Below are 137580 nucleotides of genomic sequence, written 5' to 3'. Positions count from 1 at the left end.
GATCAGAGTGGACAGCTGAATTGTTTACCACCAAAAGGTTCTTTTCTTCAGCGACAGGCACAATGGGGCCCCCACCTCACTCACACTCTGTAGGGGGGTCGCGCGTGTGCAAGGGGGCTTTATAGGGTGATCCTCTGCCCGTACACCCTTTTTTCTTTTGCTGTGCTCAGATGGACTTCTGTGCTCCCCCCACAAAGCCCTCCTAAAGCTACCGCAGGGCAGGGGTTTAAATGTCACGCTTGGCCATTAGAGCGCCCTGCCCCCGGCTCGTGTCTCCTGGGGAGGGACGAGGAGAGAGGAGAGCTAAGGGGAGGGACAAACTTGCCCCTGCCCCATTGTCCGTGGCGATAGACATGAGGCGCTAACTGACTTCGCGTGGAGTGTATCCTCTCGCCACGCGCCACGGCCTTGTGCCGCTCTCGCTCCCACACAAAGGCCGTTTGTTTTTTCTCCGTTTGGGCCACGGCGCTGAATGGTGCCATTGGTCACGCTTTGTTTGACGGAGAGGCCTGAAGGCTCCACATTCAGATGGCCACCAGGCCTGATGATGCACGCCACTTTCCATGTGGAGATCCTTCTGCTCCTCAGACAAAAATCAATGCGGGTTTTGGTGTTTCGTCTCATACACCGTGACCGTTTGGAGTTGGCTGACTGTTGCTCTGTGTTCATGGGCGAACAAGGAGTGCTTGGAAATGTGGAACCTCGGTTAGCGTCAATGAATGAATGAATAACTCAAACCGAACCGTACGTGAACTGAATAAAAATTTCCCATAAGAAATCATGTAAATTCAATTAATCCATTCAGAAATATTATAATTTTACATGCAGGCGGCTGGGAGGGACGAGTTCCACACAGACACCATCTTGTTGTTTTGCTATGAGTTATTTCTTGAATTCAACTGTTTCTCACCTTCTTTATCAAAGTCCTGGAACATGCAACTTCAAGAAGAAAAGCAGGGACTTGTGGCGTAACAGTGTTAGTTGGCAAAGAATTACAGCGTCAACTTCTGACGGACGACGAAGCTGGGGAACAATGACTACATGGACTTGTTATGATAAAAAAGTAGGACACAGTTGGACTCATACAGAGTGTTAACAACACAACAAGACGTGCACCATAGTTGTTTGACGTAAACCTACACTACGTTTGACAGTTGTCATACTGTTTAAAATGTGCGTTACTGCCAACCCCGGGACAGGAGTGGAACAATACAGCCATACAGTATTCATAAAAACTATCCCTGGCAGCCATTTACCTGAACAGTGTGAGGTGGCATAGAAAACGCATGTGTAAAATTGTAGTGCGTTCCTTGTAGTACAGCACCAGACTGAGTGACAAGCCTTTGAAGCAAATACACGAGCTGCCAGCCAACTTTATCCCGGCTCAAGGTCCCGGGCACGTTCTTTACTCAGCCAGCAGATTGAGTGTTTTATGTATCTATTTGTTCTAAATAGGGACACGCTTGACCTTGATGCAAGATGTGTGCGTTTGCAGGGAGTCATCTGTCCTGTCAGCGCTGACCTTGAACCGCCAAGGCACGGGCCTAGCTGAGTGCACCGACTCATTTAACTCCTCGCGTTGTTATCGACATACTGTAATCGGGAACATTATAGATGATGAAGAACTCTTCCGCAATATGCTCACGTGCCACATGGGCCGGCAATGGCAGACACGCCAAGCTGGCGGCGTGGACGGCCACTGTCGCTTTGACTTGTTTTTGCACCCAGTCGCGGCAGCAACTCATCACGAGCAGAGCACCCCGAGGTGCTTAAGGACATAGATCATTTCTGTGCTTTATGTCCTTTTTTAGCACACATTCGTCTGCGAGGAACACTTAACCTGTTCAGACTTCTTCTCTGACCTATTATTGATCTTCTTAAATGGCCGACTTGAACATGTTGTCTGAAAAACATTGAAAATGGTCAAAGGAATTATTGCCGCCATTACTGCAAGAGCTGGCCCCCTTTTAGAAGAGTGGACCTTAACATCAGATTAAGAGAAGTATTACACCGTCATTTGCAAGAGGGGCACAGCATGGGAATTAAGGAACATTTCTTTGCACTCTCGTCATGTTTTTTTTACTCTTCCAATTAGCGGTGTCACGAGATCTTGTGTCACAAGATTTTGCACGATTAAAACGTGACATTTGTCATTCAGAATAATTAATTAATTAATTAATCACACTTTCAATAAAAATGAACTTGATTATTTTGCCGGCTGTATACATTGCCATGTGCATGCGTGTCTCCAAGCAGGCAGGAAGAGGGTTCACTGTGCATTGGTAGCATACACACAGCAGTATAGGAGCAATGCAAGGTAACTTGGTCGAAATTAGGATCGGAAAAGATGTTTTCAAAGCTAAATGCCAGTTTCAAACCAAATGTTGTAAGTAAGGTGAGCCCATCAACACGGACGAGCCAGTGTACCGAATGTGTTCGAAAGTGGTGCCAGTGAAAAAGCAACAAAACGAACTTGCCCACCTCAAACATACCCACCCGATCCAGCAAAATTTTGACAATAATATTGTTCAGCCTCAATTTGCGGAGCGATAAACATTTCAAAACGCACCTGCATGTTTTATGACCTAGTTTGTCCGGTCATATACTTTTTTATTGTACTTTTCTTATCTAATATGGTGTATCATCTTGTCTTCTGAGATGGGTGTCCCGTGACACCCCTAATTCTAATACATCCCTACAATATGGACATTGCTGTCTCAACAGTCAACAGGGATTAAACATTATGGGATGTAAAGTGTCCCATACCGGTGGCAAATCAGTACTTTTGAAACTATACCAGTAACCTGTGCCAGAACTTTAAAAATGTAAAGTGTAAAACAAAATGTAAAACATTTTTAAAGTATGCAGAACATGTAAACAAAAACATGGAAAACAAAAAAACATACACATTCTATCTAAAAATTAATTGAATTTATTTTTACGGAATTTTGTGGCATGCAAGTTGAACAGAATAGCTATTTGAATACAATTGCAGCAGAAATTGATATGTCCGATCCCAATTTTTTTGGCCTCAGATCCGCTAAAATGTTTTTACAAAGTAAAGAAAACACAAGAACACATTTTTATAAAGCTTATTTCATTAACTTTAGAATTTGCTAGTATTGCTGTAAATACCATGAAACAAAACTCTTACAGAGAATTAAAGGTCATCTTCACTTGAACATTTTAGAAAAATAGTAAAATCACACATGGACTTGGTGCAGTGTTGTAACACGTAATGACATGGGGCAAACATCAGAGCTCCATATATTCCTGGTAGGACTGTCAATCGATTAAAATTTGAATCATTATTAATCACATTTTGTCCATAGTTAACTTGTAGTTAATCGCCGATAGAAAAAACTTTTGATCTATAATAAGTGTACCTTTGAAAGACCATTTTTTGTGTTTTTTTTAACAGCTCAACACAAAATGGAGTTCAATGTATAAAAAACAACCACAAGTAGACATTGCTCGGGTAAACTGTCCGTCACTCAAATATCATTCTCTTCAAGCAAATAACTTCATGAAATATAATTGTGACTAACATTACAAGCAAAGGTTTGCAAAAACACCCACCGAATAAGTGAAATGAAAACAGGGGTTAGAAAAATAAATATTGACAACTTAGAAAAAAATAGAGTGCTCAAGAACAGTCAGTGGTTTACAGAACAAGGACGTCACCCATTTACTGTCGTGCAGTCAGGTTATAGCTTATACTTCACTTCAACGACGTGGAAGTATGACATATTGGGGCTTTCATCATGCAACTTTTATTTGGTCACCTTTGACAAACACCGCAGTTCAAGCACAAACACTAACACGTGGCTAATAAAAAAGAATAATAATGCTACTAAATTCCCTCGTGAGCCTCACTCACTTCTGCGTTTGTCACATTGACACAAGCACCCCAGTAGCTGTCCTCGGCCATGGCTGCCGGTGACAAGAAGCTCGTAACCCAAATTTTAGCTCGCAGTTCAAAGCAAAAAAATCTGCCGAAAGATGGCTCGCATCTAAAAAACACTCGTTAGTTGGGACACTAGTAGGTTATGGTACCACTGTATAAATGACAATAAAAAACACCGGCAGTGCTCCAGTACCTTTGCACTGCTCTCTGGCAGTCGACGTACTCCGTGACAACTCAACCAACAGCGACAGCAGATACAAATAACTTTGGTCTTGTCGAGATGCCATCTGCCAGGGATTGGAATCTAAACTTACCATTCAAAATACCCGCTGTTTTTCCTCAAATTACGTTGTGGGCCGAGGGTCAAACAGGACGTCTGCACGTTAATCACGCGTCAAAAAAATGTGTGCTGTTAAAGGAAATTTCCATTATTAAGGCGCTAACTTTGACAACCCTAATTCCTGGTTAAACTTACAACTGTCAGGTTTTGTCTTAAATCACATTGTAATGTTTTCCTTGTACTTTTTTGTACAACTGCGGTAAGACAGTGTTGGCAATGTACAATAGTGTGATGGCAGAACATGGCGTGGATTCTTACATTCTAAACAAAAACCCCACAGTCCACGACAGAGATGAGCTGCTCGTCCAAAGGAAGAAATATGCCTACCTTTTCCCTTTTCAGTAATTGTTGTCTTTCCTCCGAGTGTCCAGAGTATATTACTTTGGCATAGCAGCCTTTTAGTCGATGGCCGAGCTAACCGCTTTGTACTCAGTTTTATGTTTGGTCCTCAGATGAAGAGTTAAATTTGTGGAATTGAATGTAGCTCTGTTTGCACCATGCCTTGAAATTGTCATTTTGCAGACATTGCATGTGGTTGTAGGACTATTTTTATTTACGATGCTGAAGTACTTCCACACGGCTGAAATGGCTTTGTTTACTTTTCGGCCTGCTACAAAAACAAACCACTTTACAGCATCTTCCGTAAAGATCAGGTGGGCTCATCCTCCGTTCCGGAAAAGGTAAAAATCGTCCCGATGACATCTCTTGATACACCATTCCGGTGGCATGCTTGTGTTGTAATGTTGATGTTCACATTCCCAGAGTTGTTGAATGCAAGTGTTGTAGAATTGTGCAATTTGGTGTGGATGTCTTTGTTCAGGGGTCCAAATAATCTCTACAACTAAGTATGCATTTTATTTTTACCTAATTTGCTGTTTGAGTCAGAGTACTGTGGTTCTACCGTTCAACACGATCCGTCTTTCATCCAAAGCAATTATACTCATAATCGATGATGAGATGTATCTTGATTGTATCTCCTGTAGTTTGGGAAATGCTCTCTGGTGATACCGTGGAGCTAGCATGCCATGTGATGATTAATATGCCATGTGAGTCGATGTGTTTATGTCTTCTAAATGATTTGGCCTTGTGCTGTTTTTTTGCAACTCTGATCTTTAGTGCCTCCCAGAGAGAAATAACCAGATAAATAACTTGAGATCCACGATAGCATAAATAACTGCTGTGGTTGTGTACAATGTAAGAAGGTCACTGTATCCTTTTCACAAGTCCTCTGTGGTGCTGGATGTATATTCCATATACAGCACGTCCATTTGGACTGCATTTTAACTGCGAGGAAGCTGCCGCAGGCCACAAGGCAAACTTTTCTTTCTCTCTCCTCCGATGGCCTTTGGAGGTTGACTTCTGCTCTCGCAGCGTTTCCTCGTCTCCGGGCCTTTCCATGCAGCCAAGGTGCAAGGGCAGCCACCTCGCTCAGCCCCTTCCTCCCATACGTGCACATCAACGTGCACATTTCCATTTCAGCTGCAGCGCAGCAGATTAGCAGCTCCAGCAGCCCAAGGCTGCTTTAAGACATCCGCCAGTGTTGGTGGGATGAATGCGGGCGAGCGCAAGCCCCCCAAGACGTGTTTGAGGCTGCTGAGGATTCCATGGCTGAATCCTGGATGAAGCAGCTGAATTGTCAAGTGTTGGTTGTCAACTTGAAGGCCTCACGTGGTCGCTTCCTGTTGCACTTGTAGTTTTTCCAAGTGTGGGGTTAAAATCCACATTGACTTTGGGCTCGGTGTAATTTAAGGACACGCAGCTCTGCAGTTTGATACAACCTAGGAACTATCCATTTCTCTTGGAGATTCATAAAGTATCTATCTATCTGTAACCCGTCTGGTCCAGCCAGCCCCACGTTCCGTCCGGGTGTGAACCAGGGTCTGCAGAATGAGAGTCGAGAGCGCTACGCATCAGGCTAAAAGCACAGACTGTCAACTCAATATCCAGCACGACCCTTAAGGCGTCAGGGAGTGAGGTTTACCACCGTACTGTGGCGTAGTTGCACCAGCTGGCATCCGTTACATAAAGTACCTATGTGTCCGTCTGTCTATACTTTGGAAATGTATTTCTTAAAAAATGCAAACAACAAAAGTGTAAAGGTTCTCTCATCTTTGTGAAAACATATTTTCACCATTCATTCCAAAAAATTCAAAACTTCAAATAAAAATGTAAAAATTACAGTTACATGAGCTTTTTTTTTCTTTACCTTTCTGGTTCTGGTTGGGAACTCTGACGCACAAAAACATCTGTTGTGTTTACAAGGATTAAAGTTCAGATTAAAAGTATCGTTGTTGTCCTGGCTGTTGTTAGTGAAGTCATCCTTGTGGGTTTTGTTGCTATGTTGACTGTAATTTGTGCAGGAACAAATCCACAGGATCCGTCATTAAATATGCAGTTGGGTTCTGAGGCAACATTTTGCTTAGGTGCTAACGTGCAGCAGGTGTAGAGTATTGGTTTTGGAAAGCAACATGTCAGTCAGCGCCACGCTCAATGTGTCGTTTGACCAAAAGGCTCCAACGAGACCGACCCACTGGCAACGGTACATGATGCAACTGACCCGGACCATGTGGGCTCACAACGACTAAATTGTGGCTGAATTATTGATACAGTGGCGTCGGCCGCGTTGGAAGTGGGGGCATGAAAGGGAGCCAACATGGGAATGGTCTGCTAATTTTATATGAGAGCCTCAGGGCACATTCCTCCCGGTGAAGACCAAACATATTGACGTTTGTGTGTGTGTGTCGGGTGCAGATTGTATAGAATATCCGTGTGTGAGACAAATGCACAGCTTGGACATTCACGTCGTATTGTGTGGCTAAGTGCAGTCAAGATGATGTGCTTTTTTTCTGCTTAGCTCGCTTGCAGCTAATCTGTGGCTTTCATCAGCAGTGTGATAAGAACGCAGAGAAATGACGGAGATGACTGGTGATGTGCATGATCAAGCTGTTTTTAGGGGAGTGGATGGGGGGCAGGGAGGGGGGTCCGATGCTGTTGACCATCACTGAGCTGGCGGGCTAATTTCTCCACACGTGTTCAAAAGCCTTTGTGTCCGCGGCGCACTTTTATGGAATGGTGATGACCGTGCCTCGGGGCGACAGACACCTGGAGGAGAGCCCACCTTCAAATCGGCAGCCCCTCGACTTCAACCATGACCTCTCGCTTGAGGGAACCCTCAGGCGAGATTTAAACGAGCTCCCCCAGGTCCGCAGTGGTGCCCCCCCACTAATGTTCACTGTTGGCCACCTTTTTAAGCAGTGAATTGACCCTCTCTGATGGTTAATTGTGAAGTGTATTTGAATGGAAGAAGGTAGTTTGGGATAAAGCGACAATAAAAAGCTACACGGAGGAGCAAATGTGCTGTGACATGCAAGCAAAAAGCTTCTTTTGGAGGGATTGTGGCTTCTTTCCTTCCCTCCTTCCTTTCTTTCACCATTTACAAGACATCCTTATCAGCTTTTCTCCATGTTAAATACTATCTCTCCCATTTTTACAATCCTTTTCGCACTCCCCTCCTCCCGTTATGGAGGACGAATGGGGAGAGGAGCGTACAATATACAGACTATTGATCCACGCCCATCACAGCGGAAAAAAAGTCGGGTTGGGGAGTGGGGGAACGGAGGGGGACTGGACACGGCGATCGATAACCCTACTCTATCAGTCGTTTCCATGGCAACTGGCCGGGGAAGGACAGAGGGTTGCCATGCATTCTGCACCTGTCCGTTTGGTGCGCCTATTGTGCTAATGAAAGTGTCAGGAAAACGAATGCAAAGTCCATGTGGAGCTTCCTGGCCGGCATCAACTTCCACAATTACAGAAATTACATAAAGGTTAATAGCTCATCAGGAAAGATGAGACAGAGGCGGGTGGGGGCTGCTGTCTTTATCGGGATTTCAGTGACCTCCCTTCACTCCCTCGAGCGGGCTGAAGGACTCTCGGAGGCCAAATGGGTGGCGACACGTCCGACGCACATCCGGGTGCCGGGGTTCTGAGTTTTTTTTGGGGGGGGGGGCCGAAACATGCACCGATAACGGTGTGAAATCAGCAGTTGCTTCCTGACTTTGGCGGGGGCCTCTTTTGTGGTTGACCCCAATTTTGAGGTCGAGTAAGCGTGATCAATGTGCCGGCAATTAGCCCGCTGTGAAGAGCAGAGAAGTGGAGCAGCCAAGGTCCATAGACGGCACTGAGGGAGCGGGGCTGGGGGTCAAGGTTAGCCACATTGAGCGGGTTGAGTCAGACTTACAGTCAGGAAAACTTGACACGCAGTCCACCTGAACCTGGCGGCCACTCAACTTCCAGCCCTCTTTCAACCGGAGCCAATGGAGCGCGGCTGGATGAGATGGAACCACGATGTGGAGCCCTTGTTGATCATGTGCAGTATTGATCGGCAGTGGAAGACGCAGGGTCTTGAAGGAGAGAGGGGGGGAACCTAATCAGATGTGGCTTCTTGCCGGGCTGAGGATTCAGGTCCACTTGAAGAGACCCTCCCTCACTAGCCTCTGTGAAACAGAGATCCTGCAGCCACTCCGTGTCTTTCATCCAGAGAGCTGTCGCTAAAGATGGACATGCTGCATGATGGTGACAGCGTACCAGCGGACCGCACCTTACGCACTGCTGTGTTAACGGGCGGATGACCTCGGACCCCTTGTCTGTGCAAAGCCTCATTGTTAGAAGACCAGCAGATAGAGGTTGTGGTGTTGAACCGGGTCGGGCGGGTGTGGGGGTGTGTGAATTGATAACCCCCTGGGCTTCTTGCTTGCTTCTGCCTCCCCCACAGGCTCCCATCCCAACACCTACACCCCATCCCCCACCTTATGCCGATCAATGACAGTTTCATGTGGCTTCTCTGGGCCTGCAGTGACGTGTGTCCTATTGATTTATCGACTTGACTCCAGGCAAGCCAGCCCAGAAGCTCCTTCTCTCAGTAGGCAGCCGGGCTCCAGCCAGGCAAAGGCACACAACACCCCCCCCCCAAACACACACACACGCACACACACGGCGGGCTCATGCCAAGTCATCCAACTGTACAGCGTTGGCTGTTCAAGCTGCACACTTGTTTCCTGTGACCCCTCCCTCTGCTCTCTAGTTTCAATCCCCCTCTCCTCCGGACCCCCTTGCACTCCGTGGGACATGTAAAAGGGACAATGACACATTTACTCTCGCCTCAGATTTCCACAGGCGACTGTTCCACTTTTATGCTTAAAAGCTTCTTTTCTGTTGTGCGTGTTGATGTCATGCATCTGTGGCCATGCCCCCCTCCCTTTACAAGGGTGAGGGGGACATACGTAGACCAACCCATCCTTTTACAGTCTGCCCCCATCCCTTCAGGGTCTCCTGTGTCCAGTGAAAGGCCAGTGGACCCAGGGTGGGCAGCTGGACACTCCCTGTGGCCTGGCATGTGGGGGGGGGGGTCCAACACCATTAGGATGCTACGATGGCAGCTGGCCCTAAAAAGGACGAGAAGGGCAGTGGGGGTCAGGGGAGGCTCAGAGATCAGTGACCTGGCCACAGTCTCCAGCTGGGGGTGGGGGGCTGGGGGAGGGGTCACTTCACAGCCCGGCTCTGGCCACGTGCCAGATGACCATCTGGGGTGGGGGCATCATCTTTAGTGGACAGCAACAAAAGTACAAAAATCTGTGGGTCTAATGTTAAAGTGGGAGGGGGGCACCGCAGCTGTCTGGCATCCAGTGTGGTGCATCTGTTGGCCGGGGCACATTCTCCCCTGCCCCCCACCTCAGATACTGATACTGACTGAATGACATGAGTCCAGGTGATGGTGGAATACTCCTGCTGTGTGGAATGTTGAAGGAAAGACCGTTGCTGCCATTTTTGTTTGCCAAGTGGACAGCGTGGGATGATTTGAAATGTAACCGCGTGATGGCTACCCCATCCGATTACTTCAGGAAGCAGCTTTCACGTCAAAGGTTGGCGTCATATGGAAATATGACACCTTCTTCTTCACTTGGAGGAGCTGCACAGCCAGTGCAGTGATTTGGACTGAGAAGGTCTTGGAAAAGTCAGATGTTTCTGGAGATCCATGAGTTGTGCCTCTGAGGTTGTTCGGCAAAAGAGGGAATGAAATCATACGACAGTGATAACTGAAATACCAGAGAGAACGTAAGACGGAGGTGAAGTCTCTCAAAGGTGTGGGGGTGGGGTCAGATGGCCCCTCCTCTAGCTGCTCTGTTCAGTTTGACGGCTCTGATCGAAGAAGAGATTAGCGCTGGTTTGCTGGCGCTGCTCACCTCCTCGTCCCCCATCCTTTCATCCTCATCCCCTCTTCCTCCATCCTTCTGTCTTCAGCTGTTTGAGGCGCTCCAATTGTCCCCGTCCTCACAGCGTGGTCGGAGGGAAGCAGAGGTTGCTGACCTCAGGCTGATTGTCATGCCTGAGGAGGAGAAGCTCCAAAACCAACAGACGTCCTGATGCATTTGTTTTGGGCGTTTAACATTTCTCATTGTTGGTTCACGTTGGATTGGTCTGTAATAAGATTCCCTCCGACCTGAGAGGAATAATCCAAAAGTATAATGAAATATTAATAGGGATTAAACCATTAGCATTACCAGGGTTAGAAAGCATCCAAGTGCGTCTATGCGCTGAAAATTCCAGAAATGTACCAGTACGGTCTGATGCATGCTCAGCACTTTTTTGTGGCTCATATGAAAGAAAGCCTCTTGCGAAATTTGATTAATCACAGGAGCCCCTCCTCCTGATCCAAACACTGTTGAAAGCGGAGGCCAGTTGACAGGACTGATACATCAGCCTTGTCCCGGAACTGCAGACTTCCATGTTATTTTTACACGTCCAATCAGCTCGCTGCTAGCTCATGATGCTTCACGGGGAGAAGGAACCAACAAGCGCCTCATCGTACCACCAGACTCAGGGTGGCCATTTGCCTCGACTAGGAAAGCTCACAGATTAGCGTGAGTGCAGTAGGGCTGACAATGGTATTGAGGGTCCTATGAAATCCATTTTATTTTTTCACAAATTCTGTTTTATTTGTTTCCAAATTCTGTTTTATAGCTTTTACACGAATTTTACCAGCATAGAGCGTGTGCATTTGTGACAGTAAACAAAATGTCTGTTAATTAAAAGCGGTTCCAATTGCGTTATGAATGTAAGATATTTTTTATGGCTCCCTTATTTTGTTTACACAATTAGACAGTATGTGGCGCACAGAGCTCTTATTTTGAAGACCGGAAGCAGGAATAAATGTGCCTCTTGTCCTTAATTCACTCAGAACTTGAACGACGTCAGCGGGCATTGCAAAACGCTCGTTTGCATTAACAGGTGGTCAAACACAACACGGTGTAAACACACTCAAACTGTACAGCCGTGCTAGCATCTCTGCTAAACTGAGCGAACCCTGCTAGCTTTCATCCTCGTTGAAGTTTTTTTCGCCAACTTCTGCCGGTGTTTCAGGTCGCCGTTTTGACATGTTTCGTTCGGGAGGGGGCGGGCTGGTGTAGTTGATGAGATTCTGCCACGATTGAGCAGTGTGCCGGGGAAATACTTCCCCACGCAAACGTTCCTTCTCCTCACGATGACAGCATTTCATTCACATTAGGTCAATTTCCACGTGTGATTCCACGTTCAACAGTGGATTCCGTTTTTATTGGCCAATTCCGCGATCCCATGAATGTTGAAATCATAGGGCCCTACTTTTTGTACAAGCCAGTGTTGGGAGTATTGATGTTAAAAGCTGTTTTCTAGTCACGGGTAACCGAATTAGTTGCTATTGTTGACTTCTATATGCTCCCTGGCTCGCTCATACAGATGCCATGTTTGCAAACTAGTCAACTTCTCTGAATGGCTCTTTTACGTCAGCGATGAGAACCCATTCACAGATGTAAGAATATAAGATGTTTATTGTTCTTATACGCAACTGGGAATCTGTTGTCCACATCCACTCAAAAGAGCCTTTCAAAAGACTTGAAAACCCAAAAGTACACAAACCGAGGACATTCTTCCCGTAGGAAATACTGCATATCCAAGTAATGCACTCTAGACATCCAAAAATATTATTTTATTGTAACATTTTATCAAGAATAATTACTGTACGAAAACCGCAGCAAAATTTTGATGAAAAGTTCAGATGAAAAATCGAATCATTCGAAAACTGAGGTTTGAATGTACTTTTTTGGGAAAGTAACTAGTAACTACAACTAATTACTTTTTTTGGGTCATTTTCCCAACCCTTGTGCTAGCACTTTAGCAGCAGTGCGGAGAAGATGAATCTGCATCGAACGACATGTAGAAAACCGCATCGCCTTCATTTGGCTGTAACGAGGCAGGGGGAGGGGAGGGGGCGCACCAGCCAGCCAGCCAGCCAGCCAGCTCGCTCGCTCAGGCCGAGGCGTATCGATTGATTTCCCAATAGCCTCTGGTCCACGAGCGGCGAACCCTGGCCCTGGTTGCTAGGTGACCGCATCGTCCGAGATGGAGAGCGGGGTGATGGAGGGTGACAGCAGCACTGAGGGTCAGGGGGGCACTGGTCATTCTCCAGCCCCTCTGGGATTCTGCCGACATGCAGATAATGTCATGAAGCTGGATCTGGACTCGCAACGGAGTCCGCCATTTTTTCTGCGGCCTCGCGCTCAAGTTTACGACTCCGATTACAGCGGAATAAAAGCGAAAAGCGTGAGCTTTTATGGAGATGACGACTCCAAAGGGCACACTGAAAATATTTATGATGCCACGTATGGAAGTATTGATCCCAAACAGCAGCATGTACACTCAGTAAAATAAAAAGATGCTATATCCACAGTAAGTTATTTGGATCTGCGTCCATGCATAGCATCCTCAAAGCATTTCAAAGTAAAAGCAGGCTGTCCAAGAAAAAAAGAATAATCGTGTAAACATGAAGTGGCCATCATCTATAGCACGTATTCCACTGTGATACATGATATCGCCTGCGCCGCCGCGCTCGTCTACATATCGATCGCTGGGCCGCCACTGAAAAATGATCCAGAAGAAGCAGCAAGGGGCGGAGGGGCGCAGGGGGTGGATATAAAGTAGGAGATTAATGTAAAAGGATCTACATCCCACTGTACGCTGCCAGAGAACTTACCAGAAGGCACAAAGCAGAGCGCGGGAGGGGGCGGATGTTTGTGTGGGGGTCACAGGGAGGAACATGCCGGGAAGGCCACCTTCCTGCTCCCGTCTTCTTCATCCCGCCTTCATCCCGTGCCATGCCTCTCATGTGGGCCTCACGGGGAGTCTGCTGGAGTTCCATATCCCGAGGAGGGAGGACTTGTGTGTTTTCCTCCCTCCGTCTATTAATAATATCTCGGGGTGGGGGGTGGGGGGCTGTTTGCTTGAGTAGCAGCCCAGATGTTCCTGCGTTTGCCGCCCTAAGCTGTGATCTTAAATATTCTCTTCCCCTGTGACGGGCGAGCACGGCTCGGCCTGAAGGCCTGCATGGAAGACCTCCATCCTTCAACAGCGAGCGGGAAGTCCGCTTCCCGAAATCACTTCCAACAACAAACCAGTCGCTTTCATCCTGATCATAGTCCGGGAAGTCAGCAGGAAGTTCACCTTCCTGACCGGAACGGCCTTCGGAACCCTGAAAGCCGCGGCAGCTCCATGCGAGGCGGGAGGAGGAAACCCGACTGATCCTTTTTCACTTTTAATGTCAAAGCAAGAACCCTGTTGATTTTGAACGCTGTACACCATAGATGTGTGTCTTGGCTGCAAGTTCAAAGGTCACATCACTTTTTTTGGGTGTGTTCTTCTTTTCTTTTCTCAACCCCTCCATGTAAACCTTCTGTCAACTTTTTCTGTCTTTTACTGACTGCTCGGGACAGTGTGTGTGTGTGTGTGTGTGTGTGTGTGTGTGTGTGTGTGTGTGTGTGTTGCAGAGCGGGGGAGGTGGATGTAGATGCTATCAATGGCGGCGGCCAGCCATTGAGCTTATTGATCAGTTACCTTTCTTATTAACATGCTGATTAAAGAGAGGCGGGCGGCTGAGCAAGAGAGGGAGTGTGCACGAGGCTACATGCACACACTCTTCACCTCCTCTCGCCTCGGACGCACGACCACGACGACGCGGGGAGGATTTAACGGCCAAGCTGGAGGGAGAATCGGAGAAGAATCTGGGAAATGAGGAGAGACGCAAGTGTGGCTGAAGGAGGAGGAAGAGGATGCATGAAAAGGTGGGAGAGGAGGAGGAGGAGGAGGAGGAGGAGGGGTGGGCTGACAGAGGGGAGACGTGGGGAGGCCGGCACACACTTTGAGATACACACACACACACACACACACACACGGCGTCTTCATCAATCGCTTCTTTAAACGTTATTTTTACCAGCCAGGACCACTTGAGTACGCACGCCGGGGCTTCCTGAGCGGCGGTGTCAAGGTCACTTGTTTACTTGTTGGTTGGTGATGCAGTAACGTGCATGCTCGTGGGCGTGTCCTCATGTTTGAGGATGTAAGTACTTGCTGCTAACTAGTTAGCTTGTGTTGTTAGCATGCAACACTCAGCGTCTATTTATTTTATTTTTATATTTGATTGACTATCATGAACACAAACCACATTCATCTAACGTAATGAATCATTTATTTTTTGGGGGTGGGTGTATTTTTTTTTAGGATTAAAAGGTGACGTATGGCCCCAAGAAAACTATTCATGATTACAAAATTATATTTTAGGGTTAGAAATGCTTTGAAATATTCACTTCATAGCACACAAAATGATGCGTGTGCATTTTAATAATCTCAGCACCACATGAAGACTTTCTCATGTTTACAGGTCGGAATGAGAGTTTGTCATTTCACGTACAAATAATGAACTTTCTCATCCTTGCAATGTCACAGTAACCGTCTCATCGGCCATGACGTGAGTCAGAGGAGTTTCTCATTAGATGAGAAAGAAACAAGAAGGCAATTTAAATTCTTGCAAAGGAAAAAAAAAGTCTCCAGCTCTGCTAATTTGGCCTGCTTAACTTTTTGATTGAACTAATGACTTGAGCTTCCAAAACATGCAATAAATAAAAAGTAAGCAGCACGCCCCCATGAGTAAGATTTAACATAATGATTATTAAAGCTCCCTGCAGCCAAAAGATGCATTGATTAGCATGCAGCTAATGACGCATTTGCATCTTATATGAAAACAGTTGTGGGGCAAAAAGACGCTGTTTAACATGCAGGGATCAATAGCCACAGCTAACAACACACACACACACACACACACATAAAGGACACTTGATTAGGTACACCATCTATCCATCCATTCATTTTCTATGCCGCTTATCCTAATTAGTGTCGCGGTAATGAGATCCAATAGAAACATGAACGTACAGGAAATCATGATTATTTCCACTGACAACGTCACATAACAATATTATTATGATTTATTGTTTATAACTCTCACTGCGTCCTACTGGAAGTTGTCGCACGTTGCAAACATTCTTCTGATGTCGTCAGATCGCGTACGCGTGCCTAATGAAGTTACTAAAATACATATTTCATATTACAACAACGAGCGGGAAAACGTAATATTTTGGTGGGGATAAAACACAAGAAATGTACAAACGGAACTCAGCTCAACTGGCCAGAAAAAGAAGACAATCAACGCCTGAGCAACTAAAAATGAAATAGAACATAACAATAATACAAATAATAATAGCATAATAACTTGTATTGTGCTGACGCAGTAGTGATGAATTCGTTCACTGCCTTGTACTTCAATTCATTCATTTATTCGACTTCCATGTTTTCATGAGATATTTTCCCCCTTCTTTATGTTTTATTGATTCAAAAAATATTTCCTGATAGAATCATGAATAATTTGCAGCGTGACATCACTTTTCATCCACAAGGTTTTTACTCTTACCACTAAAAAACCCCAACAAACAAATTCTACTCGAGCGTGTTTTTTTTCACACGTCTAATCCAAATGAATGCACGTATTGATTAGTGCGTGCGCGTCATGTCATCGATTGCTCAGTGAAGGAGAAAAACTTAAAAACAGACTCCCCCAAAACCCCAAAGAAACAAACAATAAAGAATCTTAGAGCCCCCCCCCCCCCCCCCACACACACACTTTAATGCAGTTATTTTTCCAAAATCATGTGTTTTTTATTCAACGAGAAGGTGCGAATTTTCGTTGCTGAAAATGAATTAGAGGAAAAAAACCAACACCTCAACGGTAATACATTTGATTGGGAAGAATGCGGTGATAAAAATATCATATTTATGCTCATCTTTCATTTCACGATGAAACATTCGATGTGCTACGCCTGAAATATTTGACCACAATATTATTACACTTGAACGCATCGAAATTACGACAAGTGTTGCAGGATTCATGTTCAAGATTTACTTTCTCTGTTTGAATGCAACGAATTGTGCTGTTTTACTGCAATAATGATGAATAACCAAGACACGTGACGTTCATTTTCACTGTGAGGGATTTGAATTGCCAAGTGAGATTTGTTGTAGACCTAACTGAAATAAAATCTACACTGTCGTGTACAAATACATGAAGTTGTGATGAAGAAATGGGAAATGAATTATCTTCATCATATTTGACTTTTTTTTAATGAAATGTCTCAAGTGTGTGTTTGGATGTGTGTGCCAATAAAATGACTAAATACAACTTGTCTTTCTCTTCCTGTGTGTGTGTGTGTGTGTGTGTGTGTGTAAAATTGGGATCTAGTTTTTAATATGAAATATAAAATATCTTCTTTGCAGATAGTCACGAATATTATGATCACGTTTTCTTCGGGCTTAATCTGAATGCAAGTCATCGTCGTCATCGCGTCTGTTAAAACGACGTCAGTGTTGAGACGGGAATGAATAAAAACGGAAATGAAACCTTTTCTTGGTTGTCATAGGCACGTGGTCCACGGCAGGTCGCCGTTACGTCCCCTGACCTTTCACCTTTAGGCTGCTTGCAGCAATGAGCATCCTTCAGGATGAAGATGGACCTAACGGTCGAAGAAAGAACCATCTTTAACACAAAAACATTCATGATAGATAGATAGATAGATAGATAGATAGATAGATACTTTATTAATCCCCCCAAATTGTTAGGAATGTATTTAAAATCCGTAAAATAAAGTTTTTCCAATCCAGTTTAAATGACAATAAACTTACCGTAAAAAGTTCCAGAGGAGACCTATGACCCTATGCTTCTAGAACCTTCTGCTGCTGGCTGCTGCGCGCACGCGCATCGATCGTGCAGCATCTGCTGTGCACGCTCGGCTCGGCCCAAACAGCCAAACCTTTTTATCATTTAGTGTCAGTAACACACACACACACACACACACTCACGCGCGCACACACGTCACAAAATAAACACGTTTTAGTTATCTTGAAATAAGAATCAAATATAAAATGCACAAATAAAATACAAATGAACATCTGATATAGTGTACATGACACACACGCGTCATGGTTTTGCTTCTGTTGTACACGCGAATCACTTTATTAGGCACACAAACTATGTTGCCTTTAAAAGCCAATAATTGAAAGACATTGTTTCTACACTAAAGATAATAATAGCAATAAAAATCCAAAGTCAATATTAATATTATTTTTTTCAAATGTTCTGCTGAATGTCATTTGATGGTGTACCTAATGAAATGTCAAGTGGATGCACGTTCGACAACACAGCGAGCAAGGCTTTTATTTGGAGAAAAGATGATGAAGAGAGGGCTGGGGGGGTGGTGAGAAAGAAAGCATCTCCACCTACCTACACCCCACCCACCCACCTACCCCCACCCTGGAGAGAAAGGGTTAATTGGAGAAGGAATTTCATCGCACATCTGTCAGATTTTAAGGCCGTGACGCACCGAGGGGAGGGCGGGGGAGGCTGAGGGGGGAGGAGAAAGAGTTGGTGCTCAGATCGATGAAGTAGCAGCAGAGGAAGAGGAGGAGGACGAGGAAGAGGAGGAAGAGGAGGAGGACATTCTCAGGAGATAATGAAAGAAAAAGAGCTGAGCTGCTGCTAGAAGACGAGAAGAAGAAAAGCGGGCGAGCGCATTTGGCTGGAGAAAACAACAGAACACAACAACAACAACAAAAAAAGGTTCGCGGAGGTTCGAATGGTGTGCACGAGATGCTCAGGACGCGCAGCAGCCGTGGACGCGCACAGAGAGGCGCCCAGTGAAGGTAAGATGAGGACTCATCCTCTCATTTTATTATCTAAACACAGCCATCATTCTCCTATTTTGAGAGCTTTTTCACGGCAATCGCTCATCTTTTACGTCATTTGAACCGTGCACGCGCCACAAATCAGGACGAGATAACAAAAAAAAAAAAAAAATAGCGCATGCGCGAGAGAAAATGCCCAAATGCGGTGGCAGCATCCAAACGTGCACGACTCGCACAGTCCGTTGTTCGATTCCTGGTGTTGGAAGTTGTTGTGCTGTTGAAACATTCCTGTGTGTGTGTGTGTGTGTGTGTGTGTGTGTGTGTGTGTTTAGGCACAAAGAGAAGGTTCCCGCCGCTCCAGTGGGAAGTGTCAGCTGGTCCAATTGGTGCTGAGGAAGTACTTAAGGTGGTGACATCATTAATTAGAAGCCGCTAATCAATCAATAAATCTATAAGCTCAAGGATGGACGGGAGTCTGGGAGAGATGTCCCTCCACGCTCACTCGGACCTCTCGGCCGCCTTCCCCCGGCCTCCCCTTGGCGGTCCTCCCCTGGAGCCCGAGCACAGGGCGCCGGCCTTCGAGCACTCCATGTCGGCGCTGGGCTACAGCGGCGACTCTCCGTCGGGCTCAGGCAGCACCTACACCACGCTGACCCCCCTCCAGCCCTTTGACGACAAGTTCCACCATCATCATCATCATCATCACCCCTGCCTGCCCGTCAGCAACGTCATCGGCAGCTTCACGCTCATGCGTGAGGAGCGAGGAGGCCTGGGCACCAACTTCTACAACCCCTACGGCAAAGACCTCGCCATGACCCAGAGCCTGACGCCGCCCTCTGCCGCTTCGAGCCTCAGCTCTTCCGTGCACGGCTACGGCGGCCTGGCTAACGGCCCCAACGGCGGCGGCGGCGGCCAGATGCTCCATGGCGGCTACGACGTCCACGGGGGGAGCCTCTTCTGCAGAACGTCCGACTTCGGCCGCGAGATGTCCCCGCCGGGCCTGGGCGGCACCGACATGTCTGTGGGCCACCAGCTGAACAAGATGGACCCCCACCAGCACACAGCGGGCCACCACCCTCACATCTACAGCCAGCACTACCAGGCCCACCACCACAGCCAGCAGGCCTCCAAGATGGCCGACCACTTGCACTCCCTGTCCTCCGCCGCATCCTCGCCGGGTGAGGGTGCGCTGGCAGGGTCGCAGGGTGGCGGCGAGGAGATCAACACGCGCGACGTGGCCCAGAGGATCATCACGGAGCTGAAGAGGTACAGCATCCCCCAGGCCATCTTCGCCGAGCGCGTCCTGTGTCGCTCGCAGGGAACACTCTCTGACCTCCTGAGGAACCCCAAACCTTGGGCCAAGCTCAAGTCGGGCCGAGAGACCTTCAAGAGGATGTCCCGCTGGCTGCAGGAGCCCGAATTCCAGAGGATGGCCTCACTACGCCTGGAGGGTAAGACCTCGTGCACACACACACATGCACACACACACACACACACACACACACACACACACACGCACACACACAGATGTTCTTCACAGACGTCTTTGGTCTCACTAGAACCTTGATGGTCCACATGTCCTCTTTGTTGACTTTAATAATTCTTTAAAACAAAAACAAAGATTCTTTGGACGGTTCTGTTCTTTTCCACTTTGAGACTGACCAGGTTCTACTGGTAAACAATTGATATGATATGATTGATATCATTCTGCTGGTTGGTTAAACAAATATCATAAGGTTCCACTGGTTAGTGAAACAATTAGTATGGCGTTCTGCTGCTTGGTTAAACCTGCTTAAACCTGCTTCTGCTGGTTTATGGTTCTGTTGGTTGAACAACTGAGATTCCGTTGCTTGGTTAAACAATTAGTATGAGGTTCTACCGGTTAAACAATTAGTATGAGGTTCCTGTGGTTGGTTTAACAATTAGTATGAGGTTCTACCGGTTAAACAATTAGTATGAGGTTCCTGTGGTTGGTTTAACAATTAGTAGGAGGTTCCTGTGGTTGGTTAAACAATTAGTAGGAGGTGTTACTGGTTAAACAATTAGTATAAGGTTCCTTTGGTTGGTTTAACAATTAGTATGACGTTCTACTGGTTAAACAGTTAGTATGAGGTTCCTCTGATTGGTTTAACAATTAGTATGAGGTTTAGGTGGTTAGATTAACAGTTAGCATGAGGTTCTACTGGTTGAACAATTAATATGAGGTTCTGCTGGTTTGTAAAAGAATTAGTAAGAGGTGCCTCTGGTTGGTTTAACAATTAGTATGAGGTTCGGGTGGTTAGTTTAACAGTTAGTATGAGGTTCTCCTGGTTAAACAATTAATATGAGGCCCTGCTGGTTGGTTAAACAATTAGTATGAGGTTCGGCTGGTTAGTTAAACAAACAGTTTAATGTTCTGCTGGTTAAACAATTAGTATGTGGTTCCACAGGTTAGTTAAATAATTAGTATGCAGTTCTGCTGGTTAAACAATTAGTATGAGTTTTTGTCAGGTTAATTTAACAGTTAGTATGAGGTTTTCCTAGTTAAACAATTAATATGAGGTTCTGCTGGTTGGTTTAACAATTAGTATGAGGTTAAGATGGTTAGTTTAACAGTTAGTATGAGTTTTTGTCCGGTTAATTTACCAGTTAGTATGAGGTTTTCCTAGCTAAACAATTAATAGGAGGTTCTGCTGGTTGGTTTAACAATTAGTATGAGGTTCAGATGGTTAGTTTAACAGTTAGTATGAGGTTTTCCTATTTAAACAATTAATATGAGGTTCTGCTGGTTGGTTTAACAATTAGTTTGAGGTTCAGATGGTTAGTTTAACAGTTAGTATGAGGTTCTCCTGGTTAAACAATTCATATGAAGTTCTGCTGGTTGGTTTAACAAATAGTATGAGGTTCCGCTGGTTAGTTAAACAAATAGTATGAGGTTCTCCTGGTTAAACAATTAATATAAGGTTCTTCTGGTTGGTTTAACAAATAGTATGAGGTTCCGCTGGTTAGTTAAACAAATAGTATAAGGTTCAGCTGGTTAAACAATCAGTATGAGGTTCCACAGGTTAGTTAAACAATTAGTATGCGATTCTGTTGGTTAAGCAATTAGTATAAGGTTCCGCTGGTGGGTTTAACAATGAGTATGTGATTTGGCTGGTTAGTTTAACAATTAGTATTAGGTTCCACTGTTTAGTTTAATAATTAGTTTGAGGTTCCGCTGCTTAGTTAAACAATTAATATAAAGTTCTGTTGGTTAACACTCAAACTCCCAAGGCAGTCATTTTGACATTTTTCAAAATTTGCAATGTCATAACTTGGTTAAAAAAAAACCTATGTACCCACAGGACCCTGACTTTTCCTAAATGTGTGTATATTTTATTCTAACATTGTTTTATCATTAAAATTTCAAAACACAAAAGAGTTCTGAGTATTACTACCTCGAATGACCATAGCAGTCAAATTGACTGCCTGATTTTTACAGGGGGTGTCATATTTTACTATTTGCTACATTTTTCCCGCCCTTCCTCCTGCTCTATTGGCTGTTTGTTTTTTATGCTCTGTGATGCTAAAACCTAGCTGTAGCATCACTCTAAACCCAAGAGAGACAAAAATGACAAGTAGAAAGAAGGTGACAGCTATGGAGGCTTTAGCCTTGCTTCAGAGAAAATGGTTGCAATTCGAGTTTGCATGTGTAATCGCAGAGAAGTTATGTTGTGTCAATTCCATCAAACACTCAATCACTATAGTTTTCATTTAGTGTCCTGATGTGTTTTTTACCTATTCCACCAATTTATTTTTAGATCTTGTTAATGATAATCCAAATTATACACAAAGAGTCAAAATGACTGCTATGGTCATTCTAGTAGTTGCAGAATTCTGGTAGACCGAGTGTTAAACACTATGAGGGTCGAGTAGTTAGTTAAACAAAGATTATGAGCTTCTGCTGTTAGTTAACAGCATGCCTGCTAGTGAACAACATGTCATGATGGTGTTGTTAGAACACAGGAGAACACACTGTCTTCATTTTGGACCAGCGAGAAAGCATGTGTGTGTTAATTGGACGGAGACAAGCTAAGGAGCCAAGTCTGGATCTTGCCTTCTGTTTCCACCATGTCAGTTATTTAGTTTGTTAGTTCGTTGGTTAATTAACTAGCAGGGTTCCACTTCAACTAGTGGACCATTAACCAATGGATTAGTGTGAAGTGTGTGAAGATGCGCATGTTGGTGTACATTCAGCATTCTAGTGATGGGCCTAACAATTGATTCAATCATTTGAAATGTTGATTCATGTCATCTTTGTTGAAGCCTTGGAGTCTAAATGGGGTGCAGTACTTGCTACAACCAGCAGGGGTGCTGCTGATTAAAGCAGGAGGTCTGACATTGTAGTTCTAGGTCAAGGATGTACTTAGATGCCCGGGTGCCATTTTCAGCCTGCAGCAGTTTTTTCTATCTCGGATATTGTAAAAATAAAATCAATTAACAAAAAAAGTTCATTAGATATACAACAAAGCTAAAATGTGGATCATCTCCTCACATTTCAAGTCACGTGACAGTCTTTGGGGACTGAGGACACGGCGGCCAGCATCAGCTCACCTGTGTCCTCTGCAGGGAGTGTGTGTGTGTGTGTGCGCATGCTGTGGCTGATGAAGGTCGCCATGTCAGTGGCGTGCACACGTAAAGATTGCCGAACAATTATTGATCCCTGATTGATGAGCGTGGTGTGCATGTGCATGTGCGTGTGCTCGCCGAGTTATGACGGCTGTGTTTGGTCAGAGATGTTCCTTCTTGTGGCCGCACACTTCCTCTCTATAATCACAGTCGTAAAGAATGAAAGCGTTCTTGGACAGCTCGCCACTTTTGGACCTGAGCCTATTTCCTGTGGGGGGAGGGGTGGGGGGGGGGGGGGGTGTTGTTCCCTCCTGGCCGAGCCCCCTTTTGTTTAATTACAAGCTTCTATTGATTTCCATGGGAAAGAGCGGCCCGCCGCACACACACCTCCGTCAACATTCTAGACAGGAATTACAATTCCGAGGAACGCTCCTCACCTCACGTTTGAAGCCACCAAAGCTGCAATGACTTCAACATGCTGCTGCCGCCACAGTGTGTCGGCCATGTTGTCTGGTCAAACGGGCGTTTATCTGCGGAGACATTTAGCCAAACACGTAGGCGCTGATCCTGGGATTTATCCGCAGTGTCTTTGTGTGCACGGCGTGGATTATACGCGATGGCGTCCTCCAGCGCGAGAAGGATGCAATCAGGACGAGAGCCTCCAAGTGGAGGAGGGATCAAGCATGTTGGAGACGAGGGTCCGCGCCTTCTCAATGGCTGCCAAAGGTCAGCGCGCTTTAGCTGGAGTGGCTGCTGATGGCCCGCGACTCACGCACAGCCGTAAAGGTCACCGCCGACCGCATTTGCATATCGGGGAATTACACGCGCAAACCAACCCAATTGTTGTTTTTCTACAGCCCCCGCAACGGCCCCCCCGCCTCCTCGACTGCACGGCCCTGGAAGGGTTAACCAGCCTGGCGGGGTCGACGAGTCTGAGCTGCACACATTTAATCAATAATTTCTATCAGCCGCTGGCCCCACAAATCAGCAGGGGGAGGTGGGGGAGGGGTTGAGTCGCCCTGAGGTGGGGGCAGGGGAGCGGTGGAGGGGGTGCTGAAGGGATCTACATCACGTTGGAGCAACACGAGATGCAGCATACATCACGATTAGACCACGTTCCCACGATCATAAGACGCTGGGGGGGGCTTTGTGTCAGCCCGCCTCCGTCGATTTATAGCACGATGATTGTGAGCCTCTTACGCACCATTACAGCGTTAGGAAGCATTTACTTAATGGCCGCCACCGCCGCCATGGCCAACCAGGGAGGGAAGGAGCCCCCCTCCCAGCGTGCCATAAATCCTCCAGCCGCTATCATCACTACTGTATAGAACAGGCCACGCCCCCTCACAGCACATCACTACTGTATAGTGCAGACCACGCCCCCTCATACCACCACCAATAACAACCCCCAAAAACGCATTTAGGTTGATGTGGTTGTTTCATGTAGATATTGTCGCATGTGTGTGTGTGTGTGTGTGTGTGTGCGTGTTTGAAGGTCACACTCAGCTTCGACCAATCAGCTGGGATTTCCACTGAGGGTTTAATTCATTAAAACATTTTATGATAGAAATGTGTCAGCTTTACAGTTAAATATAAATATACATAAATATCGCTCAGGTTAAAAGTGAGAAAGTAGTGTGGTAGGGGGCGCTGTTGCTGACTTTTTATTTCTGTTAGTAGGTGGATTTTGTCAAATAGTCCTGGAATTAAACCAATATCGAGGAATATTGTAACATGATGATCGTCTGACAATCAAAGGATTTCGTAAGATTTATTGTCAGGTCAGATCAGGGTCGCCCCCGGCCAGTTGGGGGCCGAAGCAGATTTTTATTTGGACCCCCCCCTGCGTTTCTCTCCTGACTTGGTGCTCTATGTCTCACTGCAGCAATGCACATCCTTTGCACATTTGCTGAGAATGCGCCCCCTTTGCGCAATATGGGGCCCCCTTGGATCGTGGGGCTCTAACGCACAGTCTGTTGTCTGCATGTAGGGAGGGGCGGTTCTAGCTCAGATCCTTGTGTGTGTGTGTGTGTGTGTGTGTGTGTGTGTGCAACGGTCAGCAAAACATGTGGTGCGTAGATAGAAACACTCGTCTAAGTGAACATTTAGATAATTGCTCAACTTTCCCAAATGTTTTACCCTCCCCCTCCCCTCCCAAGCGTCTAATAAAAGACCAATTAGTGATTGTTGCTGAGTCAGCAGTGTGTTATTTCCCTGCACAAGTGTTGTAGTTGTATCAGTGGTGTTGTTGTCGGTCAGTGGGCTATTGTGTGAATTGAGAGTCTGGTCAGAATCTCACCGAGGAACACTGTGATGCCTTCACTGACACGAGCTGCTGATTCGTCTCTTTTAAGTCGTCAAGCTTGCTGAGCTAATCGCTTTTCCTTCAACAAATCCACTTTCCCTCCACTTAATCCATTTGTCCCCGTTAGCCGGCCTCCACCTTTGCTGTGTTTCACGCGTCTTCCTGCTTGTGTCTGCAGCCTGCAAGCGTAAGGAGCAAGAGCAGAGCAAGCTAGAGCGGAACCAGGGCCCCAAGCGTACCCGGTTGGTCTTCACGGACCTCCAGCGCCGCACGCTATTGGCCATCTTCCGGGAGAACCACCGGCCCACCAAGGAGCTGCAGGTGACCATCTCTCAGCAGCTGGGCCTGGAGCTGTCCACCGTCAGCAACTTTTTCATGAACGCTCGCCGCCGCAACCTCAACAAGTGGGCCGATGAGGGCCGCCCCTCCTCCACAGGGTCCTCGGGCTCCAGCGCCTCGTCCTCGGCAGTGTCCTGCAGCACGGCATGATGGTGGCGTGCGGCAGGTAGGGGGCGCCAGACGGGTCTGAGCAGAGACCGGCCGAAATAAATGTCCTCCTGGCGGTCGGAGGGACGGAAGCAGCCGTGATCCGTGATTTAACCAAAGTGGGCGGCGCCCTCGGAGAGGGAGGGGCCAGAGTGATACGAGGGCGGGGCGGGAGGTCCCGCTTGTACAGTCCTTTCATGACGCCATCTTGTTTCTTCTGTTGATGACGTAGAGTAGAGAGGCTGAAGGTTCTGCCAATCAGGAGCAAGCATACTTTGGTGCGCCTTCAAGTCCTCGCCGCTCCTGACCAATCAGGAGGTGCTGTTTGCTCACATGTGTTGAGTGACTTCCTCAATCAAACGCCATCACCCAAAGACAACCCCGCCCTTTTTCTTAGCGTCCTGTCACTCCTCGAGAATCAAGACGGAAGAGGAGGACAAGGACGTCTTTTGTTTTTTTAATAATTCTTTTTTTTAGCATGTGTTTCCATGGCGATGGCTCTCGGACTACGTGATGGAGCGTCTGACTCGCAGCTGTCAATCATTCCTACAAACACATGCCCCCCCGCGCTTCCCCTCGGCCTTGAATGAATCACAGGGGCCAGGACAGAATTCCAAACCAAAAAGAATCCAAACAAAGAAGATCTCAGCTCTTTAAGGGGAGGAGCTATGAGAAGGGGAGCAGCTATCTGTCAAAAGGGGGAGGAGCTCCACCCGACTATACAAACAGTCCACTAAGTTTTTTTTTACAGGAGCAAAAAGAAGGAATGTGATGTTTTTGTACAGATGTCAAGCACACAGCTGGATTCCTAGCGACACGGTGGCGCTGCGGGGCGCTTTTGTTCGAGCCCCGCCCGTGCAGGTACAAGGTCATTGTTTTGGTCCACAAAGGAAAGGCTTTGACACGCCTCCTTATAGCCAATAGTTGACTGACGCCATCGATACTATTTATTACTCTTTGTGTATTTATTGTTTTAATTTATTTGCTTATTTATTGACGCTAACTATACGATGTAACTATTTATTTGTCTGTTTGTGTGAAGCCTTTTTCTGATGGGCACTTTTAGCTGTAGAATCCCATCGTAATACCAAAGATGAACGTTGCTTCCCTGAATGTACCGATCCCTGAAGCCCCGCCCCCACCCCGTGATGTTACGTACAGTATCTTTAAGGTCTGCTCCTCTTTCTTTGTGCTCTTAGCGCCGAGGCCAAAGCTTCTGTGAATGTCGTGATATTAACGAGTGACGTGAATTAATAACATTATTATCCTTATTAGGAACAATAAGAATAATAATGATGATGATGACGACGTGATGGCATTGCGCCGCGTCACTTTCTCATGAGCTCGTTTGAAGGCCTTGTTGTGTATCTTCAAGGTCACATGCTCGTGTCCCCCGGGGGTCATGCATGGTTGTGATCGCCCCCCGCCCCCTCGTGCTCTTCACCTCATCAAGTCTTCTGCCAGTGGTCTCAGTTCCAAGAGCGTGCTTGAAGGATCTTAGTTTCTTCCTCCTCCAAGAACTTCCTCGCGCTCATCATCTTGTTCTGACCTCGCCACTGGGGTGGGGTGGGGGTGGGGGGTGGGGGGGGAGGCCTACCCGCTCTTCACTTGTCTCCATGGACAGACTGGGCGTCCTTCACAGCGAGCACTTGAAAGATGGAGCGAGGGGTGGGGGGCAGGGGCAGTGGCATTGACTTGAAAGGAGTCTTTCTCAGAGGGTATTTGGTCCACAGGTTGTGTTGGGTCAGACCTGTGGGCTTTAGGGGGTGTTCCTGTGGGGGGGGGGGATCAGAGAGGAGGTGGACCTTCCAGAATGAGGATGAAGGTTGTGCTGAGTGTAGGAGAGGCAGGAAGGGGGTGATGTATTAAACTTTAATGTGTAACAATTGTAAGAAGCATGCTGGGGGTGGGGGTGGGGGGCTATTATCTAGACTAAAAGAGGTCACTGTGCTGACCCCTGCTGGACAACTATTGTCATGTGATCAAAGCAGAACTTCCCCTGGTAGGGGAACATTCTGGCTGCATTCTGGAACCCCCGAGTGACCCCCGCCCCCCCACTGAAAGCAAAAACACTTTCAGGGTATATTAAAAAAGACCAAAAACATTTTTGATAAGCAAAAAAAGAATCAAGAACCAAAGATGATGAAGTGCTGCGTCCGAGAAAGCACCAGTGTTATGATGGTGGAACTGAGACATTGACTGTGTGACACCATCCCCCCCCCACCCCCCGTGTGTCCCCGTCTTTGTGAATAAGAAGACTTGAGCCATCTACCTCAACTGTGTGAGAAGATATTGTGTAACCAAAGATTCCATGCTGTCAGGGTGTGTCTGCATCCGTCTTCATTGCCTTTACGTCCAAAAACCAAATAAGCTGGAATCAATCCGAACCCGGAGCCCGAGCGGGCCCGCGTCCAGCCAAAGCTTTAGTCCAGTACGCTCCTGTCGACCCGTGATGTGTGTAAATAAATAGTCCAGACCAAAAAAGGAGGAGGTGACAATCCAAGCAAGGAGGATCTTGCTGTAATCAACGTTGCCTGTTCTTGTCCTCACAAACCAATCAAGCACTCATCCGCACGCTCACCACCACACACTCTATTTTTACACCTTTGTAAGCCTCGCGGACGCTCCTGTTCCGTCGAGACGCTTCCTGCTGCCACTGAGGTCCATCATGGTGGGAAAGCCCTTTGAATACCTCATGTTGTTTGTTGTCATGTTGCACTAAAACAATAAAGTCATTTGTAAGCCAGCATGACTCAGCATTCTTCAGCAGCACTGCTGACCTTCCACCCCAGAACTATCAGCCACAATCAATACGCTTGTTGCGTATTGACCATATCAAGTATCAGTCAAACGCACTAAGATTCTTGCAACATGTTTAAACTCTGACTGCTGACACGTATGGCGCTGAACCTTGACCTATGTCGGCCATCTTGGGTCAGATACATGCTGTGTCAGAATTAAGTGCACCTGTTGAGTGCGTTCACACTGAGAAGTATGGGAAAACACAGCGCATGGATGTTGCACTCAAAACCAGTGCTATCAAGAGATTTTAAAAAAATGGACCAATTAATTCATTGTGTAATTAATTGATGTAATTAATTTCACCTAAAAGAAAAGCCCGCTCGTTGGTGTATTTTCATTTAAATTCATTACATTATTGTGGCAGATGAAAATATTGATATACAGTTAGGGAATTATTTATCGTGGTTAATTGGTTCCAGACCAGACCACAATAAGTGAATTTCCGGAAAGTAGGTTTTCAATATTTATAAATGGAATATTTTCGTCGTTACAATATAAAAAAACGTTTATGGCTTTCTAAATATGATCGTTGCCTTTTTTTAAAAGCACTGTAGACATGAAATAACACCACTATAGTCACTTTTACACTCCTATTGTTTCCAACACATCGCTCAACTGTATCACCGGCTACGGGATCCCTGCAGGGACACAACAGACGGCCGCCGCTAGCATAGCAAGCTACCGAGCTAACTAGTTAGCGTCTCCATATTACTTATAAACCTAAACCTAAGGTTAGCGTCTCCATATTACTTATTCTAAACCTACGTGTTGTGGGTAATGACAAAAAGCCAAAACCTTACAACTTTCACAGATGCTGGGAGAACTATGTCGGACATGCCGTGGCTGACTACAAGCAGTGTGAAGGTAATTCAATCTCATGTAACGTTACTGACGCCTAGTGGCCATAATACTGCATATTTTTTTTTTACTATTTGACTAAACGTCCATAGTCAACCACCAAGCAGCGGTCATTTATTTTCGAAAAACTGCGATAGTGAGGGAGCGATGTTCGAACTGCAATGTAGAAAGGGCTGGAAACAAAAAGTTTCCTTCTGAAGTTGTTTTTAACAGACTTGCGGTCCTAACCATTTACATTCCATTACAGTATTCCATGACAGAGGATTCATTTCAGAGTTGGGTTCTTGCTTAGTTATAAAACAATAGAATTCCTGCAAATAAAGGCCACAGAAAGAAAAAGCTTCCATGATGGAAAAGTTTAGAGCAACAAGACAGCTTTTACTGCAGCTGTTTGAGGGCTGTTTAATTCCCACATGCATCAGCACATCAAATGAAGAACAGTGAGGACAAGTTTTTTTTATCAGCTTGAACTTAATGTGAGTGCAGGATGTTGTTCTTTGGTTGTCGGGATTCATGGCTACAGCTCGGCTTCAGAGCGGGACGAGATGATGGGATAGCAGGCGAACAGCGCCACACCACACTGGTTGTTTTTGTTACGAGCCATTCTGATGTAGCCCTCCTCTCCGAACGAACGTCCCCAACTGGAGGGCAAAGACGAAAAAAACTATGACCGCTATGATCTTAAAGGAAAACTTGCACTTGCACCCATCATCCACAATCCTTATGTCAAACATAAACACATATTTCTTTCCCTCTTCTGTGCGCTCTAAAAAGAGAACACGTGTTAGCATGAGCCAGCTAACATTGCACGTCATGGGAGGCACCTATTTAGACAAGAATGCCCTAAGAAAAAATTCTCTGGCATTTTATATCCATGCTGTGATCATGCATTAACAGGAACATTGATGATAACATGTAATACTTACGGCATCTTGCCCTATTTTGATGATTTAAAACAGTACCAAAAAATTTTTCCTAGGCGCATTGATTTGACATTGCCCATAGGAGCTAACGCTACTTCCGTCAACAACAGCAGCATGGAAACAGCGACGACACTTACAATGTCCGCTCTCATTGGGATGGCTGTGTCTTCCAGCACAAGACTTGTGCTCCAGTCCTCAGGTAAAAACTGCTGACAGCAAACGAGCATCTTGTTGAGCTTCATAGCCAAATTGAGAGCCAGTAGTATCCACTCTTCCGTCTGTCCCGTTGAAGTGGCTTGAGGCATTGTGAGTGACGCTGAGACTAGCGAGGTGTTGTGTTACTCCGCCAGATAAATATAGTTTTTCATGTTAGCTGCTACAATAACAATATCGCTGTAGCTTGGTTAATATACAGGTCAGTTATATAAATGGAACAATGTTGGCGTTTTTTTAGGGCTTTATCGTTGAAATAGCTGCATCCCATGACGTGCAGTGTTAGCTGGTGCATGCTAACTCATTTTGTCTGCACAGAAAAGGGAAAAAAAATATGTAAAGATTCCCCAAAAAGTGCAGTTTTCCTTTAAGTTCTCAATTTTTTAGGCGTGGAGTTTTCCTATTTATGTCCCTAGTCGGTGTGTCCCCAGGGGATGGTCTTCGATAGGGTTGTGGTTGTTGCCAGGTGTGGTTGGGCAATGACCATCCTGAAAGCAGTCGATAGATGATGGTGTTTTTCTAGTTTGACGTAAATGGCCTCTTTCACACCTCTTTCAATGGTTTGAAAAGGGTTGCCTGGTCTCGCCGATGTAGAGGTCATTGCACTCCTGACTACACTGCAGTGCATGAACAACATTGCAGAGTTTTTATTGCTGAGGAAACATCCCTACAAGCAAACTCAGTAATGTTTACACAGTGCAGTGTAGCAAGACGTGCAATGACCCCTACATTAGAGTGACCGAGTAACCCTCGGAGATCAGTTTCAATCCGTGGGACTATGATGTCCAAATTCTGGATCACGACAAGTGTTTTGAAAGAGGTGTGAGATTAGCCATCTAAATCAAACTAGAAAGGCCCTCTCTAAACAGAGGACGTTCACGCCATCACCTATCGTCTGCTTATAACAACGTGCTAACGTCCCCTCCCAAAGATTGTCTCATTCCATGAGAAGATCAGCGACTAACGAGCTGTTTCGCCACTAGGCAGGCGACCTATTGATAGGCAGGAGGGTAGTTCACCAGCCACACCTGGCAACAACAACCCCCAGGGGACACACCCACCAGGGACATAAGTAGGGAGACTCCACCCCTCTCAGTATGATAATAAACATACTGTAAAATATCATCTTTGTGAAGAGTTTCATCTCATTAGGTTGTGTACCTAATGAAGAGTCTAGTGTGTATACAAGTACTTTAGTGTACATACCTGTTCTTCACCAGCCAGTAGTCGTGTCCATTTAGCGTGCCGTAGCCGACCGCTAACACACCGTGGTTGACTTTCTGGGAGCATGACGCGTCGTCGTACACTCCTGTGTACAGGACAAACCTTGCATTAGCAACAAGTCTCTGGGGTGTCCAAAGTGCAGCCGGGGGGCATTTCCAGCCTGAACATCGTTTGTCTCTCAGCATATTGTACAAATAACATGGATCATTCATGAGCTATATTATTAGATAAGACACTAATTATTACCACCGTGTTTGTTACGCTATGTTGACATCGAAGCTCAAGTGGCCAATGATGGTGAACGTACCGCTCTTGTAGAACGCAAACTTGGGTCTGGAGGCGTCGATGGCCACAGAAATGGGTCCAATGGCGGCGAGGGCTCCTTTCAGCGCGTCCTCGTCCCCCTTAGGCAGGAAGTTGTAAGCGGAGCAGTTGGCAGCGCGGTGGGCGGGGCTATAGTGGCACTGCTCAGACTGCTGCCACGGGACAATATTAAGACGATCACATAAAGGTGATATTTGACCGACAGCAAGACGTCTGCTGAGGTGAGGACGTGAACAACTCACCCGCCCCGTGTACGGGTAGGACGCTTCCGAGTCGATGCCGTGGTTATCAATGACATACTGTAAGGCGCGGTCCATGAAACCGCCGTTGCAGCCGTGGTTGCCGTACTTGCCTGAGCAGTCCACAAGGTTCTGAGGGCTGAGGTCTACCAGCGTCCCCGTGGTTCTGGCCCACTGGCCCTCCAGGGCCCCCGCTGCACTGAAGGCCCAGCAGGAACCACAGGAGCCCTAGACCCAAAAAAAAACAACATGAGAAGAACTTGAAACATTTATTTGTGAATACCAGAAGGTAAACTGACAAAGACGTCAAAGCTGACCTGCATCTTGACCGGCGTCACACAGCCCTGGTCCCTCCAGTCCACAGATGCTGGAACGTCCATGCTCGTCCACATGGACTCAGACGACCTCTGGAGGTCAGTGGGCGGAGTCAAGGTAGCCAATGACTGACGGATTTCATCTGGCGTCTAAAGGACACACCAAGACATGCTAAGCGAGGATTGCTAAACATTCAACCATTAAGTCTCGTACTTTGATGATTTTTTTTTATTTTTTAAGTGGGGGAGCATGAGGAGGCGGTCCCACCATGTCTCCCATGAAGTTCATGCTGAGCAGGAAGGTGTGGGCGCCCATGGAAGCCTCCAGGTTGTGCAGCATGATCATCATCAGGTTCTCCTCCCACAATCCTCGGCGGTGAAGCTCCTCCTCCTGGACAAAGACGGCGTGAGACACGCACGGGATGACGCGTCCTCGTGAAGGCGTGCACAAACCTCGCTGCGGTACCACTTCCCGTGCGTCTTCTTCCACAGGGTCCAGTGGTCGTCCAGCCTGCCGTCCAACACGGCCGTTGCCACGGCGTGCAGCAGGATGAGCAGCAAGCTAGTTAGCATCGCACCTATAAACAGCAAGAATGTCAAGTTTCTTTTGACAGCTTAAGTTTATTTCACACCAACTACTTACAGGAGTTGGTCAGGTTAGGGTGATAGCCTTAAATCGGAGTCTGTCCGGCCGTGACACTTCTTTCAGTAGCGTAGTTACCCCATAAACTACTGCTCCTCATATCATGCATGTGACATATTGTCAACATGTCACATTGATATCAGGGTTGTGGCATCAGTTATATTATCATTGTGTATAATAACATCATTCTTGTCATAAGAATCCTTTTTAGCTTCGAGGACACCAACTCAAAGCAGTCATGTGGTGTTTACCTTGAACAGGAATCTTGTCAAATGAGTCCATTTCAACCAAACACTCATGTTAGTATCGTCTTTTTGCTGCTAAACAAGACACGTGCGTTATGATAATTAGCCTTAAACAGTTTAAGCGCATTGTAGAACTCTGAAAGTACTTTTCATTATTAATGGTATTGCGTCTCATTTGACTGTACCAAATATTGTGGCCTCTAATATATATTCTCTAAATTCATTGCCACAAATTCTGCATTAAATTAACTCAAACGTCATCTCAAATGAAATGTAATTTTAACATTAGTAGTAATGCAGTTATTAGTAGTGCATTTCCACCATAAAGCATTTCAAGAATTACGCTAAAACACCATTCTAGACGTTATTCTTAAATGCTTTATAACTGTGTCACGTCTTTAATAAAACTAACATCAAAGCGAAAGTGTCAGTATGATGTTGTTTTATTACTCGAGGCGTCAAAATGATCAGAAGCGGCGATAAAGTCTAACAAATACTAATAATTGTAAAAAAATTATGTGTTGAAGTGTTTGAAACTTACCTTCATGAAACATGCTTCCTGGTTGAAGAAGACGAAGATGATGAAGAGGAACGTTGCTCAAGTTCCTCTTCAATAAACTCAGACACTAACACGCTACAAATCAAACTTTACACTTTCATTTTCTGTTTTTTGAAAGTGAAATCCCGCCCAAAACCACAACTTCCGGCCGTCAAAGCAAAAATAAAAAATTAAAAAATAATACATATAAATAACAAATTTAAGTCATGGGTTCATGTAGAGGGCCGACAGCGGCCTCCAGCGGCTGAGCTGTATATTACACTGACGTTCCAAACTTGCTCACGAGAATTCCAATTCCCCTTCGTCCTACCCCTTAAAACCCAGGGACAAGGGGAAGAAGCCACTAAGAAATGTGACACCACTTGATTCTCATTACATCATCACCCTTCACTGCTTGCTGGCTGTGACATAGGCAGACGAGATCATTAAACGGTTCATAATAAATGTTTCCTACAATAAAGTAAGGCGCGTACATTTCTACATGATTTCAATGTTATAAAGCCTACCTCAGATCACATTTTAAAAATAAAACGGCACACATTTTTACAAACTGTGGCATTTATTGCAAAACAACAAACAACTCTAATAAATAACAGCTTACAACTGGCACTGTAACATTTATAAACATAGCAAATGACGGTAGAAAAAAAAGAAAAATACAAAAATGAACATGCATTGCCTTCTGCGTCCTCATTGTCTAAGGGAGAACCCGCCCATTGCCTTCTGCGTCCTGATTGGCTGTAGATCATTGTCAATCAATCTCCTTCGTTCCAAAGTGCCGTGTTTCCTGGTGTATGATCGCTAGCAAACGGCTTGCAGAGACTCTGAACTCTCTACGCTTGCACGTTTTCTCCCCGACAAAACCCACAATGTCGACGAAACGTTCTACACCCAAAAGGCAGAGGAAGATGCTAACCATTGCACAAAAAGTTGGCCTTCTGGACATGCTGAAGGAAGGTAGACATTATGCACTTGCAGGGCGCCATTATGGAATAAATGAATCTTCGGTTGGAGGAGAAGGAAAATACAACAGGAGCAATATGTTTTAACAGGGATACAAAAACGGTTCAGGGGAGCTGCGCCAGGATGAAGAGGAGTGAAATACTTGTGAGTCACATCATAATTTCAACCGAGTAGGTTGATCATTAAAATTCAAACAAACGTTTGAACTTAGAGTGAGAGAGAAATGTAAGAAAATGTTAATTTGGGAACATATCCTCCGCGATAAAGGAGGGAACACCGTAATGTAGATTCCCCTCACTAGCAAGCGCTTTTAAAATACAACTTATAATTAACAGCCTATACATAAAGTGGTCGCGTTAGCCAGCTAGTTATAACTAGCGAAAACCAACAATTCAAAACACGGTGAATATTTACGTGGAGCAGCGAATGACGGAATATCTAATAAAACATGAGTGACGTTACTGTGAAAATCAATAATTATGCCTAATTACTTACATTTACATGCTTGTTTCAGTCTCTGCTCTGCCGTCTTGTCAGCGGGCGTTGTAACTCCGCCTACCCCTTCATTTCAAGTCTGGTGCCAGACCACACTTGGTTTGGAGGGCTGTACACCCCTTACCCTGGATTTATGGAGAATTGGGACTCCACTTGGTTCTTGTGAACACGCAAAACCTAGTTGTAAGGGGTAGAATTGGGATTGAGCCAGTCCATCCTGCGAACATCCACATGTGGCACATGGTTTGTCCAGAATTAGTTGAGGTAGATCATAATATCATAAAGAAAGAAATAAAGTAAACGAGGAATAGTAAGATTGCCTGCCGCGCTTTGCATAGGAAGTCCATTTTGACCACACGATCATGTTTAGTCCCGGTCACACCGCCCGAACTTTGCTGTAGCGTCCCTGGAGCGGTGAAAAAAATTAATCACCGCGCACCACCGTTTAACAGAAGCTGGCCCCCGTTAAGGCAACGTCGTATATGTGTAACGGATGCCAGCCTGTGAGGCTGTGCGAGTGTACGTTGGTAAACCTCACTCCCTCTGCCTCAGGAGCTGAGCTGAACACGCGGCCGACAGCCCGGGCTTTTAGTCGCGTGGTCAGCGCCCTTGCCTCCCATTACGAAGGTCGTTTGTTCGATCCTCGGTGCGGGCAGGCGCGAAACAGGGCGGGTTACATATGCTCGACCACCGCTGATGGTCCCTCCGTCCGCTCCGAAAGTTTTGAGCTGCACAACATATTGCCAGCGGTGAGGAGCGGGCAATTTTCCGCTATGGCAAAGTTCATCACCGCTCCAACAACGACCAGTCAAAGTTTGGCGCCGCTAGACGGAAGTTGGTGGACGCTTGGGTCCGCTACCCCAACGCAGAAATCTTGAACGTTGGACCACTGCTGCTTCGCCAGCTTTGCCCGGGCGGTGATTAAACGTTGCACAAACTTAGTTGGAGCGGCTGTAAGCGTTTTACGAGCGGACACGGGATTGCTGGATCGGTGTCAGGCGTTGAAGCAGCGATGAAGCAGCAATCCATTGCGGTGATGAACTTTGGTTTGCCGTTGGTATGGAGGCGTCGGAAGCGGAGCATAATTTCGCTATAAATACAGGGAGAAATGGACCAGGAGCCTATTTGGAATAGCCGTTGAGTGCAGACCTCAGTTATATCGAATTTGCTCAAAGTTACAGTAAAACTGTACTACCATGGATGCTGAGAGACTTGCTATGATTGGTGCACTAGTCCAGCAGCAGAATCAGAACCTCCTTAGATTGCAACAAGCTGTTGACAGGAGAAGAGAGAGAAGGAGGAGAGACAGAGTTGTGCGGGTCAGACAGTTGTTGTGTTTGCAGAGACACACTAGAGGGCACTGTGGGACTGCGAATGAGGATCCACGAGCCTTCCAGCAAGTCATGAGGATGCCACCAGCCCGCATGCGCAGAACGCCGCTCTATCGACACTCGCGTCACCACTAAACCAACGTTCACTACCATTAAACCAGCGCAAAGCAACGTCGGCTTCAGCGGTGCACCGCTAGGACAACGCCCGTGTTTTCTATTTTTTTTCCCATTTTTTGCGCAGTTACGAGCGGTGATGATTTTTTTCACCGCTCCAGGAACGCTACAGCAAAGTTCGGGCGGTGTGATCGGGGCTTTACAGTGTAAAACGCTAACATGACACGTGCAGCTCGTTATGCTAAATAGCTTTTTAAATGGTTTCAGCACATTGTGGAAGTAAAGCCTGTGAAAGTAGTATATTAGACTGTACCTAATAATTCTGCATTAAATCAAACGCCTTCGTCTTCACAAGTGAAATGTAATTTAAGATTAATTTCCACCCTACAGCATTTCAAGAATTACGTTAACACGGTCTTAGATGTTATTCTTAATTGTTTTATAACCGTGTCACATGTTCAAACGTCTCTCTGAGACAGAAACTATCAAAACGAAAGTTAAAGCTAGTTAAATATTTTTTTAACACGAGGCGTCGAAATGATCAAAAGTGGTGATAAAGTCTAAACAAATAGACTGAAATATAAATAATGTATGAAACATCTTTCCTGGTTGTTGAACGTTGCTCAAGTACCTCTTTAAAAAAACATCAAATACTAACACTTTACAAATCAAACTTTACACTTTCACTTTTTGAAACCGAAATCCTGCCAAAATCAGCAGCTTCCGGCCGTCAAAGAAAAAAAAAAAAAAAAATCTAAATCATGGGTTCATCACGTAGAGGACCAACAGTGCCCTCCAGCGGCTGAGGCGTGTATTACAACGACAATTCCAAACATGCTCACAGAGTCAAAGTGCCTTCAACAAGTTTATTTCATTTCCTATAAAACATCATTTTACACTTGAATAATCATCATAAAAGTGCTCAACAGCGTCGCCCAGCGACGGCTCTTTATGTGCGCGCTTTAAAAACAAATACCAGCAGCTCACAGTGACATCGCGGCCACCCACGGAGACACCAAATATCCATCACGCTATGGGGAAGCTGGCTAGGTTGGCGATGCCACAGAGGTTGCCACGGTTACGAGCCATCAGGACATAACCTTTGTTGCCCCAGCCCTCGCTCCAGCTGTCAACACAAACGAGTTGAAGGACCATGTGACATGATCATGTGACGTGTTCATGTGATGCCACACCTGTTCTTGACGATCCAGTACTTCTTCCCCCTGGGGGTCACGCCGTAGCCCACAGCCAGCACGGCGTGATTGATGTCATCTTTATTGCAGTTGGGGTCATAGTAAACACCTGGTCATGTGACAGGGAGGAGGCATGTTTATACAGGTCACCTGACAGGGAGGAGGGCCGTGCTGTGTTTTGCTAACCTCTCTGGTAGAACTGGAAGGTTCCCTGCGCGGCGTCGATGCCAACAGAAACGGGTCCCACTTTGAAGAGCGCCACGGCGAGGGCGTGCTCGTCGCCCTCCGGAACCTCCTTGAAGCCTCGACACTCGGCCGCCGTGCCGGAGGAGTTGTAGCGACACATCTGCTGCTGCAGGGGGAGCAGGAGAAGCAGACAGGAGCGCAAGACGGTTACCGTGGTTACCGTGTGACCAAGCAGTCCCATCAATAAAAGAAAAAGACAACAAAGAAGCTTCTTGCAGCAATCATGCATGAGCACTGAGAGGGGGCGGGGCTTGTGGTCCCAGACGGGAAGTTTGCTAAACAGAAGTGAGTTCCTCAAGAGGAAACATTGTGGTTCTGGTCCTGGTTCTTACCTGGCCCACATACGGATACGACTCATCCGAGTCGATGCCTCCGTTGTCCCGCACGTACTTAAAGGCGTTGGTCATGTATCCTCCTCCACAGCCGTTGTTCTCCGTCACGCAGTCCACCAGGTTCTGAGGACTCAGGTTCCTCAGCTGGCCCGTCGTCTTGGCCAGCTGGCCCTCCAGGGCCCCCGCAGAGCTGAACGCCCAACAGGAGCCGCACGAGCCCTGAGGAGGACGCCGGGACATGACGTCAGAAAGTCACTTAGAAGTAAACACGAAAGTTCCACAATCACACTCAGACACAACTACAGTCTTCTACTTGTGACCAAACGTAACATATTTTCTATACAAATTCATTTTAAACAAGCTGTGCAGCAAACTTAAAACTAAATGACGTCAAATCGTCAAATCTTACTGTCTGCATTCTTCTATTTGTCCACTAGAGAGCAGTATTTCACCACTTCAAATAGACGCCTTCAGTTTGAAAACCTTGTTTTTCATTAAAAATTTTTGCGTAGGATTATAGGTCAACTTGAAACCTTAGACATCCAATAGTAAGTGGTTTTCTACGGATATATGATATATAAATAAACGAAAGTAATACATTTATTTTTATATAATATATCGGCTATGTAGCGTGTAGTCACTCGTGCTCAACAAATCAGGTTTGTGCCTACTCTAGCAAAAGTCCCCATCCGAACCTTTGACGTCATTTTCCCGTCAAGTGGTGGATGCAGAGTTCATGAATGAGGCACTATTTTTATTTTATTTTATCTACATGTTATTTACATATCCTAAGTTAAACATTTTGACTACAATGGTAAGATAAGTTCAACAAGGCGATGGAATGATGTGCATGTTCACCATCTCACCAGCAGGGGTCAGCGTTACAGCCGTTTAGATCAAAGGACGTCATTCAGTATTTAATGTTGTGACCCTGGAATTCTGATACTTTTCACTTTTTAAAATGGACTTTTTCTTAAAAGATGACTAAACACGTGACTTAATCTGCAAAAACTTTTTTTAAAATCCATGTTTACACATTTTTCAGGAAATGCGTGTGTTCACCGTATCGAGTGTATTAAGTAACAGTAAAGAGAACATATGAAGCTTTGTGTGCGCTCTGGTGGTCGTGAAATGTTTTGACGTCTTGCCGCTGTCAGCAGGAAGCACAGATGTTGCTACAAGAAGAAGCTTCCTGCTTGCACTCATCAGGGCTAATTAGACTGAATAATTTAATCAGTGATGTTGCTCTTAAAGAACGTTTGCAGCGAGCGCACGTTGCTTTCAGGATCACACTTAGAACCCAGACGACTTTTTATGGAGCTGGAAGAAAAAAAAAATCATAAAGTGTGTAGAGAAACATCGTATAAACATCTGACCTGGTCTTTGACGGGTGTCACCATTCCCTTCTTGCGGTAGTCCACAGTCTTGGGGAGGCGGTAGTCCTGCTGGTCCAGCTCCATGGTGAAGCCACGCTCACGGTTCATGGGGATCTGCAGACCCGTCATCTTGTCCACCACTTCCTCTGACGTCTGTTGGGACACAAGATGGCTGAGGCAACGGCGCTTGTGGCGTCAAAAAGGGACGCTGGGTTCCTCACCATGTCGCCCAGGTGGTTCATGGCCAGCTCGTACGTGTGGATGCCCAGCGCCGCCTCTTGGTTGTGGGCTTCGATCATCAGCATGTTCTTCTCCCAGATGGCCCGACGGATCCCCTCCTCGTCCTGCAGAAGTGTTCATTAACAATGTGTTTATTATTTATCATACTAGTGACAAATAAGGAAAGGATGCAGGGGCCACTTTCATATTTTCTAAGGAAGTTATATATATTTCAAGAAAAAATACGTATCAGCTTTGTTTTTGTTTTTTTTCATTTTTGCTGTCGTTTTTTTTATTTTGCATTTTCAAAATATTTCAACTTTCTTCTAGTAAATTTTCTTCTTGTAATTCTGACTTTATTCCCATAATATTCTGACTTTATTCCAGTAATGTCAGGTTTTACCCAACCTAATTTTACAAAAATTCCAACTTTATTCTATGTTGTGTTTGCTTCTCATAACAAAAACGAGCTCCAAACTAACCGCATTGCTTGATTTGTTTTAAAACAAAATGTCACTGGAGTAAAAAGTTGCATTTGGAGTCCAAAGACAAGAAGCTCAGCAGATAACTCTAGCTAGCTAGCTAGTTAGCTGCGGCTGTGACCAGCTAGGCAAGGCGTGTACAGAAAGATGCAAGAGAAGTGGAACACCAATAGGTCTGACAAGGGAGTGATCAAGCATGCTGGCATCGATTGGCGTAGCCTGTGTCAAGCTGTCAAACGGAAGCCACTGAGGTTTTACAGACTAGTGTTGATTCTCGCGGCAATACGGGACAAAGTGCGTTCCTTGGCGCCTCAATACGGGTGCAGGCGACCCTGCGTGACACAGCACACGTGCACACTCATGTCATGTTTGTGCTGCCGTGACCTGAATTGTCATGTTGCCGCTGCACGTCAATCGGTTTCCGTGCTCGGCTTTGAAAGGCATTGAAAGGCCGATCCCGTTTTTTTTTTTCTACGGAAATCAGATCGGAGCATCTCAAATATTTCACTTTTTAATTTGAAAATGATTTAGAAAATTTTTCAAATGTTCCGCAGGCCAATAAAAAAACGAAACAGCCACGGACAGCAAATGACCCCCGGGCCGCACTTTGGACACCCCTGATCCAAGTGAAAGCTGGCCTCGGTGAAGAAGTGAAAGCGAAGGAGCACCTGCCAGACAGCAATCTGGGCAAATGGGTCATAGTGACATTTTAATTAGGCACAAAGCCTGGTTTCGTTAATCAGGCCGATGAGAAGCAGATCACATGATCCTCTCCAACTTGTACAAAATACTTGGAGCGTGTTGACTGTGAAGCTGTGTCGTGATTGGAGGATCCGTGCTTTCAGGTGAGTGTGAGTCAAAGCAGTCTGTCGCTATTTGTAGATTGTGTTCAAGAGGAAGTGATGATAAATTCTCAGCGTGCATGTCCTGATTTACTTTTGGTTCTCTTCTGACGCCCCCCCCCCCAGTCTTTCTTCCAGCAACAAGGAAGCGCAACTTCTTTTGCATTGTTTCAGTCACATGACTCGTGCTAGCACTGACCAGTCCGTTGTACTCGCGTCCGTGGGTCAGCTTCCACTGCTCCCAGTGGCCATCCAGGGTCACCTGATCGATGTGAGCCAGCGCTGTCACGGCCAGCAGCAACAGGTAAACACACTGCCACATCCTGCGAAAGCAAAAGAAGAAGAAGCGTGCACGCGCACATAGCAGTTAACATTACATAGGCTAAAGCACAAAGGTGGCCTAGCGGTTAGCATGTTGGCCACACAGTCAGGAGATCTGGAAGATCTGCGGTGGTATCTCCGTTGGACATCTCCGTGTGGAGTTTGCATGCTCTCCCCGTGCGTGCGTGGGTTTTCTCCAGGTACCCCGGCTTCCCTCCCACATTCCAAAAACATGCATGTTAGGTTCACTGGCGGCTCTAAATTGTCCGCAGGTATGAATGGGAGTGTGAATGGTTGTCTCTCTGTATGTGCCCTGCGATTGGCTGGCGACCAGTCCCCGCCTCTCGCCCGAAGTCAGCTGGGATAGGCTCCGGCATCCCCCCACGACCCTTGTGAGGACAAGCGGCACTGTCCTAATCCCCAAATAACACAGAAGTACGTCCCCATGTAGCAGTTTTATTTCTCCTAACAGAATGCATGTACTGTATGTGAATGCTAGCACATCACTACATCATTAGCGTTACCATGGCAACGATGACAGGCTAGACAAAGTGTGTGCTCTCAGCAGGTCGACTTTTCCACACACACACAAAAAAAAACAAGTGAGTGCAGAGGAGGAAAAGAAAAGTTCATGTTGGTGATTTGTCTCTTATACCTGAACTAAAATGTTTTCTCTGCACTGATGAGCGTCCCACGCACACACACGCACACACACGCACACACACACGCACACACACGCACGCACGCGCACGAACGCTGACTGATGATTCAGGAGGAAAGTGCGTGCTACATAAATAACTAATGCAAATAAGTCACAGTTCACGTGAACAACAGAAGCACCTTATGAGTCACAGGAAGCCGATTCAGATTGGAGAGGATCATCAGCTTTTATTACATGCCAACTTTTTCCCTCCTCGCTCTAATGCTAACAGTGCTAATTACCCGCAGAGCTGAAGCCCCCTAATGTTCTTTGTGAAGAAAACGACATCTTAAAAGTCAAAGACATAAAAAGATAAAAGAACTCACCTCAAGTTGAGCAGTCGATCAGTCAGGCTTGCTTCAAGACGTCCGGGTTTGGTCTGCTAAGCAAGTAGGTCAGCGCCGAGCTTATATGGGTTTGATTTTTGGGGAAGTACACAAGGAGGCAGACCAGAATTACATCTGGTTTCACTCTGAGGGCCACCATGATGTCAGAGGTCCGATTACACAGGCAGGCTGCTGACACGGCTGGAAAATTACAAGAAGGAGGGAAGAAAAAGGAAGGGATTGTTCCGCTTCCTGATGGAGCCACTTTGTTGTGTGCTGATGTCTGATGACACGTGCAGCATCCTCAGTTGGAAAAAACATCCTCACAAGTGCGAGAGAAACATTACTTTGCAATGAATACATTAGATTTCAAACGTGACATTACAATTACAAGCACAACTAAAAAGGCTAATCCAATGTAGATATACTTATAAGTTGTAAAGAAAACAAAGCACATCTCTATTATCATCATCACCTTGATGTGAGTATGAGTGCATTATCAAGATTTTGTGTTGTATGTTGTGCGTCTCAGCTTTGTGATAAAGATGAAGAAGCTCGTTATTTGATTTGACGTTATGAACTTCCGTCTTTGCTGCTTTTCCCCCATTTTTGCAGTTTTTTTTAAATTTTCCAAATATTCAATTTCTCTTCATAAATAATATATTTTTTTTAATATTTCTGACTTTATTTCCATAATATCATAACTTTCCCCCAACCTAATTTTCCAAAAATCACACCTTTCTTTGATTAGTTTCTCATAACATAATAACTTTTAAAACAAATGCACTTTATCTTTAATATTTCAACTCTATGCTACAAAAATGACATTATTTTTCCTCATAATGTTACGAGTTTATTCACACTTTGGACACCCGAGTGCTAAGGCATGCGCCCGCTGCAGTAGTTTCAATTGTGGGTGTTAAGGTCCACTTGCATCAGTACCAAGAGGGAGCAGTAAAGGATGCTTTAATATGATGATATTTATATATTTGTATTTTCTGTGTGCCACGGGCCAATATAAAACAAGCTGGGGGCCCCTGCCCACCCAATCCAGCCTTCATATGCGTATGTTTACTGCGTATACGTATGTTGTACAGTACACAATAACACACATGTTCAATAATTACCATCAAAACGGACATGTTTGTGTCTCATTAGATGGTGAACCTTATGAAGTGGCCGCTGAGAGGATGTGACAAAGACAAACTTCCTGTCATCAGGTGATGGTCACATCACGGAAACAGCGCATTTAACAGGAAGACAAAATGTCCACATAAATACTGAATGTATGTATATAGCTAGCGTGTTGCTTCCTGGTGGTGTTACTCAGCAGCCCGACTTGTACATGAACATGTCATGTGACTCTAAATATAACAATGTCACGTCCAGGTCATATGTGTGATGACACATTGCCAGGCGCCCGCTCACGCACACGCACACACTTGCACACGACTCCATTAGGGACACCTGCATACGGAGCCACAGTGTACACAACACAACGTTTGGATAAAACTGCTGTGTAAATGAATAATGAAAGTATCTACTCGAACCTGACAGCAGCCGTAATCATCATGAAAACATTGTGGAATTTGCCAAAACGCTTATTGAGTCGACACAATGCAATGTGTCTCCGCCATGATATTTGCAACTGTCATGTGCTGAGACGGTGTAGCTGAACGTGAGCGTATTCTTCTGCTCCAACGCAAAGTTTCAGAAGTTTTGTTTCTGCGGTTTTTGTGTTTTTTTCCTTAAGTAAAGGCGTAAGGGCACCAACAATTCCACCACATGTGCATATGATGAGTATAATGGCCGCCTCCTTCCTGATAAAGCAGAGCCGACACGTTCCTGGCGGACCAAGCTTCCTGCTTCCATGGAGGCTTTCAGTGTGCGTGACCCTGCCTGCTGCCCGTCAAGGTCACAAAGCCCCTCAGCAGCGTGATGATGCGAGACGTGCTAAGTAAGTGCTAGCTTGCCCTCGCTCTTGATTGATGGCGCCTTGTCCTCTTCAGATTGCCAAAGCATCCTAAGCTTCTTGGAGGTGGCGGCGGCCTGCGTGGGCACTTAATGTGATGAGCTCATGGACGCCTCCATTAATCGGCCGGTGAACACGCAGTGGGGTGAGGGGTCATGACCTCTATGTGGATTTGATGAAAGGGGTGTAGCTACGGTGCTGATGTATTTATTATCCGACGGGCTGCTGAGGTGCTTTAACGTTTTCACGTTCTAGCTTTAGTCCTGATGGTGGGAGTCCAGATGGAGGTCAGGTCTAATTGGTGACTTTGTTGTTGGGACATCTGCTTCAGTTCTTGACTCTAATGGCGTCACGTGAATGGCCAGCTGACCCAGGCCAGCACGGATACCAGGCGGTCTCTTACGTCACCGCCTTGCATCCCGGCCCACAAAGAACCAGTCAAAGCAAGTCTTTCATATGCAAGCCTGATCCATAGTCGTGTCCGTCTGCACGTTACGTAAGCTGACCAACGACATGTCCACGTTTCCTGGTCATGCGGACGATGTGCACTTTTCACTGGCTGCCCCCTCGCCAGATTAACACGGCAGACACCAAAGAGGGTTTAAGGCTTGTTTGGACTTCAGCGGATTAAAGCGCTGGTCTTTTTTTCCCTTTCGACCTCCGACGATTGTTTGCGGCGGGATGTTCCACAAAACAAGATTGGAAAAAGAACAAAATGACTCTTTGTTACACGACCACTGATCGGAAAAGTCTGATTACAAATAAAGCCAAGGCTGGATGACTTCCTGTTTGATAGCTGGCCTTGATGGACGCCAGCGTACTGATGACGCTGACATGAACTATCAAAGAAGATACTTCGGTCAGTCCACTTCAATAAGTATACTGTACAGACTGTGTGCTTATTTCCTGGGTGCACACACCTTGACAACGTAGTGCTGCTGTTGCACACTTACCGAAAACAACCATCGCAATATTTAGCTGCTGCTTCTTCATCTGATAGGGTGAGGAGTTCAGAGTAGAGCCGCTGCTCCTTCACATCGAGAGGAGCCAGTTGAGGTGGCTCGAGCATCTAGTTCGGGTGCCTCCCGGACGCCTCCCTGGTGAGGTGTCTGGGCATGCCCAGCTGGGAGGAGTCTCAGGGGCAGGCCAAGGACACTCTGAAGGGTTACAGTATGTCTCACAGCTGCCCTGGGAACGCCTTGGTGTCCTCCCGGTGGAACTAGAAGAGGTTGCCAGAGCCAGAAACTTGTCATTGGGGTACCCAAGGTGAGACCATTACTCACATGTCATATTTGATATCATGATATCAGATATGGTAAATGGGCTTTCACTTGTATAGCTCTTTCCCACGTCCAAGGCACTCACATTAACCTACCGATGACGCAGCATCAGGAGCAACTGGGGGTTCAGTGTCTTGCCCAAGGACACTTGGACACGATCACGGGAGGACGGAGCACCCTCAGGGTGGGAGACGACCACTCTACCACCTGAGCCATGCCGCCCCCACCATGTTGGCTTGTCGTCAAAGCTCACTTCTGGTCACGTGTCTCGCAATGTTATGTAAATGTATCCAAACATCAAGAAACTATTCCTATTATTGTTTCCACTATCACTACTGAACATGAAACATCAATGTAACCTCATTGCGATAGCAAGATAGAGAGAGGTGCATGATGGGATTTCCCCCTAGGATGAGTCAAGACAAGTCTGATGAAAAATGGAATGTTTGAAGTCTGGTCTTAAATATGGAGCAGACTGGTGCAGTGACGCTGGTCCTCTACAGCCTAGTCGGCTCGTTTGTGAGCTAAAAACCACATGCGTCCACCGCACACAAATGATTTCTGCACAAACTGTACCTTTTGTGCACTTCTGCTCGCTGTCAGTCCAGATTGGAATGCCAAGAAGATCAAGTCAGTGTTCCCAGTGCAGGAAAACAACAACATCAAAAACATTGTGTTCATGTACAAACAGCAACAAAAAACAACATAATAGTGACTGGATGATGTTCTGATTGAGGTCAGTTAGGCGACTCCATGTCTACTCCGACCAAACTCCTTGAACTGATGGACAACGTGTGACCAGCGGTACGCAGGCAGTCCTGTTTGCGATTCAAATATGCGGCTTGTCCCACCTGTCTTGATTGTTCACGCCGTTAATGAGCAACTTGACTGGCAAAATGGAAACCAACATGAACGCACACAGCGTTGCCAGACGGGAAATGACAAATGATCGTACATACTGGGTCTGACGTTACTCAGGACCATCTGCTGCACAGTAAAATACTACCACCGACCATGCATACTGTAGTATAGCAGTTATGATGTAGTTTACCTTTGAATGAACTTTAGACAATGCACAGCAGTGCAGGATGTATCCTGTTTGTGTTTGCTCAGGGCCATGTTTCGAAGACGTCAAATGATCAAGTAATAGTATTTTTTTTTGGTACAAAAACGCTAATTATTGTACGTTGGGCCACAACGATGCCACATAGCTGATGGGTTTTATTTTAGAGCTGCTGGCTCACTTGTGTTGTGCTGACATGCTACGTTTGCGCTGCCCTCACGCATTGTTACCTCTGCCAAAGAGGTTTGTTTGCAAAATTAAAAAACACAAAACTTTGCTAGGAGTGACGCGTGGGTCAGTGAAAAGCTGATGCTACCAATCTGATGAAAACTTTGTGTGGATTTTTTTTTGCCCTTTTACTTGCATTTCTCACTGAAGTAAGTTGATTCTGAGTTTGAATCTCAATAAAATCCAAGAGTTGCTGCCAAACAGTTATTTTTAGCAGCGTTCGGTTGCTTCTAGAAAACGACAATGTGCAAACATCTGCCAGTGTTTCACGACATCGAGGGACACTGAAAATCCCCGAGCATATGAATCATTCAGCTTTCAATCTATTTTCTATGGATTATCTATGGATGTAGTTTTTTCTTCAGGTCTACGAGAGTAACAAAGCAAATCATTTACAACTGGACAGCCAAATTTCCCCGATGGATCTTTTTAATTGGTGCACGTACTGCAAGCAGAAGGCGGATGAGAGGTGAATATCCACCAATCACGTCAGTCACTGGCAGAGGCTCAAATGGAGTTGCTGGAACTGAGCCGTAAGTATCGGGACCATCTCAGAGCTTCAGTAGACACAAAGAAGACGTCACCCCTCACGTGCAGCTATTTTAACCAATAAGCCGCCGACGTTGGCTCCTGTTTCAAGTCAACCCTCCTATGACCCCTCAGTGTATTTTTAGTCACCAAGCTTAGATTCCCGCTTTTATTGTGTAACACGGCGTGAATGTGTGACGGGCTCAGAGTTCCTGTCAAAAGACTGAACATTTTCAGGAAGCCGGTGATGCCAAGAAGGTGATCTTGTGCATCAGGAGGTAGAGGACAGTAGGGACGGTATCGATAGTCTGAAACCACCCGTCTTCTTTCCAGTTGCATTTTTCAAAGTAAGCCTCCCAACGGTGGCATCGTAAAGTAATCAGACTACAATCTTTGCCACTACAGGTCGTTCCATGTGAAATAACTTGAATTAAGTTGTACGGCTAATTAACTTTCCACTTTGGAGCGGCCCAACAGTACCAATGTCATTCGTCTACGTTCACTGGGAGTAACTCACTTTGTTCTGGTAGTGCATGGATGGTCCACATTTGCCTGTCAACAGCGTCCATGTCTCTTCAGACCACAAGCAGGACAAAGACAAAGAAGCAACATGCATCCTGGATGAAAACAAAGTCATTCATGCTTCCTGCCGTCTAATCGCTTCATGTCGGTGAGCACATGCGCCGTCATGTTTGCTGGGATTAGTTTGGATTCGGATCCGGGAGAGAAAACACCCCCGATCACGCACAGCCAAGTCACACAACGAGCTGCCGGCACACATTCAGAATTTTTCCGACGGTTGATCCGTCACATGCTGATCCGCCTCCAAGTCCGCTCTGTGAGGATTAGCAGTCGGCATGCAAAGGCTACGTTACACTGCTGGCCTTCAATTCATATTTTTAGACCAGTCAAAGTGCTGACGTGCACAAATTAACCACTGGTGTATATGTGTGTTGGGGGGGTGGCGGTGGGGGGTGTCCTGCATTAGAAGGACCCTCATTAGAGGAGGCAGCTGCTGAGGCCTGAGCATAGATTTCCAACCTAAAAGGTCTGTTTGCTTTTCAGCGGAGCTGCATTAGCACCACTTTTGACATCCACATGCTTCCATTCATGAAGGCGGGATTTACATTCTGTGCCTTAATGGCACGCTGAAGGTCGGACGCTCCAAGGTCAGAAAGGAGCAGGAATGAGATGACAGAGCCAGAATATTCATTTCATTCGGACACAACCTCTTGAAAAGGCAGGTCTGCTCCGTACGTAATATTCATCTTTCTTTAGGGGGTGGAGGCTACACATGGCAGCAGGATGGCCACATGTTCCTGGCAGCCTTTACATCCTCTTGCAACCCCCCCTCGAAAGCACAGTGGACTCACTATCATCTCTCGGCATGCTGACAATGTCTCTGCACACCTCTACAGACGTGCTGGGGGTACAGTGTACGACTGTCTTACATGCTGCTGAGAATTGGGTCAGGGTATGGTTCAATTATGCAGAAACACTTCTTTACACTGGCACGGGGGCTCCAACGATGGACCCTCTTTGCATTCCCAGTTAACGTCACGTTTGTGGTTCCTTTCATCAAGCAGAATGCTGACTTGCAGACATCGACACTAATTGGCTCCCCATTGACCCATCATGTCTTTACTTGTCCGTTTTAGCATTCTGACAGAAACTCCTGGGGTCAAAGGTCAAACGGGACTGTTCCTGCTCATTCCGAGACTGTCTAATTAAGCCTCTTTGGATTTGAAGACCACAACATTGGAAACGTTAACATTGTATTGTGTTGTACTGTTTTATACTGCAACAACAGATGTGCTGTACTGTATCAAACTGTTCGATACAGTGGTCTCGATTCACAGTGGTATCAGTTCAGTAACACTATCAGTCGAGTTTGTGACTGTAACCTAAGTCCCAAATGTCACATGACATCAGTCAGCTGACATCAAAGTCCTCTCTTTGCTGTTGCTTCTTCACGGCAAAGATGACATTCCTACAAGTGGAAGCAATCAGAGGCTGCTGCAGCGGGCTGATGGCTGATGGCGCCTCAAGTGGCATTTTTCATTTTTATTATTCAAATTCCGGATAAAAATCCTCATTGCATTTGTAGCGGCTAGTTCCACGTAAAACCGTAAAAATGGTCAACTGCACAGTGCGCACCCTGAACTCCATTACGGAAATGTGTTTTTATTCTTGCTACTATGTATGACAAATTGAAAAATCTTCTTTTTTGTGTTGTCTTGACGTTGGCTGTGTTGTCATTTCGATAAATGTTTGGATTTTATACTAACAGGAAACTGGATGTGTTCATGAACTGTGGAAATAATGAACACGAAGTAGGTTTTCTGAAATACTATTCAATCTATAAACGGAACTATTGATGAACTATGTGTAATTATCTTTATTGCCATGTTGAACTGAATTGTAAATTATTCATTTTTCATTTATTTAGTTATTTTTACAAAGTGCTGTTTGTATGCATGTGCAGCAGGAAATGAGGCAGGTACAGTACACCTGCACCAGATACTTTTCATTTATAAAAAAATGCACTTTTCAGTTGAAACAAATGTTGGTAATCTCAATAAAGTAAACGTTAAAAAAGGAATGAAAATTGCTTTTTTGTTTTGGAAAAGTATCAAATAGTGACGAGTATTGAATCGAACCGAACAGTGAATGTTCTATATCTTTGTATCGTTTGTGTATCACAGTAAGTAGGCTAAATATGGAATCAAACATGTTGCTTCTATGCTGTCACGGCCTATATTATGATTTATTACTGTAATATGATGGATCAGTATACTGATACAACGCACACTGCTGCTGGTGGGCTTGTAAGCCCCAACCACTGCCGCCTGACAGATGCTCCATGGTGCTTTGGGGAGAAAAAAGGAAGTTCAAGGCTGGCCTGCTTTAACCAGCAAATTATGATGCATTCAAATGGAAAGTGAGATGAAGACCTTCTGAGTGGGACGTACAAGCTCAAAGCACCCTGAAAACCTGCTAGTGGGCCGAGACAAAGCGTTTGTTGCCATAAAACATCCCTGATGGCGTCTATTGAGTGTTTCTTGATGATGCCGGCAGAGGAAAGGTCAGTCCTCAAGGGCGGTGCCATGCGGTGTTATTTGGGAGACGGCACCGCGCTCCCAAAGGTTCCACAAGGAGACGCAGCTATAGCACTCCAGATGCTTGAGGAGGACTCAATTGTGCATTTGTGTACTTACACATTGACACTGATAAGTATGGCAAAATGTAAGAAGAAAGAAGCAGCAGCAGCGGGTAAACATTGCCATTGCGCGCAATGACAGTAATGGATTTGAGACAGCAAATAAGTATACAGTGTGCACAGTATACTTATTGAAGTATACTCGGTGAAGTATTCCATTTAAGACACCGCCATAACGTCAAGCTAACAGAAATCATAAGTTAGCATTGTGCGTGTGTTGGAGGGAGGTCTTTGTGGCAGGACACGTTGGCATCAAGTCGTTGTCCGATCCCAAAGCTTGGCTGACCCAACTGTCGCTGCGGGCCGTGGAGGTAATGTAGCGTCCAGGCGGCTCGCCAGCGCACACAAACAAAACAAAAAAAAAGTTACAAATCCTCTCAGAGCTGACAGCGAGGGGATTTTGCCGCCCGTATTATGATTATTTCTGTCAGCGTGGACGCGTAGTGAACCTTAGTGGCGCTGCTTGTGTGCACGACGACCCGTCAGGCTTGGTCCAGTTGGCCGAGCATCAGGAGTGTGGCGTGGAAACCAGCAGTCACATGACCTAAGGAGTAGATTTAAAGCGCTGAGGTACACCAAGAGTGCTCAAGCTTTCGTCCCGTTTGGTGCTTGATATGCTCTTCCTGTATCGTCAAGTACACACCTCCTGACACGCACAAACCTGATTGGCACGAGTTAACTGCCAATCATTTCACTGCCAGCAAGTTCTGAGGCTTGCAAAGCGCTTATTGCAATGGACTCTGTTCCTGGTGGATCCGTAGAGTCACGTGGTTTCTGCCTCAAACCTGCGGAGCGATGCTGCTGCTTTGCGTTGGGGAGAGGATGAGGGAGAGGGAAGAGGAGGGGTGAAGATGCAGCATCAGCAGCTGTCTCTCTCTCTTGCACACAGTCGACCTGAATTCCTCTAGTGCTACAATTATGTGGACTCCCTGAGGTGTTGAGAAGAGAACTAAAGCGGGACGAGGACCGAGCGGACCGGGACGGGAGAATAGAGACGAGAGTGTCAACTGTCCCGCACACGGATGAGCCCACTGGCGGGTCTGAGGCTGCAATGGACTCTCCATTAAACTGGTAAATTTACTCTTTTGTTATTTGTCACTTTTGGTGAAAGCAGTTTTTGTTGTTTTCATGTCGCGCAGAACGAGCTGAACTGACAATTTGTGTTGGTGCGCACACTCATTGTGTGTTTAAATCAGCTTTGTTGTTCTGATGCTGACCGAGTCTGAAGTCGGTCACTACTTGATCTACTTTGGCTTAAATCCCAAGAGACAAATAGTTTTAATAGTTTACTTCCGCCAAGGTTGAGCTAAAGCACGGTTGGTGTTATCCAATACAACTCAATACAATCATTCACTTTAAAGTTACAGCCTACTTTAGCGTTTTAGTGAGCGACTTATCGTCCGAAGCAGTGTGGCATCCCATAGTAACAAGGCTCACATTGTGTCTACAGGGGTATTTTTAACTTTTACGTGCTCTATTTATAAAATCTATCAATGTAAATTCTAAGCGCTGCAGTTATTTCTCTTCAAGGTGGCGACAGTTTGATTCCTGAAGGAATTTAAAGGCGTTTTAAGTCACTGAATTGTTAATTAAAAATATAAAAGCAAACAAATCATCAGAAGGGGTGAAAAAATGTTCGCATTCGGTCAGAAATCTGTTTTTCTGGAATAATGCCATCCACATCTAAAAGAGACTCAGCTTTTACTTTGAAAATGTGACATCTACGTTGACCCTGAGACAAGCAAAGCTACGAGCAAGCAGCTAACGGTCATGTCAGCACCTTCTCATTCGGATCACATGACAGCTGCACCACATGTGTTGGATTGAGACTACTACACCTTGGACAAATGTTTTGATGACTGGGAGATCCATCGCCTCAGCAACACAGGTCCAGTGAGACGTAGTTGCAATTATTCAGTGAAGCGGGAAAGGCAGATAGAAAATGTCTCCTTCTGTGTTTGACTGAACAACACGGTGCCCACGACCCTGCATCCCTGTCACTGAACGACTCCTTCACGTCTTGATGTCTTTTTGAGAAGTGGCACTTCGTCCGTGTGCAAAGTACACCCATCCTCCACATAGATTGTTCTGGAAACCTAACTGGACTTGCGGGATGAGTGAGTGCTCAACTTGGTGCTGATCATCTCGCGAACACGAAGGCTCTGCTGTGATGGTGACACGACATCAAGGAAGTGACGCTTGGGAGTGAGCCAAATGGTCAATTTAATCAGAGGCTTTATGAGCAGGAAGCGTGTCGGCCTCCTCGTTGCCGGCTGATTCATTGGGACCATTAAGGCGCACATCAGGCACAGGCCGGCTCGCGCTAACAGCTTCCTTAACTCCTTGGAGGCCAAACGCTGAGAACTGTGACTTCTTTCCAAGTGCACTTGCGTCACAGGGTGAAGATGAATGTGAGCATCAGCTTGGAGGTCACCTGACGGCATGCGCCAGAAGCTGTTTAGGAAAGGTCACGTCTGCAAACAAAAGTTTGGCACTTTCGGATGACAAAAGGCACGCACACGGTCACTTGTGGGCCACAAGTCCTTTTGTGGGCCAGCAGAAAGGAACGTAGCCGGAGGGGGGGTGGGCTTAAAAAAGCATCATGAGAGACTTTCTTTGATGCTGCATGCCTCCTTTCAGCGCATGTCAACCCCTCTTAGAGGTCACCACTTCCACTCTTCACTCACAACTCCATTTGCACGCCAACCATTCAGTCAAGGACGACAATGGCGCTGGCGAGGAGGTGGGACCAGGACCTCACGCAGTGCAAACCAAGTGATGATGTCACAGTCGTACAAGGACGGCGAGGAGAGTGAGGAGGCCTGCGGGCTGGCGATGGCGCTTGTGGTGCTCTCTCACCGCACAGGAGGCGGACAAACAACGATGAAATAAGAGGATTATGAAACGCTCTCCAAAAAGCAATACGCTGAAATGATTAAACAATAGATTATAAAAAGATCCCAGCAAAAGCACGTTAGAATAATCTGTTTTTAAAGGGGATTTAAACGCGCGCAAAAGAGGAAGCTGCTTCACGTGTTGCCGTGGTGACAACAAGATGCTTCTAGAAGCAGCCGCCCTGTGATTGACAGCTGGGTGTACCTCAAAACACAAAGACTATTATTGTTGATACATTTCTTGTATTGAGCTCAAAGTGTAACCATGTGATGGTGCTCAATGTCGTTATCTTTACCAAAATCTTTCCGTCTTTACAAACCTGCACACTTTCCGTTCTTGGTGCCATTTTTATGCACCGAAAAGCATAAGCATGTATTCCCCCCACCCCCACTTGCTGAGGTGAACTGTGGATGAGGAAGAGCGTCAGGCCTCAAAGATCCCCAACAAGACGTTGTACGTACTTCACTTCCAACTGCTGCTGCCCCGAACTAGCGCGATCGGCTTTTCACCTCTGACCTGTCCCAAGTTAAGAGTCACCAGTTTCTCGTGAGGGAGCGTGACCCCCGCTCCCCTCCCGCGGCAGCAGTCAGCGGAGACGACCTAATTTGTCAGGTCGCACCGGCGCTGTGCTGAGACTAATTCCCTCCCCTCATTTATTGGTGCTATTATTAATATTGCAGACGCTGCACTTTTGCGCGACGTACACTTGTCAGAATGTGGAATTACGCCGGAGAGCTCGGCCCGCACCGTGAGCGGATCTGACAGTGACCCACTTTCATCATGTCGACATCGCTTACACACATCTGTTGCATTTTTATTTTGAAAAATGTAGCTGAGGAGGTTCTGTTTCCTGCGTAATGATGAGTCTGCTGGCAAGAAGGTGCGTCAAAGGAGGGGCGGAGCCCCATATCAGTGACAACCCCATGAAGAAAGCGAGTCAAAATGACAAAAAAGGCCAACTTTCCTGTTTTTACTTCATGTAACAACACAAAGTCAACAAGCTCCTGACGTCTTCTGTCACAAACTCTCTTTAGCTTTTTGGACAAAGTCCTTGTTGTTTTTTTCTGGCTGCAAACAGTCAAAGAGACTAATAAAAAAAAAAGTCCAGAGGGAACGTTGTTTTCTCATCCAGCAGCTGTTCTGTTCTCTTGTGTTTGGTACTGTTGCTGCAGGCAAACCTTTTAAAATGTGCTGCTTGCATGCAGAAGGTCTCAGGGGCCGCCACACTGCGGCAGGTGCCAGAAGCCTATAAAAAATAGGCACACACACACACACACACACACACACACAATGTTCCAGCCACTTTAATTGGGGGATTTGAGGCTCTTGTCACTCTCACTGCGATCAGCTAAAAATATCTTGGAGAGAGAAGTGTCATAGAACCAGGCCGTCGTCTTGCTCGGACAGAACCAAAGATGTTAGTTTAGATTATTTGGTGCACCTGCTGCAAAGAGGCTTCACAAACCTGTCAGCTAAATGTAAGCAGAGCAACTATTCATTTTGAACATGCTGCCTATTGATCACGCTGCTACGAGTCGTACGTGCGCTAATGTGAGAGTGCATCACAACCGAGGGCGGCTTTGCGTAATAGAAGACAGTTTGGATGTAATGAAGACGGTAACGTGATACCCCTGTGACTGCAAAACGACAAACACATTGGATTCTCTCACTTTGTAATTCGATGGATGGGGTCAGCCCTGGCTGCGACTCCTGGGGTCACAACCCCTGGCTGCGGCGTGGAGAGGGTAAGAGTAAATGGGGGGGGGGGCTCGACTGATGGAAATTTCTGATTGGCTGGTCAGAGCGACAGACCGAGCGCCTGAGATGCCGGACACCTGCCAGACTGTGTCTCTCACTAACCCCGGATCAGCTCGGATCAGAACTTGAGGCAGGCGGCTGAGTGTTGGATCATTCGGATATTAAAGCTCACACGCGCCCCCCCCATTGATTTATTTGGAAATCTAGTTGGAGATGGAAGCCAACAGCAAAACAAAGCAGTTCATAATCATTGACTTCATTTTCCCACCAATGGCTGTTTTGAGTGTTGCACAGTAGGAGGCACTGTTACAGCTCACGTAGCGGAGGTGGGATGCTGGGTAGAGGGCAAACCACTCTCTGACGGTGGCGAGGGAGGCTGCTGAAGGTTAGACTTTGTTGTTTCAACTGTGTGTGCTCGTTTTTACTTCTATGGACTCCTTGCATGCCCTCCAGGTTCCACTAAATCCATGATTTACCTGGACACATGGGCATTGTGTTAAAGTGTGCAGCTGCTTCAGGTGCTCGTGGTCTCACCATGGGCTCTCTAGACCGTGCCACTCTGAAACTGAAACCAATTTAGCCCTGGTTAAATTTTACACAGACATCCTCACACTTGACGTTTAACATTGAAACTTGAGAGAAGAATTGGTTCTTGCAATGTCGTTCTTGCAATGCAATTCTACGCTTCTTTTAGGAACACACTTGAAAGTTGAAGTGTTGCTCCACATGGGTTTGGATTTTTAATTGATATTTGGTGTTTGCGGATGCTAGCAGCGTGATTACTGAGTAGTAACATCCTTTCCTAAGGCTCATTTGTGCTCCCAGTGAATAAATAGCCAATAAAAAAAACATAATCAAAACTGTCTCAAACTACATTTTTCTATTCCAATAAAACATTTCAAATAAATATTCTGTTGTCACTGAACTCTTAAACATCTGCTCAACTTGGTATTCGCATGCCACCTCCAGGTTGCATGCATGCATCGATGCAGATGAGCCACAATTGCCCCGTTGAGGCCTCATGTGTGTTGTTAGAGGCGACGCTAGTTTAGCAAGAAGGTGGGTCGGGGTTCCACATGGACGCCTCAAAGGGTGTTACGTTCTCTTAAAAGTGATTTGACCCTCATTGTGAGGATGAAATGTGCTCAAAGCAGTGAGATATGTCCTTTGATAATCAGTAAAGTAGGGATTTGGTTGTCTGACACACACACGCACAAACACACGCACACACACAGATGCAGGATGGTCTCACTAGTAAAACATCTGCTTCATATTCGACCTAGATGTCCACGTTTCATTCACTATACAAACTAAGCAAGCAGCGGATTTTAAATGTGGACTAGCATGCTAATAGCACACAGCAAAGTACTGCCACTAACTTCTCACTACAAGGACAACTGTGACAAAATGAATTTTTTAAGTCTTGCCTGATGTTTGTTTGGACTTCTTTGACCTCCTTTACTTTGTGACGTTAACTTGGTTTGATGAAGAAATGTCTCTCTCTGTTTCATCCAGGCGACTCTAAAGGGAATGCTACGTACAGGACTAGATCAGATCCAAATCTGACTCCAACTTGACTGCCCCTGGTTATGATCATCAGCACTCTGGCTCTGAAACGGTACTTTTGTTCTGTTATCTGTGAAGCGACTTAAATGAGAAGGCGTAGTTTTAGTTCTATATTAGCATATTGTCCAACATCTGACCTCTTGTGTGTGTGTGTGTGTGTCTTTTCAGAAAGGGGGTAAGATGTTTGTGGAGTCTGTTGTTCGATGGGCAGCATGGAGCATCCTGCTCCAGGCAGGACTGGAGGCATCGGCAGGCAGCTGCCCCCCACGCTGTGTGTGTCGACACGAGGCAAAGGAAGTCATCTGCTCGGGCAAACATTTGAACTCCATCCCAGAGGGCTTTTCCAGTGATGCAAGGCATTTGGATTTATCCTACAATAAGATTAGGACTGTGGGGCGCCGCCAGTTCTCTGGCCTCCAGCAACTTCAAGACCTAGACCTTAGTGACAATCTCATCTCTATGATTGAGGTGGAAGCTTTCCAGGGACTACAGGATCTCAGAACACTTCGGATTAAGAATAATCGACTCAAGATCATTCCTGTTGGGGTTTTCACAGGCCTGTCTGGTCTACGATTTCTGGATCTGAGCCAGAATGAGATTCTAGTCTTTCTGGACTACACATTTAAAGAGATGGCAAACCTGCAGACACTTGAGGCTGATGAGAATGACTTGGTGTTCATCTCGCAGCGAGCTTTTGTTGGTTTGCAGAGTCTGCAGGAACTTAACATAGATCGTAGCAATTTGACGTCCATTCCCACTGAGGCGTTGTCTCAGCTCCAGAGCCTGACACGCCTTCGCATGCTCCGCCTCACCATTTCCACTCTGCCAAACAATGCTTTCCGTCGGCTGCACCACCTGCATACCCTTATCATAGCTAGCTGGCCCACTCTGGACACGATGGCGAGCAACAGCCTGATTGGACTCAATCTGACTGCTCTGGTCATCAGTAACTGCAACTTCAGTGCTGTGCCATACTCAGCTCTTCGTCACCTGGTCTACTTGCGCTTCCTGGACCTGTCCTACAATCCAATCACTGTTATTCAAGGTAATCTGTTGGGAGACCTCCTCAGACTCCAAGAGTTACACCTTGCCGGGGGTAACTTGTTACGTATAGAGCCTGGGGCTTTCAGGGGCCTCGCCTACTTTCGCATGCTCAATGTTACATCAAATCAACTCACAACTTTGGAGGAGAGCACCATGCACTCGGTGGGGAACCTTCAGGTGCTGAGGCTGGACGGAAATCCCCTAGCTTGTGACTGCCGTCTACTCTGGGTGGTACGTCGGCGATTGCGACTGAACTTTGATGGACATCAGCCCACGTGCTCTTCCCCTGACACAGTGAGGCAGCGAGAATTCAGAGACTTTTCAGAAAAGGAGCTGCCGAGGCTGTTCACCTGCCGGCCTACTCGCATCTTGGACCGCAGGCCACAGGAGGCCAGGGTGGAGGAGGGAACCACTGTTCTCTTTTCCTGCAAGGCTGATGGTGATCCAGCCCCGTCCATCACCTGGATCTCATCCCACAAGAATGTGGTATCGCCAACGGGAAGAATGAGAGTTTTGCCAAATGGTACTCTGGAAGTCCGGTTTGCACAGGTTCATGACAGCGGCACCTATCAGTGCCTCGCAGGCAACGCTGCCGGCAATGACAGCCTGACAGTTGGCCTCTATGTAAAGGGGGGTGCTCGCAACCGAACTATCCCATTCTTCACTGACGAAGACTGGCTGGAGCCCCCAATTCCACAAGCTACCAATTCCTCCGCTGAAATGGCCAAGCCCTACCCTTTTGACGCCAAGACGCTGATCATCGCCACCACCATGGGCTTCCTGTCTTTCCTCAGCTCAGTTGCCATCTGCTTTGTCTTCATGTTCTTCTGGAGCCAGAGCAAAGGCCAGATCAAGCACACGGCCACCATTGACTTTGTTCCTCGCTCCTCCATGGGTGGAGGAGGAGATGGAGGGGATGGCGGAAGGTTCACTATGAAACTTATTTAAAGCCAATTAATCACCGGATGGCCCCGCTCCATTTTGGGGACACCCCTTTCAGAGTCAGTCTGTTGGACTTGTCCTTGATCCTAACTTTTAAGCCATGTTTCAACCTACCACACTAACAATTCTTGGTAACTTAACCAGTGTCGTCCATATCAACGTGTATTCATCAGGCCCCTCTGGGTCAACAAAAGTGCTTGTTTCATTGTCCATATTGCAGCGTCTTTATTGCCAACACAAGCTGACATGCTCACTGTGAAGCGTAAGTGACTGTAGCAACAAATACAGCAGTAGAATCGCCATGGAGCGGCTGCTTTGATGGCGACTTCACAGGAATGTTGCAGCATGGACTGATATCATAATGTACATAGGAATGTACCATTTGAAGCTTACAACAGCTTTGTCAGCATATTTTCTTTCTATACATGACTTCTTGTTACATCACTTTTTTTATAAGCATGAAAACTTTTTTATTTTGTACCTGCGCCTCACTGGATAATATGTGCCTCAGTAACTTTATCAATAAGGACAAAAAATAAGATGATGTTGTAAACATTTAGGTCAAGGACATGTATGTGTGTGTGTGTGTGTGTGTGTGTGTGCTGGCTTACTTCTGTCTCTCAGTTACTCTTGATGTGTGGACATTATTACATGCTTTAAGTCAACAACAAACAATGCACATATGTATTTTTTATTTTGCCAACTTCGTCATGAACCTTCTTTCATTTAAGGTTATTAAATGATGCTGTTTCAATTTGCAATGTGTGTTTCTTGCATTCATGTTGTGATCCAACAGCAGATAAAAAAAAAAGAATGATTTCTAATCTTAAAATCAAATCTTCCAGTGAAATTATTCTGTTGTTGGTAGCAAAGAGATGCACATATTCTTGCATAACCAAAGCACTTAATCTCTCCTTTGTGCTTCAATGGAGATACAAAGTGGCCTTGTTGCAAGACAACAAAACTGCAAGGATTACATGAGCACCTACACACGCAAACAAGAGTGTGTTTCTGGACATTTCCGTTTTTCTTCAATCAAGAGCCCTTTAAGACCACTAAAACGGGATTGAGTGGGACAGAGAGTTAACCCAGAAAAAGAAAAACACATGATCACGTGTATGAGCGCAGATTTAAACCCTTTTGGATTACCTCTGCATGTCTCAATCTGTTATATAGGTCTGTCTGGCGGCCCCGCCTGGCCTTCACATGATCTATTTTCATGCAAGCACTTGCTCCCATTGGACCGAGCACCCAAGGGGTAGATTAAAGGGGCCTTGGGAAGACCCCCATGACGGGCACACACTTGACATTATGGCCTGTTTGTGTCTCTTGTCAGGTTATTTTCAGGCTTCTTTACAATGAATGACGAGCACAGTGACACAAATTACTAACAGATGACGGCATGTCCCGGAAACATCCTACAACATTCCTGCAGACGACAAAAAGAAGGAAGGAGCATACATATCTTGAAGGTCCTGAAGGGTATAATTTCCTCCAGTTTTAATGAAATATGATATAGAGCTTTGATAGAAACACAAAAAAATAAGACTCATGGGATATGACCACACATGGCAAGAACATAACAACTTGATCCTTTTTTTAAAAATTCATTTTAAGTCTGTTGGACATGTGACCACACAACAGTGACGTCATTTGCCTGGTGATGGCATGAAAATTTCAGCCACCAGATGGCAGCAGCAGCAAGTCATTCTACCAGTTTCAGTCACCTTTTTGCCCTGCCTACAGTCCCCTCTGATTGGCAGCTGAACTGCCTATTTTTTTTATTTGTTAAAATACACACACATACACATACATATATATATGTATATATATATGTTATATCTGTATCTATATATATATATATATATATATATATATATATATATATATATATATATATATATATATATATATATATATATATGTTGTTGCTTAATTTCTTGGTATTTATGTATATGTGTTTATGTTTCTTATGTTCTTATTCTTTCTTGTGTTTTTCTTTCTTTTCCTTGGGAGAATGAACAGAATAAGATTTTCATTGCATGGTATAACTGCTGTTTTACCATGCACATGACAATAAAACTCTCTTGAATCTTGAATCTTGAATATATATATATATATATATATATATATATATATACACACACACACATATATATACACACACATATATACATATATATATGTATACATATATATATATACATATATATATATATACACAGTATACAGACCTGATCCAAATCTTAAGACCAGTTGAAAAATTGCTAGAGTTTGCATTTTGCACATTTGGATCTTAATGAGGTTTTAAGTAGAGCGACAATATGCAAAAGCAAGAAGGGGGTGTGAGACAAAAAACATTTAGAACTTGTAATCGAAACAACAAAAACAACAAAAATTATGTAGGTGGTTTATCACCACAAGACCACAGGCTATAAAATGCAAAATCTACCCAAAATTGTCATTTTCTGTCAGGCATTCACACTGTCATGCCCTCCTGATAGCTGAAGCGAAGAAGCTTTCTCTTTTTGAACGTGGTCGGACTGTCGAGCTGCATAAGCAAGGCCTCTCGCAGCGCCCCATTGCTGCTGAGGTTGGGTGCGGTAAATCATTCTACATTTTTTGGAAGATCCTGAGCATTATGCAACAAAAAAAGTCAAATGGTAGACCCCCCCCCAAAAAAAATCACACCTGCGTTGAGCCGGAGGATCCGATTGGCTGTCCATCAAGACACAGGGCGATCTTCGACCCAAATGAAGGCCCTTACTGGTGCCGACTGCAGCGCAATAACCATGAGATGCCATCTGCGGGAAAAGGGTTAAAAAACAAAAAACAAATTCAAAGACCTCGTCTCCTTCAACGCCACAAAACTGCCCGTTTAGACTTTAGACTAGACCAGGGAGCATCAAACATGGGACATTGAAAGGTGGAAAAAATGATGAGAAAAAATGTAACCTTGACGGTCCAGATGGCTTCCAACATTACTGGCATGACAAGGAGATCCCACCTGAGATGTTTTCTACCCGGCACAGTGGAGGGGGGTCCATCATGATCTGGGGTGCTTTTTCATTCAGTGGAACACTGGAGCTTCAGGTGGTGCAGGGTCGTCAAACGGCGCGTGCTTACGTGCAGATGTTGCAGCGGGCATCCCTCATGACTGAGGGCCCTCGTCTGTGTGGTAACAGCTGGGTTTTTCAACAGGACAACGCTGCAGTTCACAATGCTGGCTTGACCAAGGATTTCTTCAGGGAGAATAACATCACTCTTTTGGACTATCCTGCATGTTCCCCTCATTTAAATCCCATACAGAACATCTAACTTTAACATCTACCATTAATTCCAATGTAACTTGTATGCATGTTCAAAATAAATTAAACCATTACCTTTACAAAATTACATTTATAGTTCATGACGCCACTCATGACAAACTAGCTCTCGCAGTTCAGCCATCCGGAAGTGACGCCATCAGGGTACGATCACTCAAGTAAACAAACATAGCGGCGTAGGAGTTAGAGGATGTTTACAGTGATTACAGCGAAGATTTGAGCGATGTGTCAATAGTTTGAGGAGGAAGAAATATTTAGAGATGAACTTCAGGCTTAAGACATGGAGATGAAGAACTGTCTCCTTTAAAACACAGAATGGCAAGTGTAAATTATTCTGGAGTTTCTTATCCTTATCCTTCTTTCATGTGTCATCACCAAATATCCAGCTCAGTTGTGTTCAGCCATGTCCTCGTCTCGGATCCCACATCAAAAAGGCCAGCCTCTGAGGGTGGTTTGTATAGGGGGCAGGTGGTGATAATGTGGTCTGCAGTCTGGTCAGGCTCCCCGCATGCCAATGCAGCTTAGCCTGCCAGGCCCCACTTCCTCAGCGATGAAGCGTCCAATCCCAGTTCGCAGGCAGTTCAGCGGGGTATGCTGCTGCAGGGCAGGTCATCAACTTTGATGCCGACTCCCGGGTCCTGGATGAAGCGATGGATACGTGTGGACCCTGCCCACTCCCAGCTTCCAGGATGACGCCAGCCATGCTTCTGTCGACAGGTCCTCAAAGTTGGAACTGAGCAGCTGTTATCCTTCAATTAGTGTTTTAAAATGGCTTCTTAATGAGCGTAAAGGGGTTTTTATAGGCTCACTGTATATGTGTCAGCCGTCGCGGCCGCTTTTTTCCTGTCTTAAGCCTTCCTCTTTTGGAAAAGAAAACAAACTTACAGTATCACACAGATACTGTGAACATCCAGCAGCAACACAATATTTTGGCTTGACTACTCTTTTGATGAAAAATATACTGAACCAAGTCGAGGATCTACCTCAAGAAGCATTTGTTTACTCTGCTTTAGCTGACAGGTGTCACTCCGTTTACATCACTTTCGGAAATGAGGCTGAACTGCAAGAGCTAGTTCGTCATGGGTGGTGCCATGAACTATCAATGTAATTTTTGCAAATTTACTCTTCGCTGTCAAAAATTGAACAATGTAGAACATAATTACAAACAATAAAAGCAAAGTTGATTAATCATGGCAGGGACCCTTTAATAGGACATGAAATGTCTGCCATTAGTCCTGCTTAGTACATTTGTATTAGTCCTGCACTAGAATTGGTCTGTATGCACAATCAACAAGTGCATGTCGACACACACCTAGTGTGTGTGTGTGTGTGTGTGTGTGTGTGTGTGTGTGTGTGTGTTGCAGCCAATTGTTGAAAGGCTGCTGCGAGGTGGAGCTTCTTCTCAGGCGGACTCATCCAAGTCAGCAGCCGGCCAGCAGCGCTCAGCAGCGGCAGTCAGGAGGCAGTCGGGACGTGAGGAGTGAAGGAGGAACAATACTGGGATTGTTACTCTCTAGGATTCTTTTTGGAGACCATGAGCACCAAGATGAAGTGTATGTTCTTCATGTGGCTTTTTGCCGCTGCTGTCATCGCCAAGTCTCCCAGACTCAAATTTGTGGTGCACGGTAAGCACTAATGCTTTGCTTTGTTTTTTTTCAACAAATTACTCTGTTCACTTTGTAGACATTTTATTCCTGCATTGCATGCAACCTAACGGATGGATGAATCAATAGAGTTTGGAAGCTTGGATTGTACATTTGCTATCAATACAGAATGGGGGTTGGGGGTACATCTGGTTTGATCGTTAAAATGGCCCCTCCCCCTCGCTGCTGAGGTAGTGAATTAAATTAATTAAATCGTTGCGAGAGGACGCACGTCCATTGTCAGTGTTCTGACTCAATTTGACGCAAATCCTCCATCACATTTGTGTGACTTGATATCGGGTATGGTTGGGTTTGGGCTGAACCTACAGAGACAGACTGGCGCGCTGTTTTAGATCCTGTCACTCACACACACCTCCACAATGATTAAGATGTCTCAACACACACGTGCACGCACACACACACAGCTGCACTCTTTGTGCATGGTGAAATACGGCCGTGTGGAGGCTGAGCATCCCCAGCGTCTGTGCAGGGCTGCAATGCGGGATGAGGCGGCTGCAGCACATGAAAGCCACAGAACACATCAGCATGTCAGTGTTTTGAATGTATTTGAACGAAGAGATTGGGGGGTGGGGTGGTTAAGAGGAAAATGAGATTGTGTGGAAAATTCCCAGCCCACTCATCATTATTTATTCTACACACGCGTTTTACACCTCAAACATCCAGCTAATGTATGCAGCCAATTGGGGGGGGTCCTGTATGTCCCCCCCACCACCACTAAAAGATGAACAAACGTGGCACACAATGTACAAGACGACAACAGCCATTGTTATGCAGTGCACGCACACACACCGCACAGATGAAATTCACAGTGTCCTCAAGTCCTCATCGCGTGAATAGTCCTCATTTGATCCGACTGACCACCTGAAGATGTCCTGCAGGGTACTAAGAAATCTTTCATGACGTGATCTTACTGAGCTTTTAATGGTTGACGTCACTGCTCCGCTGTCTTGGAGATGTGAAGTCTCAAGAACGACAGAGGCTTACAACGGGTCCAGATCACTACCATATGACGGGACGCTACCTATGAAAATAAAATGATATATTGGCTGTAGCAGCAGGCGGAACAACATGACTTACTGCTTACGGAAAACCGCACTTTAAAAAATTTTTTTGCCCATCATCCACAATCCTTACGTGAGACATGAACACACACGTCTTTCTCTTTCATGTGCATTCTAAAGACATAAAAAGAGGCAGGTAATTATTGCACATCATGGGACACACCTATTTCGAACAATACTTTATCATTTTATATACATGATGTAACAGGCACATTCATGATAACATGCAATACTTACAGTACTTTGACATTTTTTGGTCATTTTAAGCATTACCGAAACTTCCTTTCTGGGCGCAATGATTTCACATAGCAACATAGAAACGAACGCTACATCTAGCGTCAACTTGCCCAAACTCAAAAACAAGAACAGAGTAGCAGTGGCGGCAGCTCCAATATGCAGCATTATCTTTTGGTGGTGGCCTGAGGCATTGTGAGCGCGTCGCTGACGTGATGCGGGCGAGTGTGTAGTGAAGCTAGTAGCTAGCCGGCTAACAGCTAGCCGGTGTGGTGTGGCAAGGTGTCAATACACCAGTAATGTAGTTCTTCGGCGTAACAATGTTATGTTAACAAAAATAACTATTACAATAACAATATAATAATAACAACAACAACTCACACATATGGATTTGTGGATGATAGGCAAAATTTTAAAAATGTTCAGTTTTCCTTAAAAGAATCTCCTTTTAACTACGTACTGTATAACATTTTTGCTTTCCTCTTGGTGTAATTAGTATTTAGTCTAATCAAGGCCGACATGCTCCTCTGACGACCGTTCATTTCTTCGCTCCTCAAGTGCAAATTCACAAGACAGAAATAATTCATCGTCCATGAAAATGTGGCACTATTAGGCAAGGTTGTCCACTCTCTCCCTCACTGTTTACTATCTTTATTGAACCTCTTGCAGCCGCATTTCAACAACATATGTAATATTAAAGGGATCCACACAACAAATGTTCATCACACGATAAGGCTTTATGCTCATGATGTATTACTCTTCCTAGATAATTCACATTCCTCACTTTACTAATCTATCTCACTCATTAACAATTTTAGCACCTTCTCACACTACTCCATTAACTGGTCTAAATCCACAGCCCATTAATTGTGGTTTGTACAGCACCCCTTCTATACCACTGCTTTCAAAGAACATAAAGTATTTGGGTATTAACATTTCCTCCAACCTGTCAGACGCGATCCGGTTGAGTTATACTCCCCTATTGAAATCAATTGAGGATGATCTTGCGCGTTGGAGAACCTTGCCCATCTCACTGATGAGCAGAGTATCCACTGTGAAAATGATGATCTTACCAAGGGTTAATTATCTGTTTTCCATGACCTCCACCAAACCATCTATAATATGGTTCAAGTCATTAGATTCATTTATAAATACATTTCTTTGGAAGAACAAGCCAGCACGAATAAGTCTCAGAAAGTTACAAAAATTGAAAGAATGTGGGGGCTTAAAACTCCCAAATTTCTCCAACTACTGATTATTTAAGGCTAGACATTGAACACTTCGCCAAGAAATTCCTATTTTTAACTTGCCCTTCATCAGCCAAATCCTCCGGAAAAATAATTGTTCTGAAAGTATAAATATAAGCACCACTCTGACAGCTGGGTGGGAATTTTTAAAAATAACTAGATCCTCGCTCACTCCTTGCCAATACACTCCCATCTGGAATAATCTTGACATCTTGCTTAAAAAGAAACCATTCGATTTTCCGACATGTCACGAAAAAGGAATAAATTGTATGGGGTGGTAGGTGCGTGGTGTGGTGGATGTGGGGCGGGCGGATGGGTGTGTCGGTGCGCGGGTCAGCGGGGTGTTCCTCTGCGTGGCACTGGCCAGGATCGGCGGGGGGATGCTTACTCTGGGGCGGAGTGGAGTGGTCGTGGTCATGGGGTGGCCTTGGCGGGCGGTCCCCAGTCCTTGCTGGTGTCTGGCTAGTCTCCTACGTTTCCAGGCCGGTGGCTGTCTGCCTGCCTGCTGTATCTCCCTCGGTGTGTTGGTGGATGGCTGGGGGGTGGGGTGATGGCTGGTCTGTGGCGTGGCGGGGGGCAGGGCTGGCGGGGGCATGTGCTTCGGTGTCCAGCGGGGGGGTTGCTCCTATCGTGGGCCCTGTCGTGTGGTTCTTGCTTTTCTGTCTCTCCTTGGCACTGCTGGCTTGTGTGCCTCATGGGTGTGGAAGTGCTCCGCTCTATGTGGGGACCAGTTCTCTTGTGGTCGCTGTAGTGTGGTTCCCTGGCTGGCCGTGGTTGTGTGTGTGTGTGTGTGTGTGTGTGTTTCGCTTGGACGTGGTTCCTGCTGTTCTGGTGGCGGTCGGGTCTGCCTTCAGGTGTGTGGCTGGTCCATCTTTGTGCTTTGCTGGGCTGCTGTCCACGTCTTTGCCTCCCCCGGGTCTGTCTGCGGGTGTGTCAGGTGCGGTGCTCCAGTGCGTAGGTGGGGCGCTGTCGGCTCTGGGGGTGGGTGGGTGTTCTGGCTTCCGGTGGCTAGTGGGGTTCGGCGGCTGGTCTTGCCTTCTCGGCTCTGGTGCTCGGCCTCCCTGCAGCTTGGGGGTGCGGCACTCACTCTACAGAGATTTACTGCCCCGTGGGTGTCGGCTAGCGCTGTGTGGTGGGTTGCCTTGCTGTTCGCCCGTTTGCCCGCCCGCTTGCTCAGTTGCCGGCTTTCCTCTGCTCCTCTGTCTGCCTTGCTGGTAACGTCCTGCTGTTGGGGCTGGCTGTTAAATCTCTGCCACCCGGGCCTCCGTCAGGTTCAGTGCGTGGAGACTTAAACTACTTGGTGATTTTGTTACATTAGGAGAAGGCTCTGGAAGCTTTAGAGTGATACGGCTCACTCCAAGATGTTGCATCAGTATAACAAACCTGTTCTTGAACATTTGTCTGACCAACTTAACCTGACCTGCAGAACCTTCCCGATTCCACTTTGACAAGCCTGAGAACTATATCAGCATGTACCACCAGGAGGGGACCAACACGCTGTACGTGGGCGGCCAGGCAATGATCTATGTGCTCAACTTCAACAACAGAGGCGTACACGACCTGCAGGTACTGGCACTGTCTGTTACAGTAAACAACATGTAGCGCCTACTAACATTCTAAAACAGAGAGCTGGCTAGCATCCATTAATAGAGTGCAGACCTGCCAACATGCACTTGTTTTTCGCACATGGCACGTATTTTGAAAAAAACTCCCCCAAAAAATTCTTGAGCTGCGGTGATGCGAACCGTTAATGCTGCGGCTTGTAGTACATTATTTCCGGTCTCTGTATGACTCGTTCAGAGGGCAGACAGTCCACCTCGACGAATGCCTTCCCTTCCGATTTTGGATCTACAATTGTAATTAAAATGACTGTGTGACCACATTGATTAGTTGCACCTGCAAAAACACTCCCCTTCTCTCTTTAATTACAATTGTTCGGTCGCTACGTGGGACGCTAACAAGCTAAATAGTTGGTGAGAGACGCTGTTTGCTCACAGGATTGACGTCATGTTACGCACTCAACCCGTGGGTGTCCAAAGTGGGCCGCAGGATTGTTTTTTATTAGCCCATGGCACATTATAGAAATCAAATTAAACAAAATAGCAAAAGGCATAATGTAACAAGAAAAAGTTACAATGGTTAAAAAACAACCTAAAAATTTCACATAGCCAGCCTCCCCACCGCATGCTGTTGATCTGTCAAGTTGGTGGGGGTGGAGGGGGGGTGGGAACTCATAAAATGTCTTCAAGGTTGGCAGGTCTGAGAGTGATATTAATACGACCATGGCAGCGGGAGAGGTAGAAGCAGCAGGACTTCCATCCGCTTGTCAATGAAAAAGGTGGACATTTACCAAAGTATTCACACCTTGCTATAACTACGAAGTCTAAATGTGACAACACTGTGGTAGGAAGGGGGGGCGGAAGCAAAAATGTGACTGTTGGAATCATCGAAAGGCAAGGTAATGAGGCTTTTACAGACATAGACCCACACTACATAATAAAATCATAAACATATTTTTAAATGAATATGTTTTGGTTCGGAACCTCGAGGAGACTTTCCCAGAAAGAGATTGAAGCCACATTTTGGCTGGTGGTGAGAAACTGGGCCGCCTACGTACTTAATGAGAGTTCATGTCAGAGCGGTGTGGAGGATGTACAGAACAAAGAAGTTGTGGAGAAGCACGAAGAGGCAAGAAAACCACTAAAAGTCTCACATAAGAAAAGCAGAAAAAGTGTTGGGTCGTTGGGTCGGAGCTGTGAAGGCGTGAAGAAATAACCCAAACGCTTGCTCCTCCCACAGATCCCAGCACCCTCAGACCAGACCGCTATTGACACCTGCAAGGCCAAGGCGGCACCACTTGAGGTAGAAGCTCACCGTCTGCCGAGTGCATCTTCATCAACATCACCCTGTTTGCATCATCACCACCACCATCATCATCACACAGTTTTTGCCACATTTTGCTTATTGCCAGAAGCTGCCACAACTAAAGACAAACATTTAGACTGAAATGAGAGGAAATTACCAAAATGATGTAATCGCCTCAAAGCCAACAGCTGCAATCCAATCACCCTGAAATTAATGACCTCCGCCAAGCAGGAGATGTTATCATCAGCATTGTTTTGTGTGTGCAATTTCCTGTGTACAGTTGTTGATTTGTCATGACAGGCAGGTATTCTGCTAGGAAGTTCCCATTCAATTTTGCAGAGAATCCACACAAAGTCAGAGAAACTCTCAAAATCTCCTTTGCAATGAGCAAATATTACAAATGCATCACACAAAACCTGTCTCATTTGAATGTGGGTGGCTGAGTGTATGCACTATCAGAAGCTGTATCATTTGCTCATAGTTTCATCTGGAGCTGATCAGCAATGTAAACACATGTTCAAGACAAAAAATGATCAACATTTTCAACGGTTGCCAAATATTCAAGCTTTGAACTGGTTGAGACAGTGCACAAGCACACCCATTTTACTCCTCTAAACAATGACCACATTTTCCGAACTATACCTGCATCAGTAAAAAAAAGAAGTCATGAAGAGGAAAAAAAACATAAGTCACATTGGACTATAAGTCACATTTAAAAATTTATTTCACAAAATTCAAGACCAAGAACAGACATTTAATCTGGAAAGGCAGGTTATTCAACTAGAGAATAGCACACAGAACAACAGGCGGAATAGGTGTCGGGTATGTTAATGTAACATATTAAGTTATTCGGTGACATAATAGCATAAATAACATACCTGGAAGGCTGACTGATTAACATTACAAGCCAGCGAGTCCAGCAAGCAAGTTAACGGAAAGCAAGTTCCCTAAGATCCCGCATCTTCTCCACATCGCTGACTCCATTGAATTCTTCATCCTCTGTGTCGCTTCTGAACAGCTCTGCCAGAATTTTTGTTTGTGATCAGTCTTGTCAGTTGTCTTTAGGTTAATGATTGAGTTATATTTTCCAGGGGTAGCCTACAGGAGCAGCATATAGTTGTCACAGGCATAGAGCGCCCTCTTGCAGCCGTCGACAGTAATATTCACTTCTTGGTTCATGTCAGTCAGCCTGAATTAACATTTAAAAACATGTTAAATTATGTATAAATCCCAGGACCAGCCAAAATATGAAAAAAGCTGTACTTATTGTCTGGAAAATATAACTAAACACAGTTATAACTAATAACTAATAACTAAATACAGACAGTGACTACTGTAGCATCCCCTACCTTAGAATGAGTTTTGATGAGATGTTGCTGCGAAAACACAACAAAGCCAACACTGCCAGATGACTCACTTTGTTTTAAAAGTTATCCATGCAAATGCTGGATTTTCTCATCCGTGTTTCGCTGATGGCGTGGGCGCCACATGACCTATCACAAATATGGCAACAGGTCAAGAAAATAAGAACTTGCTGGAACAAACTTAGAGGAACAGAAATCCACAATCCAGACCACAAGCAAATCCAACTGGCACTGGTCCAGACGCTCTTTAAGAAGAAGAACGTCGACCAGTATCGTCATCTTCTAGATGTGTTTTTGGATCGTGACCTCCGGCAGCTCAGTCCAGCAACATGCTCGTGCTAAATGCAGCTATAAACAAGGTCGTCATGGTCTTTGATACAGCACCTTCATCTTGGCTCTGATTGACAAAGTATTTCTTTGGAGACTAAACTCAAACGTACCAATAATAAGTACTGAAAGACCTCCACCAAGGCTTAAACAATCCTACCAGTCACTGATTTACATCCTACATAAGAACACATGACAACCTGATTTGATGATATTTTACGGATTTAAGCTTCTCATCGACTTGTGTGTCTGTTGGGGAATCCTGACCGCCATGTCCTCGTCTCACTGGTGTCATCTCTCTGTCTTGCAGCTGGAGTGTGATAATTTCATCACAGTCCTTGAGAAAGTCAATGACACCTTCATCGTGTGTGGAACAAATGCTGGGAGTCCTCGCTGCTGGATGCTGGTGAGAGCGCCACAAGTATTGGTCTTTAAAATGGTCTTTAAAATGTGCATCTGCAGAAAACATCTCCTCTTCGGCAGGTTAACGACACAGTGCTGACTGACGTTCAGGGGGTTGGACAGATAGCGTCGCCCTCCGACATCTCCCCACCTTACCCCTCGCAGCGGTCCATCAGCTTGCCCGCAGGTGAGAGAGTGCACATTTCATCAGCACCAACGGTAGCCAGGATGTCTTCCTCCATATTGTTTGTGTCAGCATGCATCACATGAACAAGCTCCAGCTCGTATAAGCATTATAGTCTTCCAATAGAGGGCCTGTGATGCGAATAAAGAGCAGGTGTTCTTCATCAGTCTCCCAAGGTCGCCACATCGTACTTTTGCTCCTTGCTTGTCGTTTCAGGGCCCGGCGATCCAAGCGGAGACATTTTCCCAAGACATTAACTAAAAACAAATGTTTGGAAATGGAAGCGACCTTCTGTGATGGCACCACAAAGTATTTGTTCGACCTTCTAAACACAGAGGGACTTTTTTTCCTGCAAATGAAAGAGTCAGTTTGCACTGCAGTACACTTGGCGAGACAGCGACTGATGGTCAGAGTGTGTTTGCTTAGCTTGAGCGGTGTTATAATAACGACCTCCTGATTAAGAAGTTTCTGTTGTGAATAGTGATCCCTAACAACCAAGTGCTGTCCGATGTCATTCACACTCTCACAAGCAGTGACCACAGTGTTTCACATGTGTCACGAGACAACTCAATTCACGAGATGAGACGATACATGAGGTTGGGTCTGCGAGAACGAGACGGGACAATATTTTAACGTCACTTTTAAGAAAAGTACAATGAAAAAAATCTAAAAAACATTTGACAATATTATAATAATCTACTAATTTAATTTCAACTACTTTACACTCCTCTGCACTCTCTGTGTATGCTACCAGCCCCGCCTCCACTCACTGAGACAAAGAGACTGTATGACTGACAAACAGGCTCACTCTGTTCATGCCATTGTTCTATTGAACAAAAGTGGCAAGGTCCTTTAAGAGATATAGTTTAAACATGAATGGTTCCTCCTAAGTGTGTGTGATGTTTGATTGATGCTGTGATCATATTTGGAATGACAGCTGTGTTTATTCAGCAAGCAGCATCTGACGGCTATTGGAATTAGCTATTATGGCTAACCTGCACATACTGATTTAAGACCATATGTAAGTTTACGTGCTGCCGTTGTTTATATTAATATTCAGTTTATATGCATATAAGATGGAGTCATTGAGTTTATTTCACTAAAGTAACGCATCGTGTGTACACTTCATAGTCCATATTTAAAGTTGATGAGTCCATCTGATGACTTTGTGTTCTCTGATCGGAACCCCAGAGTAGTCAGTAATTCCATTCACCAGTTTCACCAGTTACCTGTTAACCCTCCTCATAAACACATTATTACGAGACTCGTCCAAGGTGCGAGTGGGAGGGAGGAATCCATAAAAATGACATGCGGATGCGTCATGGTAAGGTATGCAAATTAGATGATGATGTTATCTACCTCTTAGTCTTCTTTGTCATAAAAATAAACATTTTGCTATACGTGAGACAGGTAAGAGAGTGGTATGACCATTGTAGCACACCTACATCAGCAAGTAGATAAACCAGCGATTGAACAGGAAAGAGTTGATGTCATAATTACTCTGCAGAAACCAAGAATTGAGGTTTAATGACAATCACTATGGAGACAGCGCTCAAAGGAGGATGAGGAGTGTTGGTGGCTGTCAGCCTCCAGCCTTCATGTTGGCTCTGCTCCTCACCCTCTTCATCTTCGAGTCTTTAGCCTCCCAGGCTTCTGCCTTTATTCTGTGTTTAAGGTTGCGTCTGCATCCTCATCTCCTTCCCTGCCTCCTTCAATCCCCCTTCTCCATCACGCTCAATTGTGGCCTTTTCTTACCTTCTATCCACTGATTGTTTTCGTCCTCTCAGATGGAAGTCTGTACTCCGCCATGTCATCAGTGGGAGGTCACGCCGGCTCTATCCGCCGTACGTTTGGATCCCAGAAGCTCCTGAAGACAGAGAACATTTGGCTGCTGAGTAAGTGGGAGGAGTCACGCATAATCATACAACGCATTATGAATGCAATGCTTGAGACTTTTGTAGGTCCAAATCATCCATTATGTTTTCCTGCTAGAACCAAAACATCCACTTATGATTTCGTCAGCACTTCATCTTTACATCTTGCCACTCAGATCCGCAGTTTGCTGGCGCCGCCATCATCCCATCTTCCCTTAAGTACAAGGAGGAGATCTACTTCTTCTTCAGTGAGTTCAACAAGACGGCCCGAGTGGACGAAGAGCCATACAGGGCACGCATCGGCCGCATCTGCACGGTAATAACACACGAATCCCACAGAGCAACCAGGATTCTCTGTCACATGATTTCATTTTATCACCAGATCCGACCTTCACATGTCAATCATCTTGATTCACAGGTGGATGAGGGTGGGATCAAGGCCCTGCTGGCAGATTCGTGGACCACCTTCATGAAGGCACGGGTCATGTGTGGTGCCGGAAACACTCAGCAGCAGTACAACAACATGAAGCAGGCGGTGGTTCTGACCGCTCAGGACAAGCGGGCCGGTGTCATGTACGGCCTGTTTTCCAACGCATGGTGAGCTGGAACATCATGAGAGCTTCATGACAGGATAACTGGCGCAAACATCTCACGTGTTTGATCAACTGTCAGTCAATTAGTCTTCTGGACTTTTTTTTTTTTTTTTCAGGGGCAGAACCGTGATTTGTGCCTACTCCATAGAAGACATTGACCAGGCCTTCTCCACATCCAAACTGAAGGGCTACAGCAGTTCGTTTATCGGCAGTCGCCCTGGGATGGTAAGTCCCAATGAAGTAGAACTCCATCCATTCTGGTCCATTGTGATTCTACTCTATTGCTGGTCCTGGTAGTGTGGGCGGAAAAATTCCACGGCAGGAGGTCACAACGACATAAAAAACCTGGGCGTGATCCGATACCACCCAGAAATTGAGGACGTGATCCGGCCCGTAGGCGTTGCGCCGCTTGACCTGCCAACAGATGACCAAATCACGCACACCGTGGCAGACATCGTCCTCGCCGTCAACGATGAGCACTACAGCGTCCTTTACCTCGGAACAGGTAACGCTTCAGTTCAGTCTTTGGGAGAACAGACGGAATTGACTCAAAATTTGTTTTGAGTCAAATGTTTAATCTTTCTGTCTAACAACAAAGTATATTTGAAGAAGAACATTTGACAACCGGTTTCATGTTTTGACAACAGCACACCGTAAATTATCGAAGACTAGTTTAGTCAGAAAACGATATAAATTAATCCGTAGTGCTAGTTAATCATTTAACCAGGGGAAGAATAGAAACATCTACTAAAGAGCAAGCAGTCAAAAAACGAATGCATTTCTTTTCATGTTTAATTCTAACACAAGCACTCTCATATTCTGTTTCTAAGTGATCAAACATGCACACTGAGACGCTGCCATCGCTGAGAGAAGGTCCTCCAAAAATTGCTTCGCGCCTGAGGGAGATTACCATGGCAACCATCACAAGTCATATGTGTGCCCGACTGTCTCGCTGCACTCATATTCACAGGAAGATGTCACATTTATCAGCATAGAGTCTTTGCCAGTGCCGTCAGTCCAACGTTAGGGATTAGGTGGAAGCTAAAAATAGCAGAGAGAAAACAATTTAGCAAGAACAATGTGATGGCCTCTTGCTGGGGGCGAAATAAAGTGTGGAAGCAACAGGAGGGACAGGACAGAGGATGACTGTGATGGCCTAAAAAGAAAGTGGAGCACATTGATGTCTGAAGGAGGACGAGGAGTGCTCTCTGGTCGCCTTCTTGACTCTTAACTCTTTCTTGTCAGCTCACAGTCAGTATCAGTGACTGCTTCGTTCACAGCATCTCTGGAATGTTCCCTTCTATGAGGGCAGTGCAGCAGATTGTGACTGCAGGAAACCATCAAGCAACAACCAGTCACATGGCCAGCTTAACACTAGGAGTCGATTTGTGTCCGTCAAGGTCCAATCTACATCAATGTAAGGACCGAGCTGCTGGAAGGACATTTTATACATTTGTCAAGAAATGAGCTGGAGTTTAGGTAATGAGTACAAGCTACAGCCGTGCTGGATACTTTGTGTCTTTTCTCCAACAGCAGAAGCCATTACAGTAAAATAATGTGCGCGCTCAGCAACTGAAGTCTTGCAATGTCACCCGTTTTCACCTCAGTGTCGCGCTGCTATCGTGGCCCCGATCCACAGCCTTGATAGAAGAGCTGAAAATAGACAAGCTCATAGGATAAACTGGATGGAATATGACATTTTATCTTTGACTAAAAAATGACAAAAGGCTTGAAGTGTGAGGAGAAGAAAGGAGGACACCTAAAGTTAGAACTGTGCAGCATCAGGAAGTGATGAAAGGTGTCATTGCCACAAAGTATATGATGCACTACATCACTATTCCCTCTAGGATTGTATCCCCCAGCAAATCTGCAAGAGGAAAATCCATTGATGTGAAACGCAGGTCTGCAGTTCAGCCCAAAATCTTCACTACAATTTTTTTATTCTGGTCATCAGCACCATGAGTAACCATGCCGTCTCGATGGTGAAGGTCCAAATTGGCTGCAACCTCAGATCAGCTCATACATCGTGATACGAAACAGTCACTTATCCTATGATGTCCAGCCATTGAAAAATGTAGCATTTGAGGAGCCATAAATCAAATCCTTGTTTGTAACATATTTTTTGTGTCTGCCATTCTTTACTGTACCCCGACAGAACAAGGAAAAGTCCTCAAAGTTCTTCACAGCAGCGAGGGGGTCTTCATCATCTCTCAGTACGCAATGTTTCGTAACGAGGGACCTGTCCTCAACATGGCCATTGACCCCCAAAAGGTATGCAGAATATCGGTACAATGTCCCGTGGCTATACTCTATTTCCCTTATGGATTAGGGAATTAATAATTCATGTGCATCTAGAGATAGATGAGGTAATGCTATTACATTGTAGATTTTACAAACCTTTATTAGGTCACCTATATTACAGCCCAGAAACAGACAGCTCTTCCCATGATTGGCTCATACCATCTAGACATGGATGCTTCTCGTAAATGAGGTTGTCGTTATGCCCTAGGGACACTTGTACGTTGCCACGGCGATGGAGGTCCAGCGACTGCCACTGGCTGACTGCGGTCGCTATGGAAACACATGCAGAGAGTGCATCCTCTCCAGAGACCCATATTGTGGGTGGGACAAGACCAGGAGGAGGTGCATGGCCATCCCACCGGGATACAACGTCACATCTGGGTATGATAGCACACTAGATGGCGCTGCTGACTGACGATGAGACAGTCGATTTAGGAAGTCTAAAACACTTTTCTTTACAAAACCTTTAATGTTTCTCTCCTGAAAGAGGATAAGTTTGTACTTGGTACATTTTGACCTTGTTCAACATTGACTTGCAGCATTTAGAGTGCATTCTTCCGGAACAAGTGTATATCTATATGAAAAAGACACAGGGGAAGAATCACATCTGCATGTTTGTTTTCTATCTTAAGTACACTTGCAGTCTCCTAATTAATTTCTGAGAGTGTTTAACAGTCATTTATCCTGTGTTTTCTCCTAACAGGACACTCATTCAGAATCTGGACCAATCCAACTCGTCGGTTTGTGGGGAAGCTGCTGGTGAGCCCTTATCTGTTCTCTGCTGCTCTCTGTATCTTAATTAAAACAGCAGTCAGAAGATGATTATCACTTAATTGCAGAGTCCGAAAACCCACAGGCTGATATTTTCTCACATGGAGGCTTAACCCTGATTCAGAGCCCAGAAGCCAACTGCAACCTCCACTAAGAGTGAAAAGTATCACCCTTCTAATCTGATTTTAACATTACCTTAATTTCCTGACTGAATTCTTTAATAGTAACCAGTTCTAGTGTCACAAGCATCCCTATTGGTTATCTTACTGCATGTTTTGCAACTGTGCGGTGCATAGGCACCATAATATTTCTGCATATAGCTCCATTTTACATCTTAACACCACATTTTATTGATGTTGATTAGTCCTTATATAGTATAAGGATGCATTATGGTTGCTGTGATTAACAGAGACCATTCGTTTATGTGGCACTGACGCTTGCTTACTTAATGTCTATTATTCAACAGATTAATTTCATTATGCCTGTAAAGTCTGTTCACAGTAAGCAATTAATGACGTCTATGAATTTTAGACAATTGTTAATGCTACAGGGAAAGAGTGTTGTTTCTGTTTTTAGGTGATAAGTAATAATAAAAAAAGCAATTAGTTTATGTTCCCTAGGTGTTTAGCTGCCACTCATCCAAAAATGAGAAGGTTGAGTCACCATTTATAACACCTCTGCCGAAACACTGCATGTACCTCTAAAGGGAGGACGTGTTCGCCTTCAAAGGTTAAGATGAAGATTCCCGCTAACGTGACCTTTGAAATGTTTCAGTCGTCTCCTCAGAACAAGTTAGCAGACAGGACCCGAGTCAATCTCGTAAATGGCCATAGAAACTATAAAACTAGCAGGTATCTTTGACTGTCCTTCAACAGCCCTGAAGCAGCGCCGCACCTCCCCCAGAGAAGTGGTGGTGCAGTCCAACACCTCCGTCTTCCTGCCGTGTCCCGTGCGCTCCTTCCTCGCCACGTACCGCTGGGAGAAGGACAACTGTGTCAGGAACTACCCCTGCCTCTTCTCCGGTGACTTCTGCGTACTGGGACCAGTGGTGGACACGCCCCTAAAGGAGGGCATCTTCCGCTGCATGGCCACTGAGGATGGATTCAAGGTGGAAGTCATCTCCTTCAAGCTCGTGAACCACGGCGGGCTCCTAGCCGCCTCCCTTGCCTCCACCTTGGGTCTGTCACTCCTGCTTGCCATGGCCACTCTTTGGCTTCATTAACTGCAGCTAATGCTAAGGTTAACCACTTACCCTTAATGACAGGAAATAGGCTAGAGGTTTGGTTCACAGAGAATTCTTAGAAAAGTCTTAAAGTCAGCAAAATAACTAAATCAGTGTCAAACAAAGTAAAATTCCCTTGAATTTGGCTCTAAGAGCTTTAATCTGCAGTACAATGCATGAGGATCTTTGTGAACCTTCCCTCTCTAACTAAAAGCTAAGCATATCCTAAGGGTTGGGCAAAAAAAACCCCACCAATACCAGGCCGATTCTTTATGACCATTTCTTTAACTATTTTGACTAGATTGTGCTTCTTTGTGGATATGTCAGGCTTTAATACTGCTCTTACATCACTCCATCTCATTAGTCGTTTGAAAAAACACGTCTGGTATTGAGATTTTCAAAGCCTTAACACTTCTGGGACATCAACTCCTAAGCACAAGTTTGCAATCCATGCAGAATATTGCGCATTCAGTTGGACTTGACGCTAACATTAGCGCAGTGGGGTTGGGCAACATCGCTAGGAGGAAGTGAGAATTTTGACAGCAAGTAGGAGAATGAGCCAGAGCTCATTCCTGACCATCACTGTGTCTCAGCACGTCCTCCTCAGACAAGGCAGTTTCCTGCATCTCTTTAACATCAGACATTACACCTTGTTCACAGCTTTAGCTTTCTACATGCCGTCACCATCTGTCCTCCTTCTAAAGGTCAAACACGTCAACTGCAGCACCTTTAGAAAGTTAGCTGGACCAGAAAGCAGCAAATTAAGACTGCCCTTTTATCGACCTTGCTTAGAATCTTTGGTAAATGTCAGTTTGGGTCAGCACTGAGGCAAGAAAACCTGGTGTGGACCAAGCGCCATAACCATGCTGTTATAACTATTCTGCTTTATACTAGTAGAACGTCAGAGAACACAAAGAAAATAGCGTCCAACGCTGTGTAAGGTTGTGAACAAGGTGTCTCATTAGCAATTTCAGCCAAACCACACAGACATTACCGCACGGGCAGACAAAACAGTTACATTTCATTTTTTGCCAGGAGAGAAAAAGGCTTGTACTTAGATTTGTGATGTTCTGTATTCAATTGCTGCCAGTGCTGATTTCTACCATTGCTGCCTCTCTATGTGACGATTTGTCTTGATGGTTTGGATTTTTAACGCCATAGCTAGAATGTGATATGTACCCATGTTTTCTAACCAAGTCTCAAAGCTGTGATACAAACTAACTTTTCAGATCACGTTCAACAGTATTAACAACCGGCTGTCTCCCTTATTTTATATTTAGGTTCAAACTTAAACATAATCTATTCTGCATATTCATGAGAACATGCGTTGACCCGTGTAGCTGATTAGCATGTTCTCCAGAGCTCCGACATGATCATTCAGTATCATGACATAAATCTGGAAGTGTCAGGACGTCCACTGTGGCCCACATATCATTAATAGCTAATTAGGAGCCAGCTCATTGTGCTCCTATTAGATTTTACGAGCAGTGAGGATCTAAACGGCCAGTGTTGCTGGTTGCAGATCTGCTTGCTTTCTGCACGGCGACAACACAGACGACTGGATACAAATAACATGAAAAAACAAAAACAAAGCTGAGCCAACATCTTCCTTCCTTGCCTACAATGCATGCACACTACAGCAGCCAATAAACCATCATAGTGACCGCCATCTTGCCACCTGTGTCAACACTGGGGCTTGCCGCCTTCCTGCCTGTCAACTAACTTCATGTAGACGGTAGACTTTTTGATAAAACCTCCTTTATAGCTACAGAGCATCACAGCTCAGTTCCAGCATTTTCCAACCAGGAAGTACAGTCAAGTCATGACCTGCATGTTATTTAAATACAAACATCGCCGATACAAACATCAGGTTAGGTGAACAAGATTTTTCACACCAAGCGGCCTGCGTCACAACTATGGCAGGCGTAGTTCTGACTGCAAAATAGCATCCTCTGTCTTCTTTTCATCAGCCTAAAGTGGGTCTTCAAGCGGCCGCCTTATCGGGAATCCAATCGTTCACTGTCAGACCGCCATCTTTGTTCACAGCAAGCAGGCGTGTTGTCTTCAGGAAAACGTTAAGGCGGACGACGCCCCACACTGTTGTGTCGTTCTGAGGTCTTGAGTGCTGTACATGATGTGTGCCTGCCATTGTGTCCTGATAACTGTCATTTTAAAAGTCATAAGTCAAACTCTATTATACCCATAATATATTAATAATGTTATTATTTTTGAAGGTCATATATCTGGTGCAATAGATATTCATGTAACACATCCTTGACATGTGTTAACCACATGTGCAGTGGAAACCAATAAAAAAGGACAAAAAGACCTACTTTCTTTTACTGCTGTCCACATGAATTTACATTTCTATTAACATTTCAAATTGAGATGCTCTCTTAATTTCTTTTAACAAAGTTTTCATATATTTATTTTTTATAATTTACAAAGGCAATTGACAGTTGTTTTCCGATTAACATTACTAACATCTCATCTAGAGATGAAGATGGAGTGGAAGAAAATATGTAGACTGCGGTCATAAAATGGCCGCTGCCTTTTATGGCCCTGCCTGTCAATGCAAGCGTGTGTTATATCGCCACCTGCTGGCCGGAATTAGAACAATAAAGCAAAATTTTGTAAAGCCTTTCAGGTCATGTGACATAAGAGCTGAATATTTGCTCAACTCTTCCTGCCAAGAGAATTGACATTTCACAGACTACATATTATGTATGCTCATTACAGGGGGATGAGCGACGAACACTCTGAAAATCTTCCAGTATGTTCTATTTTTTATAACAACGTGGCTACGCTGAACAACTCCAGAAGATGCTGGAGCAAAAGGTCAAGGAAGGTCAAACATTTCTGTCAAATATCTCAGACAGACGAATATGTAGCCCTTTAGCACTGCCCGTTCAGTCCAAACCCAGCCTTTCAGTCCTTACCTCCACCCCATATTTGTTTTTTAGCAATAGAAAAATGTACCCTAAACCACTTCTGACAGCTTGTCTTTAAAACAATGTTTTACATCAAGTACAGCGTTAACAAGCGGCCGATGTGACGATGTTGCATGCTAACATTAAGCACTGATGCGTCTATGAATGTCACCAACTAATTAGCTGAGGTAATAAAACAGCAACACAAACAACATCTGCGCTGATGGACGTTTCGTTTATGGAACAAAATCTTGCTTCCATCATGCACTTGAGACAAAAGAGGCAACAGAGTAAGACAACCGGCCAGACAACCTGGAAGTCCAAGCAAGTGAGCAACCTCATGAGTCACTACAGGAAGGAGAAACAAAAACACAAGCAGTAGCTATGGAAAACTTCAAATTGCTTCAAATCTGAAAGTCAAAAGGGGGACTTGGTTGGATCTATTATCATGTGACTCAATTCAGTTTTTTCCCCTCCCATTTGGCCCAGTTTGGATATGCATCATGGCAGCGTAGAGACAAATAAAAGCGTGAAATTGGATACGCTCAGATCTAAAACTGGGGTTTGATCATAAGGGGACAAAAATGAACTAACAGCCCACCAAAAACAGACTTGTCGCACTTCGGAGTGTTACATTGCATCATTCAAGCACTATCAGCATTCATCCATCATCCCACAATCAAACCCTAAAATGACATCCTGTAGCTATAAGGAAACACGTTCATTTCAATCTACTTTCTTCTCAGTTCTGATGATTAAACACTGACAGAGACTGCTGATTGGTGTGTTAGAGGAAGAAGAAGGTTAATGAAGTTTATTGTGTTCAGTGTTTCCCACAAGTCTGCTGTTTAATATTGGTGTGTGGGTTCAGGGGAGGTGGAGTGTGTGCGCCTTATAATGCGCATGAACGATTAACAAAAACATTCATATTGTCTCCTGATCTCCATGTATGTGTGCACTGATTTGAAAAGATAATGTACATCTAATATTTCACAATGGTAGTTGCCACTGGAGTACACAGCATACCCCTCAGGCACGTTGTAAATAACAGTTAAAATTACGTGTTTGTGTTAGCGCTCAGACATGGTTACCCACATACAATGGTAGTTCATTGTTGTTGTGTGTTAACTTACTTGTTACGTGTTGTGCTGTTTTTGGTTCGCACCGTAAGACTGATGTTGTTAGATGACCGCCTGTTGTTTGCACGCACTGTGTTGTCAAGCAAGTTGTTGCAGCTGAAGTGCTTCTGACTATACAATAGGCCGATGCCATCGACTGGATGGAGCTGTAACTCCACGGCGTTCAGTGCAGATTATTATAATGTCATTGTGAGTGAGGGTGAGCAGATAGTGCCAACAATATATACATTTGTGGTGACCCACCACAGATTAATGAATGTATGGGAAACCTTGGTGTTTGTTAGAGACTCAGAACAGCTTTTTGAACTGAAAGAAAAAAATCCTCTCTCAAGTCTTCTCCAACATGTTAAAAGAAAAAGTTTTGGAGGCCGTTCCACATTCCTGAGCCACACATGCACACGCACACACACAGGAGGAGAGAGAAAGTCAACACATAAACGAGCAGGCTTGGTGAAGTGAAACAAACTGGTGTTACACACTGACCGACTGGGGTCAAACTTCTGACCACATAGAGGAAGAGGAGAGCCTTACCATGTTTCTGAGAAGGTGAGTTATTATTATTATTATTATTATTTCTCTTTCCAAATGCCACAAAGATGTCTTGTGTCCATTAACTGTGCAATGGTGCTGCTCATGTGATGGAGATTTAGATGAGGTAAGCACAACTGCTCACTGCAGCTTTTTACCTCCCCTGCATCCTACCAGCTTGCTTTACAATGTCCTGACAGAGCTGGGACGCTGAACTTGTGTTCCATCAAGCTGACAAAATACTTCAAACGAGATTGTAAAAAAAGATATAGCACTCTAACTAAGAGTCAAAACTAACAGGAAGCTTTCTGTTCTCAAGCGCTGCTTGGCCCAGGATAGCTTGTGACTCACTGCTGTTGCAACAACACATTCCCCAGTCAGGGTTGTTATTAACAAATGATAAACTCTTGTATCAGGCTCCAAAGGTCAACTAGAGAACCTTTAAGACTGGGGTGTCAAAATCGTTTTCATTGAGGGTCACATCACAGTTTTGGCTGCCCTCAGAGGGCCACTAGTAACTCTAAATATATATGAATATAAATATGAATATAACCTTATGATATTACAACACAACACAACACAATTAACCATGCATTTTTTTTTACTAACAAATTGATAACTTATTTTGAAAGGAGAAGTGAAGTGAGAATGTCAAGGTGACAAGCAGACATTCAAGTATATATTTTTGATAACAATACATGCTTGGGATATCTTGTTGCATGATCAAATAATATTAAAGTTTATATGAACTGCATGAAGCAAGTTTTTCTGTCAAAATGAAAGAACAAATAAATTTAGAACAAAAAAGGTGAAGTGCCAGTGTGGCCAACTTGGCGACTTTGTCGCTAAATCTGGTGACATGCCAAACCCTCTTGGCGACATATTTTCTTAAAAGCAACTACTAACAAATCTAGCGACTTTTTGTGGTGTCATTGGAGAGTTTTCTGGTATTTCGAGATTTCTACATATTGTTCTGGAGTTTGTGTTCTCATTGAGCACCAGCTGGTGCCCCCAAGAGGTCCGCAAAGCAGTCACAAGCGTTCGGTGTGCAGTCAGTCAGATTGTGCCGCGGGAGCTCACACACGAGTGCTTAATCTTTATCTTCTATTTACTACTCAGTACACTCAAGCCTCATTTGGACTGTGTCACTTACTTAATGGCCAATTTGAAATTAACAAACAAAGAATCAACGTGTTTTTACTCACTTTTTGTCTCTCTTACGAGGTTATGCTTTTTTCTTACAGCATCTGTTACATTATATGCTTATAATATTCAAATTAGCCGATGACATCAGCTAGCGACTTCTACGACAGCCAATAGCTACTTTTCTTACTGAAGAGTTGGCGCCAGTGTGCATTATTCACACACATTATTGCCAGGCTTTCGCGGGCCCTATAAAATGATGTGGCGGGCCACATCTGGCCTACAGTCCTTATGTTTGACACCTGCTTTAAGAGGTTTAGAAGGACATCACTGACAAGCAAATTAGTAATGCTGATGAATTGCTGATGTTTGAAGTTTGGTTTGCTGTGAGACAACTTCAATCAAAAACAAATAGCAAATACGACTACAGCCTATTATTTGTTAAAAAATATGCATATTAAAAAGGAAATTTTACATATTTTTTGCCCAAATAAAGCATTTTAAAGCATAAAAATGGCTAAATTACAAATATAAAGCTTTCAGAAGATACAGTCAAAAACGCTGTGAATTACAGTCAAGAAAAAAATGATTAGACCACCCTTGTTTCTTCAGTTTCTTGTTCATTTGAATGCCTGATACAACTAAAGGTACCTTTGTTTGGACAAATATAACAATGACAAAACAATTGCTCATAATAGTTACATTATTTGGCAGTACAATGCTATAGCTATTCATGTAAGAACTTAAGTGATTTTGGTTATTATCAAGAAAACCATGGAAGTTGCTAGATATCAGCTCTTAAATTCAACTCTTATGAGCTATATTCGTTATCATCATTATATTTGTCCAAACAAATGTACCTTTAGTTGTACCAGCCATTAAAATGGATCAATAAACTGAAGAAACAAGGGTGGTCTAATCATTTTTTCCATGACTGTATATGTAGTATGGGAATCATAGGTAGTATTCTACACTGGTCACTAGGTGTCAGTAATGTTACTGTAATGTTCGGTGGGACACATAAGCACCAGACTTGATTGCCGGAACAACAGGCTTTTATTTGAAGGATCTCACAACAGGCACAATAATCTCTAATAAAAATCCCTAATAAAAACAAGGGCTACTGTTGCTGCAAAAACCCATGCCAAGCTAAAACTCAACTGTAAACCCCCGACATCACTTCCTGTCCACCCGCCAATCAGCCACGGCTATAAAAAATAGTTATTGTTTGGTTATTTAAATTGTTTTGTGTTGACTGCTGTTATAGTTTTTTACTATATTATTTATTCCCTCAATTACATGATTTTTATTTTGCGGTAAAGATACTTGGATTGTATTTTAATTTGTTTGTACTGTAACAGCAGTAAAGGCAATGCCATTAGATTTCCTTGAGTGTACAGGTATGTACTGTATGTGAGTGTATGTAAATCGCAGATTGAGGGGGGGGTGACATATGAAATATTACCTATGGCGCAACATTGGGCAGAGCCGGCTCTGATTGTGCACTTCACAGTGTTGCCATGTAAATGGAGTGAGGTTTCCCCGGATAATGAAGTTAGCCATAATTTTGTTTTCATGTGCTGCACTGACTGCCATGCTCACGTTTGGCGATGAGAACCATGACTTGTCTTTTTGAATGCAAGGATGTTTTGCTCTGCGCCTCAGTGTTGGCTGTCTTCCTGCTATTTTTCTTCTGTTTGAACAAGACGGCTGACGTTTCATATGAAGGTCCTTGTTGGAATGTATTTTCATTTTGAACAAATATTTCATTGTTACTCTTCAGTAACTTCCTCCATCAGAAACAATTACGCTATTTGTGCATTTACCATTTAGGATTCCAGGTACAGTATAGCATTGAGTGTATGGACGAAAACCCTTTGCAGTCAATGAAGCCCATAGACATCATCAAATTCTGTGTTTAAACATGATGATTATAGATTTAAAATTATCATGGGACCTGGGTTTTTGTTCTTTTGTTCCAAAAGGTCAGAGGAAAACCAAAACATACAAAAACTGGAGCAATTTTTCCGATTGAAATTGATGTAAATCAAATAAATCAGATTTCAGACATCCAAAAATATGAACAAAAAATACATTTTAGAGAGAATAATTACAGTTTTACATGCAAACAATTCAAAATAATTATAAATGGCAAATCAATTGGTAAATGAACATTTAACATCATTTTGACATTTACTGAAGGCTCTTGTTGGGGAAGACGGTGAGGAACGGGGAGGGAGGAGTGGACGCCATCTTCATACTTTGTGATGAGTTTCTGTCTTGAATTAACTCATGTTTGTTTATCATATTGTTGCCACTCGCAAATTCTTTGGCCCCATGCCGGGTTATTTAGCAGTCGCAGCCAATAAAATATTCACAGACAGTGAGTCAACGTGCTTTGTTTAGCCACTTGATTCAGTGTGGGGCAAACCGACTAGTTCGTTACGTGCAAAACCAAGGTTCGAGCGTATGTCACTTGAGCCACTAAAAATGAAATGGAGATTTTCTACATATGTGCCTGTTGCTTTAATTCCTGAATGTTAAATGCCATATTTTTGTGAAACCTCTTACGTTAAAGCTTAAATTCTGTACTTCAATCAAATGCTGATTTATTTTATAATTGATTTATTTCAAATCCATTGTGGTGGTGCTGTGCAATAACATTGACAGCAAAGTGGTTGAATTTACAGTACCAGTCAAATGTTTGAATGTACTGCTATGAATAAGGGGTCTCCGGGCTGCGTGTACATCAATTTGTGACGTGAGGAAAAACAGTCAGGAAGCTTGAAATTTATGACTCCAGCATCCAGCTATGATGCACGTGAGTGTATTGACGGGAAACAAACACAACGGCCCACATGACCCAGTTTTTACAAGCTGACGGTCGGTTGATTGAAGCACTGTGTCAATGTGTCACTCAGATAAAGCACGGCCGTGCCCATCTACTGATTCGCAATGTGAATCACAGCGTAGGAAGGTGTAGACGTATGGAAACTCCCTAATACAGACTCAGTTTTCATGCTACTGCTGCAGCTATGCAGGTTCATTACCAAACCAAACCAGTGCAAGGACACCAAATGTAAATGTTTGGGGCACTTACTGTATACTTTCAGATCACAACCAACCAAAACATCACTATACTTGTTGCTGCATGGCTCCATGCAACACTTTAGATTTGCATTTCAGCACCTTGCTTTTCTTTCCTTATGATGTGATGAATACTCAGCTTAATATTGTGCTTGTAGGTGATGTGCCCACAGACATGACAATATATAGCAGTTCATTTAACATCACGTACAGTATTTACTTTTAAACTGGCTAACGAGGGAAGTTAACGGGACTGTATGCAACTGGCTCGAGATTACATTTTTTTTCCAACCAAAAAACATACCACCACCACCACCGGCTAGCATATGTTACTTGTAGTGGTTTAAAAAGACGATTGTGAAAAAAAGTCGATATTCTTAAAGATTATGAGTTAAACTGCATGATAATTGTTGTAAATTTTTATTTGGCTGCTAACGTGATTAGCTAAACTATGTGAAATTGCCATCATTAGCTGACAACGAGCGGGCGTGTGTTACGCGGGGTGTACTTTACATACTCCAAGCAGGAAGAGGGTGGGATGTAATGCTTACACAGCAAGTTCAAATGGTGGCACTCTATTCAGCCGAGGAACCCGTTTCATTCAATCCCTTTAGCTACGAGTGGATACAGTATGACAGTTAAAAGTTTGCCAACTACAATATATCAAATATTCCTAGACTGGCTAGCTGCACATAAAAACCATCTCGGAAAAGCACAAAAAAATGATTAATCAAATAAGATAGTTGGCGATTAATTGGATAATTAATCAATTAATCATCAACTCATCGATTTAGAATTGTTGCAGCTCTAAACTGAACAAATGCTTTCACACTATATTAACATACTAATTTGAATCAGCCATCTCTGGCCGAGGAAATAAAAGCAAGCAGAATGGAGGTGAATGCAGCTAAGTAATAAATAAGCAGCAAGGAGGTTACCATGGCAACTAAAGGTGAAGGAGTGTGGTGGGAAAAAGAAAAAAAGAAAGTGGTCCATAGCAAACACACACTAATCAGCTACGCTTAATGCTTTTATCCAATGATTGCCTAAATCACACAGTAGATGTGCAGAAAAAAAATCAATTAAATTTACAGCTTGTCTGTGGCCAGCTGATACTTAACTACAACGCCTTTCAACTTTTATTGATTTTCATCCGGTGACAGGAACAACCAACACAACCACCGTGCCCATTGTTCCCTGCCAGCGCCACAGCAAACATTGAGACAAGGAGGACAAATCTAACACTTACTCGGGTACTTAGGGAGTAAGGACGAGTAAAGAAGAAACAAGTAAGGGCATTAAAAGCAAAGAATGAAGACACGTCAGTTTACTTCATTTATATATATATTTTTTAAAGATCTAATATTCTGACATGAGATAGGTTGTCAACATGCTAAGAGGCAGAGTTCCACCACACACACACACACACACACACACACACACAAGTGAGACGTGTGAATGAAGTGCAGAAGCTGTAAAACTTCTGCACGTGACTTTCGTCAGCGTGCAGACAAGCAATATAAATAAAGTATGAGGAAACATCTGACAGAGTGTGTTTATATCCAGGAGCTGAAAAGCACAGGGTAAGGACTCTGCATGCATTTGTCAGTGAAACTCTCTCTTTCATATACAAGTACATTTTCCATAAGAATTGGTAATATATAATCATGCTTTTTGTTCTGCCTTGTATGCCTGACTTCTACATTTGTATTGTAATGTATCAGTAAGAATGCTGTGCGATATGGACAAAAATATACAGTATATCCCGATACAGTCGTCCCTCGCCACTTAACATTTCCAATTTCACGGCTTCACTCTATGACGGTTTTCCAAAATGAATGAATGAATTATCACTGATTTGTTCACGAATATATAAGGCATTCAGAAGATGCATTTTAAGATGTGACATGTAGTATTGTGCACTGGTCACTCGGTGTCAGTAATGTTACTGTAGCAACGGGTGTATTGTGTTGTTCTGACCTGTTTAGAGTGTGGGCTATGGAGGGCAGTACAATTCTGCATACTGGGTTAAGAGCTAGCTCTTAGGAAATAAGTCTGTAGAAGAGGAGAACTGGAAAGTGTTTTGAGCATCTGCCTGTAAGACATAGTGATTTATGTCTATTTCCAATAAAAAGACTAAGACCAATTTACAGCCATTGATGATTATGACGCGGTATCATTCAGCCGCCATGACCAGGAAAAAACAAGGAACTCTCCCAATGCTAACGTATGAGTCTCTGCTATGTCTTATTTGTCTAATATGCTTTTTCTTGTCATTATGTGCACTATATCGGGTAATACCAGTGTAAAGGTGATTATAGTGGTGATATTTCACGTGTAGACGTTTCTAATAATGTTAAAAACTGTATTTAGAAGGTTGCAAACAGGTTTTCTATGTTCTTAACTGCGAAAAGATTCCCTTTAACAATTTTATTATATCGTACAGTCCTCATTTTTATTGCACAGCATGAGTCAGTGTGTTACTGTACGTAAGAATCAATAAAGAAAATGCAAACACGTTATACTCATTTGATTGAACATAAGCATGAATGTTTTGAATATTGTTATGTATGTGAAACAGCGCTCATCCCACTTAAACCAAGGTCACAGTAAAACAAATATCTAGTGTAAAAAAATAATTGTTTTTGCTGTTGGATGAGCTGAGTGAATGAAAAGACAATGAAAAAAAACTAACAAAAAGAAAAAGAAAATGAAAGTGAAAGGAAGAAAGCCAAAAGAACTACAAAGTTTACCGACTCCAAAAGAGAAAAGAAAGTATAATTAATGCGTATGTTTGTTTAAACCGTTTCATTCTGATAAACATCGATACGACAAACAAGATGCTCCGTGTCGCAATATTTATAACTATATCTGAGAACCTAATCAGATTTTTGTGCAAAAGAAAAAATAAACCACAATGCTGTCCATCCACTAAATGCTGGGGAATCCTGGTGATTCCTTTCCTACATTTTGTTCCAAAGTCTTGATAATATGTTTTTGCTTTACAGGTGTGTCGCAATGTTTTGGACCTTCATCATTCTCAGTGTGGTCTTCATTGGAGGTCGCACATCGCCAACCTCGAGTCCATCTGCCCCAACTGGCGCCAGCAGCGAGGAAGAACCGTGCCACATTTTCAACTCAGGCCGCTCGGCAGACTGCTTGGGGAGGCAGCTGGAGAGCATCCCGTGGAGCCACTTTCCGTCCACGCTGGAGAACATCGATCTATCCTACAATAAACTCCAAGCTATCCGTTCGGACAACTTCCTCCACCTCCCTCACCTGCGCGTCCTTCAGCTGCAGTACAACAACATCTCGCACATTGACAGTGATGCCTTCAGAAACAACAGCTTGCTGGAACATCTGGACATCTTCAACAACTCCTTACAGGAAATTCCTGCCACGGTGCTGACGTCTCTGTTGAATTTAAAGTATCTGTACATGTCCAACAACCTCTACAAACGTGCGACACTAGCTGAGGGCTTCTCCAGGCTGGTCAAATTGCAGGTTCTGTCCATGGGTGGGCCTCTGGTGGAGGGTCTGAAGAGAGAGGATTTTCAGCCGCTGAAGAAAATCAAGTTACAAAGCTTCGCAATAAAGTGTTCTTCCAACTTAAGCTACTACGAGCCCGGAAGTCTCCGCATTATTCAAACTCTGCAGATGGGTTTCGACATGGCCATAGACCAACGGCCCGGTGCCCTTGTTGACATGCTGCACGACCTTTCCAACAAGACCTTCAGTGCAATCCAGTTCCGCAACCTCTTTGAGTTCATGTACTACATGGGAGACGAGGACATCTTCCAGGGTCTAAATAACATTAGAGCCTATCAGATCATCTTCCACAGAGGAAAGTTCAATGAGAACCTCCTTAGGATGGCGTTGATCAACCTACAGGCCGCCACCATCAACAGGGTCAGGTTGCAGTACATCGACTTTGCACGATCGCCAACCTTTATTGACAGCGGGGTCAAATCACGCATCACAGACCTGAAGCTGGACAAGCTGGATCTCTGGTAAGGAGTCTTTTTATTCATCACGGTTTTCATGATGCACTCTTTGATGTAGGTTTAGAATTAAGTTCCTCCTTCTGTTGATACCCAAATATATCAAAATAATATCAAATGTGGAAAAACCATGGAGACAGTATGATAAAGACCAGGATTATAGCCTTAAAAAAGGAAATCATTTACTGTATCTTGCACATTTAATGATTTATGCTGGTTTTCCATTGAGACATTTAGAGATGTAATATTTGTGAAAAGAAATGAACCTCAGTGGTGTCTTTCAGGTACATCAGCAATCCCGATATACTGCGTTTTGACTGGCGCTTCACCTGGTTCAATAAGATCAAGCAGCTGTCTATTCAGTACGTTTACTTCAACTCGGTACCTTGCGACGCCTGGGTGGAGATGGCAGGTGTGGAGTTCCTAGATGTCTCAAACAACCGTCTCCTGAACGACTACATCTTTAACCAGCGCTGCGACTACAAGGGCGCCATGCCAAACCTTCACACCTTCAACCTGAGCACCAATGAGCTGACCAGCTTAAGAGACTTGTCATTGCTCACTAGACAGTTCCAGCATCTGCAAGTGTTGGATTTAAGCCACAACATGCTGGGTTCTGTCGAAAGCAGCCGAGGCTGCGTTTGGCAAAAAAACATCACCAGGATCATCGCTCACCACAATCAGTTCACGACTGAAGCCCTCTCTTGTCTACCCACCACAGTGGACTTCTTGGACCTGTCTTCTTGCAACCTGGACCAGCTGGACGTGGCATACTTCGAGAAGGCCACCAACCTGAAAGTGCTGCTGCTGAGTGACAACAAAATCAAGTTCATTCCATCCATGTGGGAGAGTCCATCACTGCAGAGGCTGGCTTTGGACGGCAATTCGTTCGGTCTCATTAGCAAAGAATCTTTCCAGCATATGCCTGGACTTTCTCACCTGAGGGCCGGGAACAATCCTTACCACTGCACCTGTGAGCTACACGCCTTCATTGAAGACACCAAGCAAAAAGGTCAGGTCAACCTGACAGACTGGCCATGGAACTACAAGTGTTACCACCCAGAGCAGTTTCTAAACACAGTCATATCTCGATACTTCCCGAGTGAGGTGTCGTGTGATGTCAGATTGGTGATCATCATCTGTGTAGCGACCACCACGGCCGTCATCCTGATTCTGATGCTCGTTTGTTACATTTTCGACCTCCCATGGTACACCAAGGCCACCTATCAGATCATCAGGGCTAAATACAGAACTCACAAGGAGAGAGCCGCAGGACAGCCTGGACCTTTCAACTATCACGCCTTCATTTCATACAGCCACTGGGATGCTGACTGGGTGAGAGAGCAGCTGCTGCCGTGTTTGGAGAACAAAAGGAACCCGTACCGACTGTGTATACATGAGAGGGACTTCATGCCAGGACGGTGGATCATCGACAACATCATCGAGAACATCGAGAACAGCCACAAGGTAACGCCAGTGTTGTTTGGCAGTCTAAGAATACTCTAAATGTGGTGCTCATCGGTCATAAGCAAACTCACAGAGACAAATAAGTCAAAGTATCTGATGTGGCCACACTGATTAGTCTCCCAGTGTAAGGGTCCTTACAAGAGCTGATGCTACAGATGAGCTTTTGTCACAATTTTGAAAAATGGTCTGTGTCGTTTGTCCCCAAAGGTCGGGGTGGATAAAAACACTGAAAGTATGCTGACTATACAAATAAGGACTGTGAAGCTGGCACAGTGGATAGTTTTTCTGCTTGTCAATGACATTATCAGTGTAGCCTTATCGCCACCTAGTGGGCAGTTTCATTAAGCCGCCTTTGTCAGCAGCATCACTTTTTACAGACGTTATCAGTCACTGATATGAATAATGGTTATTGTGGTTGTTTCCCTGTTCAGGTAATATTTGTCCTTTCGCGGCATTTTGTCAACAGCGAGTGGTGCAACTATGAGCTGTACTTCGCTCAGCAGCGTGCAATGGGGAAGACATTCAGCGATGTCATCCTGGTGGTGAAGGAGCCCATCGACCCCCGCTCCTTGCCCAGCAAGTACTGCAAGTTAAAAAAGATGCTGAGTACCAAGACATACCTGGAGTGGCCTCAGCAGGTCAACCAGCAGGCCTTCTTCTGGGCCCAGCTGAGGAGCGTCCTAGGCAAGCCCACGCCCGCCCAACAAGGGAGGCACAGTATCCACAGCAGGAACCCGTCCGTGGGGGGCCGTTCTCTGACTGGGTACCCTAAGGAGGACAGGAGGCCAAATCCTACTGGAGAAGCAGAGAACATTAATGATGACGTGTTCAATGGAAGACAAATCCCTGTGGTGGCTTGAAGCCTGAACCTGCGTAACCTAAAGACCGCCTCATCACAAAAGATCTGACGAGAACACGATCCCTCACAGCTGAAAGGCCTCCACTCCCACGTTGCACTCTGTTTAAGCAGCAAGGTGACAGCTGCCACATTTTGTAGTCTTTCCACACTTCATTTTATCTGCTTGGTTTAAATTGCTCAGCCTTGTTCACAATGATTTATAAAAATGATTTCCTTCTCAAGCACGCTAGTTGAACATTCGTGAAGTGCATGAAAAATGTCAGACTGCAGTGTTAAGAAGTATTATGTACAGTAGAGAATCACGCATCCTCTAAAGACATATTTACACGTAATTTATCATCACAGTCATCGTCAATTCATTTATTATTCATAAAATCCTGGACATTTGTTATTTTTATATTTTACAGTCTTCTTGAATAAAAACGGAAAGTGTTATTAAATAACATGGTCAATGTTTGTGTTTGAGACTGTAGTAACTGCACGCACCGCAGACTTGGTCTTAAATACCAAAGGCAATGATGGCTACATTTAAGTCCATTCCCACAACATCACGCACACATCCATCCATCCATTTTCTATGCCGCTTTTCCGCACTAGGGTCGCGGGGGTATGCTAGAGCCTATCCAAGCTGACTTTGGGCGAGAGGTGGGGTACACCCTGGACTGGTCACCAGCCAATCGCTGAGCACATATATACCAACAATCAGTCAACCTCACATTCATACCTATGGACAAATTACAGTACATACTAATCCAATAAAATGCAATACAACAGCATAAATTCAAGCCAAGTAAGGTCCAGTCAAAATATTAGAAACCGTTCTCAACATGATTCAGCACAGTCGTAAACTACTTTAAACTAACAATACATGATGGACTGAACGTGTCCATAGTGCACGTTCACAGATGTCCACGTCCATCCATTTTCAGCTACACCATCGGAGATTCGTCACTTTTTGACTTGTGCCTAATAAATGATGACTTAAATTAATAATTGAATTACGACATGGTTGACATGTCCTAGTTGTCTTCAAATATATTAAACCCGAGAGTGGAGATTAATCTTAATGTCTACTTTTCAAGAAGTGCTGGGTGAACATTAAAAGTCGTTGCTAGCATTGTTAGCTTATCTTAGTTTAGCGAAGCTTATGGCTTATCAATACTAATCAATACTACAAATACGTGCTACTCAAAGTACTAACATGACCTAGCTTAATACCATTTTAAGTTTGCTGCCATATTTTTACGTTAGTGAGGATAAAAAGAGTGTTGGCCCATCTGGAAGCTCACCTGTGCAACAGTGCTGTTACTGCTGCTGTTACCACTAGTGACCATAGGGGGCGCCGGCGTCACTCAGCTCTATGATCGCTCAGGTGAAAGGGTCTCGCCCGATGAGATGAAAGCTGCAGACACTTTCACCTCTTAGCTTCCTGGTCAGGTAAGTTAATACCCTGTCTTTGGTTTGTGTTGTGACTTTAAAATAGGATGTCAAACTAGCGGTAAGAAATTAAACTAAGTACAAAACAGTGTATTCTTGGAGGATAGTGCACGATTGAGCTTTAAGTGACCTTTATATGGCTTGACTTTTTTTGTTTTGTACATTCAAAGCATTTAAATCACCTTTACGAGTTGATTGAGCGCAACCAATGAAGTGTGCTTTGTGACTTTACATCAGAAGAATATACTAGACTAATACTCCGCTCACGGTCCACCTTCATGAAATATGAAGTTCAAAGTGGATTTAAATGTTTGGGGGGAGACTTTGCTGTCCTGCACATTGTCATGAGGAGGTGAAATGAATCCACACCCCCTCCCCCCCACAATGCAGCTTCTCAGGTGTCCCACAGGTGAAACTCGCCACTCTCATTGAGCTCAGCTGCAGAGAACATGCTCTTTCATTTATGTGCAGCTTGAAGGTAGCAGTGAATCCTCATCATCATCCTCCTTGCCTTGCTGAATATTGGCGTCCTTCTGTGTGCTGCAGGCACTGAGTGTGGCAATAAAATGAGCCCCCAGCTGGAGAAGGCCATCGAGGGCCTCATCACCGTGTTCCACTCATACTCATCCAAAGAGGGCGACAAGTACAAGCTGAGCAAAGCCGAGCTGAAGACTCTGCTGCAGGAGGAGCTCACTGACTTTATGGCCGTGAGTATCGGGTCCAGCAGACCTCACTGAATGAGACCACATGGACCACCCTTCATCACCCACATTGTTCTGTTGTCGTCTTGGCTTCAGGGCAACAACGACGCAGCCGCCATTGACAAGATCATGACTGACCTGGACGAAAACGGGGACCATCAACTGGACTTCCAGGAGTTTGTGGTTCTGGTGGCTGCACTGACGGTCGCCTGCAATGACTTCTTCGAAGGCTGCTGCAAGAACAAACGCTAGAAGTCAAGATGATGGCAGGTTACCATGAAAATGCTAACCATTCATCCTAATAATAAAAAATATATTTACACTGTTATTAAGTCATTATTTTGTATTTGAACAAACTGCATCATCAATCTTGTTTCACCTGAATTCTGGGAAATAGAAGTGGGCCTTATGGGGAACAAGCTGAAACCTTTTGTGCTCAATCGTGAAGTAAAAGCTCAGATTTGCAGTAGAAGTACACCAACTGGCCAGCAGATGGCGACAAAGACTTGGTGATGACGGTTTTTTTTTTTTTTTTTTTTTTTTGCAGTTTCACGTGATGTTTTCCTCAAAAGAAGAAAACGTGACATCTTGTCTAGTTTGACCACAATAAAATAAGTTTCATTTCCACTTCTTAGCCTCGTGGCTGCAAGAGCGTGCATGTCTCAGATGATGTCCAGCACGTCCCCCCCTTGCGTCACATATTTGACAACATGGCGGCAGGCTCACATGGCAAACACGATGCCACCGTGGCGCCATCGTGCTCCTTGTTGCTGGGCAACCACGGGGACAGGAAATGGGCTGTGGGTCAACTCGGATGTTCAATATCCAAACGCGTGTGTGCACAGTGAAACGACCAGCTAATGTTAGTGTGCCGTGTGTGTCAACATACTGCTTTCCTCTCTTTTGACTTTAAACAACTTTTCTTAAAGTATTGAAATGTTGACTGGTGCTAAAACTCTAAAGCTGGTCACCCACAGGGACTTTGGTGCTGATTTAAGGAACAAAAATAGCTGTCCAGTGTGGCAGCCATCTTTGTTTTGGTCACAGGAAAGCTCCTGTTGAATAGAATGTCAGTATGCTGACTTGACTGAGTTGTTAAAGCAAAATAAACAGAAAGTTAGCGGAGACATACTTTGTCGCGTTCATGTTTGCTAACAGGTTAGCTTGTGTGCGTCTACATGTGTGCTGTTAGCCATTAAGAGACACGCCAACTAAAACCCTGTGGTGTTTTAGAAACTACTTCCAAGTTTTGGAAAATGGTTCCTGAAAGAGGGGCAACTATTCCAGCTGGAGTTGTGTCCGCATTATCAGACGATACCTGGGAGTTTAGTGCTGGCGCTGAAAGAGAGTTATCAGTGCATCCAAGCTGTTTGCACAGTTTCCCCAGTGAAAGATGGACCTGGACAAGCAGCGATAGCACCCGGGTCAATGTTTACCTCTCACCTTCCTTATCGAAGCGCGAGTTTGCTCTCCACCCAAACAGAAATGCCCTCGCCGCTCCCCTCGCTCGCATTGTCTTTTTGTGTTGCGCAAGCCGACACACGGCGGGAGGCGAAACCGCACCAACTCCAAACACAGGTGAGGTTACGTCAAAGTCCGCAGCGGCGCTGAAGGCCGGGCTCGCAAAGGAATGTCGATGAGGAACGACCATTAACCTCCTCCTGAGAGGTTAAGACTAATCCCAAACATACGCTAACATTGAATGTGTGCTTCTTATCTTGGAGGTCAACCTCCTTCCTGTTTCCTCAGCGAGCAGCTGAAGTTCTACGCCAGGAGATCTCACAATGACGCAACGCGGGCCGACGGGAAGAAACGACAACGCAATGAAGGCTTAACAACTTGAGTCTTCATGAGTCTTTGTCGTTAAACCCTCCCGCAACTTTTACAACTTCCATTCTTACTAAATCTTTTAGGTCATCGGCACGTCAGCGCCGTACGACTACTCGCGTGCGTCACGCTGCAAACTCACAAGCCGCTGACCCGGTTGCACTTAAATTATGTTGACTAACAGCTCGTCAAAGTGTCAAACCGAGTCGCAACCGAGGCTTGTTTCAATCTCTTACCCAAGGGTTTCTAAGTTTTTACTGATCAGGACCTGGAAGTGGGGTTTACGCAACACTGTGAACACCCACTTAACTTCCATTAGTTAGCGCCTCACTTGTCGTACGTGTGTCCACTTTTCTGGGAAGACTTTCTAGTGTGTACATTTGATGTTGGACCTGTTCTAAAACTTGTGCTTGTGTGCGCTGCAATAAATGTGTTTCGGACGTGTGGACAGGAAGTGGCATCGTGGGTTCAGAGTTGAGTTTTAGCTGGATTAGTAACCCGTGTTTTAATTATGATTATTAATATTGTGATTATTATGTTATTATTATTGTGCCTGTGGCGAGATCATTCAAACCTGCAGTAAAAGCCTGTTGTTTCGGCGATCAAGCCTGGTGTGTGTACGCATTTGTTGTTCCTAACAGACCGTATTCAACCACAAAACAGCATGATTTATTAACTCATTCAATCCCAGCCATTTTTCAAAAGACAACCCCTTCAGTACCGGCCATTTTAGATGATTTTGGCTGATTTTTCAAGGCACACAGAGTACTGTTTTCTATGGCTATATAAAGGTGGAACCTACCAAAAGAAAGATTAGACTCTCATCTTTCATCAGAAAAAAAGTATGTTTCTACCTTTTTCTGTTCTTTAGTAATGAGCAGTAGAACAACAAGAAAAGGGAGAAATGCCTGCTCTTTGTGAAAAGATACATTTCAAGCATAAGTTTCACTTGAGACAAAACCTTTGCTTTTGTGTCAGCTCAAATATCTAAACAACTGAATGTAACATGACCGACACCTCGTGACCAGTGTAGACTACTACATACCATTACAGCACATACGTACCCATAGCAGATAGTTTGTTTCATTTCATAAGCTTACTACACGCTTTTAAAGTAATAGTACTTATGTACTTGTACATTATAATTACACACTCACACACACATCTTACACACAGCCACTAACCTGTGAAAATACTGTCATTTTTGATGACGATGCCACCTGGATATGCGTACCAGGCCATTGTCTCTGAATGGGGGAGTATAGTATGTCTTCTGAATGCCTTATATTTGTATTTCAGTTCATTTAATGCTTGAAAATGCTTCATTTCGGCAAAGAATGCAGCACCTAAAATTTGCTTAAATATGCTTTTTTTATTTTACTAATAATAGACGGAAGTCAACCACGAAACGGCGATAAAAAAAAAAATCTACATATTTTTAAAAAACGTCATAGAGTGAAGCTGCGGAAGTTGGAGGGCAAAGTGGCAAAGGATGACTGTATAGGCAGTGGTGAAAATGTTTGACTTAATTGAACAATTTATGATTAATCTCTGGATATATAGGAAGTAATCGCTTATTGTTCACATTCAATGAATGAAATGTGTTGCTTAATGTTGTTGATTTAAAATATAAAATATAAAATCTACAGTATGTTATGATTGGAGAGTTGTTCTTGTCGACTGATGGTGACTTCAAGCTGCATCAAGTCTTTTTGGGTTGTGTCTTTGTTTTCTTGCAGACGAGATGAGGTCATCGTCAATATTTGTCAAATTCCTTGACGTTTTTGACGAGTACTTTGGCTTCTTCTGGTCCTCCATTTAACTTCAAGTGCCTAGAAGTTTCTCCTGCTTCCTTAAGTTGTGTGCTTTCTTGATGATGTCAGTGTTGCATTTTGTCAGATGTTAATTGGAGTAGAGCAATCGTCCAAAGTGCGGCCCGTGGGCCATTTGCGGCACATTCTAAAAATATCATTTAACAGCAGAACTAAAAAACAACATAATAATGGGAAATTCAGCAGTAATGTTACAAAAATAAAGTGAATATATTAAAAGAAAAAAGTTGTAATCTAACGAGGAAAAGTCGTAATTTTACGAGAATAACGTCAGAATTTTATTAGAAAAAATGATGTCATCATTTTAGTAGCATAAAGAAAAACCAAAAAAATAAATACATGTAAGTCGTAATATTATGAGAAACAAGCTAAAGTTGTAATTTTTGGAAAATGTGCTACAATGTCATGAGAATAAAGTCAAAATATGATGGGAATAAAGTCATAATTGTGAAAAGAAAATGTACATATTGAAATAGTTGAAAAACTAAAAAAACAAGAACAACAAAAGCAAAACTGTAGTATGTGATGTATTCCATTGGAACTTGTATGCATGTTCAAATAAAATGAAACCATTAGCATTGCCAAAATGAAAAAAACAGCTGTTTTATGAGAGAAAAAAGAAACAAGAAAAAAAGTTGCAATTTTATGCAAATACACTCATGATATTATGAGAAAAAATTCATTTTAGTAGCATAGACTTAAAGTATATATTTTTTTAAATAATAAAACTCGGAATATTATGAGAAACAAAACAAAATAAAGTTATATTATTAATAAAGTCAATATATTATGGTAATAAGGTCATAATATTATGAAAAGGAACTTTACAAAGAAAGTTCAAACATTTGGAAAATAAAAATGAAAAAACATCAAAAATGGGGGAAAAAGAGCAAAGACCACAGCTAATACCAATAATGTGCTTTTCATCATCACAGAGATCCTTTCATTTTTCAGTATGTACCTTTACTCATTGATCGATTGCCAATCACGGTGATAGACTGATGTAAGTCGTAGGTTGCATTTACTTCAGTCTTTGAGGTTGTTGAAGCTGAGCAGCCTTACTTTTCTGTCATCGTTGTGACCGCTCAGTGTACGTCTGGATGGGGCAACATGAGGACACCAAAGCCCCCAGGGGTAAAAGTGTGTTTGTGTGTGTGTGTGTGTGTGTGTGTGTGTGTGTGTGTGTGTGTGTGCAAAGACTGATGGTGGCTGTCAGCCAGCTCTCAATCCCTGGCGGCGTGCGTGGGTTAAAACCCTCACACACCCTCCGAGTATGTTATCAGGAACCGGGGGGCATCCTAATGAATGACCTTTGACCCTCAGAAAGGGGATCCGGGCAAGGGAAGTTGAGGAGGGTAAACGGGCGCCACATTACGCTTCCTGTCACTCAAAGAGACACCCGTACGTGCGCCGCCCATCGCTGTGATTGTCCTCCAAAGTAGTGGTCTTATTGGCAAGAAGAAGAGCAAAATCAACAGTGTTCTTGCTCCAAAGATTTATCGTGAGTGTGAAAGTGTGTGTGTGTTAACACACTTAACTGCACACTTGCACACACCGTAATAAAGACACACACACACACACACACACACACACACACACAGTAGTAAACCTTGGAAGCAGCCCAAAGTGCAGACCAGTGGTTCAGGTAATCAGCGATTGGCTGGAGCAGGCAGGAGGCCCCGCCTCCTCAGGCTGACCTCTGGGCAGTGTTTTTTAATGCCGCTCTGGCAGGGTCATGGCTGGGTCGCCTCACAGGCCTAATGACTTCCCCCCCAATAAAGACGTGATGTATGAGATCTGCGCCATCGGCCCCTGAGATGACCAGCAGGTAACCCCGACGCCGCTGCACCACTCGCAAAGCGACGCAAACACAACATCACGTCTCTTCGTCTTCTTTTTTCGTTATGGATTTTTGCTTTAAATGTGATGACCGAATAGTCTCAGCGAGGTCCTACGTGAATCGTGAATCGTGAATCGTGAATCGTGAATCGTGAATCTTCTTCTCATGGAGGACGCCACCCAGATGCCACCATGCTTTCAGCTTCTAACCCAAATGTCACTCAGCTGGTAAACGTGGGTATGTGAGGTGTCGTTGTCTAGAGAAGACGTTTAATTCAAGCAGGAAGGTCTCACACTCTTGACAGCAGCCACCAATGTGTGTGTGTGTGTGTGTGTGTGTGTGTGCATGCTCGGGAACTCCCGGTCCACTGCTGGGTCCAGTAGACAAGTTTTACTGGAAGTTTGATCAGCATCATAATAGCGAAATAACACGTTAACGAACGTGACCTTGGCTGACCTAGACAAAAAGTTAGAAATCATCTTTTGTTATGTTTCATTTTGTCTATTTAGGCCAGGGTGTCCAAAGTGTGGCCTGGGCACCATTTGTGGACAGCAGCTGTTTTTTTATTGGCCAGTGGCACATTTCACAATATAATTTAACAGGAAAACTAAAAAAAAAAAAACAGCAAAAATGGCTAAATCAGTAATAACTTTCCAAGAATACTATGAGGAAAAAGTTGTAATGTAACAAGAAAAAGCTGTAATTTTATGAAAATAATGTAGGAAATCACCGTTGATAGTCCACTGCTGATGGGGATGTCATACAACTCAAAATCCAAACTATCCCTCCTTGAAGTTAAGTTAAGTTAAGCTGGGCAATATCTTTCAGATGTGGCCCTTACCGACAGTTAGCTTGTCTTGATAGCAGTTATTGTAACTATTTTTTTCTTGCAAATGTAGTTCCTCACACCAGATAGTATTCAAGTTGCAGGTGTCAGCCAACAGTTTCGGTCAACATCTTACGGTTAACATCTGAGGTCAGGAAATTGCCAAATTAGTCCAAACCTGCAACAGCAATGCGAAGCACCGGCCAGTGGACACAAGTTGTTTTTACCCGAGGCAAGAAGAAGAAGAAATGTAAAACAAAATCATCCGATCATTAATCACAATCAATTGTGGATGACGTGTGATTGATAACTAACAATGACGCTTAAAAACCAAACTAATCTAAGCTACAGTCAAGAATTTATGCATTGAAGGAAAAAAATATCCCAATGGTAAGTCATAACTATGAGATATAAAGTGGAAATTGTGAGATAAAAAGTCATAATTCTAAGATAAGAAAGTCACATTTATGAGATAAAGAGTCATAATTATGAGATAAAAATATGAAATTATGAGATAAAGTTTTTATCTCATAATTATGAATGTTCCTATCGCAAAATTATGACAAAAAATCTACTTTTTATCTCATAATGATGACTTTTAGCTCAAAATGATCATTTTATTAGCGCACTATTATGAATTTTTGATCTCATAATTTCACTTTTTTATGTTATGATTATGACTTTCTTATGTCATCATTATGATTTTTTTTGTCTCATAATTTCTACCTTTTATCTCATAATTACCATTGGAGTATATGTTTTTCTTTCAATGGCGGAAACGGGCTCCCATATGAGCGTGTTGAAGCTGTGTGGAGGATAAATGATGCCTTACATTCAACACGCACAAATAACAAATGAAACAGGGATGTGACGCAGGAGCAATTACGAACACCAGGTGGCGACACACTCTGTTAAAGTCACCTCTTTTACAGCGTCTGATTTACAAACTGGTTTAACTCAGTGATGTTGATGCTCGGTTTCAGTCAGACGTATTAACAAGTGAAAACGTCACTAAAGACAACCAACATGTAACACAATAGGATCCATTTCAGTGTTTACAGCTCAAAACAAGGGGGGAGGGGGCAGAAGGTGAGTAAGTGAGGAAAGATGAAGGATGGAGTCATGGAGAGAAAAGGAGGAACTGACGAGAATAAAAAAGGAGAGGGGGGGAAGAGAAATGGAAGAAAGAAGGTTTGAGCATCTGTTTCCTGTCTGCTGAGCAGCTGGAGGAGGAACAAACGACAAAAGAAGAAGAAGAAGAAGAAGAAGAAGAAGAAGAGGAGAAGGAGGAGGAGGAAGTACCGGTCAGCCTGAGAACCTGCTGCCTCACACACACGGACACGCACGCACACGCACACACACAGAGGATGAGGAAGTAGGGTTGGTTTTTTCCCTGAGGAAGTGTGTCAGTGTGTGTTCACAATAATCATTTTTCAGCATGTGTTTATGTCCAATAACAAAATAGCTGCGTATTTCTATGGCAATGTTGCTGAAGCAACTTTATGGTACCAAGTCAGCTGTACCCAGCTCAGTTTCGGATGGTCGGTCGTCCACTACAAAATAGTACAAGTGGAAACTGCAAAAAGCACCTTGAGCGTATCAGTCAGAACGAGACTGGGCTGGGATGTCAACAAATTAAAATTTGACTGTGTTTTGCTGAGAGTTAGCATGGTCAGCAGTGTGGAGAGTGCGAGTGACTGGCGTGAGTTGTGGCTGACAGCAGCTCCGGTGTGGATGTTCACGGCATACAGTACAGAAGTTCTTTTTTGATTCTCATATCTTTACCAGCTTAGATTTCACAAAAAGCTTTCCAAACATACTTTTACAGAGTGCTGTTGTCACACACACAAAGGAAGAGAGCAGAGCAGGGAGACACAGCACTTCCAACCCATTTTCTCTTACATATCATTGTCGTTCTCATTTTAACACTGGAAAAGCTCCCATATTTTGCCCTTCTTCCTTAGCCCCCTCCCGTTTTAACAGTTTCCTGTATTTGTCCTGTATTTAAACTTTTATGAAAATAAATCCTCTCACACAATATTGGCCCATGGAAATCCCCATGGAAATTCTTCAGTAAAATCCAAATTTCCCTTATTTTATAATGCAAATGTTGACAGAGCTGCACTGGGGCGTGTCTTGGTCTGTTTTTGACATCCCGAGTTAGGTTAGAACAAACTGGTGCGTTTGCTGCTTTGATCAAGTGTGAACACAGTCCTGATGCACACCAAAAGAGACCAAAGACACGCACCAGTGCAGCCCCGTCAGCATTTGCATTATAAAATGAGGATGTCTTAGAATATTCAACGATTCGATTGAGAGGACTCTGATTTGACTATCAATCTTGCAGTCGAAAGATATGAAAATAGAGTGTGATCAAGACTGTACCATTCTGACCACATGAAGGTACCCATGGCTGCTGCTGCCATATTTTGAGAAAAATTCAGCCTCATTTGTGTTAACAAAGAATTTAAAATGGCGTATGTTTAGCAGAAGACCTATACTTACGCAGTTTTGTAGTATTATTATTTTGCTCATATTGGGTCTAGTTTAACATCTTACACTCAACAAGAGCTTTTGGATATTGGATTTTGCAGGGCCATCGACTGGTCCCTGAGATCTCCAGAGTACCGGAGTGTACACACACCACCCAGCAGGGCGGAAGTGCTCGCAGGCAGCGTCGAGAACGCAAACAAAGGCGACAAAGGCACAGAGCAATACGAGCTGAGCTCAAGCTAACACCACACAGACTCGCTAACGTGCGGTCTTTAGCAAATAAAATGGACGAGTTACGACTCCACATTTTCACTGAGACATGACTGACTAAACAGAGGGGTACCGGACAATGCTATTGAGCTAGCTGACCGCTACACAGAGGCGCTTTCTGTGTGACGAAATAAATAAAGGTACTATTGTTGCACACTTGCCATGTTGCAAATGAAATATGTTCATTTGTAGGGTTCACCATTAGCGGTGATCTTAAAAAGTGTTTGTCGACTATGGACAAAATGTAATGAATCAGATTCGACTATGAACATCCTTAGTCAAAGACAGCCCTAAACCCAACCAAACATGACAAGTGTGAACGCATCCCAAAGATCTGAAGTAGACCCGAAAAAGACCCCAGAAGAAGAAGAAAAATACAGAATGGTAGTTGTTGACATCTGTGCCCTTGTCCCCAAGACTGTGTATTTGTCTCTTTGTGTACTTCAAATCAATCAAACACACAAAAAAACTGAATTATGAAGAAGTAGATCAAGTGGATTGAAGACAGTAAAAGTGAGTGGAGTACATAGATGCCCATTCATAGGGAAGGGAGCGTTTACGTGTGTGATGTGTTAGAAGGGGGCTAGGTGGGGGGAGACGGAGGATTTCCTGATTTGTTTGTTCCTCTCACACACTTTTCTTCCTGCTCTCGGCTGGATTTAGACTTCCTGCTCCAAAATTATTCTCAGAGCACTGACACACACACACACACGCACTTTATCTACGCATTCATGTTCACGTGTTTTTTGTGCGTCAAGTGATATTTTTGGCTCATCAAGTCTTCCATGACTACTTATGCCTCTTTTATTGCTTACATATTTTAGCTACACTTTACAATGAACACACACACACACAAACACACACACACACAAACACACACACAAGCACGTTTTGAGGTCTGTTTTCTTCACGGTCAAAGCGTATTTTCGCTCAGGTTGCCAAATTAACACGTGACCCTCGTTCTCCCACTCAGGCCCGGATAACGATCCGGGTCATCTTGGAGAAGCTCGTAGAATGTGGCCTCGTCCCGGTGAAGGTGCTGGAATGAAGATACGCGGTGGATGCTGAAGAGAAGGAGGAGGAGCTTGTCTGTCGTCGATAAGCACAAAGGATGTAATTAGCGCGGCGATGTTTGTGCGTCTGCAGGATCTCCTAACGACACAACAATAAACCACAAGAGAAACACTGTGTGTCTCCTCTTGTCTTATTTTTAGTACCGTTTATTAGACACGCACACACGTGAGGCATGAGTGTGTGTCTGCGTATGTGTGTTTCTTAATAAGACGACACGCTCACACAAATAATATATACAGTACATAAATGAAGCAGCTGTGAGAGAAAACACTCATGACTCTCTCTTGAGTGCTAGCTTAGCTTTCCTAGTGGCGGCACCGCACATGAGTCAGTGTGTGTATCAGTGAGGTGGAGCCAACCAAAAGCAACAACAGTGTGGATCAGAAGCACACAAAGCGATGGAGGTAAGTGCAGTGAAAATAAGCATCACATTACAGCTTCATCACCATAATCCTCCAGGTTGTTGTTAGCTTAACGTAGCTTTAGGTGGCGTGCCACCTGAGCCAGAGGCTGAACTTCGGCTCAAAACCTTATGGGCCTTGATGATCATCATGGGGAGGGTGTGTGAGGATGAGGACTCACCTGAGCTATGATTGGCACATTCATGTAAAAGACTGTGAGTCACGTCCTACTTAAAGACATTCAAACTTTTCAGTTTTACGTATATGGTTCAAATGATGTGGAAGTGCCATATCATGAGGTTGGCATGTTTTATCTTATCCATGCTTTCCTTTGTATGCATCTCCAAATTCTGTATCTTAACCAGAGTAAGGCAGCAATGAGAAGATTCTTTTGGTGGTTGTTGTTATCCGGTAGTAGGATCTGCCCATTTAGCAGGGCAAAGTCCACCCAGATTGTTTTGTTCTACCAGCTGTTAAATAATGCCAAGAGTCTCAAGTAAGGTTTACAATTTAATATTAAAAGGAATAGCAGAGCCAAAAAACTGTAATGCCAGCACTGGAGAGAATGGTCAGCCCCCCAGCCAAGGTCTAGTAAGGTCCAAGCAGTCTCTAAAGTGAAACTGAGTTCCTCTTCCTCATATGCCTGCTGTGGAGGCGGTCCCAAGGATCAGGAAAGCTCCTGTTAATTGTTTGTTGGTCTGATCTGGTTCCAACCAATTATAGCTAGGAGGCTGGGCGTCTCAGCCAGTAAATGCGTATTCGTGTGGACAGAAATAGTTTTAAAACACCACTACGTAAGTGCCGATTTTTTTGACAGCAGAGAGGGGCAAATGTGAGGATCCAGGTCGTGGGGGCAGCAGTCTCAGTAGGGAAGCCCAAACTTCCCTGTCCCCGGCCACCTTGCCCAGTTCCACCGGGAGGACACCAAGGTGTTCCCAGGCCAGCTGTGAGACATAATCCCTCCAGCGTGTCCTAGGTCTGCCCCGGGCCTTCTCCCGGGTGGGCATGCCCAGAACACCTCACCACATTTGGACAACCAGACTAGATGCGCGAGCCACCTCAACTGGCTCCTCTCGATGTGAAGGAGCAGCGATGCTACTCTGCTCTCTTAGGGTAAGTCCAGCCCCCCTACGGAGGAAACTCATTTCAACTGCTTGTGTCCGCAATCTTGACCCAAAGCTCATGACCATAGGGTGGGAACATAGATCGACTGGTAAATTTGCCATCAACACGACAGCGACCGCATTGCTGCAGATGCTGCACCGATCCGCCTGTTGACCTCACACTCCAACCTTCCCTCTTAACCTCTGAATCAATTCATGAATATATGAGAGGTAGGAACAGAGTCCTTAGTTGTCCCTCAGTCTTCATCTTAGCAAGACATTTTAGATAATTCCAACTTTGTGAGAACACTTTGGCAAAGACCTTTTTCTGTTCCAGTGCGTCAAGGCAAGTTCGGTGTGGAAGAGCACTCTTGTAGATAGTCTTCCCGGTGTTGCGCCACATGTCGACAACATGTGTGCGCCCTGTGAGCAAACTCAAGCTGTGTTTTCCGTGGAAATGAGTCGGCCAATCATTTCCCAACATTGTCAGCTTTTTGCGAGGCCGAGGTGCACTTTCAAATGAAAAAGTGTCACACATGCGCTACACAATGCGTCCATTCTTCTGTGCGCGCAAGTGCGACATCCTTCCTTGTGTTTTTCCGACGCAGCTTGTTTTCATGAATGAAGCACCTGCAGTGCTGCTGGGGGGGGCGGGGGGGCGCACACACACACAGGAAGGTGACCAACAACTGTTGCTACTATTGTTGAATAAGTGAACCGTGCCAGACGCGTTTGCTGAAATCAGGAGATACCACAAGCATCTCCCATCGTGTTCCTCTTGAGGCTGGGGAGACAAAGTTGTCACGCAAGGTGCAGCTGTAATGTTTACAGTTGTAAAACACACAGACGCACTGCATCATTAGCAGGCATACAAGCTTTTATGACATTTTCTGGGGGTGAACAATAAAAAAAGTGCTTTTGTGTACTTGTCAGTCAGGTGAAAACGCGTTGTGTGTCATGTGTAGCGTCTCCATGTAGCGACACCGCAAGGACACAACGTGTTCTCCCACATTGTGATGTTTACATTCTTTAGTCTGCTCCAGTGCCCTGACTCACTGCGTGTGTGTGTGTGTGTGTGTGTGTGTGTGCGCATGTGTTTCTGTGTGAGTCATTAATATAGAGACATGACGCCGTCAGCTGATATCAAGCACCATGTGTCTGCTGCCATCCACTGACTGACTGGCTGGCTGGCTGGCTGGCTGGCTGGCACCCAAACAAGCCTTCCGAAAGTGAAAGTGATGCTGAGCAAAAAAACCCCCAAAAAAACGAAAAACAGAAAACAAGCACGATACCACATTGTACCACAGGGGGCAGCAGTGAACCACAGCAGTGTACGGTGTGATTTGGAAGTTTCACCATTATGTCCTTCAGCCTCCTCTTCCTTCTTTCCTCGCTGTCAATCACCCCTTAGAGAGAGAGAGAGAGAGAGAGAGTAAGGCATCGTCATCATCATCAGCCGTCGCCATGACCCCGCCATGAAGGTTCCTGAGCAATTCTTTGGGCTCAATTCTCATCGTTTCACACAACTCATCTCCGAGCAAGGACACAACTCAGCTAGGAACGCCGTAATTCACCACACGCACTCTTTCACGCACGTAGCCGCTGATTAAAAGACAGCAAACACGTTGTATGACTTCTGTGGTTTTAATCTACGAGACGAGAGCGAAAGAGCAGCATCCCTCTTGTTCCAGCATCTCTGAGGAGGCTCCACGTCACTTTGGTCATCTTCATTTTGAGCACCACGATGAGAGCACAAATGGAATGACAAAAGGAAGGGAAAGTCAGTCATAAACAGGAAGTAACACAGACGAGACAGGAAGTAAGGGGGGAAAAAAACACTGAAACGTGCTGCACTACTGTGATCATGTGACCTCATCTGTCTTTTTGAAAATCTACACTTTTGTTTTTGCTCCTATTTTGAATGAGGTTGGTCACAATTAAAGGCCACTGTTTAACTGTATTGGGGGGGGGGGGGGGGGGGGGGGGGGGGGCAGTCAGTATCTGGTGTGACCACCATTTCCCCCAATACAGTTGAACTGCACACTTTGGAGTGACCTTTTATTGTGGACAGCCAAAGGCAAGGCACAATAATCAATAATCAAGCTGTCTGAGGTGCAATCGTCGGTGGATGCTCACTAGCACAGATTCAGCCAAACAAAATGCATTTGTCATCATAAATATGATGACTAGACAGGTGTTCTCTTGGTTGGCCACAACAAAAGGCCACTCCAAATGTGCAGTTTGACTGTATTGGGGCAAATGGCGGTCACACCAGGTACTGACTGGTTTTCACACCACCCCCAGTACAGTTAAACTGCACATTTTGGAGTGGTCTTTTATTGTGGCCAACCTAAAGCACATCACTTGTGAAAAACATGCTGGCTAATGAGGATCTTGATATGCCACCCCTGTGACGTGGATGAATTATGAATGCTCACTTTCGACAGATTTGTGAATAACATTTGAGAGAGAGAGATCAGCTTTTTGTGTACACATCTTTGAGTTCAGCTCATGAAAAATGAGGGTAAAAACATAACTGTTGCATTTATATTTTTGTTGAGTATATCTCTCTCTACATTTTCTAGGATTAGGATGGTTGAAGTCAGTTGAAGGCTGATCTGCGGCCAGTGATGTGTGTATGTGTGTGTGTTTTCATGTACTATTGCTGCAATAAGAGGTGAAAATATGATGATTAAATATGAAACAGCTGGAGTTATATCACAGCAGCTTGTCTAGCCTCTCATCCGTGTGCACGCTGAATGTTTACAAAATAAAAGGCAGTCATTTTGTACCAAAATACACACACACACACAAACATCCTGTGTGTGGTCAAAGCGATTAGTCTCATGACATAGTTGGGAAGTGATAATGTGACATTTGACCCAAAACCTGAGCATGTGATTGACTTTAAAAGATAAATATTGTTATTTATGACTTTGGCTTCATCGTCTTCACTATTCTAATTCAGTGTTCTTCAGTGTTCTCATTTATTTGGTCCTTGAATATTACATCCGAGCGGGGCGTCTGAATGTATGTGGTGGAGCTTTGAGTTCTCCTGAGCTCATTGAAGATTTGAACTTCTGAAATGGAACACCGCAGTAAAAAGAAAGCCCCTCCTCCATATATTTGTGAAATGGCGTATTAGACTTCCCCCATGATGCTGTCCCTCCTCAATTTTTAAAAACGGTTTTCCCTTGCATGCGGTAGTCAGTTGTCACCATTGCTAAGAGCAGTCTGTCTTTTGGTGTGCTTCCTTCACATTTTAAACATGCTGTAGTTCCAACCCGGATCCAGAAACACGCTCCGGACCATTGTGTGCTGGCTCGTTTTAGGACTGTTTCCAAACTGCCTTTGCTTTCAAAAATGTTTTCATTTACCGCTTACATCATCAAGTGAGCATTTGTTGCACTGCTCCTACTGCAAATGGTTCAGGTCTTACCCAGCAGACAGAACCTTGGAGTTCCTTTTGCCGATGCTGAATCTTCCTCTGTTCCTCTGACATGTGGGATCCCACAGGGCTCAACGCGTGAAGTATGATACAGTAAAAAAGTATTCAAGTAGTTTTAAAGAAAAAAAGAGCCTGTTTGTCAGCTTTGTCTTATCAGAATCAACATTTTCATCTTTTTCTCCTTTACACTTTTTTTTCTTTACACTTTTGCTGCTTTTTTTGTAAGTAATTTTATGTTTAGAATGTGCCAATCACGTGCCTATTATGGCAGAGGACATGGGTTTGCAGTGGAAAGGAAGGACATCCGGCGTAAAAACTAAGCCAAAACCATTCATGCCATTGATTCGCTGTTGCGACCCCTTGTGGTCCCAACCCCCGGGCCGCGGCCGTGGGTCATTTGGTACCGGGCCGCACAGAAAGAAAAAATAATTTCCATTATTTCATTTTTTTTTGTTTTATTTTGAAAAGTGGCCGGATTCTCTCTGTTACATCCGTCTCACTTGACGCATGGTCATTGTGCGTGTGCTAACTTTCTCTCACCGCACAGATAGACTACTACTGTATTTTTACCATTTTTCTTTCACCTCATATTTGGTGTCAAATGCTGATACTATGTGGGAATGCATAAAGGTAAGTTTTGATGACTTATTGAGTGCTAATGTGCGCATTTGTCTCAAGTTAATTCATGCTAGCGCACTGCCTTTTAGCACACACGTCAAACAGCCATGTAATAATCTGTCTGGAAAAACTTGTATGGAACTTGAACTGGTGGCTGGTGGGTTGGCGTTCATGTTGTGCTTTTAATTTGATCTTATTCATGTCTTAGTTTTACACAATACATCATAAATAAGATAAATTAGATTGCTATAATGTACGACACCCCCCCACCCCGCCCCGCCCCGCCCGGTCCGCGGGAGATTTGTGGGAACACAAGCCGGTCTGTGGGTCAAAAAAGGTTGTGGACCACTGCCTTACAGGGAAAAGCCGAAAGTGAAAAATAGATAAACACCTTTTTACTATGTGCTGTGGGCCGATAAAAAAGGAGCTATGGGCCACAAATGGCCCACACCCCGCACTTTGGGGTGTCCAGAGTGCGGGGCGTGGCTTCGGTCCTAATGCTGTCAGCGCCTTGAGAGAGCTTGTGAGGAACTAAACTCTCTTGTACATTTCAGTAACTGTGACATTCTGAGGGGCAGATTAAGGCCTTCGTTTAATTTTGGAGTCATCATCACTTTCAAGCATGAGGATGCAGGTTGTGTGTGCATATGTGTGTGCATATGTGTGTGCATATGTGTGTGTGTGTGTGTGTGTGTGTGTGTCCGGTGGTGTGAGTGCAGAGGAAGCTGATCAGTCAGTACAGTTGAAGGTAAACTGTATTTAGTCTCCTTCAGCCCTGTAGTCATGATACTTTGAAGTGTGTGTGTGTGTGTGTGTGTGTGTGTGTGTGTTACAGTGTCAGTTTGACCCAGCAGGTGCGTCCACTGTCTTTGGGACAGACGTCAACATCAAACAGGTCTCGGTCCATTGGCAGACAAAAGTACACGTAGTCTGCTGGCGGACAACGTGAAGCTTTGATGACCCGATGATGTGTTGGATAAACTAGGAAAGTGAAAGCGGAAGATATCAAGTTCCTGAAAGGTTCCTTTGTACACTTACATGCTTCACCAATTCGCACCCACGCAGCCTCCACTTGACTGTGTCCCTACAGCCCCTGTCCTACGTAAGCTCTGCAAAGAGAGAAAACCCATGCATGCACGGGGAGAGATGTTACGACACCTTGTGCACCTTGTGGCCCTGGAGGAGTTAATTGTATTTATTTTTTTATTTGATGAGTCAGACGAGGATAAACTTGGCGTGTCCTCAAACCTGCAGCCGCCTGTCTGGGTGCCTGCCGCTCCTCAAAACACAAAACATCGCCTGCTAACGACGATGGCCGCTGATCACAGTTAATTTGCGATGTCGCGTACGGCGCCGCATGTTGAGTCACGATCAGGCAGAAATCTTTGAAAGTGGGAGAGACAAAATAAGCAGCTGCAGAATTAATAATAATAATCATCATAATCATCATCCACACCAAAGTCACGTTTCTTCAGTACTCAAAGAAAGTTGAAAAACAATCACGTTGGACTTCCAACTGCAGGCTCAAGCGTTGTACTCCGGCGTCAGAGAAAACTGATCCGAGCTGGAAAGAATAAGCGCGACCCACATTAGAGACCAGTGGAACCAAACGCTTGTTTAATGACAGAGAAGAAGACATGATCGTGTTTGCTGCTGTCAGTCATGTGACCACCACTCTGACCGCTGAAGCCCACACAGTCAGACACACACACACACACACACACACACACACACACACACAGACAAATAAGTTATATCGTTTGCACTTTGTTTTAAACAAATGACAAGTGACCATTGCCTGTCAACTAGAGATGCTCGATATTGGCTTTCTTCTTGTAATCTGATATTGTTCAGCACTTAATTACAGATAGCGATATCAACCAATACCGACTTAGGAAGTACGTCTTCCCTCAAACTAATGTCATGTAATGAACACATTATGCTTCTTTTACTTTGATGCCACTGGGTGCCTTTCCCAAATAAACATTGTTTGCAAAATAAGACAAATGCTGCGATAAGCACTGCAAGCTAATGAAAAAGTGCTATATTCATTTTAAATATTTGGTTTCAACGAATCATTAAAAACGTCACGACCAATAGTCAACTAAAATAACACGTTCTCATATTCTCCTGCTATCAAATTCACAATTAAGAATCAAATTAAATAATGCTGGGAACGATACATTTTGGAAAGCTGCACATTTGTATGTGGCACAAACATCTGCATAAGAACGCAAAGTATGAGACTCTGGACGAACACAAGCAGTGAAATTCTGATCTTGCTTGCAACGATACCATTTGGAAAGTTGCACGTTTCTATGCGGCACAAACATCGGCATTTGAAAAGTGAAAAGTGCAACGTGTGAAACTCTGGACGAATACAATTAGTGCCGTTATAAATTGGCTGGCAACTAGACCATTTGGAAAGCTGCGCATTTCTATGCGGCACAAACATTCACATCGGAACAAAGTAAAGTGCAAAGTATGAAACGCTGGACTGATACAGTTAGTGAAATTATAAACTGGCCGCATTCAGCGCACAAATTGTGGTCACTCCTGCAGGATTTGGACATGGTTGTTCCTCAGGTCCTGGTCACCTGACCCATGTCTCTCTTTGGCTGTGTGATGACATTTTTAGTCAGCGTCTCAGGCACATGGACATGTGGAAAGTCCCTCCTCTCCTGGACGTGAGGAGGGACTTTCCACCTCTCGCACATGTCCAAAAGAGGACATAAGGACAGTGGACGGTGGCCTGAGTCAGCATCTTGTGGTCAAGAATTCCAGAATTAGGATGCAGATCAGGAGTGACAGTCTTTGACTTGATGGACAGCATCTGCAGCCGTCTTCATGTCTCCCCCTGATGAGCTGGAAAACTCGTTTGATGTCAGGCGGCGTAAAACGTCTTTGTCACATTAGAACAACACAGAGCGTCTTTGTCTCGCACGATGCCGCCCGTCAGTCTTCATTGCTCAGGAAGAAGACGAGCGAGGGCGACTGAAACGTCCAAAGTCTCGTGATGGAAGGAGGGATCACGCACTGAGAGTGGAAACAGGCCCGGCTCACACAAACCGCCATTGTTCCCAAAATGAAAGACAACAACACTGAGGTTTTGTTTCCTCCCAGGACAAAAGTCTCAGCGTGGACGCCGCCATGCAAGCTAATTTCTTTCGGATGTTTCTTTGTCTCGCCGTTTGCTCTTTGATCATCCGTTCATTCAAGTCCTCTGCAACATGTCCACCATGTGCTCCAGCCACACTGGCGTGTTCTTTCAAGGGGGTGTGGCCATGCGCATCACCGTCTTGGTCATAATAGAGCTAACTTTTGATTGACCGTGTCATAGCTTGTAATAAATACAATGAAGGATGTTTCTAATATCTAGCAGCGAATGGAAGGAAGCAGAATATTAGAAACAGCTCTCAGTGTGACGCAGCATACTCAGTCATGGCATCTGTCTGGGTGGTCCCACAGCCTCCTCTTGTCCCTCCAATGGTGTGAGCCGGCTACTGAAGGTGGGGAGTGTGTGTGTGTGTGTGTGTGTGTGTGTGTGTGTGTGTGTGTGTTGGGGGTTCCCTCTATTCCCAACCCTCTAACTTCCTGCTGGGTTGTTCCGGGCCTGTGAAGATCATAACGTGCCCACACATCAGCGCCCAGAAGACACACACACACACACACACCCACATGCACACACACATGCAGGCACAGAGGGGTGAGCTCGCCATCAAGACGCGTCCCACCACTTCCTGTCCTCCATCACATCTACTTCTGCTGTCTGGCAGCCATTTGACATCAATGGTGGCGTTCAAAGTGATGGAGGGTGTGCGTGTGTGTGTGTGTGTTTGGTGGGAGAAAGTGGCAGTGGTGGCGGCACCTTGGCGTCTAGCGTTGCAATGTTGTCTACTTCCTTTCCAAAGCTGCTTACTTCCTATGACAGAGGTGGCGAGATGCTAAATTGCGACAAATTCACAACCTTCCTTCTGCGTTGTTTATCAGGAGGTGTCCAAGATGCAGCACAAGGGCCATTTGCGGCCCGCGGCTGTTTTTTTATTGGCCAGCAGCTCATTCTAAAAATACAATTTAATAATTTTTTAAAAAGTTGTCACCTAACAGGAAAATTTTACAAGATTAAAGTGGTAATATTATATCATTTTAGTAGCATAAAATGTATTTTATTTTATTTTATTTTATTTTATTTTATTTTATTTTATTTTATTTTATTTTATTTTATTTTATTTTATTTTATTTGTCCTGTCCAGCCGTTAGGGCAGATACTATTGTTGATCTAAATGCCTTACATGCTCAATAGACACCCCTGGTTTGCAACAGTACAAGTTAACCCTCAGCGACTCGAGCCACTTGCAGCTCGTCGTGTTCCAACCTGACTGTCCTCTGTTCCACATGCATCTTGGGGAAGTTCTTGTGCAAATGTCCTCCTCTGTGTAAAAACGACTGCATTAACTGAAGTTAATTAACTGAATTAACTGCGTACACATTGCATTCACGACTAGTTCAGAAAATTTTGCGTGCCACAAATTGCATTCCCGCACAGTTTACACATATTCACACCTGTTAACAACCAATTTAGTCATCGGCATTGCCATTGGCACGCTGGGAATCTCAGGGTACCTCACGATACGACACGCGATACGTGGCTCACGATAACAATAATGTCTTGATACAGTGATAGGGTGAATCAAACGAATAAAGAAATAATTCAATAGTTTATATTTTGCTGCATTCAGCTGCGATCGGCTCCAGCTTACCCGTCACCCTAATGAAGACAAGCGGTATAGAAAACGGGTGGAAATTTCTTTAGCAGGTTTTTTTAAGTGACTCACTCACAGTCAGTGTCGGCTGATGTGTGCATCCTACGAGTAACATGCCTCAGACTGGCTTGCCTCAGACCTCGCAGGCCACGTTACAGTAATCTTTGAAGACAAGTCACGGGCCGCAAATTTGAGACTCCTGGTTTACATGGATCAAATCCACCCTCCCCTAGCGTACACATATTAACGTGCACTGACATAAGTATTTATTTGCCATATTAACTAGCGTTGATAGCGCTTCCTCGTGAGTGTACAGTAGATTCATGTTTTGTTTAGAAGAGAGGCGTGTGTTTGGTTTTAAAAACAACAACAACAACAACGGTGGAGACTGCCGTGACTCACTGGCGTCTTCAAGAACACACTTCTGCTTTTCGCCTGTGAGAGAAATTGTCCAAAATACGACTCAGGTTATTTGAGTTTGTCTGTGTGACAATAACGTCACTCGAAGGACTTCCTTCTTTTTCGCACGCAAAAGGCGACTACTGACCCACTTCCTGCGAGTACTGACGGGGTTTTTGTAAGTTTGTGTCTGTGTCAACGCTGTGAAAAGAAAAAAACATCTCACACACACACACACACACACACACATATCTCTGCTGTGTCTTCACTGGCTTGCAACACAATGTTGGCAAAACAGCGTTTCACTCTTTGCAGTTTGTCAATCACGTCCCGTCATTACGGCGTCAAATTCTTCACTTTTCACTGGAATCAATGAGTCATTTCTCTTTTTCACATGCTTTAGCAGTGCTGCTAATCAGCCTGCTTTTGTTTTTTGGTCTGCAAGTACTGCAACTATGTAGTAGAGGTGGGCGATACTACACATTTGATATATTTATTTATTAAGAAATTAAAATAGAATAAAATCAAATTAGGGATGTCCAATATTGGCTTTTTTGCCAATATCCCACAAGCCGATATTGTCCAACTTTAAATTTCCGATTCCGATATCAACCGATACCGATGCCGATATGTGCAACACACTTATTTTGGCACCTAAATTGCATTTAAAAGAAAACAGTACTGAATTTCACATAAATAATAAAAAGTTTGACTGTGCAAACAATGAATGAACACAAGAGGCTTATTTTGAAGTTGAAGAAAACTGTGCCGGTTTCTCTGAAATTTTTTTTTAGAATAATTTAATAAGTATCTCTTTACCAGAAAAGTTGCAAAAGGACATTGTTTACCTTTGAGGAAGGTCTCTGCAGCAGAAGCACTCCTCCAACTCTCCCGTCAGTGAAAAATGTTGTTGTTTCGACTCATTTGCACGTTGCTGTGCTGAAATGAATGCGCTGTGACTCTCGTTGATGTTTCATACTGGGCGCTACACTTTGGTTTGGCACTTGGATTCTGGAAGAATGAACACATTTTGGTCCGTCCTTTCACTCTTAAATGTTCGTTTTTCTCGATCAACTTCTTACTTTGGAGCAAGCCATGGTTGTATTCAAAGACTAGCGGCATACAAAAGGGATGGATGGGTGGTTCCCGGCAGGTAAACGAACGGTTTCATTTGAGCTAACCCGCTCAACATTAGCGGTGTTTTGACAACCCAACACGTCCTGCCACCCCCATTAAACAAAACATCGGCTAAAGTATATGCTGCGTGTTGACTGTTATGGCAACAACAATGTTGCTTGTGGCGCTTAAAGAGCCAATATCGGCTTTCATCATAGGGAAAAAAAACGATACAGATTTTGACTGATATTACATTTTGTTGGCCGATATTATCGGACATCCCGAAATAAAATATTCATCTCATCACACTGGTATCAACCCCATACGGATACTATCCATAACATCATCCGATCTGCTCACCTCTACTGTCTGCACTTCTTTCCTAGGATGTTGGTTTGGATTTGGAGGAAAATATTCCACCAAAAAAACAATTCTATGCATAATCTGTCAATGTTTATAGATATATGCATATACATACTGTATATTTACATATGTATTTATATATTGGATATTCAGTTTGCACAATTTCTGGTTAGCTTTACACATGCACACATGCCACCTTTGTCACTTTTATTTGATTCATAAGTTTGAGTTCAGATTCATGTTGTAGTTTATTTTGTTGGCGATGACGCTCATCAATGAATCTATGTACACGGGGTTTGATGTCAAAATAGGCACAAAGGTAAGAAAAAAACCAAAACAACATTTTGTGCCAAATGAACTGTGTCTCCTTTTCCTCTCGTGCTGTTCACCCAGCAGAAGTGAAAGTGTGTTGAAAGTGAACGTTTTCGCTAATTCAGTCAGACACACGGGAAGTCCACAGAGACAGCGACCTGGTCGGAGGAAGTCCTGCGTGTGCGTGTGTGGTCCCAGTACTGTGCTCTAGTGACTTTATGGGCTGCTGGTGCTGATTAGCAGCAGCCCACTTTGAACTGAGACCCCAAAGCACGCCACGACTTCACGTCAGGGGCTGGAATATAATTGACACTTGTTTTTATGTTTGACTTTATGAAAAATGAACAACTTGTACTTCCTGTCTAGCGCATTAACGCTAGCAAACTACTACTGTGGAAAATACAAACAAATACAAAAAATAGGTTGTTTTGAAGACGTGCTTGTGCAGCACAACAGCACCACAACTCACATTTTGTATTTCTTTCTACTGTTCTGTCATTATTAACTGAAAACCTGAATGAAAAGCAGGCTTGCGGGCACCACGTTGGTGACCCCTGATGTAAATGATGCACATGATGTACATGGTATAAATTAAATTATGTAAATGTGACTGAGGCAAATAATATTATTAATAATAATAATAATAATAATAATAATAATAATAATAATAATAATAATAATAATAATAATAATAATAATAATAGTAATTATTATTATTATTATGTAAATGTTAAAATGATGAAGTTATATACATTGTGTGAATTATGTAATGGTAATGGTAATATGGTAATGGTTTAATTAAATGATGTAAATTGTGTAAATTAAATTACTTAAAGGCAATTATTATTAATTATTATTATTAATATTATTATAATTATATAAATTATGTACATTATGTAAGTGTAAATTAGGAAAACCATTATTATTATTATGTAAATTATTTTGTAAATATGTGTATCTATCTATCTATATAAATGTAAATGTAAATGTAAATGAGGCAAACTATTATTATTATTATTATGTGAATTATGTAAATAATTGAATTATATGATGTAAATGATGGTATATGTAAATGATGTAAAGGGCGTAAAAGATGTAAATGTTGAAGAAGATGTGAATAATGTAAACAATTAAATCATGTAAATGACATAAATGAGGAAATGATGTCAAATATGAAAATGATGTGATGTAAATGATGTAAATGACGTAAATGATGAAATGATGTGTAATATGTCAATGATGTCATGTAAATGATGTAAATGACGTAAATGATGAGATGATGTGTAATATGTCAATGATGTCATGTAAATGATGTAAATGATGTAAATGATGTAAATGATGAAATGATGTAAATGATGTAAATGATGTAAATGATGTAAATGATGAAATGATGTAAATGATGTAAATGATGTAAATGATGAAATGATGAAATGATGTAAATGATGTAAATGATGTAAATGATGAAATGATGTCAAATATGTCAATGATGTCATGAAAATGATGTAAATGATGTAAATGATGAAATGATGTAAATGATGTAAATGATGTAAATGATGTCCTATAAATGATGTCAATGATGTAAATGATGTCTTATAAATGATGTAAATGATGTAAATGATGTCCTATAAATGATGTAAATGATGAAATGATGTAAATGATGTAAATGATGTAAATGATGTCCTATAAATGATGTAAATGATGTCCTATAAATGATGTCAATGATGTAAATGATGTCTTATAAATGATGTAAATGATGTAAATGATGTAAATGATGTCCTATAAATGATGTCAATGATGCACATGATGTAAATGATGTCCTATAAATGATGTAAATGATGTCAATGATGTCCTATAAATGATGTCAATGATGCACATGATGTAAATGATGTCCTATAAATGATGTAAATGATGTAAATGATGTAAATGATGTAAATGATGTCCTATAAATGATGTAAATGATGTCAATGATGTCCTATAAATGATGTCAATGATGCACATGATGTAAATGATGTCCTATAAATGATGTAAATGATGTCAATGATGTCCTATAAATGATGTCAATGATGCACATGATGTAAATGATGTCCTATAAATGATGTAAATGATGTCAATGATGTCCTATAAATGATGTCAATGATGCACATGATGTAAATGATGTCCTATAAATGATGTAAATGATGTAAATGATGTAAATGATGTAAATGATGTAAATGATGTAAATGATGCACATGATGTAAATGATGTGAATGATGTAAATGATGTAAATGATGTAAATGATGTCCTATAAATGATGTAAATGATGTCAATGATGTAAATGATGTCCTATAAATGATGTAAATGAGGGCTGCTGATGGAACACATTTGTCTCCAGCTCACTTTCTATAAGTGAAACATGGAAAGCTTCAAAGTATTTTGCAGCTATTCATAACTTTTTTTACGGCCTTGACCGTCACATGTGTGCTGGACTTTTTTGCTCCAATTATCCCACTTCCTCCTCCTCCTCCACCTCCTCTTCCTCCAACTGCTCCTGCTGCCGCCACTCTGACGTTGAGTGGCTGTGAGATGATGCATTTATTGCTACATCAAAATGTCACACTTTGTTTTGCTGGACACACACACACACACACACACACACACACACACACACACACACACACACACACACATATTTGTTTGTGCACACTGCTTGTTGTTTCCATTAACAGCATTACTTCCCTCTGTGTGTGTGTGTGTGTTTATGCATGTGAGTGTTTGTATACATGCATGTGTGTGTGTGTGTGCGTGTGCGTGTGCGTGTGCGTGTATGTGAGAAAGAGATTTGGGGTCCCATGTGATGTGGTCAGCGTATCCGGTAGAGTTTGGAGGCGGAGGAATGAGAGGGAGTGTAGTCGGAAGTCAGCTCCTTTTCTCTTTCATTTACACACACGCACACACACACACCCACACACACACACACACACACACACATTCTTTAGAAAAATGTGGTCATCCATATTTCTGCACTAACAGTCAAAGTTAACACAAGTCTGGTAGAACTTTGTAGTCTGTGAAGGTCTAAATGCTGGTGAAAATATAAGCTGTCATCATAATAATAATAATAATGCATGTTCTTTGCCACTTATCCTCACTAGGGTCACAGGGGTATGCTGGAGCCTATCCCAGCTGACTCTGGGCGAGAGGCGGGGTACACCCTGGAGGAGTACCCGGAGGAAACCCATGCACGTACGGGGAGAACATGCAAACGGCACACAGAGATGCCCAGCAGGGATTCCAGATCACCTGACTGTGTGACCAGTACGCTAACCACTTGGCCACCGTACATTTTCTTTTCATAATATTTGGACTTTATTCCCATAATATTGGAACTTTTTCCCAACCTAATTTTCCCAAAATGACAGCTTTATTTTGTTTTGTTTGTTTCTCATAACATTACATCAAAAAATCATGTATTTTGAGTTTACTAATTCAACCCTATGCTATCAACACGACATCCGTTTTCCTCACACTTTTACAAGTTTCTTCTCCTAATATTTGTGACCTTTTTTTTCCTTTTTTTCTCGTAATTCTTATAAAATTACAGCTGCATAATATTTTCACTTTATTCCCGTAATATAACTTATTCCACAACCTAAGTTTTCAAAAGTTACAGCTTTATTTGTATTTTTTAAATTGTTTTTCATAATGTTACGACTTAAAAAAAAAAAACGTATATTAATATTACAATGTTATTCTCGTAAAATTACGGCTTTTTCTTGTTTGATTCCAACTTTTTCTGTTAACAATTTAACCTTTTTCTTTGAAAACTACTGCTGATTTTTCCATTTTTTGCTGCTCTTTTTGATTGTATAGTTGTCTTGTTAAATTATACTTTTAGAACGTGCTGTGGGCCAACAAAAAAACAGCCGAGGGCCACATTTTGGAGGCCCCTGACCTACATGAAGATCTTCACACACACACACACACACACACACACACACACACACACACACACTCCTCTGTCATCTTCTATGTCTGTTACCGGGACGACGGTCATGATACTGATGCCTCTCTGGGTCACAGATGAAAGGCTTCAGGTAACCTAAGGAACTAAAGACACACACACACACACACACACACACATGCACACACACACGCACACACGCACACACACACACCGTGCTCCCATTAAAAGGTATCTTTGTCATGACACTGACTTGTATCTCATGTGAAATCAACTTTCAGCTGAGTGAAGACTGAGGCATGGTACACTTTGATGTCACAAGCACACACACACACACACACACACACACACACACATACACACACACACACACGCACACACACCCACACACACACACGCATATAAGGTGAGTTTAAACATGCGCACCCAACACCAGCAGGACTCAGTGGGGCTGATTCCTTTGATAGCTCACCAGGTTCTAATAAAGTTGTGTGCAAACATCATTTCAATCAAGTTGAGTAGTAGAAAGAGAGGGCATGTTTGCATTTTATTTCTTGATATGATTTGCAAATAGTTGTTGTAAACAAAGACAACTGCACATGCGTGTGTGTGTGTGCGTGCGTGCGTGTGTGCTGACTGCATCACGATGTCGAAGGTACGTCAGTGGTGCATGGGTGCTTTCCTCCAAATAGGTCAGTCAGCCTGAGCCATCCCAAAAAGAGAAGTTGAGTGTTTCTTTGTGGGAGTGTGTGTCGCTAAGCTGATGCAGCAAACACGTCGCCACGGTAACCAAGGAGTGAAAAAAAATCCCTCCAATAATGTAATCAGAGCGGCTGTTTGACGACCACACAGGATGAAAGATCTGATTTAATCATGTTTTTTTTGGTAGGATTATTGTCACGCGGTGGCCCAGTGGTTAGCATGTTGGCCACGCAGCGAGGAGATCTGGAAGGTCTGGGTTTGAATCCCTGTTGGGCATCTCTGTGTGGAGTTTTCATGCTCTCCCCGGGGGTGTGTGGGTTTTCTCCGGGTGCTACGGTTTACTCTCTCGTTTAAAAAAAAAAAGCATGTTGGGTTAATTGTGACCTCCAGCATACCCCCGTGACCCTGCTGAGGATTTAGCAGCAGAGAAAATGGATGGATGGAAAATGTATGAAGATTATTTAAGAAAAAAGGAAAAATACTTTTTCACCTGCATCACACAGCTGAGATGCAGATTTAAGTCAAAGTGTCAAAGTAAATATTTTGCAGATTAAAAGCACCGTTCAACATTCCTAACCATCAATGAGGCCAAGAAGTATGTCTGAGTTGCGACTGTCCCGGGATGCCTCACGTGTGTTTTGACCTGCTTGTCGTGCTGCCGGTCAAGGTGTCGCTCCACTGAGCCGAGCTGACAAGTCTGTGACGGTGAGCGGGAACAAGAGCAAACGCCGCCATCAAATATTCACATTTGACACCTGCAGCTGGGAAACCCAACGCCTTCGCCGTCCTTCGCTCATCTTCCCAAAGTAAGACGCAAACGTCTTTTCTTTGCCTGTCTGAAACCGTTCACATGCAATGCGTATCATGCGTGCATGCCGCGCCACTAGTTGGCGATGTTACGCCTTCAGACGAGCCTGCATCAGACACATGACAATCATGTGACATGTGCTTTGGACACACTAATGCTGTGGTGAACGTGCTGCTCACACCACCGAGACTGAACACTACAAGAATGCAGTGGAACCTGGGTTTTCGGTGTGTGTATGATGATCGTATGCGCCGCTGAAGTTCACAATAAAGTTCAAATGCGCAAAGAATACAGCTGGAACCGTCCACTCTTTAAAGCTCTGTTATGTAACAGCCTGGAGTGAAACAGCGTCCGCATAGCTCTTCTGTTCCCTCCCAACCGCACTCATCTACCTCTCTGTTTGCAAGTAACGCTTTGCTTTGGTTTGAACATGCATCTTGTGAGTTGATCACTACAATTCTAACAAAATTTGCAGTGTTGCGTGTTAAACAAGAGAGAAGTGTGATAACATGTTCATGCCTGTCTGAGAAAAGTGTATAAAGTGTATGGTGGGGGGCTTTACAGCCTTAAAACATGTAATCATTGTACAAAAATATAGTTGGCTACTTCGCAGATTTCACTTATTGCGGGCTATTTTGGGAACCTATCCCCCACGATAAACAAGGGAACAATCCACAGTGGAAACTCGGGTAGCGTCCAACTTGTTTTTAGCGTGTTTTTTGGTTAATGTAAAAAATGGTGACCATAATTGTGCCCTGGTTAGTGTACATTTTCCACTTTACATACATTTTGACGCACATCTCGTCATGTCCACCTGTGTTTTTAAATGCATTTAATCCCAGACATCATTCAGAAGATTTTGGCCGATCATTCAAGGCACATAGAATATTGTGTTCTGTGGTTATACAAACATGGAAGCTCTCGTCTTTCATCAGAAAAAAAGGTTTGTTTCTACCTTTTTCCGTTCTTTAGTAATCATCAGTAGAACATAGGTACATTTCAGGAAAATATCAGTTCCCAACAAAAAAAAAAGGGAGGAAAACGGCTTTTTGGGAAAAATATACATTTCAAGCAGAATTTGACACAAATATGTTTTGCTTTTGTGACAGCTCAAATATTGAAACAACTACGCTAACGTAAACAACACAAAAGGGTTTTTTTTACATCAAAATAACAATTTATTTTCAAATATAACACCATGAACTATTTACAGACTCAACTATGTGTGTGTACGTGTGTGCGCATGTGTGCGTGTGTGCCTACATGTTGTGTGTGCATGTGCATGTCGTGTGTGCATGTGCGTGCGATACAATTTTTGCACGCTACACTCCTCCATGCTCTCCAGCTTCCTCCTTCCTGTCTTCTGTGTTTCCTCCGTCATCATGAGCGCCATGACGAGCGCTGCAGAGCTCTTATCACGTGCACTTCTGGCTTAAAATTGCTGCAGGGTGGTGCTGAGTTGCATCATCACCTCTTTTCGCGCAAAAAAAGATCAAATAAATGCGTCTTTGGGATCGGGCGTTGGGGTTTAGAAGAAATATGTCTTTGGTATCGAATGAGCTCATGCTTTTAGTAGAAAACGTTCTTGTTCGCATCCTGTTAGCTCGCCACTACATGGAAATAGGAACCGCAAGTCAGCTGCGTTTGTTTTGCAAGAATGGTAATGGGGTCATGGGGTCATGCCAGAACATCCAAGCACTTACCGAGCAGCCAATCGGATGACGTTGGCTTGGCAATAAGGCTCGCGTGTATTTGATGGTATGTGTGCAATGGCATGAGATGCTGTGATGGAGTGTACATTTCATTCCTTGATGACATCATCTGTCTCTCAAAATGACTCGTTTATTTGTTTGATTTAATATTCTATAAATGTTTCCGCTGTCGTCGCCTCGGGTCCTTTTCCTAAATTGGTGAGGAACCAGCGAGCATCTCCCGTTTCAGTGCTTCCTCTATTGTCCGTCTCGTCTTCTTCTTCTTCGCGGCAGCTGCTGGCATCTCGTCAGCGCCGCAGGACAATGCGGCAGGCTTCATGTTGCTCTGTGTGTGTGTGTGTGTGTGTGTGTGTGTGTGTGTTACTGTATTTGACCTGCTGACACTGGGACTGTTGGCCACGCAGCTCCGTGCTTATTCAGGCTGCTGCTTCAGGCTGTGTGTGGGATTACAAAGCGTGTGTGTGCATGTGTGTGTGTGTGTGTGTGTGTGTGTGTGGGTTGTCTCGGCCTCAGACACACAACTTATGATAACACAACAGAGGTTATTTTAACACGAGGGTGTGTGTTTCAGCTCCCTGAGAAGATGAGTCCAGGTGGAACAGCAAGGCGAGGAGACGGCCGAGTGTGTGTGTGTGTGTGTGTGTGTGTGTGTGTGTGTGTGTGTGTTTAGACAGCGGCGTATACCTTTAACATCTCCACAATGTCAGGAATGCCGAGCTGGTCGTGTGATCCCAGCACAGTTGTCGGCCATAAGGAGAAGAGAGCGCCCGTCTGAAGATTTACACTCCGGCCCTTTAAGGCCGTCGCCACGCTGCGCCACTTTCAGGGCCCATTATCGCCCCCGCATTTGGCTTTTGACGCTGCACCCTAACAGGAAGTACAGGATCTTGATCATTCATTTTTATCATTCATTGAAAGATGAATACAAAAACAAACACAAACATTCACGTTGGGAATGAGGTCTTCATTCTCTTTAAGAGCAATTAAAGCGGGCTTGTTATTGTTCTGTTATTGGCAGGACCCAATGATGGAGAAGAAAAAGAGTCTTTAAACTCACCATGGGAGGTCGAAACAAGAACGAGCACAAAAAGGAGAATAAAACCAGGAAACGGTGAAAGGAGATGCAACGAGGTACATGGACACACAGGTAACAACAGCCAAAGGTAAACTAATGAACCGGCAACCCCTTGCTGCTGCCCCTGTGCTTTAAAGCGTCACAAATTAGAGTCATTGTTGGGAGCAGGTACGCCCCGCTGCTCCACGAAACACTGGAAATAGGCAACAAGGGAAGGTTTGATAATGTTTTTCTTTTTAAAAAGTTGTATTTTTAAAATGTGCTATGGGCTGCACAAAAAATGAGCTGCGGGCTGCAAATGGCCCCCAGGCCACACTTTGGACACGCCTGAATTAACCAATGAGGAGCACGGTTTCAAAACAAAACGCCAACATATTTGATCCACTTTCACTTAAGACACACTCTTGTCGATTTAGCAGACAGAAAAGCTCTGCTGCAGTGAAAGATGATGAGTCAAAGATCATCTACGCAACAGGAGAGAGTTGGACTACAGTAATCCCTCATTTATTGCGGTTTATTGGTTCCAGACCCGACCGTGATAAGTGAATTTCCACCTTTCTTATTTACACATGGAATATTTTTGTAGGTAGAGCCTAGAAAACCTGTCTACAACCTTCTATCTAAAGACGTTTTTAAAAAAAGAACGTTATTAGAGCCCTCTCGACAAGAAGTAACACCCCTACAGTCACCTTCACACTCGTATTCGCCCAAATAGTAGACAAAAAAGTAAATAAGGCATTTAAGACATAAACAAAACACGTGGAAACTATGAATGTGTCCACGTGTTTTATACATGGACTATGTTACTATGAATGTGTCCCAGGGGGACCTGAAAACTAGGCGGACAGGAAGTGACGTCGGGGGTTTAGTTCATTTAGCCATTCTTATGCTTGAAAGTACTTAATTTAGTCAAAAAATACTCAACATTTGCTGAAATATGCACATTTTTGACTAATAATAGGTCGTATTCAGCCCTGGAACAGCATGATTTATTAATAGCTTTTTGAAAAACTGTGATAGAATGAAGCCGTAAAATTGGAAAGGTCATGTGCGGCAAGGGACAACTGTACCTTTTTTTTTTGCAAGTGTAAAAAGAACAACTGACCGTCTGTTATGTTATTATTTCTGCTGTGTGAGTCACTATGCATGCAAATAATAATAAATCATAATAATTTAAAAATTATAATTCACTCATACTGGCCTTGGTGGAGGTCAGACGTCTGTTTGGTTGTACCTTTACTACGTAACAACACTTTAAAAACATCATCTTTGATTCCCGCACACATTCTTGCCAGTGAAGCAGACCGTGTCAGGATGAGAGCGCCATGTGACCCTCGGTGTTGCTGTCGGCCCACCCTGGCGGTGACAGCAGGACCCTTTTGTGGCCACGTGTCGCTTTGGTGCCGTCTCATTACTGTGTGTGTAAGAGTGTTTTTCCTGCAGCAACTGTCGCTGCAAAATGGTGGCGTGTCACGTGATCACACGGCGACCTTCAAACATTTCAGCTCAATGAGCAGACGAGGAGGGAAGATTAAAAAATAAGCCTTGCATGGCGATGGGAAATAAAAGCGGCGAGCACAGAGGAAGAGCCAATCGGTGCGAGCTGTCAATCAAAGCGTGTTTGGACAGACGCTTCATGCAGGCCCACCCAGCCAGTTAAGATGCACATAAAATGTTTGGCAAGAACGGCTGTTTATGACTTCTTTCAAAGTGCACGTGTGAGAAAGTGAAAGACACTCACCGCTGCTTTTTGGAAAATTACGTTGCGGAAAAAGTTTGAATGTTACGAGAATAAAGTCAAAATAGTAACAGGAAAAAAAAGTAATATTCTAACGAGAAAAAAAAACATGGTAAATGCTAAAGTTTTACTAGAATGAACTCGGAATATAATGAGGAAAAATAATGTCATTTTAGTAGCATACAGTTGAAATATTAAAGAAACACTTTTGAAGTCATAATATTATCAGAAACAAACAAAACAAGTAACAAAAAGATTAAAAAGATTGCAGAAAATGTTCTAATTTTATGAGAATAAAGTCAAAATATTATGGGAATAAAATCATAATTATGAGAAGAAACTTTACAAGATACTATTTGGAAAATGCAAAAAAAGGGGAAAAAACAGCTGTAATTTTATGATAATAAAATCAAAACATGAGAAAAATTATTATTATAAGTATTCCAACGTTATAATGTTACCAGAATAAAGTCAAAATATTATGGGAAAAAAGTCATATGATGAGAAGAAAATTTACAAGAAGAAAGTTGAAACATTTGGAAAATGCAAAAAAAACCCAACCCAAAAACCCCAGCAGAAATGGAAAAAAACACCTGGAATTTTATGACAGTAAAATAAAAAATATGAGAAAAATGTATTATTCTAAAGTTATAATTGTACAAGAATAAAGTGAAAATATGATGGGACTAAAGTATAAAATATTTAAGCAAAGTTGATGAATCATATCAGGGACCCTTTAAAACTTAAATAAGACATAAATATATGCAGACTCACGCATGTTAGCTTGTGGAGAGTCACACCAAGTACTTCCTGCAGTGGCTGTTGTCTCTCAATGGGATAATAACGTTGACACCTGACACCTGACACCTAGTGACCAGTGTAGAGTACTACATATCAAAAACATGTACTTGAATGCATCTTCTGAATGCCTTTTTGTAACGGATGCCAGCCTGTTGGCTGCGCAAGTGTACGTTGGTAAACCTCACTCCCTCTGCGTTGAGAGCTGCACTGAACACGCAGTCGACAGTCCGGGCTTTTGGCTGTGTGGTCAGCGCTCTCGCCTCCCACGCCTCCCACGCCTCCCTGTGCTCGATCCCCGGTGCGGGCACAGCGGGTTACAATATATTTGGTTCATTTAGCCATTTTTATACTTGCCAAATGCTTGGTTTAGGCTAGAAATACATAGAATTAGCTTAAATATGCATATTTTATGCACTAATAATAGGCCTTGGTAGTAAAAAAAAACCCTGATAGAATAAATCCGCAAATTTATGAGCATGAAGTGGTGACGGACGACTGTATTTAAAATGGCTTAAATGGCTTACATTTCATCTTTAAACACATAGTTATCAGTATTGATTTGCTATCTTGTAATATTGCAATGTTTCCCTTTTGTCATCTTTTCAGTTTGGGAATAATAACATTTTATATATATATGTTGCGGACCATTAAGAAACAAACCGTGTGCCGCAAATGGACCCCCAGCCAGGCCGCACTTTGGACGCCCCTGCTTTTAGACAAAATGCAATGTCAGTATCAGGGTGCTATTTAGTGTGCGGCCTGTAGGGGGAGGAGTGAGCATGTTAATGAAGAAGATGATGCTACTGCTGTGTACAGTGCGACACGGGGCGCTGTTTGTCTATAATAATTACATAGATTGAATACACACGGTAAAAAGTAGAAATATGGCTGGTGATAGGGATAGTGCTTTGTGCAGCAGAAGCCTCAGTGTGTGTTTGTGTGTGTGTGTGTGTCAGTGCAGATTTACTGCAGGTTTGACCTTGAGAAGGCTGACGTTTGAGAGCAGGTGTGTGTGTGTGTCCGGTTAAGAGTTCAGTGTGTGTTTACCTCAGAGGGGAAAGTTAGCCGTCGGCTCGTCACGCTGTCACCAAGCGAGAAAGTGTCAGAGGACAAAAGTCACAAAATGTTGCATTCTCGACCGAATCTAGCATCCAGATGTTCAGATTAGGTTCCAGTTTCATTAGCTGCCACAAACTACAGTGTGTTAGCAGCTAGCACAGATGAATTATTAATAATTGTTATGTTAATTAATTAATAACACAGGCTTGTATTGTATACATTATTCCTGCCGTCTAGCCAGATCATGTGACACTGAGTCAGATGTTTGTTTTCACAGCAAGACCAAACCCTTAATGTGGTTGTTGTGGCTGAGTGGTTAATGTGATGGACTAGAAATCCATTTAGGTCTACCTGCGCAGGTTCAAGATTCAAGATTCAAGAGAGTTTTATTGTCATGTGCATGGTAAAACAGCAGTTATACCATGCAATGAAAATCTTATTCTGTTCATTCTCCCAAGAAAAGAAAGAAAAACACAAGAAAGAATAAGAACATAAGAAACATAAACACATATACATAAATACCAATAAATTAAGCAACAACAACAGAAGAGACATTAATACAAGTAAATAATACAAATAAATAAATAAATAAAGTGCTATGAGTGTGTGCGTGTGTTGCGTGCGGCGTGTCTGAGTGCTTCATTGAGAAGCCTGATGGCCTGTGGGTAAAAGCTGTTTGCCAGCCTTGTGGTCCTGGACTTCAAACTCCTGTAGCGTCTGCCTGACGGTAGGAGTGTGAATAATGAGTGTTGTGGATGTGTGCTGTCCTTGATGAGGTTGTGTGTTCTGCGTAGGACTCTATATGTATAAATGTCTTGCAGTGAGGGGAGGGCTGCCCCAACAATGTTCTGTGAGGTCTTGATCACCCGCTGGAGTGCCTTCCTATCACGTGTTGTACAGTTACCGTACCAAACAGTGATGGAGGCGGTAAGGACACTTTCGATAGTGCATCTGTAGAAGCAACTCAGGATTGTGGTGGACATGCCAAATTTCCTCAGTCTTCTCAGGAAGTACAGTCTCCTTTGGGACTTCTTCAGAATTTGTTGGGTGTTGTGAGACCAGGTGAGGTCCTCGCTGATGTGTGTGCCAAGGAACTTGAAGGTTTTCACCCTCTCCACCTCAGTCTCACCAATAAACAGGGGTCTATGTGGCTCCTTTTCCCTTGTTCTTGGGTCGATGATCATCTCTTTAGTCTTATCTGTATTGAGAAGGAGATTGTTATCACGACACCAAGCTATGAGGTCCGCCACCTCTCTTCTGTATGATGTTTCAACACCACCAGTGATCAGTCCGATGACTGTAGTGTCATCCGCAAATTTAATGATGCTGGTGTTGTTCTGGGAGGCCACGCAATCGTAGGTGAAGAGCGTGTAGAGCAGTGGACTCAGCACACACCCCTGTGGGGTCCCAGTGCTCACAATTCTTGAGCTGGATGTGCGGTTGTGGACTCTGACTGACTGGGGTCTGCCCGTGAGAAAGTTAAACACCCAGTTACAGAGGGAGGGAGACAGGCCAAGTGTGAGGAGCTTATCTGTGAGTTTGTGGGGGCTGACTGTATTAAAAGCAGAGCTATAGTCTATAAATAGCATTCTGACGTATGTGTCCTGGCCCTGTAGGTGAGAAAGGGCTGTGTGGATGGCAGTGTTGACTGCATCATCCGTGGACCGGTTCTGGCGATATGCAAACTGTAGAGGGTCCACAGTTGCCGCCGGGATGCTCTTTTTGATGTGGGTCATGACTATTCTTTCAAAGCACTTCATAACAATAGGAGTGAGTGCTATAGGGCGATAGTCATTCAAGCAGGTCACGTTGCTCTTCTTGGGTACGGGCACTATGGTGGTGGACTTAAAGCAGGTCGGTACAGATGCTTGTGCAAGCGACAGGTTAAATATGTCAGCAAGCACATCAGCTAGCTCTGATGAGCAAACCCGAAGTGCACGTCCTGAGATGTTGTCTGGGCCTGCTGCTTTTCGTGGGTTTGAATCCTACCGGCAATGATTATGGTGTCTTTGGTTAAAAAAAAAAAAAGAGCTTCTATTATTCCTCAACACATCGCTGCTCATGTCACCCTTAGTACACACTTCCTATTTGCTTAGCGTACACACTTATCACTACAGTATGTGTATTTAGCAGCTTCCACTACTTGTAATCTGATTACTTTAATCTGATTACATGAGTCGATGAGGTCCACCCAAATTGGCAGACGGGCAGGGTGACATCCACTCAGGGAAATGAGCGAAGGCACACGCGCACGCGACCACGAGTCTTTATTTTCATCAATTGCCGCTTTGCTTTTCACTGTCAAATGTCTTTTCCGAAGCTGGATAATAATTGTGCACACTTTGATGCAAGATGTCGATATCCGCCCCCTCGTTACACAAACGCACATCAGCAGATGCAGTGGTGGAAATAAGTATTTGATCCCCTAAGTTACAAAGACACTAACAGTCTTCACTGTCATTTGGGCCAAAGAGGACATTAGACGTGATGTCAGGTGATCTTAAATGAAAGGATTTTTACTGCCGAAGAGTAATGACTCAGTCAGGTAGATGATGACATGTAATAGATTACTTCCTCCTCCTCCTCCTCCTCCTCTGGAGCCTCCAGTCTGACTCAGACTTCCTTTGAGTGCTCAACCTGTACACTACCATAAATAATACACCCCCAACCCCTCCCCCTGGGTGGGACAGGACATTTTAAGATGGCCGCCCCACTCCCCAATCAGCCTGTTATTCAAGAGCTTTGAACATGCAATCAGAGTAAAGACAAACACGGATGCCGCGTCTGAAAAGGAACACTTCAGTAAGTACACTTACTGTAGTTCCTGAGTAGTGTAGTGCTAGTGTTGTTGCACAGGAATGACAATGGCAATATCTCGCCTTCTTCCACCAGTCCAGTTAGTCCCTCCTCTTCGGCTACGTAGCCAAGCTGGTGACTGTTGAGGGTGGTAAGTGTCCATCACTGCACACTCGCCACTCATTTTGAGTGTAATGGGTACTGATGGTGCACTGCATGTTGCCATACTTCTCAGTTTGAATGCACTTATGCACTCAAAAGACTAAACGTTAGTACACAAGTGCTCCAACTGAGACACGGCATCAGTGTGCAAGTGTGTCAACTCGATATTTTTCCATCCTGGATGCAGCATCCCCGTAACCATGACAACATAAGCACCAAAAATCTCTCCAGGATGTCGCAACAAACATCACATGCAAACATCTGCTCTCACACACACACACACACACACACACACACGAGCGCGCAGGTCCATTGGGTCACCAGGTAACACACACACACACACACAGAGTCAGTCGGTCCTGCTGGGCCGTGTAGACACAACCCCACTGTGTCACTGGGGTGTAACAATGGTGGTCAGCAGGGAGCACACAGCTCTAATCCATGTTAGCATAACAATGCTGGAGTGACACACCTCAGCCTTGAGCACACACACAAGCACACACACACACACACACACACACGCACTTTAAAGTTGTAATTGGTCATAGAAACAATGAACTTCCGCACGGTAATGCTCCCCCTCCTCATTCACTGTCATGTTTAGACAAACCTAACCCCCCCATCAATCCATCTCCAAACACAAGGTGTGTGTGTGTGTGTGTGTTAAGAAGGATGGAAGTATTCCGGATGGAAAGGTGTGACCTCACTTGGCCTCTTTTTAGGTCTAATGGAGTCTTCTCTTGGACCGTTTTGAGGGTGTAGGGAGTGTTGGGGGTTACTTATTTCATGTGATGTTACCTTCTGGGGGGGTGAATCACTTCTGGACCACTCAATTACATTCTTCTCTTTGATCTTTACCTGGTTACATTGCTCTAGGTTTCTTGGTTCTGGTCCTGGTATGTTTCCTGGATCTTTTCCTAATATTTTATTGGTTATGTTCCTGGTATATTTCCTGGTTCTGGTCCTGATATGTACTTGGTTCTGTTACTGGTATGTTTCTTGATTCTGTTCCTGGTCTTTTCTTGGTTCTGTTACTGGTATGTTTCTTGGTTCTCTTCCTGATATGTATCTTGGTTCTGTTCTTGGTATGTTTCTTGGTTCTGGTCCTGATATGTATCTTGGTTCTGTTCTTGGTATGTTTCTTGGTTCTGGTCCTGATATATATCTTGGTTCTGTTCTTGGTATGTTTCTTGGTTCTGGTCCTGGTATGTATCTTGGTTCTGTTCTTGGTATGTTTCTTGGTTCTGGTCCTGATATGTATCTTGGTTCTGTTCTTGGTATGTTTCTTGGTTCTGGTCCTGGTATGTATCTTGGTTCTGTTCTTGGTATGTTTCTTGGTTCTGGTCCTGATATGTATCTTGGTTCTGTTACTGGTATGCTTCTTGATTCTGTTCCTGGTCTTTTCTTGGTTCTGTTACTGGTATGTTTCTTGGTTCTGTTCCTGATATGTATCTTGGTTCTGTTCTTTGGTATGTTTCTTGGTTCTGGTCCTGATATGTATCTTGGTTCTGTTACTGGTATGCTTCTTGATTCTGTTCCTGGTCTTTTCTTGATTCTGGTCCTGGTATGTTTCTTGGTTCTGTTCCTGGTCTTTTCTTGGTTCTGGTCCTGGTATGTTTCTTGATTTCGTTCCTGGTCTTTTCTTGATTCTGGTCTTGGTATGTTTCTTGATTCTGTTCCTGGTCTTTTCTTGGTTCTGGTCCTGGTATGTTTCTTGATTCTGATTTTTGTATGTTTCTTAATTCTGTTCCTGATCTTTTCTTGGTTATGTCTCTGGTGTTTTCCTAGTTCTTTACTTGGTGATTGAATTATTTTCTCAGTTCAGGATTTTGTCTGGTATGTTTATGGTTTCTTTGTTCTGCTCCTGGTCTTTTCTTCCTTCTTGTCTCTTCTTGGTTCTCTTCTTGGTCCAGAGTCCTGATTGGCTGTTTCATTCATTGGTTGAAATACAGTACGTGAGATGAAAGAGCACATTGCCACCTGTCGTTATGGATTAATGCACACATCAAGGATTTACACAGCCATCATTCACTTCACATCAGTGTGTGTTTTCTTGCTCCGCCTCGTTTATGAGCACATAAAGCAGCAGTCAAAAGTTTAGAGACACTTTCTCATGCTGTTGAATGGGAAGATGTGTGCAAACTTTTGACTGCTATGTGTTGATGACGTGGTCTTATTGGGACGTCTCAGTAGGAAATAAAGTTAAAAGACACTCTGACAAAGGCTCAGATAAGATCTCTATTGCTGCCTGGGATACACACACACACACACACACACACTTAAGAGGCCTTTCCATCCGTGCTAGATTAATTAACAGAGAACAATGACGAGGCTAACACCTGAGGCCAAATATACTACAAACCTTAACTCTCTCTCTGTCTCACATGCACACACACACACACACACACACACACACAAGGGTGTGAGTTCAAAGTGCCGCCCCAGGCTGCTGATGGAGGGAAGAGGGGGGAGTTAGCAAAAGAGTGAATGAATGAATGAATGAATGAAAGCAAGGTAACATACCTGCAGGGTTCAGAACAGGTGAGCTTTAATGGAGCCTTTCCCTTTCACACACACACACCCACGCACACGCACACACACACACACACACATACACATACACACACTCATAAACAGCATCTGAAGGAATGTTTTCTTTCTTTTTTCCGCTGAAAGGTTTGAAAGTTTCAGCTTCAGCAAGTATGTTAGTCAGCGCGCACATGACTTTTGACCTCTCCTCTGCTGGGCTCTTGTTCTTCAGAAACATGAGACAGACGAGGAGGGTTCTGGATCGCTGCTGAAAAGTGAAACTTTTTACTTTAAAGAACCTGACTTGTGGTCAGATGTGCGAGTCGAACGGCGGGCTCGGGCACTCGTAGCTGTTGTCATGATATCTTCATTCTTTCGCTTGGCTGTATGGGACATTATCTGTGTCTCGAATGGATTACTTGCATCGGCACACTTCAATAATTGTACACTGTGTGCTTAGTCCTTGATTGGAATGCTTTCCAAAATCCAGTACTGTCGTTGCACACTCACTGGAAATGATGTTTGCTTTATTCCCCTCCTCTGTTTCTTCTTCTCTCCTTTTAATGGTGAATTGCAACCACTCAAGTTAGTTCCTCCCCTTCTGTTACATAGCCAAGATGGAGACTATCGAGGGTGGAAAGTGTCAGTCACTGCACACTTATCATTTTGAGTGTTTTGAGTGTGACCGCACTTGAAAGACTAAGTGTGAGAAAACAAGTGCGCCAATTGAGGCACAGCCTGTGTACTTGGTTCCTGAGTTGAGCGGGTGAATTTTGACAGTGTAGTGCTGTCCCAAATCCGTTACTGTCATTGTGCACTTACTGAAAATTATGAAAATTATGAATTATGCAATATTTTCCTTTGTCTACTGTTCACCAATTTCCACCTGTACGGGTTTCGGTTTCTCCTCAGCCACCATCATTTCAAGTTAGTCCCTCCCCTTCGCTATGAAGCCAAAATGGTGACTATTGAGGGTGGTAAGTGTCCATCACTGCACAGTCACCTATTTTAGTGCAGCATCAGGGTACTGACAGTGCACTGCATTTTGCTGTACGAAGTGCACCGATTAAGACACATCCATCATGTACCCCCAAGATGTGAAAAGGTGTATAGTGTCATTTGAACAACACGTTTGCGTCATCAGTGAAACTTCTCCAGTGTGACTTCAGAGCTTGTGTGTGCCGCGTGGGACAAGAGACAACGTCTGTCCTCGCCTTCCACTCTGATGGACTCTCTGATCTCCTCCAGGGGATGGAGGAGGGATGCAGGTGACTCGGGGGAGTCTCAGCTCTTCCCTGGGGCGCTGACAGCTGTGAACCTCCCCGGGTCAGCACTAAGCTAAGCTAG

General features: G+C 44.1%; 7 protein-coding genes and 1 long non-coding RNA gene across 11 annotated transcripts; 5 read left to right on the top strand and 3 right to left on the bottom strand.

Moving 5' to 3' along the window:
• Positions 1-18099: 18099 nt before the first annotated feature.
• Positions 18100-27268, top strand: onecutl (one cut domain, family member, like). The gene is made up of 3 exons (XM_054783272.1): positions 18100-18359; positions 18674-19792; positions 25412-27268. The coding sequence occupies exons 2-3, from the start codon at positions 18805-18807 to the stop codon at positions 25720-25722; spliced, it is 1299 nt and encodes a 432-aa protein (XP_054639247.1). The 5' UTR covers positions 18100-18359; positions 18674-18804; the 3' UTR covers positions 25723-27268.
• Positions 27269-29724: 2456 nt separating this feature from the next.
• LOC129184640 (cathepsin S-like) lies at positions 29725-34172 on the bottom strand. Of its 2 annotated transcripts, none has more exons than XM_054780751.1 (8): positions 34046-34172; positions 33070-33194; positions 32885-33007; positions 32620-32766; positions 32306-32530; positions 32047-32212; positions 31722-31824; positions 29725-30020 (listed from the first exon to the last, which is right to left on the bottom strand). In XM_054780751.1, the coding sequence occupies exons 1-8, from the start codon at positions 34056-34058 to the stop codon at positions 29897-29899; spliced, it is 1026 nt and encodes a 341-aa protein (XP_054636726.1). In that variant the 5' UTR covers positions 34059-34172; the 3' UTR covers positions 29725-29896. The 2 variants fall into 2 exon arrangements, with proteins under 2 accessions (XP_054636726.1, XP_054636725.1); XM_054780750.1 differs by having other exon boundaries at positions 29726-30020; positions 32047-32215.
• A 3629-nt stretch (positions 34173-37801) lies between these two features.
• Positions 37802-43715, bottom strand: ctsk (cathepsin K). Its single transcript, XM_054780752.1, has 8 exons — positions 43004-43715; positions 41856-41979; positions 40335-40457; positions 40114-40266; positions 38738-38956; positions 38346-38511; positions 38160-38268; positions 37802-38092 (listed from the first exon to the last, which is right to left on the bottom strand). The coding sequence occupies exons 2-8, from the start codon at positions 41976-41978 to the stop codon at positions 37993-37995; spliced, it is 993 nt and encodes a 330-aa protein (XP_054636727.1). The 5' UTR covers position 41979; positions 43004-43715; the 3' UTR covers positions 37802-37992.
• Positions 43716-52126: 8411 nt separating this feature from the next.
• On the top strand, positions 52127-60258 carry lingo4b (leucine rich repeat and Ig domain containing 4b). Its single transcript, XM_054780749.1, has 3 exons — positions 52127-52365; positions 57463-57565; positions 57682-60258. Exon 3 carries the CDS (start codon positions 57694-57696, stop codon positions 59503-59505), a length of 1812 nt encoding a protein of 603 aa, XP_054636724.1. The 5' UTR covers positions 52127-52365; positions 57463-57565; positions 57682-57693; the 3' UTR covers positions 59506-60258.
• A 3944-nt stretch (positions 60259-64202) lies between these two features.
• On the top strand, positions 64203-81267 carry si:ch211-113g11.6 (uncharacterized protein LOC559008 homolog). Its single transcript, XM_054780748.1, has 14 exons — positions 64203-64450; positions 68458-68597; positions 69831-69893; positions 71898-71993; positions 72071-72176; positions 73961-74068; positions 74224-74363; positions 74466-74644; positions 74757-74865; positions 74938-75145; positions 76796-76911; positions 77150-77322; positions 77645-77700; positions 78588-81267. Exons 1-14 carry the CDS (start codon positions 64360-64362, stop codon positions 78932-78934), a joined length of 1932 nt encoding a protein of 643 aa, XP_054636723.1. The 5' UTR covers positions 64203-64359; the 3' UTR covers positions 78935-81267.
• On the bottom strand, positions 70318-95434 carry LOC129184642 (uncharacterized). Its single transcript, XR_008571927.1, has 5 exons — positions 95378-95434; positions 93850-94024; positions 73929-74040; positions 71246-71389; positions 70318-71085 (listed from the first exon to the last, which is right to left on the bottom strand). It is a non-coding gene; the product is annotated as an uncharacterized LOC129184642 (long non-coding RNA).
• On the top strand, positions 83343-96242 carry tlr18 (toll-like receptor 18). Of its 3 annotated transcripts, none has more exons than XM_054780746.1 (4): positions 83343-83549; positions 90770-91771; positions 92047-93229; positions 96072-96242. In XM_054780746.1, the coding sequence occupies exons 1-4, from the start codon at positions 83536-83538 to the stop codon at positions 96093-96095; spliced, it is 2223 nt and encodes a 740-aa protein (XP_054636721.1). In that variant the 5' UTR covers positions 83343-83535; the 3' UTR covers positions 96096-96242. The 3 variants fall into 3 exon arrangements, with proteins under 3 accessions (XP_054636721.1, XP_054636719.1, XP_054636722.1); XM_054780744.1 differs by lacking the exon at positions 96072-96242 and adding an exon at positions 93661-94702; XM_054780747.1 differs by lacking the exon at positions 96072-96242 and adding an exon at positions 93696-93846.
• Positions 96117-96478, top strand: s100a1 (S100 calcium binding protein A1). The gene has a single exon (XM_054782060.1). The coding sequence runs from the start codon at positions 96263-96265 to the stop codon at positions 96476-96478; it is 216 nt and encodes a 71-aa protein (XP_054638035.1). The 5' UTR covers positions 96117-96262.
• The last annotated feature ends 41102 nt before the right edge of the window (positions 96479-137580 follow it).

The sequence above is a fragment of the Dunckerocampus dactyliophorus genome, chromosome 7 (genome assembly GCF_027744805.1).
Source record: "Dunckerocampus dactyliophorus isolate RoL2022-P2 chromosome 7, RoL_Ddac_1.1, whole genome shotgun sequence".
In the NCBI taxonomy this organism is placed as follows: Eukaryota; Metazoa; Chordata; class Actinopteri; order Syngnathiformes; family Syngnathidae; genus Dunckerocampus; species Dunckerocampus dactyliophorus.
The sequence above is the reverse complement of the archived record's forward strand: the minus strand, read 5'-3'. Positions and strand labels throughout refer to the sequence as shown.

Bases quoted from the DNA above. Each gene is read 5' to 3' on its own strand.
- onecutl (XM_054783272.1), top strand. From the start codon at position 18,805: ATGGACGGGAGTCTGGGAGAGATGTCCCTCCACGCTCACTCGGACCTC. The intron at 19,793-25,411 runs GTAAGACCTCGT...TTGTGTCTGCAG, and splicing joins GGCCTCACTACGCCTGGAGG to CCTGCAAGCGTAAGGAGCAA.
- LOC129184640 (XM_054780750.1), bottom strand. The intron at 32,216-32,305 runs GTGAGTTGTTCA...GTCCCGTGGCAG, and splicing joins CCTACCCGTACACGGGGCGG to CAGTCTGAGCAGTGCCACTA. The intron at 30,021-31,721 runs GTATGTACACTA...TTTGCCCTCCAG, and splicing joins TACTGGCTGGTGAAGAACAG to TTGGGGACGTTCGTTCGGAG.
- ctsk (XM_054780752.1), bottom strand. From the start codon at position 41,978: ATGTGGCAGTGTGTTTACCTGTTGCTGCTGGCCGTGACAGCGCTGGCT. The intron at 40,267-40,334 runs GTGAGGAACCCA...GTGTCCCAACAG, and splicing joins TGAACCACCTGGGCGACATG to ACGTCAGAGGAAGTGGTGGA. The intron at 38,269-38,345 runs GTTAGCAAAACA...TCACATGACCAG, and splicing joins CTTCCAGTTCTACCAGAGAG to GTGTTTACTATGACCCCAAC.
- lingo4b (XM_054780749.1), top strand. From the start codon at position 57,694: ATGTTTGTGGAGTCTGTTGTTCGATGGGCAGCATGGAGCATCCTGCTC.
- si:ch211-113g11.6 (XM_054780748.1), top strand. From the start codon at position 64,360: ATGAGCACCAAGATGAAGTGTATGTTCTTCATGTGGCTTTTTGCCGCT. The intron at 68,598-69,830 runs GTACTGGCACTG...CTCCTCCCACAG, and splicing joins GAGGCGTACACGACCTGCAG to ATCCCAGCACCCTCAGACCA. The intron at 71,994-72,070 runs GTGAGAGCGCCA...CCTCTTCGGCAG, and splicing joins GTCCTCGCTGCTGGATGCTG to GTTAACGACACAGTGCTGAC.
- tlr18 (XM_054780744.1), top strand. The intron at 91,772-92,046 runs GTAAGGAGTCTT...GGTGTCTTTCAG, and splicing joins CTGGACAAGCTGGATCTCTG to GTACATCAGCAATCCCGATA. The intron at 93,230-93,660 runs GTAACGCCAGTG...TTCCCTGTTCAG, and splicing joins ACATCGAGAACAGCCACAAG to GTAATATTTGTCCTTTCGCG.
- s100a1 (XM_054782060.1), top strand. From the start codon at position 96,263: ATGAGACCACATGGACCACCCTTCATCACCCACATTGTTCTGTTGTCG.